Source organism: Lygodium microphyllum, chromosome 28 (genome assembly GCF_053477565.2).
Source record: "Lygodium microphyllum isolate KBCC chromosome 28, Lygodium_microphyllum_v1.1.10, whole genome shotgun sequence".
Classification (NCBI taxonomy): Eukaryota; Viridiplantae; Streptophyta; class Polypodiopsida; order Schizaeales; family Lygodiaceae; genus Lygodium; species Lygodium microphyllum.
In genome coordinates, this window is record NC_141162.1 from 74364788 (window position 1) to 74508966 (window position 144179).

The following is a 144179-nucleotide window of genomic DNA, read 5'->3' on the forward strand; positions in this document are numbered from 1 at the left end:
CACCTTCCATAAATTGCTCAGCCACTTGCCTTGCTGAATATTGTATTTTGGTTGGAATAAAGCGGGCTGATTTAGTCAATCTATCAACAACCACATAGATACTATTCCATCCATGACTAGTAGTAGGTAGTCCCGTTATAAAGTCCATGGAAATGTCCGTCCATTTGTCCATAGGTATAGATAAAGGCTGAAGGAGTCTGGTTGGTAATAAAGTGGAGTCCTTATTTTGTTGGCATTCTAAACACTTGGATACATGCTCCTTGACGTCCTTCCATAAACCCTTCCAATAAAAACTTTTATGGACCTTGTCAAAGGTCTTGAAAAGACCCAAATGTCCAGCCATTAGTGATGAGTGCATCTCATGGAGCACTTTTAGCTTGAATTTACTTCTGGGAACCAAGTACACTTTACCCTTAAACCATAAGAGTCCATTATGCACTTTGAAATTTGGAAATTCTTCATCATGTCCTTGTTGTAATTTCTATAAAATCTGGATAGCATGCTTATCTAGCACATATTCTTCTTGGATGTCATTTATCCAATCCTTATAAATTGTAGACACTGTAGATAAACTACATGCCCACATTCTAGATAATGCATCAGCCACAATGTTATCCTTTCCAGCCATATATGCTATTTAAAAATCATATGACTGCAAGGTAGCCATCCATCTCTTTTGCTTGGGAGAAAGGTTGGGTTGTGAGAGAAAATACCTCAACACCCTATGATCGCTTTTGACTTTAAAATGTATTCCATAGAGATAATGATGCCATTTCTTGATTGCATGTAGAATAGCAAGCATCTCTTGCTCGTATACATGCATCTCCCTCTCTTTATCATCAAATTTTCTGCTCTCAAATGCAATGACGCCATGCTGTTAACCAAAACAGCCCCTGAACCTCTACCGCTAGCATCTACATAGATGGTAAAAGTCTTGGAAAAATCAAGGCAAACTAGTATTGGTGCTGAAACAAGTAAATGCTTCAACTCATTAAAGCTCTTGTCGACGATTTCATCCCAAAAGAAGGCCTCTTTTTTTAGTCGATCATTAAGAGGAGATGCAACATGAGCATAATTCTTCATAAACCTACAGTAAAAGATGATAATCCAAGAAAACCTCTTAAAGAAGTAGCATTAGTTCGGGTAGGCCATTCTTTGACGCATTGCACCTTCTTAGGATCCACTTTGATTCCATCTTCTCCCACTATATGACCCAAGTATTCAACTTCCTTTGTCATAAATGAACATTTAGTTGCCTTGGCAAATAGTTTGTGCTTCATCAATATATCAAAGATTTCTTTTACATGCTGTAAATGGTCCTCTTTGCTCTTGCTATAGATTAAAATGTCATCAAAGAACACCAAAACTGTTTGAAATAGCAAGGGCTGAAGTATCTTATTCATAAGAGATTGGAATGTGGCTGGAGCATTGGATAAACCAAAAGGCATAACCATGAATTGATAGAGGCCTCTTTCCATCCTAAAGGCTATTTTAAACTCATCCCCTTCCTTCATGCGTATTTGATGATACCCTGATCGCAAGTCAATCTTGGAGAACATCTTAGCATCCTTCAATTCATCTAGGAGGTCATCTATTCTAGGTATTGGATACCTATTCTTGATAGTGACCTTGTTAAGATCACGGTAGTTAATACACATGCAAAAAGAGCCATCTTTCTTCTTTACAAGAAGGACTGGAGAGGCAAAAGGCGATTGGCTTGCCTTGATGAGACCCATTTCTAATAGCTCTTTCACTTGGCACTCTACCTCTTCCCTTTCCACCTTGAAGAGGCGATATGGTGGTTTGTTAATAGGCTTGGTGTTGGGCAACAAGTCTATAGGATGATCCACTTCTCTTTTGGGAGGAAGAGAAGTAGGTGGCTGAAAAATATCATCATAATCCTTCAGCAACTTGCAAAGACATGGATCTATGTCATTGGTAGAAGGAGAGGGCTGATCCTAATCAATCTTTGAAAGAAGAATAGTGAACATGCATGCCTTTGCATTTATCTATTTTTTAATCTTCTTAGGAATGATCACCTCTATTTTCTTATTCTCAACACCATCTAGGATTACTTGCTGTCCACACCATTGAAATTCAATTTCAAGCTTGTTAAGATCCATAGTAAGTCTTCCCAACGATTTCAGCCAATTGCAGCCAAGTATAATGTCAATGGGACCCATTTCTAATGCGATCAAACTCACTGATATAGTGCACAATGGAGATAGAGTGATAGGAACATTTGGGAAGCATTGATTACTATTTTCAAAGTCTCCATTGGCCACTTGGATTTTTAGGGAAGAAGGCATATCTTGTGTACTCAATTTCAACCCATTGAGTGATTTGGAATTAATAAAACTATGTGTGCTGCCCGTATCAATGAGTATGTGAGCGGTCCTTCCATTGATTTGGCCTTTGAGGCGTAGGGTATTGTCCCCTCTTGAACCACTCCATGCATCATTTGATATGGAACATAGAGAGGGATGTAAATCAGTCCAAGAATCATCCATGTAATGACCACCCGGATCAAAAGAAAAGCCATCCATTGGGTTATAGAACTCGTCAAGGATACTCTCTTCATTTTCATGCCTCTCTTCTTGAGTGGTAGAGCCTTCAAGCTGTGCTAGACTTCCCTCAATATGTTCAGCATCAGAATCATCTTCAAAAATCATACTAACCTTCAAATTCTTAGCCTTACACTTGGACTTATGGTCCGGTGACGATTTCTCTTGTACCATCAATTTTCATGTATCTACCAACCGTGTAGACCTGTAAGGGAACTCTATACATCTACCAGAACTGAAAATACCCTCTACAATAACTAGAATGATTGAATAATCCACTGTAGACTGCAAGATTAATGGGACCATGTTTGTATATCCTGTCCCAAAACCTCAATGCTGATCCAATGTCAAAATACCATGCTGAAAACTGAATTCTTGTTCCCTTGAGTGGTACCTGCACCTAAACTTTAAATGCATGGGATCTGAGACTTAAGGGGTGTGCAAATTTCCCTCTCAAGTCGGTTTGTGCTCCCCTTCAAGGTCCTTGTCAGTAGGGGAGGGTCACCTCTCTTTTGTCCTACCAACTCACTCGGCATCCACTTTTCCTCGTGGGTATATACATGGCAGTTCAATGCTAAGCTCTAAAAATTAGCATGAAATGCATGGAATGAAAAGAATTTGATTGCCCTTTTGATGATATGCAAGAACTTGAATGGAATAGGCTGAAATTGAAATGGGAATAGGTAAGGGATAACCTCAGCAGTGACTCACTGCTTAACGATTCTTATTCCACTTAACATTGGGTAAAAATTTACTCATGTCAATAAACAAAAAGAGCAAACAATTCAATATGAGGATTAGGTAAATGAAATGAGAATTTGAGGCACTTGGAAATGATTTTTTTAGTGAATGAGATTGATTATGCAATGATCAATCACTAACATAGCTCTATGGATTTTCTCATGAAATGCATTTGATAGAATGGATGGGATTCTTTATCATTTTAATCCCTCTTTCATCAATTGGACTTAGCTCAGTAAGAGGATTTAAAGAGAGATTAAAATAGATTAGAGTACCTCTTAAGCTGGTAGAAGAAGAGTGTTGTTGTTGATGAAGGAATCACCCCAACAAGTAGAGCTTGACTTCAGCAAATAGAGCTTGACTTCAACTTCTATTAATCCAAGAAATCCCCATTTTAGCTTTCCAATGCTAATATCCAGCTTCTTGATCAATAATCTTCATGAAGATTGCTCCCATTAACCATTGGAACCAAAATTTGATGAAGAAGGCTTCAATAGAGATACCACTTGAGTTGAAGATGCTAATTACTCTTCATTGTATAAAGTAGGCTTCAAAGAAACTTCAAAATTTGAAAGAGAATCCAATAATTCCCTTCTTTAATTTGACATTAGCTGCCCCTTCCATGAATCCTTCAAGAATCCACTCCATTCTTCCACAATGGTGGAAAATCCATGCAATGTTGGTACTATCCTTTGTGTAGAGTCTTCAGGAAGTGAGATTGACCAAAAGCCCCATGATCTTGATAAGAAATCTGAGAAAATAAGCTTGTTGTCCAAAAGTGTCCCTGTTAGGGTTTCGTGAGAGAGGGAAAGACTCAAGATGGAAGAAATCTCATCAAATCTTGGAAGAGACCAACTGTCAAAGGAAGTAGGAGCTTGGTATGGCCCAGTTAAAACTTATTAGCTCCAAATTTCACATTGTGAGGCAAGAGTATGATCAGGCGTAGATCACGCAGCCTGCATACTCATATACCATGTTGAAAAAAATGAGCAATACTCTCAAAATTGGTACTCCATAGAAAGCTCAAGTGGCAGGGAAGATGTTTGTGAGGTCAAATGGCAAGATAGAGTTCATGGCTTGAATAAGATCAAAGATTTCCATGGTTTCCATGAGAGAACCTTGTAGGAAAAGTGAAGAACCCCTGTTCTTGAAAAGTAATCATAGTTTAAGCTCCACTAAGTCATGTAACCCTCATTCTCTTCAAACTTATGCCAAATTTGATCCAAATCTTGGTCACGACCTGCCAAAATGGTTGGAGCCCGCCATTGTCCACTGGTTCATGCCAAGAACCTCCATCTTAGTCACGATTTGTAAGAGTTCTCCATGTCAGACCACAATTATGGAAGAACTAACTCTTGTGACTAAATTTTAACTGCGGTTTTCACTCCCTAGTCACTGTAACTAAATCTATTGCATGAAAATGACTTCTGACAAGATCTAAACTAATGCTCTGATACCAATGTAACGAAGCATTCAACTAGGAAAAGAAATCTAACTAAACTGAAATAGACATAAAATAACAAAGAACTATTGCACCAAGACATCTTGCCATATTTTAATGATGAGAGTTCCAAAGAATACATGATAGCCATGGCTGATGCTTCATCTAGCAAGAAGGAAGCTAACTTCAAGAAAGTGAATAGTAAAATTTTTGTGAATGAGCCAAAAGATGTCTTCTCTTAGCCTCTTGTCTTCTTTATCCTAACTCCTCATCTCCAAAGTTAAGGGCACATTTACATAGGCAAGGGCTGAATTTACAAGGGTTGGAAATTACAAGGTATGGAATTAGCACGATTCCAAAGTACAAAAAATATCAAGGTAATTTTCTTTTATGACAGTTTTAAAGGTAGTCACCTCATGAGACTTGAGGATTCATCTTCTAAGGAAGTATCCAAGAACGTCACATAAGATGGACCATTTGAGTTCCTTTTCTTTTGCAGCAGTGGTGCTTGTTGGCATGGTATATCATCATCATCTTTCTTTTGGAACAATGAATCAAGGTAGAAAAAACCATTGGTAAAGGAAATATTTGTTTGTCTGAACTACTTTTGGTACATCTTTTGCATACTTTGCAAACCATTAATCAGCTTGAAAGGGACCATCGTTATTCTATCTAGAACCAAGGGATCTTCAATCTCAATGGTTGTATTATCATTGGTATTCTCTTCTAACAAAATAGATTCTTCCTTTGCACTTTTATTATCGCTCTTCACTTCATTGTCTTCCTCTTTAGACTTTGTTTCTACTCTTGGAGGGGCTTTGTAGTAGGAGAAGAACATGCTTTCTGCTTCACATTCTTCTTCCATTTTTGGCTCAGTTGTGGCCATATAGCAGGGACAGGACTACATCCATGCCTCTATCTCAATGTTGAAATTGATTTTAGAAGTTACTTTGGGCTTATGCAAAAGTTATTTGCCCATTGATAGCGACTTTGATTCCTTGGGGAGTTGGCTTATAGTATCTTCTTTGGAAAGATTTGTTCAATGGCTTCTTTGTCTACTGATGTTCCTTTTGCATCTTCATTGGAAGAAAGTCACTCGAGACTTTAATGGAAAAAGGTCCATGTTCTTTTTGTGAACCATATAGTTTTAGGACCAGTTTGTTGGGTCCCTAGCCAAGGGCTATGATTCCTTTGAACCAACCTATCCTTGCTCTTGCTTCAAAAAACCATGGTCTTCCTAGCAACATGGGATAATATATAGTGAAAGTGATAGCGAGTAAAAGAGGGATTAGATAATTAGATGGAGAATGGATCGCACACTTGTATTGCAATAGCTGAGAGTACAAATATATGTACAAAAAAGCTATGGATATTATAGGCTCTCTTACTGAAGTATCCCTGCATCTTCTAGATTCATCTTATCTAGTTCTCCTAAATATCTAGATATTGTCTTCCTAGCTATTCATATGAGTACATCCCATCATTCTATAGAAAAGGATAACAATATCTTCTAATATTCTTCATTCTTTCTCAAAAGAAAATAGGATTTTCTTTTGCAATACAAGGACTTTCTACTAATCATCTTGGCAACAAGAGAAGTAAGATTACAATGATGAGTATAGCATGAGACCTTGTCCTTGTTGTTGCAAAAGATATACATCAATCTTTGCTTGCAATGATTAAAGTGATGTAAGTTGATAATGAAGATATTTGGGCTTTGGTTGATGGATACCTTGATGAAGAATTGATCACCATAGTTTTCTTTATTATCAACTCTTAGTGTTTTTGGCAAATATAGTGTTGATAGCATTGCCTAGTTAGGGCATGGATATCACCATATGGAGTGGAGTAGATATGTCAACAAGGTGATGTGTAGGGTAGCAAATAGTTAGACTAGATTCTACGTGATAGAAATCATTCGATTAAATTGATAGCCAATGCTAGGGCATACAATGCTATTGGCATGGCAATAAATATGGCTGAGAGATTAGTAGCATATTTATTAGCCTAGGCTAGTGCTAGTGTTGAAGAACCAAGTGTTATGAGTTGTGGATCCAAGGCATAGTAGTCAAATAGGGGGTGCACTAAATAGGGCAATGCTATCATGGTGGTGATAAAGAGCAGTGAGATGACTCTAGTTAAGAGGTGCTACCCATAGGCATGGCTAGAGCCGTTGGACCAGATAGATGTTGTTGTACTAGCATATGACACTTGTACTACTAACAATGAGGGTGGAAGTGATAGGGACGGTGGTGGCACTAGAGCACTAGGGGTAGAGCTAGAGAAATAGTTGAACATGGTGGAGGTGCTACACAACTCAGGGTTGGTGAAAACATTAGGGCTATCGAGGTTGGTGCACTAGAGGCATTGTTGTGTGGCTAGTAGTGCTAAGGGTGTTAGAAGAGATGGAGAAATAAAATGATGCCTTTTGTTGGTGGGTTGGTTTTTCCTTCTTGTCTTGGAATGTCACTGGTTGGTAGCATGCTGAATCTCTTTGGTGCTACACTAGGAGGTGTTGTAGTAGCTACCATGATAGGTAGGTAGGTGGTGTCCTCTAAGCTGGCAACTTAAGTGCACATGTTTGTTGGAGAGTCATGCTGATTTGTGGCTGCTAAAGATTTGCAACTACCACAACAGATAGGGTGCATCACTATGGGAGATAGTCCAATAGGCAATAGGCTTATTTGTGTGCCCTGTCTTAAGTAAGTTGTTGTTGTTTAGGTAGCAATTTTCTCATCATCTTCTTTGAATGCAATAACAATTTCACATGATAAGAGCATGACCAGAAGCATAATAAACTCAATGAGGTAATTGATGAACCAATGATTATTTCTTGATAGCCAAGGATGATTCTATGGATATTACTTGCAATGGAACTCAATATAGAAATACTTCTTGAAGTAGAACTCTATCAAATATAGCTTTTATTCCAAATCTTCTCAATGGAATGCACCTTCTTATTAATTTAGAGGCCTCATTGTTTCCTGATAGAAAATCCTTCTTAAAGTTCTTGATGTGGAGATGTCTTTGTGATAAAATAAATCTCTCATTAGTATGATGCAAACTCAATGAGGGAAAGCTAATATATATGTTTAGTACTTACTCCATAAGAAGAAAATCAAGAGTATAGTAAATTAGGGAATGTAAAAACTAGATAAGATGAGCCCAAGATACATGCAAGAACCTATCAACCTGGGATTTTCTCTAAGCTCGTGAAGGATGGACAATGCTAGGCCATCAAGAGCTTGGTGAGCTCTAATACCATGTAGTAAAAGTGATAGTAAGTGAAAGAGGAAGAGACAATGAGACAATGAGATGGAGAATGAATCACACACTTTTATTGCAATAGTTGAGAGTACACATATATATACAATAAATTTGTGGATATGGTAGGTTCTCTTACTAAAGTATCCTCTACATGTTCTAGATCCATCTTATCTAGTTCTCCTAAATATCTAGATATTATCTTCCTAGATATTCATATAAGTACATCCCATCATTCTAACATAAGAAGTCCCATAAGAGTTTAGATTCACCACCAAATAAGTCAATCAGTAATCTCTTCCAACCATGATAGTCTTAACATGGGGGAAAATGCCTAGCGTCTTGATTCGGCTTTGATCTATGAGTTTGATGAGCCATTGAGTAGATTACAAGCCCTGCAATCCCAAGTCCTTATCGGTCATTATGTTCAATGCATAACCTCCATCTATTAATACATTTACTATAAAGTAAATTTTTATCCACACGCTAGTCTCTAGAGTACTAAGATCCAAGATATCATTGGACACGTCCACTTCTTTGATAGGCTTTGACACTTTGTTAGTCTTACAAAAGTTGGAGTGGCAATCTGTAGACCACGTCTTTATATCAAAATGCTTTTGAATCTTTTGTAGCACAACTAGAAGATACCATCAATATTGGAATATCAAATTAGGATGGAATATATCCAAGTCCTCGACCAAATCATACTCTTTTATGGCATCTATTGGCTTTTCCAATGACTAGGGAATGGGGGGACACCTACTTTAATATTTTCTCTTTCTTCAAGGAGATGTTACATTCTTACTTCTCCTTTCCCTAGAGGTACATCCACCTCTTCTATCCCTTGGACATCTGGTCCTGCTTCCTGGACTATCTCTATATCCTTTTATGGCATGTATTATATTGTTCCATGACTTTGTGGGAAGCTTAAATTTCACAGTTCTTGCAGGGTATTATTTACTTTTGGAGTTATTGGTTGTTTCTTTTTAGCACGCATAATCATGGCAACATCCAATTCTACCAAATTAAATGCAAGTTTTTGAGCCTTTAATTGGTTGTCAATGGTGTTAGCCTTCACAGGGACTAGACTAGGATAGTCTTTGGTAGTTGACTATAGTCCATGGACCTTCAAGGGTTTGGGCAATTTAGGAGATATGAATGACTCTTTTCTCCACACCTATAACCTTTAACCGCCTTTTGAGGGTCTTTCTCTATAGCTTTGAGAGGAAAACCTTTGTAGACTAAAGCTAGATCTAAACCCTCTAGGTTTAGGTTCGATGTCTTGGATTGTCATCTTGGACTTTAGCATATTGAATCTTGCTTTTTTATCTTTATTTCTTCGTTCATGCATCTCCTTCAAAGAACAAATGACTTTTATATGGTTCTTCCTTAAATAGTATAAATAAAAGGCTCTAGGAATTGCATGTTTTCTAGTACATTTAGTGGCTAAATGTTTTTCTTGGTAGCATTTTCCACACCAAGTACTTGACCTTAAGGTGTCTTGGGGCAGCTCCTATTAGATTGGAGATACTAGCCATGTTTACCTTCAAAGTATATAACTACTTTGTTATAATATCAATTGATTCCTTCTTAACATTTGTAACTAAATTGGATAGGAAATTCTTCAAATTTTCTCCTCCTAATACATTTGTAGTGGGATTTTAAGGTGTTTCAATGATCGCAACATATACCAGCTAGCTAGATTGATATAGAAGGATCTCTATTCTAATTCTAACTCAAAGTTCATGTTTAGACTAACTGCTTTTGATTCCAATTGGTAGGGTTTCACTTTTTTTGTTGATTTGCCATTGGAAAAACTATTTGAGACCATTGTTATTGTAGTTGGACCATCATAGGAGATACTATCTACATCTATTGTGGAGTTGGTGCAATGTATTGAGGTACTATAGACATTTGCGGCTATAGGGGTAAGGGATAGTTCTTGGGACTACACTAGGTGGATATATTATTCTTTGGCACTAAAGGAGGTAGGAATCCTCTTCTTGGGATCATAGACAATCTACTTTCCACCTGATCATATAATCTAGCACCTTCCACTACAGCTTGTAAATTAGCCAGTCTTCTCAACTCCACAAACTTATCAACTTTTGGTTGCAACCCTCTAAGACAGACTTCCTTTTGAACTCCATCTAGATTATGGTTGGTCCATCTTTTCAATTTGGATTCCATTCTTGAAACATAGGCTTCAACCCATTCTCTTCTAAGGGACTAGCTCAAATTTATGAATTCCTCTCGCATCCACTTTTTAAAGCCTTTACACCTGAGTTTGGTAAGGAAAGCTAGCTTCAGTTCATCCCATGTACCAAAAGTTCATGCCACTTGCTTTTCATACCACTAAAACACCATGCCCTTGAAAGTGATGGGAAATATCACCAACCAATGCTTTAGGCTCTTGGCATTGTTGGCCACACATGTTATCATAAACTCTACTTCATGAAGATCGGAGGGCATTGTATTCTCCTTTAAAAATGGGTAATGGAACTACATTCATGGTTTATCATCAACATTTCTAATATGTGTCTAACTAGAAAGGGGACCTTGACTCGGTTGTGCCATTAGGACTCTTGTAAAGGGTACCACAAGGATGTCAAAAGATTCTTCTCTTACTTTATCATTCTCCGCTCTAGCCTTCTCTTTTTGCCTTTGCACATACATTTGAAGATGCTCCAATGCTTGTCTCTTTATTAACTCATTCATTAGAGAGCTGATTCCACCCAGCTTCTAGTCCTCCATAAAGAGAAACAAACAATCTTCTATTTACTAGTCACATGAAGACTCTCTAGCTAGCATTTCTTCCACTCTCTGAATTTGGTTAAAGGGAAGGAATTTGATTCTGAAGGACTCAAAGCTCATCCATTTGAGAATAAGCATGGTGTCATCATTCTAATAATACCAACTTTCGAGGGTTTGTATGTGGTGAAAATGACATGATACACCAACTTCTAGTGGGTTGCAAGTTGAACGTATAAAAGATTGTCAGTGTACTAAGTATCCCACATGTCGTTTTATTGTGTATCTATACTAACTTGATGCATTACATCAAGCTACATAGATTTTTGTGTTTTTTCTATACTAGTTTGATGCAATGCATCAAGTTGATGTAAAAATTTCTATGATTTACTCATATATAAGAGTAAAGCAACCACAATCCATTTGCTAGATTATACTGTGGAAGCTAGGCTGAGCCACTACCACATAAAGTTAAGAGTTACTATAGTGTTCAATCCCCTCCTAGTTAAGGCATGTATGTAGCACTACTATAATGTTGTCTCTTATAACCCTTATCTTTTATCATGCAAGAAGATTTTCATGAGCTCTTATCACTTCTCCTTCCTCTCCACTAACTTCAACCAAGCAAGCCTACTCACTCTAACCTTGTCATAATATTCAATAGTGCACCTACCAATATTGCATAATCCTAAGAATTTATGCTCCATGACTCATCCTCGACTCATCATGCTGGTGAGAAATGCCCTAAGAAGGAGTGCAACTACAACACCTTTCACAAGAGCATCAATGTCCTCCTTGGGCTGTTGTGCCCCTCTAAGAAAAACTTCCCACTAGCCAAGCTAAGTTGTGCTTTGAACAATTAGTCTTATCAATGAATAATAATTAGATCCCTTGAGTCATGGAATATTATTACATGGGTGCAAATGATGACATTATCCTCCATATTACCAGTACATTATACAATTCATTGAAACACTACCTCACCAAGCATGTACTAACATGGGTACTATGTCAAAAAGTATTGCAATTTATTCTACCATATTTTAATGCCACTTCAACTCATGCTTTACAACTTAATCTAACCAACTATGATCCATATGATTAATATATTGCAAGAAATGTTTGACCTATGATGGAATGTAAGCTCAAACCATCACATGTTATACAATGAATGAGCTATGTGTGTAGAACAATCGTGCATGTTTGATCAGTAATCAAGTGTTACTCCTCCATATAACTCATGAAAATGTGTAATCCATTATTTCGCCAAGAACACATGTTAGCTTTATATGTAAAGCATTGCTAAGCATACTATATGCATTTGAGATCATGGACATGGCATTTGAGTCTTCATGCCAGAGAATCCTAAATTGTAATATAGGTAGTGAGTGCCCTAAACATTAGGAACAACTATAGTTATTAGAAAAAACACAAAATCATCAAAGTTACCTACATGTATTTGGCAATCCCAAGTACAACGCTCCTAGCCATGGGAAAAAATATAGAATGGTCTACTAGAATGTATCAAGGTCCCTTGTTAGAATTGACAACTTTTCTTAGAAAGTTCGTCCATTTCATCCAATTGCCTTGAATAAATCATGTTTACATTAAATTCATGCAATGTGTTAACTTTCTTAGCATTTTTTTGAATGGAAAAACCTTATGTAGTATATGAAAATTAAGTGAAATATATAATGGTTGCACACTACTTGATATCATGCATGAAGTTTTCCTGAGAGTTTTGGTAATTGCACAACAACTTGCACTAGTGCATCAAGTTGGTGGATATGGATTGAGAACAAAATACTACAACTTCATGTGTTGCACAAGGTTAGGTTGCAATCTTTGTCAATATGGATTGAGAAAGTACTATGCTTAACTACTAAATTTTATCATGTTCTCAGTCGAAATGGATACACTCTAGATCATTGCTAGTCAATAGTCTTAGTAGAAATGACTCAATATCTAATAGAAAAGCTTCAATAAATCAGACAAAAGTAAAAGCACCAAATGTAGGCTCAATACTTGCAAAATCATGATCCACATTTAGACTAAAGCAATAGTGTGGATGATAGTAGTAAGGAGAGGATGTAGCATTAATAATGACTAGATAAGGGTTTTTAAGTACTGTGGATAATAGTAAGAAGGATATAGCATTGGGATTTTTAGTTAGATAAAAATCAAAGTGTGTACTTGTTGTTGTAGTAAGTATTGATTATATTTCTAAGTTTTTGTAGGTAAAAAATCAATATGTTTTCAAATTACTAACCATTTATCAACCATTAAAGGATTACATTATAATGCTTAGTTGGAATATCATACTGTTTTGTAAATTTTGTATCCTTAAAAAATATAAAGTATTTTACTATGGTTTCTTGTATTTTATCTATGAAAATTAGGCCATTATTTAAGAAGGGAAAAATATCTTAAATTTTGAACTTTGTGAAAATGCATCTTATGTTTTCAAAACATTAATTCAAAATGCATGCTTTTGCCAAAATAATCAAATTTTAGGGAAGCTTCTAAAAGATTCCAAATGTTTCTCCTAAGACAAAATATTGCCAAAAAGGTTTGAAACTTTGTTCTTAAACATAGCATCATTGCTAATGTTACAATTCCAAAAGGGCTAGTTCTAGAGGAAATGATAAGGAGGTACATAAAACAATCAAATACCACATTCGAACACATGTATGCTACTTAAAAACCTTTCCATGCTCCTAAAGACTATGAATATCCCCAAATATGGACCACTCTATATAGGTATTTCATCATGGAGCTATATAATAAGAGCTTACATATAAAACCAACCATATAGAGACCCAATAGTTTTAAAGGTGGCAAGGCTTTCAAAGTAAGCGTATGAATTAATTATTGTCTGAACATACAAAGGACTATTCCCCATCAAAGCAGTTGTCATGGATTATACCAAAGCATCTATCATGGACATTCATTTTTGTGTGTGTGTGTGTGTGTGTGTGTGTGTGCGCGCGTTTGCGTGTGCGTGTGCATGCGTGCGTGCGTGTGTGTGTGGGGGGGGAGGGTTGGTCCAATGGCAATGATAATTACTACAATCCATAAAAGAGGAAAAAGTCCTAGATTACATCTACACATAAAAGGGAATAATATTCTTAAAGCATGATTACTTAAATATGGATTAGCTAAAATGGTAACCATTTACTTGCTATCACAACTCTTATAAAGAGCGGTACTCAATGTGTGATCACATTTGATAGGACATGCTATCGAAGCCTTACTAGGTCACTTGATTAGAAGAGGGATACTTAATTGGGTAATGATAGTAGTTGAAGCTAGATAAACAAGTTCATGCCAACAATATTGCTTTTGAAAATAGCATCCTTGGATATATGAGGGCTAGAAGTATGGCAATTGATCATAAAATTCCTAATATTAGTTCAAGTTATCAATGATAGCTCATCATAATCCTCCTAATGTTGCCATTGGTCATCAATGTCAATCATGTGAATTACTAGGTCTCAGAGTCGTATGATAGTCAATATTATGTTGTTCGAGCAAGATGTTTTTCATGCCTCCAAGGTGGACATCTAATTAGACAAAGCTATAGTGGAGAAAATAAGGGTCTTGTTTGCCCACCGGTGAAGTAGTGTAGTCCCTACTAACAAGTAATTTGGGGTCATAATCAAGGTGCATGTGAAGGGAGGTGAGACCTAAAGTGGAAGCATGGAGTAGAAATAAGAGCTATGGTGGAAGAGAGAGAGAGAGAGAGAGAGAGAGAGAGAGAGAGAGAGAGAGAGAGAGAGAGAGAGAGAGAGAGAGAGAGAGAGAGAGAGAGAGAGAGAATGTGGGAACTTGGATAGTCACAATGTGTGACGACGGCCTTCCCTTTATTCAAATGTTACTGAAAGAATAAAGAATGAAGTGACAGTGATGGGCACTCCCCGCTTGTAGTGTACAGGTGTGTGTATATGAAGATACTATTAGTGTAACTAATACATGGGCGGCTAGGCACAGTAGGCACCTTTATCCCCAACAACCTCCCACGTAAAGGTGAATGTGTCCCTAGTGAGGAGAGAACAATGAAAAAAGTGACAAAGTACAAATTTACATAAGTATAACAGGATGAGGAAAGACATCATCTCATCCAATTCCCATCAATTTCATAAAGAAGGCAAACCACTCCACTGAGAGACTTTTAGTGAGCAAATCTGAAGGATTTTGGTCAGTTGAGATATTGACTATAAGAAGCTAAGAAGAAGATATATTTATTTTGAAATCATTAATAATACATTGTCATACTAACATAGATGTAAAAGAGAGAGACGTGTAAATTTTCAAATATTTTGAATATTAATACATTTATTGTCTCTTACCTCCTCAACTTCTGGTTCACAGCTTATATGTCTTCTCTCTCTTCTTTCCTAACTTTCTAGCATTTCTCTCTCCTTGTGTCTCCTTTTTCTCTCTCTTTAGTCCTCTCCTTGACAAGTGGTATCAAAGCATAGGATTTTGATCCATTTGATTTTCTTATTTTAGGCATATTTTCTCCAATTTTACACCATTAAATCTTGGACAATAGGTACACAGGAGTCACATGATAGGTACTTGTAGGTGTTCTACCTAGAGCAGAGACTAAACTTGGGGCTTTGACAAAGAGATCTTGGAGAGATTTGTGGCTAAAATGGCAACTCGTGCATCCATTACAAATATTTTTGGAGATCATTTTGAGAAAGAAGAGGTAATTGGACTTGGAGAAGACTAAAATCTCAGTTACTTTTTGGAGTAAAGATTTCCTATTCTTCTTTTCAGCTTGCTTAAAGCTTCCATGGAGGATTTCTTCCATCTTTCTCTTCTCTAGGTTCCCAAAGCCTCAACCACTATTATATATTGAGTCCTCTTGAAGATTTGAGCTTAACCATAACCATTTAGGAAAGGAGCACGTAGCCATGAAGACCAGACACACACCAAAAATTTACATTAAGTTTTATGGCTCTTGGACAGCTCATGCCTCCTTTCTTAGTTGGGATCATTCTTGGTGATCATTGCCAGTCATTAGAGCTTGTAATCTTCAGATCAATTATTTTAACATTATTCTTCTTCTCCAAACCCTAATAGTATAGCCCATGGACAGCCATGAAAGATTAAGCTCAAGCTTCAATTTCTTGAAGACTCTTCATCATTTCAGCCCTTTGATTCATTTCAATAAATATTGTTGAAGAAATTGCAATGATTGAGCAAGATTGACCAAAGATTCAAACCTCAAGAGCTTCTATGGAGGCAAGCTTCTAAAGTTCCAAGATTGCTTCTAAGCATCAAGTGAACAAGGATTGAAGGTTATTTCAACAAAATTGAGCAACTGGAGGCTTCATCAAGCATTTGGGGATCATTTAAGCATTCATCAAGCTAACAATAGGTATTTCTCTTCAATTCTTAATCTCTCTCATTTATGCAATTGCTAAGCTTCATCCATTTGATTGAGAGATTAAAGAATTGAAAAATTTTCATCAGCCATCATTGGTTAAATCAACCTATTCATGTGGTGCATTGCTTACTTGATTAAAATAGTGAATTAGAAGCTCTTCCTTGAGTTTTCAACACTGCATTCAATCCCACTGATTAAAGCCCAATTGATTGATTAGATTTCTTACTCTGATCCATTGATTTGCTAATGATTGTTTGATTCATGGAAAAATATATCATAATCCATTATAAAGGGTAAGTTAGCAGTGAGTCTTTATGTGGTAAGACCCTCTCACTATTCATTTTTCCAATTTCAATCTTATTGCATTTGATGGAAAGAGCTGAATGGAAATTTCAGTAATGTATATCACGCTAATTGATTAGAGTAGCATATCACTGCCATGTTGATATTCCCACCAAGAAAAAAAGGTGGATGCTAGGGGAGATAGTAGGATAATAGAGAGGTGACCCTCCCCCACTGTTAAAGGTCCTAAAGGGGTGCAACCAACCAACCCGGGGGAAACTTTGCCCACCTCCTAGTGATTTAAGACCATATAGGGAGCTTTTCCTATTGTTTTATCTCTCACATAGGTACCATGAGTGGGGAATTAAAGATTGAAGCACTCTCAAGGACTCAAGTACCTTGAATATCAAAATAGGGTGAAACAAGGCTTTTACAAGACATTGCAGGGTATATACAAGTCATTACAGGTACCATCTTCATCATTGGAGTATAGATACAGGTATTCTAGGTTGTTCATAGATCTAGCTCCATATATGTTATGGAAGCCCTTAGGTACTACCATTTTTCTCTCACATGTGGAAATAGGGTACTTATAGGTTAAAATAGGATGTAAGCCTAGACAGTTTAACCTTAGAGATTGAGTTGTAGAATTTTTTGTCCTAAACTTGTTATGACATGCTATAGCTCATCCTAAAGAGGGCATTGTTAGCTCCATTTTGAATTAAAAATTTGGGAATCAGAGTTTTATAGCTTAAGTTATAGCCAATTTTCTAACATGGGGTATTCCAAGACTACACTACTATGGTAGGTCATAAAGGGAAGAGTAAGGCCCATGATGAATATGCTCAGCAAATCAGAGATACCATGGTAGAAAATATACCTCACCAAAGCTTTGAGGAGCTTAAAATGCAAGGATAAATTAGTGCACTTAATAATACCATGTATGAACATGAGAATAGGCATGCTCAAAGGCATATGGAGCTATTATCCAGAGTTGAACAGATGGTATTGTCTAGTAATCAAACGAAGTCTTCTATTGAGAAGTTGGTGGATTCCACTATCCAAACAAAGGCTTCGATTAATAAATTAATAGAATCCAATGCCCAAATAATAGCTCAATTCTCCCAATGGATGCAAATGAAAATGGGAACTAAGGATTCTAGGGAGAAAGCATAATCAAACAATGATTCATTAGTCCCACTTCAGCCACCTAATCAAAATGGTCAAAGCAGGGAATCATTGAATGAACAAGCATTCCTAATAGTCAATATGAATTAGAAGAGACTTCAAAAAGGCATGATGACTATTTGGGAAATATGAATGGTGCTAATCCCTAAGCTTAGGGGCTGAATCCTCAACTCTCTAGAGGTACTCTACCATTGGGAAGGTTGCACACTAATTATAAGCCACCTTTTAGAAGAGTACCATCTCATTTTGGAGGTTCAATGCCTACTAATCATGAGCAGTCCATTTTAGGATAGTAATCTTTTCATGAAAGGAAATTGAAAGACAAAATCATTTTGGTAAAGTACAATGGACAATCATCTTCACCATCCAAATTAGAGGAATGGATTTCAAAATTAGAATCCTATTTTGATATATTTCCCTAGAATTGATGATATTAAGATCCATTTTGCCGCATTACATTTAGAAGGGTTTGTGTATACTTGGTGATGTATGAAGAAAGAGAACTCACTAGTAGAGAGTTGGGATGCGTTCAAGACACTTATGGCTAAATTCTTTGTCTCTTCTCTTGAAAAAGAGAAATTGACATGAATATAGTATAAATTAGAGCAAAGAGACATAAGTGTACAATATTATATAAACCAATTCTTAGGCCTCACTATGTATGTAGAGAATTTAATTGATGAAGCTAAACTCTACAAGTATATGTATGTTTAAAACCTTCTTTATCAGATGATGTTATGGCGTAAACCCCACCAATCTTGTCCTTCGGATTTGCAAGATGCATTGATAAGAGCAAGACCTATTGCCCAAGAAGTCCAATCGAAGTCTAGACCTTGGTCTTACAAAGGCCAGAATCTGGGGATGTTGAAAGTTCAAATTAAAAGGGCACAAGGACAAAGTCAAGGACAGCGGAAGAAGCCGAGAGAGAGCAAATGCAATCAGTGACTTTGTCTCCACTCAAAGAAATGATCAAATCTTACATTGTTTTCACTGTAATGCACCTAGGCACTTCAAATGGGAATGTCCCAAACTTGGCGGAGATCATCATCAAGGAAAATTCGGTGGCCAAGCCAGCGCTACCCGTGGACGCAGTCGTGCAGGACATTTGAGCTGCCAAGGATAGACAAAATGCCTATGTAGATCTAAATAGACATGAGCGACTCTTTAGTGAGGGAGATATGGTTTTTATTCGAGTACGACCCAAGAAGTGTTCCTTATCATTAGGAGAATTTAAAAAACTGAGTCCAAGGTATTGCGGTCCCTACATGATCCTCAAAAGCCTAGGGCCCAATGCCTACAAACTCCAACTCCGTGAGAACGTAAAGGTTCACAATGTATTTCATGTTAGCCTACTAAAGAAATATGTATCCAATCCTAGCCATGTACTCAATGATCAACAAGTTGTAATGCCAAGCCAAGGAGTCATTGAGCTCTGTAGATAGAATCCTAGACATTTGAGAAAAGAGATTGAGGAGTAGAATCCTCAAGGACTACCTCATCCAATGGAAGGACTTTCCAGAAGAAGATGCCACATGGATTGACAAGAGTACTCTCAATCAACAGTACCCCCAATTCCTTTCATGAGATGAGGACATCTTGATTCCTTAAGGGGGAAGGATGTAATATTTCCCCCCCTCTAAATGACCCCCCTTTTCAATTTAATAATTTTTTTAAAAAATAAATAAATAAATAATAGATGCCCCCTTACTCATGCCACCAATAACTGGCAAATAGAGGGGGGTTGCCGTGTGATGACGAGTGGGACCAAGGGCATGAGGAAGACGAGTTCATCTTCTCATATGGTCGCGGTCATCATGAAGTGCACCGCATGAGACGACATGATGATGAGATGGGATGGCAAAGGAGTTGCATGGTGCCGAAAGCTACTGTGGGAGAACAGGACAACGTGGAGTGGGGAGGCATTAACTAACCCTTCTCTCCCCCCTCCACCATACTCTTCATGGCAGCCATACACCTCGCCACCCTGATGGGGATAAAGGGGGGCTCTTTACCATACTATCCCCCCCCCCCCCCCCCAAATACCACTATAAATTCCCCCTTAGGCATGAGAAGGAGGGAGAGTACTACCACTACCCTCCCTTGCTATAGAGAGAGAGAGAGAGAGAGTGAGTGAGTGAGTGAGTGAGTGAGTGAGTGAGCGAGAGAAAAGGGAGAGAGTGTGTGAGAGTGAGAGAAGAGAGAGAGAGAGGAGAGAGAGAAAGAGAGAGTGTGAGAGAGAGTGAGTGAGAGAAAAGGGAGAGAGTGTGTGAGAGTGAGAGAAGAGAGAGAGAGAGGAGAGAGAGGAGAGAGAGAAAGAGAGAGAGTGAGAGTGAGAGGAGAGAGAGAGAGAGGAGAGAGAGAAATGGAAATTTTCCTTGGAGGCTTTCAAGCTTTCCCTCTTTTCCCCCTTTCTTTGAGAGGGCTCTCACGATCGATTTTCTTCCACAAGGAGTCAACTCCCTTATAGCCCAGGTGTGTAGCCGCGAAGAACAAGCCGAACTATACGATGCCTCCCAAGCGAAGTAAGGTCCAATTGAGTGTGAATCCTACTTCGACCGATAAAGCTGCGGGTCAAGGAACCATGACACTTGGTAACCAGGTGCATCTCGTAAATCCTACTTTGATGGGAACTCTTAAAAATGTAGATTGACTTCATTGGGAAGGGAGAAGTATTCTGGCAAAAATCTATGATAACTAACCACCAATTAGGTTGCGTTATTCAATCATGTTGGAAATTGTGTTTTATTGCTCTCTAGCATTTTTTAGAATGAACAACTTGCACAAAAGATTACACATTGGTGCACACTGAAATCAAGGACTTTATTGATTGTGTTTCGTAGTGCATTAGATTTATGCACTAGCATTGGCATTCTTGAGAGGTAAAAGAAACTGAAAAATGGGTTATCGGAACGATAAAGTATAGTCACCATTAGGCCAAAATCATACTTTTTGCATCACAAAACTTGTGAAATTGGAAAGGTAGGTGTAAAGGCTTGAATCAAGTTCATGATGATCATGGATTGCCACAAAAATGGTTAAGTATGGTTGGGTTGTTGCAATACTAAGCCGAGTATTATGCTCCTATAAACCTTTAAAGAGAAGTAGCTTGCATGTGCATTAGGCCTGATAACTTCATGTCCCCTGCACAAAAGAAAAATGCAAGTCTCTATTTATGTTTTGCATAAGTGCATTGAAATGAATTCTCAAGAGTAGAAGCTCCACATTGCATCATCGTCTTAGGAAAGACTCATATCTAGATTGCGTGGCATCATGGTTAGTTTCAGTTGCACTGCTAGTGATTCTCTTAAAGATAGATATAAGACACGCTTATGAAGTGCTAAACATAATTGCTCAAGGCAGTTCAATAAGATGAATCCTATATGATACGTAAGGCTAGGGCTTAGCTCGACTTCTTTAGGGTTTAAAAGTAAATGAGTCAAACTATTGTTACATTCATAGATTGACCTTGAGATAAGTGAACCAGTCATTGATCTCTATCCTACATGTGGCCGCGATAAAGCCAAAACAACCTCAGAGATATTGCCTTTGGCCATGATACAACTCGATGTTAATACAAGAAAACTCAAGTGTCTTTTTTCCAAGACAAGAACCTTGGAAGGGCCAACAAGCTAGGATAGCTACCATTAGAGAACTATCGGATATAGATCCAATGGCATAATTGCTCGCTCCTATCACATAGGAGTGGGGTCGGAAAGAAGGTATTCTCTATCCCCTCGGAGGATATTGGAAATTGATGCCAAGGCAAGAAGGACAAACGCTAAGTGTCAAAGATAGGGACTCCACCTTAGCAATTGTTCCGAGCACTCGCCTTCACCATTGTTTGTGCTTGTAAATTTAGAAACACTGCTTGTAAAAGGATTATATGACCCCAAACTAATTTAAAAAATGGGAATAATGAATCAATTTGAACTCTTGGAGGGCGCGCCAAACCACCCCCAGCTGGCCGCCAACTCTAGCCAAGGGGGTTCTAATAGCCGTGACAGGAACGTGGACTGAACTCACCACGAGAGGTCTCTCTGCAGGTTGATTTGAACATAGGAGGATACTTAGATGCCAAGGGGCTCTGCTTGTAAATTCCCTACCTTCGGGTTCTACTCAAACGATCTGTGTGACTCGAGATAGATTCTTGAGGCCCCTGTTACTAGTGCAAGGGCACAATCTTGGAGGAAATAATGTGCATCCTCACAGATTGCAGAAATTGTCCCTTTTGAACAAAACTTGTATCTCAGTTAAAACACTAATATTAAGTTTACTTCCAAGGAATATGTCTGAAATTTTTTTCGTGTCAATGCCATAAGATTACGTGAATGAACCATGTTCCATGAAAGGCTTAATTAAGGAAGCTCATTTTAAATATCGCACATAAATGTGATAGGGGATAATTAGATAACTAACGTACACCTATGGAGGGTAGCGGGTGGGCAAAACCTCAATGGGTCTGCCCTACGACAGGGTGGTCCTCCCAAAGAACTAGGAGGCTTCTCACAAGTTATTACCATCGTTCGACCTTTAGGCAGCGCGGGGTTAGAACCCGATTCATGCCATTTTAGGGGGGCAAAATGGAATTATGCCCTACGGGGAGAGAGATTGAGCGACGCATCCCTCTCATTTCTCATTCTCCTTGAACCAAGTGGGATATGGATCTGCTTCAGATTGTGTAACTCTAGGTAAAGTAGAATGTCTAGGACGACCTGACGCTAGAATGCTATCAGGAGACCTTGACCACTAGGGACTCAAGTTTCAAGTCGATCCTAGTGGGTTCGGCTCTGAACGTTTCGTTGCAAGGCAAACTCGGGGAACCCTAAGCGACAAACATTGTGACATTCTATAGGAGTGCCGGGTGGCAACACTTAGATTCATTTCTCAATGGGCTGCTAAAACATGCTTAGACAACCAATAGGCAGGCACGTCACAAGTCCATTGTGTAGAGCTCCATATAAACACAATTCTTTGCATAAAAAAGGAATTCAAAGTCAAGTAATTGAATTATTAGATAAAGGCTTAATTCATCCTAGTTCTTCTCCTTTTGCTGCTCTTATTTTATTGGTTGAAAATAAAAATAAAATGTATAGGATATTATTTATTGTCAAGCTTTAAACAAAGTCACTGTTAAAAAACGGTGTGCACTTCCTAGAGTTGATGATCTAATTGATAAACTTAAAGGAGGTAAAAATTTTAGCAAGATAGATCTTAAATTAGGATATCATCAAATTCACATGGATTGAGTTGGTGTATTTAAGAGTGCATTTAGGATACAATTTGATCACTATGAATTTATTATTATAAATTTTTATCTTATTAATACACTAGCTACATTTGCCCATATAATGAATCAAAAATTTCTACATTATCAAGGTTTTGTAACTGTTTGCTTTGAAGATATACTACTTTTAGTAAATCAAAAGGGGAACATAAGAATTGTGTTTGACTTATTGCATAAAAATCACTTGTATGCTAATTTTGATAAAAGTTTATTCTTTCAACATCAATATTTTGGTTATATAGTTTTTGTTGAAGGTATCATAAAGATCCTAAGAAAAGTTAGTCCATAAAAGATTGGCCTAATCCCAAGAGTGCGCATGAAGTTTGATCTTTTCTAGGATTAGTTGAGTTTTATAGATATTTTTGATTTTTTTTCCTAATTGCTTTCCCTTTGACCATGTTACCATGCAAGAATATTGTTTTTCATTACAATAAAAATCTTTTGATACTTTGAAATACCTTTTGACCCATGCATCAATTCTTTATTCGCTTGATTTTTCCCATCCTTTCTTTCTAGTTATCGCGGATGTTAATGGTTCAATAATAGGTTGTCTTAATGCTAACAATCATCCTATTGTCTATGAAAGTTGTAAATTAAAACATTCTGATTAAAACTACAGTATGTATAATAAAAAATTATTAGTTGTAGTTTATGCTTTAGATATTGTGAAACACCATCTTTTGGGATTTGAGGTTCTTATAAAAACTAATCAACAAGCCATAAATTTTTTGCTAAACCAATCCTTAATAATATCTCCACTTTTGAAATATAAACCTTTGATGCCATGATTCTTATGTATATTTCAAATCTTGATGTCTCTTTTGTTTGGCAAAGATTTCAAAATACTAACACCATTGTCTTTACTAATTATTCTTTTTTATATTATCAAAGAAAGTCATCAATGCATTTTAGAATTGTTACTATGATTGAAATGTATAATAGTATGTAATCTATGATAGTTGCATGCAAATGGTATTTTTATTGGCTCGCCATGAGTTATGCCACATAGAAACATTTGTATACGAATGCATTGTGTGCTGACAAATTAAGCATCACTATGGAAAAATATATGGTTTGCTTATGCCTCTCTCAGTTCCAAATGGCTCATTGGAGCAAAATTCTATGGACTTTACTAGTGGTCTTCCTACTATGTCTTCTCACATGATATGACTTGGGCCATTGTTGATTGATTTAGTAAGCATGCCTATTTTATTCCCTGTAAAAAGATCTTATATGCTCCACAAGATATTGAATTATTTATTAACACCATATTTTCTTATCATAGGTTTCCTAAGTTATCCTATTTGATCATGATGGTTGATTTTGTAATCATTTCTAGGATAGCTCTTTTTAAAATTTTAGGCTCTAAGTTTAGGTTTCCACCCTAAGAGTACTGACTAAACTAAAGCGACCAACAACAATACAATTCTTTACCTTCTTATCCTATACTATTGACTGACCTAGTAATTGGGACCAACATCTCCATGTTCTTCAATTTTCTTACAACAATATCCCACATTCTGCTACTAGAAAATCTCATTTTGAAGTACCTTATAAAAAGAAATTGCCTACTACCATTGCTACTGATGATCTAGCTACTGATTCTTTGGCCACCACTGACCGTAGGAAAATTTTAGAAGGAGTCATTGAATAGATTAAGCAATCCCAATTGAGGTGTATAGCTCAAGAAAATAAAAATTAAAAGGCTATTAAATTTCAAGAGAATGATCTAGTCTACTTAATAATTGAAAAGAGAAGATTACAATCCATGAATCAACATCCAAAAATTAAGTTAGCACCAAGGTATTATGGCCCATTATAAATTTTTCATTAGATAAATGAGAATACATTTAGATTGGGCATTCCTTCTCACTAGAAAATACATAATTATTCTCAGATTAGTTTGTTGAAACCATTCGAGGAAACGCCTCCAATTATTCATGTAGTTGATGATCCACCTTTGTTAAAGGCTGATATTGAAATTTTAGTTCTTGAAGTAACCCTTGACCATGACCACACGACTACTCAAATAGGAAATCAATACTATAGGTATCCAGTCAAGTACACATTAGCACTAACTTTGTAATATGACAATCTAATTAATACCTACCACTCATAATCACATTACATATCCCATGGACATAGAATCACCATAAGAGGTAGTATTTAATATAAAATCCATGAAATTTTATAGTATAGATTCATCATCACATGAGGTAGCATTGGTATATAGTGTAGATTCGCTATTGTAAGAGGCCACACTGGCATGTGGTTGATCATCCTTGCAAATTTTTATTTGAGTTATCATACTAGGGATAATTACTTTTCAATCCCCAAGAAATATTATGGGAAATTTTCATTGCTTTTTATTATTGTAGATTTTATCTATTTTTTTGTTGACTTATCATGCAAACACATGCGTATGGTATTCATCGCATTATTCATGGTAGATAGATGGAAAGATACTGATGTGTTTTCTGTTGTAGTGAGTAGATAATTAGACAAAATTGAGTAAAATTATTATTTTTAAGTGCAATTTAATGTGTAAAATTTATACGCTTTTCATCATGTGGAAATATATTATTAAAATTATTATATTTTGTATACACCTATTAGCACAAGGACTTTGCATGTGCACATGGGCAATATATTTATTTTGATGTATTTATTAGAAAAAGACCTATCCTTACAGCTACTTGTTATTCACGCTTGATAAGACACTCTTGAATTATAATATATTGTTTGATGTTTCCTATTGAAAGTACGCAATGGTTGATTTTGTTGTCTATAAAGGTTGCAAAGAAGCATAACTTTGATCCAAGGTAGTCGAGTTTTTTCAGGATGCTTACATCGATGCTACTCATGCACATATGGTGAGCTAAATTGAAAAATATATGAATATTCCTAGAAGTCTCAAATATAGATATTAATCTAAGGTTCTTGAGCTATTTCCTCTTATAGATGTAAATACGTTATATTTTGCATGTTCCACAATATAGAAAGAAAAAGGTAGATGAAGGCCCTAGGATTGAAGATATTACACATGAAAAAGATACAAGACTTTCTAAAAAAGAGGTAAAGGCTACAAAAGAGCAAACAAAGAAATGGAGATAGCACAAAAGAAAGAAATAAAAAGAAAATGAAGTAAAGTAACTAGGGCCATTTAGAAATTGAGGTCTGTAACCTACTTTAAAGTGTTGATCAACATGGCTTCAGTATACATTACTTTTTTCTTATTGGTGACAAGGGCAATAGAGAGAATTGTGTTGTTTTTAACTCAAACTGTGTTGAGATCCTCAAGGATTAAAAAAATAGAAGTCAATGATTTTATTATTCTTGCAAGCTAAGGTATCATATATACTAATTTTTTTTCTTTAGAATTACTTTTTAATGGTATCAATATATCTATTCATATAGTTACTATCTTGCTTCTATTTACGTGCATTATATATGAGTTTCTTCTAAAAATACAATAAAATTTTGAGGTGCTTGATCCCTCAGTATCCCATTTTATGAGGAGAAATGAGCTTGAAATAGACAGGGGCTTGGGTAGCACTAGCTCAATTCAATTGATTTTGAAACTTTAGAGCTCCTAATGATTCCATACTATGAAAAGTAAGTAATTTGTTATTCTATCTCATTTTTTTCATAATACCTTTTTACTAAATTATGGAGGTATGCCTATTTTCGATTCTCATTTGAGCTTGATTGCAATGACAAGCAATGCTATTTACTTGATTCTTTAAAGGGTGCCATGGAGATGCCACGATGTAAGTAAAATAATTTAAGGCCATATGATCATTTAAGACCTTATTGTTTATAAGTGTCTAATTCATTAATTTATTTTTGAGATATAAGAGTAAAAATAATTATTAAAAAACTAGACAAAATGCCTCATATACCTGTTGATCTACTTGGAAATATGGAGTATAGACAAGTTGTGGTAAGCTCTTGATCAGAAGACATTAAGATAGTTAATTCCCCAAGTCACCATACGTATGTTAAATAATTTCATAGTTTGTTATTGGTTGTAGTGTCCTCATCAAGAAGATAGCACCTCATGTGGTTGAAGGATAATTACTAATGCTACAATGTTAATTTATTTTATTTATCACAATTATGCAAACTTATAAAGGCAACATGAAAAATAGTCAACTTTTAGATAGAGTTTTACTCAAAAGATAGTCCATTGCAAAATAATGGGTAAAATAGCACTCTTGTTATTTGAATGTATACAGTTTTCCAGGGATTGTTAGAATAAGAAGCATCTCTTGTATATATGAGCAAAGCTTTTGAAATACATGATCACCCAATTGCCAAAGAATGCTAAAGCACTACTAGAAAGGATTTCTATCATGGGAAAACTCCTCATCAAAAGAAAAAAGTATATTTCATGTATTACCTTGTAAATACTCATGTATGTAATCATGATGAGAGCAAAGTGACATTTTCTTCAATAGCAATGCTTGTATTCATATTGATAGTAAAGAGATCTTTTCATTTAAATCCTTTCATTGTATATTATTCTATCTCCTCTTTCATATTTGTAAAAAAATTCAATATTAATATATGTAATTCAGTAAGTGGAATCATATACACTTAAGTATGTGTAGTTTAATTTATTGACTTACTATTTTATTATTAATTTGGAACAAAAATGAGCTTGGAAATTTAATATATTCATTTTGTAAGTCAATCCTCACTTGATATAGTGTACATGCTCATCTAACCTTTAGGATTACAATAACACATCATTGAGCCAAACATCAAGGGGTCTAATGTAGAATCTTTACTAAAATCATCAAGGTTTTGGCCAAAAGCAACCAAGCTACCACCAACATAATTGCATCTACTATAATACAAGCTAAAGATGAAATTTTGAGTAGGCATCATATATTTACAAGAAATAGATTCATGATCTATTTTACAAGTTATCTACCTTGGTATCCCACCCTTCATCCAACAAACTGCAAGATATGATCATATCCTAGTGTTTTCGCTAAGAGCATGGCCTTTGATCTTATTATCTCATTATTGAAAAAGAAGTCGATGAATATAATAATAGGTATAAACAAAGTGATCTTTCTTAGCTTGCTTGAGATATTAGGTTTTAATGCTCTTAGTATCTTAAAAATTATTTCACATCTATAGCTTTCACTAGTGGTTGGCCATTCAAAGCTTATCAAGTCAGGCAAAGAAAGGAGTGATATTGCTCCCCATTGGTAATGCTATGTGTGGGAACAACATAAGAATGGTCATAAAGGAATATTTCATTCTCTGCAAGCTCCATTTTTTTTCCTATCTTTGTATATTTCTTTTATAATAGAACCATGGACAACATCAATAATAGACTCGACTAATTTCCATTCTTCAAGGTTAGATGGACAGAGATCTACAAAACAAACAAAATTTTTCATGGTATAATATGATACCAAGTTCGAGAAAAGAAAGACATTAACAATCAAAGACTTAGAATTAGGCCTATGCATTGGAAGGTTTGAGGTTCTAGGTTCCAAATGCAACTCTCTATGCACAAATACATATTATACTAGTGCATCTTTTATATTGTTTTTGTTTGGTCCAAGTTTGAAATCTTTGATTCTTCCTTGACACGTAAAGATAAAAGAACTCTCACATCTTTGTCTTTTCCCATGTCTATGTTGCATGATGATCTAGCTATCTTTGGTAACAATAGTAAAGAGAAGTAAGGAAGGAATCATACAAATTCCTTGATGGGTTTATTTAAGTTCATACGAATTGTACACATAAGATGACATTTTTTGCATGATGGAGAGTATTTGCATACATAATCATGCCTTTCGACTTGACTAATGCCTTGCTACCTTCCAATGACCCATGTGCATAATATTCAAAGACATCTTAAGGAAGTGGCATGAAGTGTTTGTCGATGGCCTTTGTATATTCACTCCACCTAGAAAGAACATCGAGAACAAATCTGGCTAGTTTTTAAAAGATATAGACAATATGGTCTCTCTTTGAATCCCTTGAAGTGTCACTTCTAAGAACATGGACATATCCTAGGGTACATTGTGTTGAGGAATGGGATTGCCACAAATTACTCAAAAGTTAAAGTGATTGTTGAGCTCCCACCTTTGACCACCTATAACAGTGACCAATACTTTCTTGGTCACACATTATGCTACAAGAGTCTCGTGCTCAATTACACATGGATTGCTAGACCTTCTACAAACTACTTGTTGTGATTGAATGGACTAAGAAGTGTCAACATGCTTATGAGAATTTAAAAAAGGCTCTCACAAACTACACCAATCCTACAAGCCCTAGACTAGAAAATTACATTTCATGTACACCAATTTAAAGAAGGCTCTCACAACTACAGCAATCCTACCATCCCTAAACTAGAAATTACTTTTCATGTACATATCAATGCCTTTAAATTTTCCATAGAGATAATACTGTGCTAATTTGAAGAAAATGACTTCCTAGTGAGTTCCACAAGCATGCAATCCATGGATGTTGAGATGAACTAATCGACCGCGGAAAGGGAAGGATTAGTGATGGTATTTGTTATTAAATTTTTTTTACGTTACCTATTGGCAACACCTTTCACTTTCTTTGTTGATAATTAGGCATTGCTATATTTTGTTAATAAACCATGCGCAACTAGATGCATTGCCCGATGGTAACTAATTTTTTCAAAATTTGAATTTTCTATTGTTGTTCAAAAAAACAAACAACACTACACATAGTAGACCACACATCAAGAATACCAAATGTGAAACTTGTAGGAAAAGGAATCTTGGTTCATCTTCTAGAGATCCATCTGTTTTAGATCCCTATAGAGAAGGAAAAATATACAAGGTAGACCTTACTTCCTATTGGGCCGATGATGTTATTGAAATTCTTGAGAAAGGTATCCCATATCACCTAATTAAGAAGGCTAGGCTCATGTGTATTCTCCTTAAGACACCGCCCTAGTTGATTATAGGTCAATTGTATTGACTAGGTCAAGATGGTCTTATGAGAAGATGCATATGTGAACACAAGTTGCATAGTGTGCTTATCAAAGCACATGCATAAATTGCAGAAGGAAATTTCAAGAAAGACACAATAGCAAAGGAGAGTACTTCAGTCTCACTTTGCAATGAATGGCCTACTCTATTTCATGAAGTGACTTACTTTGTCAAGCATTGTGACAAGTATGAGTGTGCAAAAAATCCAATCAAGAATGATAAAATGGAATTGACATCGATCATAACCCATTGGCCCCTTGAGAGAAGTAAAGCATTGATTTCATTGGACATATCAACCTAGTAGCCTAATACTCACAAGCAAAATACTCACTAACAATATAATGAAATGGGTTGAGATGAGGCCACTTAAAAGGATAATGCTAGGATAATGTCTAAGTTATTATGGGAGAAGGTGACCTTACAATTTGGTTGCCCCATCAAGGTAATGTGACCAAGGAACTCAGTTCATTAATGAGATGATTGCTTATCTATTGTCCACATTTGTAATCGTTCATCAAAAGTCATCTCCTTACTATCCTCAAGCAAATGCCCAAGTTGAAGAGACCAATACATTTTGAATCAATGTTCTTACCAAGATAACCTTTACCTCTAAGAGTACTACCAAATGTACTACCAAATGTAGAGAGAGTTGCAAAGGAATCCTATTGGATAGAAATTTCAAAAAACAAACCACATGTAACATTGATTATGATACTCAACACATACATTTGCCTTACCCAACATGAGATCATCATGACTTTTAGCAAGACTAATCTCCTTCTATAAAATAGGATATGCCACTGATTGCTTTAGTAAAACTTAATGACCCCTCTAGTGAGCGGGATAAAATCTTGCTCAAGGACTTGCTAGATCATAGAAAAAAAAATGAGAATTGGTGAGCAAGTACTTAAATTAATCATCTCTCAAAAGAATTAGATAACTAAGCTAAAAATAAATCACAATGAGGCTAACTCTCTTGTGAAACAATCAAGGAAATCTAAGTTTACATGGCACAATGGACAGAATTTGAGCAAGGAGTAAAGAGCACTCAACAAATATGAGAAGGATAGAAAGTGCTTTAATTTCAAATGAACCGATATAAAGATGGTTTTGTCCACTCGTGCACTTCCACTGTGAAGCTTATATGGTGATCCAGATAGATGATATAAGCAAAGAGTTATAACGTGCTTGGGTCGCAACATGTTTTAGTAGTCCGCCGAGAGTTTGATCTAAAAAGACGATGCCTGGCACTGCCACGGAATGACATAGGGTTTGTCAGATAGTGAATCTCGAGTCTACTCCGCAACAAAGCGCATTGGCCAACCTTGTTAGGATCTTAACCTGAATCCTCTTGGGTTTCTAATGGTCAAGTCATTCTATAGCCTTCTAGCATCAATCTTCAAACGACGATCTACTTTGCGTAGAGCATCTAAACTGAGGTGGACTCATATCGCACTTGGCTCAAAGAGAATGGGAAGTGAGAGGGATGCATCGCTCGACCTCTCTACCCGTAGGGTAAAATCCCATTCCAGTCCCCTCAAACTATATGAGCCAGGGTTCTACCCTACATTATCTAAGGTCAAGACATCATCACGATTTGAATGTTGAGAAGCCTCCCAATTCTCTAGGACCACACTGCCGTAGGACAGACTTGTTGGGGGTTTTGCCCACCCGCTTTCCTTGATAGCTTTAGTTTCCTACTTACCTAAGGGCACATTAGTGGTAACACATACAAGCAGCTTCCTTAATTAGCTCGTTAGTCATATGTTCATTTACGTAATTTTATGCACCAACATGAAAATATTTCAAACTAATTCCTTGAAAATAAATTTTATATAAAAATTTCAACTCAGATGCAAATTCCTTCCATAGGACAATTCCCGCAATCTGTAAGGATGCATCTTATTTTCCTCCAAGTTTCCGCCCTTGCACTAGTAAGAGGGCCTCGAGATTCCTTCTCGAGTCACATAGACCATCTAAATAGGACCTAGAGGCAGGGGATTTACAGCCAGAGTCCCCCCGACACCCGAGCATCCTCCTACAAATAGACGTTTCTACCGAGAGACCTGTCACGACCGGTTTAGTCCACATTCCTGACGTGGCTAACAAAAACCCCCTTGGATAGGGTTGGTGGCTAGCTAGGGGTGCTCAACATGCCTTTCCCAGATGTTTCAACCTAAATCCAATTTGAAAGATGTTCTTCTTATCAATTCCTTTGTTAGATGACTCCTTTTCCAAACAGGTGTTCTTAAGTACAAACATAAACAGAAGTACACAATATGTACTAGACAACTCTTTGTTCTCTCTGTCAAAGGAAATTCCGATTTGATGCGATAGCATCTAGTCTCAGCTTTATCCCCATTATCGTCTGAGATTTCCAAAGATAACCTAATTTAATTCCCTCATTATTTTGAATGAAGGAGTATCCTTGCAATGTTGATTGCAATTTGGGACATTGGCTTCCCTACAACGAAATCCTTCCCATCCCTTGAATTAGGGTTTGCTAGGTAACTCATAAAGTTACTTAAGGGTTTTGAATTCCTTTCAGCTTCATGCAAGATAGTGCTTGAAGAAATCCTTTACTCCTAACATTTCAAGGTTTGTAATCCTCTCAACTTCCTAGGAGACTTACATTAGGGTTTTTCCATACCAAACACCCTTCCTGATTTCATAGTAGAAATCATGGCAAACTTGAGGCTTAGTAAGGACAACTTAAATACAATCCACGTGTCTTTATCAGAAGTTACATGGGTCATGTGATATTGGCCAACACAACTAGTACTAGCAGTTTTGCTCACGAGGAAAAGAATCTGATGATTCTCAATCATTGATTAATAGCTATCTACTATTGTATGGTGTGGAACCTAGGTATAAATCTAAACGTTGTAACCCCTATTCCAATTATTCAATTGACTAGTAAGCTTATTTTACCATAGTTTACACATAACTTTAAGGCTAAAATATTCTAAGTTTTGATTAGCTCACCTACTTGTGGGATATGCATTCATCTTCTTTTCTTTTCCATGGATGTAGCTTCACAAGCACATTCTATCTAATGCGTAATATAAGTGCAATTTAAAGGAGTTATCAAAAATCCTTCAAAACTATTGTATACTTTACAATGCAAAAAGTATTTTTTTCATTTTCTAATGCAAGTAAATCATATCTTCATGAATTTATTTGATGCAAACGCACTAACCCCATACATACTCTAACACAAGTTCAATTTATATTTTATGAGATGTAGTGAGGTTTCCTATTAATTCAACCAAGATGCAAATGCATAAAATCTATTTAGCTTATTTGTAGTTCTTGAAACTTTTCATGCTTACTATTTCAAAACATGCTCAATTTCTTTTCCTAATATAAGGGGGTGCACCTGATTTATAAGAGACACATTTCCCATAGTTGCGGTCCTGTTGGTTGTGGTGGGTGTTTTAGCATTTGGAGAGATATTTCACTTGGGGACCATTGTCCAAAAGTGGATTTGAAAGATAAAGGAGGAATGGATTTGAGATGGGAGAGCGTAAGAGAATATGGCTTAGTCAAAGACCAAGATAGGGGGAATTGAGCTCTCTCTCTCTCTCTCTCTCTCTCTCTCTCTCTCTCTCAAACTCCTTCTCACAACCTCTTGGGGGTCCTTTTGTCTCTCTAAAAATAGCTCCCCATGCCTCTTATTTGATGTGAATTAGAGAATAGGGGTTGTGACTGAGAAGAAGAGCTCTATGTGGAGGGGACCTTGGAAAGATCAGTGATCTAATGCTCAAATCATAAATCTGATGGTTCCATTGCCTCTGAAAGGGACCCGGGTAAAACCACAAGACACTTGGACACTTGGTTTGAAATCTTCTAGATCACTCCTTCTTCTCCCTATTTGAAGTGTTGTTTACTATCTATAACTGTGATTGCGGCGCGCGTGATTTCACCAATATCTCTTTTTTTTCTTTTTTTGTATAAAATCTCCAAAACTAGATAAAACGTCACTTGCTTTTTTTTTAAATGTAACATCCGATTCTAGAAATTTTCATACCTTTTTAGGATATTTACAATAATATCTAAAATATGCTAGTTTTGTCCAAAAATCTAATATGATTTTTGGACCATCCTTTGGACCATCCATAGTATACACACTAAATTAATGACTAATATGGCTAATAAATCTCGTTCATGTGATAACTTTTGTGATGGGTGGCTACAATCCTTGTCAATTCAGATAGAATGTCGATTTATGACTCTCGGTTTTTTTAAAATATTTTAAATAAAAATAATTAATTATTAACATTTGTTAGTTTTTACTTTAGTTATTCTTTAGTTAGTAATCTTACTAACTTATTAATTAACTAACTAACTTTTAAACTAACCAACTAACTTTTAATTGCGTGGAAATATTACAAGAGCTTAAAGATAGCTGGAAGAACTCTAATTAGGTGCAATATAGATTGACAATGGCTTTGGAGGGGTCTTCCCTTTATAGCATGGGAAGGTAGTCTAGTCGGCTTGTCCAACCATATTATGAACCTTCCTTAGTCGGCCAAGGAATATTCCCTTTACTGTCGAGCAGTCAAGATCTAACCAATGTCCATGCTCACACATCACTTCTCCTCATAATGGGAGCCTTACAACTTAGAGCACCATGGATCATTGGTGGCACCTTATGAGGGTAGGGCATTGAACATATCTAACACTTCTAACAATTTGAGATCAAGATACCATTCAAAGTGGAAAAAAATCAACACTAAACCACGACAGCTCCTCAAGACCTTGTTTCAAAATCAAGGTTACTACTTTGGAAATAGATGGATTTGACTATCCAGCCTTTATTGGGGTTAAAGGCGCATGTGCCTAGCCGACCATGTATTGGTTACACTAATAGTACTCATATATTGACACACCTATATGCTACATGTAGCAAGTGTCCATCATTGTCACTTCATTCTTTATTGTTTTAGGGACATTTGAATAAACAGAAGGTCAGTCATACATTGTGACTATTGGAGTTCCCACATTGTGTGTGTATCTCTCTGTTGCTCTTGCTCTTTCCATCATAGCTCTTGCTTTTGTTCCATGCTTCCACTTCAAGGTTCAACTCTCTTCAGTTGGTATTAGAGTCATCTTCCCTAAGAGCCCAAGTCAACTCAACATTGCTTTAGCTTGTGGAGAAAAGCTTCAATTCATAGTTTTAATGGCAATTATGGCTTAAGCGGTATGTATTGTTGCTCATTTACTTCCCAACTCATCAAGTCATGTCTCAAAGCTTCATTGGGCTCTCCTTAAGCTCTACTAATCTCAGCCTAGCCAGCACTAAGCCTAGGATAGCATGCACAATTTGCATTGATTGGGATACCCCCTTTCTTACTATCAAGTATGCTTCATCCTACCTCATCTTCAGCTCTCTTGGCATTGCTCTCGGGCTTTGGCAATCACTTGGAATTATACTCAATACCCTTGGCATAAATTTAGGCATCAATTGGAGCTCTTGGGTTCAGCCATTACCTCATAGTTTATGATAGGTTGCAATATTGTAGTTCAAGTCAACACTTCATTCATTGTCCTTAGAGGTCACTTATGCTTCCTGAGAGGTCTATTTGATGCCGAATCATTTGGGGATGTCATGTCAATGTATTGGAACGCTATGGGGACAGCCTCTCTTGAGACAGTCTACTAGTGATAGATGCATGCATGGTTTAAACCCTCTATGGATTATGATATGGTGACAGATGCTGGTGAGCCTCTTACTTATGATGAGGCCATGTGCAGAGGTGATAGACATTCTTGGGAGAGGGCCATGCAGTTAGAGTATGACTCACTACAGAAAAATTATACATAGGATTTGGTTTCTTTGTCTAGTGGGGCAAGCATGCTTTGCCATGCAAGTGGGTGTACGAGTTGAAAAGTATCCCTAGTAGACACCCCAAGTCGAGATATAGGGCCAAATTGGTTGCTAAGGGCTTCAAGCAAAAACATGGTGTGGACTTTGATGAAGTCCTTTCTCTTGTTGTGAAGATGACTATACTACGCTTGATACTGGCTTTGGTTGCTTACTTGACTTGGATCTTTATCATATAGATGTCAAGACATATTTTCTTCATGGAGACTTGCATTATGAGATTTACATGGAGCAGTCTAAGGGCTTTGCAGAACATGGCAAGAAACACCTATTGTGTAGATTGAGAAAGAGCCTTTGTGACCTTAAGCAAGCATCTTGGGAATGATATTACAATTTTGATACCTTTATGCATTCGCAAAGATATTCCCACAGTGATATGGATCTATGTTTATACACAAAGAAGGATCATAATGGCAAACTTATGATTTTGATCCTCTATGTGGATGATATGTTGATTGCTAGGAGTGTTCATGATGAGGTGGATGCCTTGAAAGGTCAGCTCAAGAAGAGCTTTAAGATGAAGAATATGGGATAGGCCTCACATATTCTTAGGATGTGCATTACATGTGTTCGCTCTAAGGGGCTCCTCTATTTATCACATAAGGAGTATATCTAGAAGGTCCTTGAGTAAATTCATATGCAAGATGTTAAGCATATTGGTTATCCTTTATCTTCTCATGTGAAGATTAGTGTCAGACCGATTGTCTACAATTTGATAAGTAGAAGGTCGAGATAGATATCGTAGATCCCTTATGCATCCGTAGTGGGCAGTTTGATGTATGCCATGAATGCTGCTCGTCTTGACATAACATTTACAGTGGGATTTATAGCATGCTATATGGCTACACTTGGCCCACGACATTAGGATGCCGTCAAGGGTATCATAAGGTACCTGAAGGGCATAGTAGCTATGTGCATCTATTATGATGGCCAAGATAAAAGAGTCATGGGATACACTAACTCTGATTGTCTAGGACATGTAGATAGTAGAAAATCCACCTATGGCTATGTCTTTACCTTTACTGGAGGTGGTGTTTCTTGGATGTCTAGGGTGCAAAAATGCATGTCCCTATCTACTACAGAGGCAAAGTATATTACAATCACTGAGGCTTGCAGGGAGGCTCTCTGGTTAGGCCGTCTTGGCATTACTGATGTGGTCCCTACACTACATTCGGATATTCTATGGGTGCTATTCAATTGGCCAAGAATCCAGTATTCCATGTGAAGATAAAGCACATTGAGGTATGTAACCACTTTATTTGAGAGGTCATTGAGGACAAGTCCATTGAGCCTGTCAAGATTTGAACTGACCAAAATCCTTTAGATCTGCTCACTAAGCCTCTCATCGAAGCGTTTTGCCTTCCTTAAGAAGTTTATGGGTGTTGGATGAGATGACTTCTTTCCTCATCTTGTTATAGTTATATACATTTGTACTTTGTGACTTTCTTTTTCCTTTTTACTCATCACTATGGACACATTTTCCTTTAATGGGAGGTTGTTGGGGGTAAAGGCGCATGCACCTAGCCACATGTGTATTAGTTACACTGATAGTACCCACAAATTGTGGTCATCCATCACTGTCACTTCATTCTTTATTATTTCAGTGATATTTGAATAAAGGAAAGTCCGATCACACATTGTGACTATTGGAGTTCCCACAATGTGTGTATCTCTCTTGCTCTTGTTCCTTCCACCATAGCTCTTGCTTCCACTTTGTGCTTCCACTTCAAGGCTCACCTCCCTTCACCTTTCAATAACCATCTACTTCTCCTTGAGCCACAAATACATCCTCACTAGTGTCTCAATCTTCTCCAAGCCATCAAAACAACTAGAACCAACCGCACAATCTCAAGTAAAGACCTTTCAATGCAAGAAACTTGTCAAACCTATGGTTATTCACAGAAAGAAAAAACATGCTATGCCAACAATGAATTGTAACTGTTGGAGTTTCCACATTGTGTGTGTCTCTCTTGCTCTTGCTTCTTCCACCATAGCTCTTGCTTTCGCTCCGTGCTTCCACTTCAAGGCTCACCTCCCTTCACCTTTTAACAACCATCTACTTCTCCTTGAGCTACAAATACATCCTCACTAGTGTCTCAATCTTCTCCAAGCCATCAAAACAACAAGAACCAACTGCACAATCTCAAGTAAAAACTTTTCAATGCAATAGAGAAGAAACTTGTCAAACCTATAGTTATTTATAAAAATAAAAAATTGTTATGCCAACAATGAATTGTGAACATCGTTAGAGTTCCCACATTGTGTGTGTCTCTCTTGCTCTTGCTCCTTCCACCATAGCTCTTGCTTCTGCTCCATGCTACCACTTTAGGGCTCACCTCCCTTCACCTTTTAACAACCATCTACTTCTCCTTGAGCTACAAATACATCCTCACTAGTGTCTCAATCTTCTCCTAGCCATCAAAACAACTAGAACCAACCGCACAGTCTCAAGTAAAGACCTTTCAATGCAATAGAGAAAAAACTTGTCAAACCTATGGTTATTTATAGAAAGAAAAGACCCACTATGTCAACAATGAATTGTGACAGTTGGAGTTCCCACATTGTGTGTGTCACTCTTGCTCTTGCTCCTTCCACCATAGCTCTTGGTTCGGCTCCATGCTTCCACTTCAGGGCTCACCTCCGTGCACCTTTTAACAACCATCTACTTCTCCTTGAGCTAAAAATACATCCTCACTAGTGTCTCAATCTTCTCCAAGCCATCAAAACAACCAAAACCAACCACACAATCTCAAATAAAGACCTTTCAATGCAATAGAGAAAAAACTTGGTAAACCTATGGTTATTTATAGAAAGAAAGAACCTACTATGCCAACAATGAATACCTTGAAGGTTTCCCTTGATACCTTGAGCTCAAAACAAGAGTAGATGCATCAACCACATGTATCAAGAATGAATAAATAGGTATCACAAGAATCCCTAGTTAATGATAAAGCATTGATTGCATAAAACAAGGCACCATCATAGCAACCAATCATTGCATGACCAATTGGCCCCTTGAAGGATAAAGAGAAGATCGATGACGAACCAATAACTTCCATAAGATCTCGTGGCACTTCTTATTTTTTAATGACAATTTCTTTTAGAAGCTAGAGTTTGCTAGAGTTGCAACTGCGAAAGGCTAATTCGCCACTACTACTTTGCTAATGACCACTACCAACAACAACTAAAGAGAATGATAACCATACGCAAAAAGGAAGATCCAATAATCAATATCTTAACAAGTGTACTCTAAAACCATGAGGTATGTACTATGAAACTCAATGCACCTATAGGTGAGACGTTAATATATGCTCTGTGTGTGTGTGTGTGTGTGTGTGTGTGTGCGTGTGTGTGCGTGTGTGTGCATGCATGTGCGTATGCGTGTGCGTGTGGATGTGTGTGTGCGTGCGTGCGTACGTGTGTGTGTGGGGGGGGGGGGGGGGGGGGCTAGGCTCATGGAGGTAGAGGCTATGATGACCAATGGTGGGGCCAAGGTGTTGCGACAATGCAATAGGGAAAGTCTAGAGGTCTAGCAAGATAGATGCTATAGGTACAACTGTAGAGGCTACAAGCATTGTGGCTAGAACAACGATGAACATCCCCCTCATCCACCCCATCCCCACCTCCCCCCAAAAACCCTTGCTCCCGTTTTTTAACAAATGAATTTAAAAATACATCTTTAAAAGAATAGTATAGTTTTATTTTTAAAAAGGAATAAGCCCTTCCAAAAATTGTTCCCTGCCCATCTACCCTTGGCCATGAATCATGATATGAACATAAGTTTTTAATGTATTTTTAATTTAAAATTTTTCTTAAGAAATGAATATACCCCCCCCCCCCCCCCACGCATGCTCATTTTTAGATTTGATATTATCTTATTGGGAATACAAAAAGATGTAGTCAAAGTTGAAAGCTGAGAGGCAATTAGAGCACAAAGGTAGCTAGACAATGCCCGTTTGTCGGTTGGATATGTCTTTTTTCTTTCTTTATCTCCAAGAAAGTGGGTCCTTCCCATAGTAGTTGCATATACAGAGCCATATACCAAATATGATATGATCCTTTTTAAAATATATGTCCTAGGTACCAAATCCATTTTGGGAAGAGCAAGATGACCTAATTTACGTACAACACTCAAACAAGGGGTCCACCATGAGAGTACCATCAAATGGGCTAGCTGCAAGTCAAGGAAGCATTTGTATGAAGAAGGTAACTACTGCAATCACCATGAACACACCAAGGAGCCTAGGTGCTCCTCTCAAAGAAGCCAGAGCAGACTAGAATGGACTATAACTCACAATATGGGCTTCACCAATCCCAATAATTGATGTCATCTCATCACGTCCTCATAGCAAAATACCAAAGATGGCATGGTCCTTTTGAAATATCTATTATAGGCACCAAATCCATTTGGACAAGGGCAATACAACCTTGTTTATCTGCAATGCTCAAGAAAGGGTCCACTATGATTGTGATGGGCCAGATTTTCTTTCTTTATCTCCAAGAATGTGGTTCTTTCCCAAGACTAAGTGATGGCCAACTATAGTCTTTTTGATAATATATTATAGTGTAGTAGTTGTTTGACAGTTAGTAGTAGTATAGTATGTGTAAACTCCTAGAATACAAAATCATACTTCATGTGTGTAGTTGAGACTTCACTAGAAGTAGCTCGAGGGCAAGTGAACCACAACTAGATGAGCAATTCTTTCATATCCACCTTTGTTTTTTGTTAGCTCATTATTATCCACATTTTCCCTCTATTTTCTTGTCTTTTTCTTCTCTTGCATCCTTCTTACATCGGCTCAACTCTCTTCTTGCTTTCATGAATCATCAACATTATCCACAACCAAAGTTATGGAGTTGCCATGTCATTTCATACTTCCAAAATATTCCTAGTGGGGAGAATAATGGACTTTTCACAAAATAACTTTAAAAGAATTCTCTAAATGTATACTAACATCATCAATATTTCAAAATAATGCTCCCCATCTATGCTGACACATCATATATGTTTCATAGCTATTTTCATGCTAGAAACCTTGGCACCTACTTTGAGTTGAGTTTGAGTTACAAGGGGTTTTGACCCATTCTTTGTAGGGTATGACAATCATTTATCTAATTAGAATTCTTTAAAGAAAATGAGTAATGAGGCAAATGGGGCCATCTAGTATTTAACACTAGTAATGAACACAATATTAGTGCAATACTATGAGAATATTGCAATATCTTTGTCAAAAAATAACAAGAATGGACAAAAAGTAAACCTTATGATAGAAAATCAAGGGAGATCTATAAATCTCATTAGAGTAAATTTCTCACACAAGAAAATAAGCCCTTGTTGTAGCACACACTTGTCTCGGAAACATCCTCCTCTGAACATAATATTAGTGCAATACTACGAGAATATTGCAATATTTTTGTCAAAAATTTAACAAGAATTGACAAAAATTAAACCTTGTTATAGAGAATAAAGGGAGATCTAGAAATCTCATGAGAGTAAATTTCTCACACAAGAAAATAAGCCCTTGTTGTATCAGGAAACATCCTCCCTTAGATCTTTCCTTATCAAATCTTTTATCACACAAAATGCATTTAGTTTAGAAGACATCCAATCAAAATTTATATCGATCGTTAAAAACTTTCACCTACTCAAAATAGAACTTCAAAGTTCAATTTCATATGCATCATCATGCTACATGTTATCTTTTTTCTTTCATAAAATAAGCCAATATAAGACCACCACACAAACCTTCAACACTCTTTGACATTCTCTACCTTTGTTTTTAACAAGATGGCTTTAAATTCTTTCTATATTCAAAGGTTGGCCTTTCTCATGTTTAACATCGCATAAAAAAGAATCGATGTACTTTTCAACTCAACTAAATACCTATTGAGCCTAGGGTGCAAAAATACACAGAATTTATCCTTATATCACATTGTTTTTATATAATGTTTATCTAAGCATTTTAAGTTGTCTAACTTTGGAAGCACTTGAAACCCTAATGTTGAAGGTGGGCAATTAGAGCCTGCTCTATTATTATTCAACTTGATTTTGGGTGAACTTACAATGTTTCTCCTAATTGAGAACTTATACCATCATAGGATACTAATAATGTTTTAAAAAGTTAATTGGGGGTATTCAATCCAAGATTTATGGCAAATTGTCATCATGAGTTCTTTAGATTGAGTAACTTCATATTGCATAAATCTAGTCCCTTGGCAAGAGTAGCCCATATGTATAATTGCAAACTTGATTTTGGCTATGCAAACAATAGCATCTATGATGCACAATTGAAGCAATGTACAAGCATAGTCTTGACCCCCATGTGTTACTAAGTGGGTGTGGGTAAGAGCTCGTGCATGCTAACATGGTGCATGAGTGAAAGACGGGGATGTACCTCTATATTCATCCACCATCTTTTCCCACATTAGTGATCACATCATCATGATATATTTATGGACCTTAATGTTGAGACCCCTCCCCCCCCCCCCCCTCTCTCTCTCTCTCTCTCTCTCTCTCTCTCTCTCTCTCTCTCTCTCTCTCTCTCTCTCTCTCTCTCTCTCTCTCTCTCTCTCTCTCTCTCTCTCTCTCTCTCTCTCTCTCTCTCTCTCTCTCTCTCTCTCTCTCTCTCTCTCTCTCTCTCTCTCTCTCTCTCTCTCTCTCAAATTTGAGTCTCTCAAATCTCTTGATTGCAAAAAAAAACTAAGTGGTTGACTATCTATGCATAAATGTCTTGATTCAATTTCTTGAATCTCCTAACTTTGAGCTCAGTTAAGTTTCTCACTTCATTACCACCAAGTCCCTCCATAACCCTCCTCAACCTTTCAACCACTCGGGTATGTAGTCTTTGGACCACCCTAGTGCTTTGTTTTCTCCACAATCAGTCCCCCATCAATGTGGCCCTCGGCTCTATATCTTGGCCCCATAAGGCCACAATACTCCAAATGCATATACATTTTCTGAGGATCTAAATGTACCAATTTGAAAGGCATATAGCAAGAAAGGTTCAATATTAAGCTTCATTATCCTGATGAGTAACACAGCATGTTCATTGGGCAACAAAAATTCCTCCAATTCAACAACATATACTCTAGTTCAATCACTCGCATGTGATCTAGTCCAATGTAGTAGCATCTGTTCACTCATAGGTATCGAGTTCAACAACGTAGCAGCATAAACTCAATACTTGTAGGTTTGAGATTTGACTTACAAATCTCAATGTTTCTAATAAGAAAGATGCTAGACATTTTCTTGTTGCTTCTACTACACCATAACTTTGCACCTTGAGAGTATCTTTTCACCTCTTGAATCATAACTTGCAATTGTACCTCAATCATACATTCCCTCAAAGTTCAACTACCCACTCATAGAGAGAGAGAGAGAGAGGTTTATGTACCTTGATCAAATGAGCTTGACCTAAGCATTGAGCATCTAATATTATTGAAATAATATACTTCTTGAAAAAAAAACATACATGTAAATCAATGGCATTTCCACCTACTTTACACAACATTGGAGCCTCTAGCTTATATCTAACCTCAACCAACACAGCATTTGCACTCTATTTAAAGGGTGGATTGAAGCTTTGGGATTCTACTTGGATCCTACAACATTGAAGCTTGACATTGTGATCCTTTGGGCATTCTAACCTTCAAATCTACATCAAAGCTATCCTTTATGATTATACCTTCAACCATATAAGTGTCTCCTTATAAGCCAATAAGACAATAAAATCTAGCATTAGTGTTCCTAGTGACAAGAAGGAACCCCTATTCATCAAAGCATTGTGATCAAGCCTTTTGCAAGGGATTCAAACCATCAAGTTTGGCATTCATATCTCTAGCAAAACCCTCAATATGAACCACCTCTATGATAGGTTTTGAAGCTTAATGATCTCTCATCAAGGACATTTGAATTAGGATACCTCTGAAGACCTAAGTAGCACAACCTAACATAAACATTGATCCTCTTACTTGTGGTTAATCATGGAAGGCATTTGCATTAAGAAGGGCCAATTATGATATAAGTAGTAAAATGATGCAATTTTTTACAAATATTAAATCTCAAATGTTCTAAGGTTCACTAACATTTACAGCAAGATATATCCAAATAGGAATAAAATTTATTGGTATTCCGTTTTCTAGGTTCAAAGTACTAGAATGAAAATATGACATTTGATCTAGTAATGACACAAACTTCTATTGTGCTTTTAGGCTACAATTGTGACCTACTAATGTAGCTTTCAAAAAACCATTTTAATGGCATGTAAGTACGAGCCTTACCATATTCATTATTGTGACATTAGTAATCCTCATGTATGTTCTGTTGGCATTTAACGTAATTAGCAACTCTATCATGAGTTTAGGAAAAAATATCAAGTGACTTGCATGGCTTGTAGTGAATATATCTACATGTTTTGAGTTTGAACACATATCAATTCCCAATGTGGAAGCAAGTTGTGAGAGTTTTAATAGTTGAGATGACCTAAAACATGCATACACCATTCTTATTATGGTCTCCTCATTGTGTGGGCCATTTTCAAGGAGCTTTTTGGTAGAATTAGAGATTTAGGGATAAATCTTCCTAAAATGTAATTTTCTTGTCCTCAACTTGTGGATTTCTCCATACTTGCAAATTTGATATTATTGGCCTGTAAATTGGATTTATAGATAAAAGATGTAGCCATTTTACTAGTACATTTCCAACTTGCAAAAACAAAGTTGTTGCATCACGATGTAGCTTTTATTGCTACCATAATTAAGCAATAACTCTTGGAGTTTTCTTAAAGAACTTCATGATGTGTTAATTAAATTGCTTAAGTGTGTACCTTTGTTATTATTTACTTCTCTTATAAATATAAAACATTTGTCACATCAAGGAAATATCTACAAAGATCTTATATATCTCATAGTTCAAGCAAAGTTGCAATATAAGGTGACAACTCAAGGAACTTACCCTTCATAATAAGAGATGATATTAATGCATTGCAAAGGCCTCTTGTGACAGGGTTTGACCACATCTAAAGAAAATGAGTAACTACAATAACCACACTAGTTCAATTTCTTTGTGTGTCTCTTTGAATATGGGTAAAGCATGTGGAATGTGGTAGTGTCTTTGAAGTGAAACTTTTGTAATTGATTCAAGTTTGTTTAAGAGGTAATCGATGAGAGTTAGGGATGTGAGTATCATGCCAACCAAAGAAAAAGCTATTAATTGGCTAACTTGATGCTAACTTCAAGAACTTCTGATAGGGAAATAAAAGGGCTACTTATAAATTTGTGATTTGATGTACTTGAGTGAGACTTGCATTGCTTTTTGATCCTCTTAATCCTTTTTCTGATAATCTTATCTAAAGGATTTCTAGGACTTTGGTGTACATCAATTTGCTCAAGCATCCTAGAAATGAAGTTTCAACATGTGCACTTAGGTTTTTGGGACTAATTGTGCTTCGAAAGGTTCATATGTCTTAGTTTTTTCATAGAAAGATGTAATACTAATTTTAGAAAGAGAGAAAAATGTCACATGAAAGAAAAAATGTCACCACATGTTCTTATAGCTTTTGAATTGAGAATTACATATATTATTACATCTAGATTTTAGCTTTAGCTTGGGAATTATGGATACCATTTTAGCTTGACACCAAGGGACGCTCTTAGAATGGAGATGAAACCCTGCAAATCTAGTGTATGGGTATCAAAGAGGCAAATTATAGATAAGAACCATAATGAAATAAAGCTTAGAATAGTTGGAATATCCCAATGATGGGATATTTGTCATGGAGGGGACAAGCTATATAAGCTACACGAAGTTGCTTTCAAGAACTCATTTTTTAAAGTACTGTTTTTAATTGTCTTCATGCCAATCCTCTAATTTATGCAAAGGAACCCTATGTAAAAGGGTTAATTTAAGAAAGTTATTTTTATATATTCTTTAAGTATGGTGGGATTTACTTAAATCACTAAAGAATACCTTGGTGGATACCTTAAAAACTAGGAGAATACTATTCTCAATGGGGTGTTTTTCAAAAGGGTGAAATGGAGATTATCCCACTAAAGTATACTTTACATGTTCTAGATGCATCATATCTAGTCCTCCAAAATATCAATATATTTTCTTCCTAGATGTTATTCAAGTACATGTTCATATGGATACATTATATCATTCTACCATTGTTCCTCTCTAGAAAGGGATAGCAATATCTTCTAACTTTCCTCCCTTCTCCAAAGAAAATAAGATTTTCTTTTTTCACTACAAAGACTTTCTACCAATCATCATAGCTACAAGAGAAGTAAGATTACAATGAAGAGTACAGCATGAGATCTTATCCTTGTAGTTGCAAAACATATACATCAATTTTTTCTTACAATGGTCCAAGGGGTGCAAGTTCATGATGAGGATATTTGGGCTTTGGTTAATGGATATGGATATGTGGATGAAGAGTTGATCACCATGAATTGCATGATGACCAGTGTTGGATAATAACTTATCACAAATAGGCTCATCATGTGGATAGATGATATATAGAAATTGGTGGTAAAGTGAAGCTATTGGGTTTATGTGGCTTTGACAAAATAATTTTTAAGGGTGACAATAAAGAATAAGGTACCACTTTTGCAAACATAGAGACCATCCCAATAGGACTAGACACCATAATAATAGAGAGGTTAGTGAGGTGCTTTTGACAATCATGTGAAAGGAGGTTAAGGAATGGAAGTATAAGATAGTTGGTGATGGAGACCAAAGACAAGTTGTCAATTCAAGGATGCTGAAACATACAATTTGTAGACATTCATTTGGATAAGATAGGAAGTAGACCATTAGTTAGAGAGAGCCTTTGTGATGGTTGGTGAAGTTGTTGCTTTATAAGGTAGTGTCTGGGTTGATGATTGAGCATAGAATGAGAGAAAGATGATTGTTGGAGGAAGAAGAATGTGTTGATGATTGGATAAAGAAGAATAGAAAGAAATGAGGATGTGAAAAGTGATTGTGGGCACAAAGACAATGTGGATGGAATGTGGTGGTAGAATAGGGTCATATGTAGAAATGAGGATGTGAAAAGTGATTGTGGGCACAAGACAATGTGGATGGAATGTGGCGGTAGAATAGGGTCATATGTAGATATTTAGGAGTCAACATTGAATATGTTGATGGTTAGATAAGAAAGAATAGAAAGAAATGAGGAAGTGAAAAGTAGTTGTGGGCACAAAGACAATGTGGATGGAATGTGGTGGTAGGATAGGATCATATATAGAGATTTAGGAGTTGACAATGAGAAGTGGTGATATGGGAATAGGGAACTGATGTATAGAGATTTAGAAATGGACATAGAGAAGAGTAATGGAAATGAAGAACTAAATTATAGATAGCTTCAATGTAAACTTTGGACCAAGTTCACATAGTAAGAGAGCCAAATGTGTATAATAGAGCCAAGAGAGTGTATGGTATGTGATCAAGTCATTAAGAGTGGAAAACAAGGATTAAGAGATAAGATTAAGATAGTAGTGGAGTCGAGACAATGAATGGATACAAAGAGAAAATGTAAGGAGATATAAAGGTACTCTAAGATGTTGGAGGAGCAAAAGATGATAGTTATTAGTGATGAATTGGCCTACAGAGTTGAAAATAAGGATGAAGAGATGAGCTTAAGATAGTAGTGGAATTGGGATAATGAGTGGATACAAAGAGACAAATGTTGTGCTAGTTGATGAATCATTAGGAAATCTTGTCTTTTCATTATACAAGATAAGAAAGTCACCAAAGTGATGACCATTGCAGCATTGAAAGTTTGTTGAGGGAGAAAAGACATGTTTAGAGATGGATGAGGTGATGGCATGAAGATATATTAGAGAAGTGCTATCATGGTTATTTTGGTGGTCAAGGGATTGAGCCACTCAATTTAAATAAGCTCAATATAATTGATGAGGTGAGATGAGAATGCTAATAGGAAGCCATCAAGGAGAATAATGCAAGGAACTCGTGGCTATAATAAAAGGTAAGGCCTTTCAAACGTGCAAAGGACAAGGAAAAATGGTAGATAAGGATAGTTGTTGATAGTTAGAGGGAAGAGATTAGAGTAGGCTTGATAGTATGCTAGTGAATAAGGGACTAAGAACTAATGAAAAAATAGGTTGATGAAAACAAGATAGGATCAATAAAGGCAAGGGATTACTGATTGAGAAAAGAGTACAAAGATGAGGAAAATATAAGAGAACATCAAGGGGTGTCCAATTGAGTGGAGACAAGATGATGGTGTCGTTCCCGATGGCAGGTTGAGCAAAGATCTTTGTCTCAAAGCATGTGTCAAGACAATGGCATTAATGATCCCACCATTTACCATAATCTGAGCAATTGCAACATTACTAATGATAAAAGCAACTTCAATTCAAGGTCTAAAAAAATAGATTGCATAAAGCATCGACTAAAGTTAACCAACCAACACGATCACATGCTTTCTCTATATACAATACCATCGTCACCTTTTTATTTGAATTCTTAGCATAGTCAATGCCAAACAATCAGAATCTTATAGTTATTTTCTCTCTTAATAAATTAGTGGTTTGGATAAATAAGTGATGCAAAAAGATGACGCAATCTCTTTGCTAAGACCTTGTATGCAAAAGGCAAATAATCCCAATGTTTCAATTTTCCAACATAGAGCCAATCCTCCACACCTCCTAATAGAACTTGCCAAGAGGGGTCTTCAAGTTATCAACATATCTAGTGAAAAATTCAATGGTAGTATCAACAACTCTTATCCGTTGAAAGGTGCACTAAAACAATCTCCATCTCACGCTCATTAATAACAAAACCCAACCTAGAGGCCAATCATGCAAGATCTAAGTACGAACTAGATGAAATAAGCATTGGTGAGCTATAATCACTTACTATTTTAACACTTCTATAGGACCAAGAAAACCCCTATAAAATTATGTATACAACTCACTCACCTTTGAAGGTTTTATGACCATTAATCATCATGGAAATCTTTCAAATGTACAATATCTTATAGACTCGAGTATATTTTTGTTACAGCCGAGCATAAAATTAAACACTAATAATTGCTATAAATAAAGAGTCTCCAATGTAGCACAAAATATAGTTTGAACACATCGATTATTGTCAATAGTAACTACCCCTCTAGCCAACTAATCATTCGCAATATGCAATCGAGCAAGCCAAACCCCCATTGACCCCATCTCATGCAATCCAACCAACAACGAATGTAACAACTGCAATTATTGCTTCTGACGACATGCATTATGAAGTCCCCATTGGTAGCTAGTGAAGTGTTTTGCGTTTTAATCATAACATAAGGAAGAACACCCTAGTCACAAGTAATGCTACAAAAATGTATCACAATTTGCTAAGTATACTACCAAAGGGCATCACAACACATTTTGCAATATGATAACCACTTTGCAATATCACATGAAAGACATGGTGACTTGGTAACTTGGTGACTTGGTTGATACTAACATCGGAGAGTATAACTAATTTTATAGCGCATAACAATATCATATGCTCACTTTTCTATTATTTACATGTATTCACAAATTTGAAACAATTTCAATTTTTCTCTTTATTTGCTTTTTTCTTCTTTGGTGGGGAGGGAGACACGTGGCATGTGCAAAGTCCCCCCCCCCCCCCCCCCCCCACAAAAGGGTAAAACATATTGACCCCCATGTCCCAACCCACACAACTAAGACCGCCCACCCACCCACCCATGTGTTCACGACCATCGACCCAGCATGCACCCATGATTGTTTAATGAGAGAGAGAGAGAGAGAGAGAGAGAGAATGTGTATGTATAATAATATTAATCATTCATCATAATAAATAATATTAACTTGTATAATTAAAATTTTACTTTATATATATATATATATATATATATATATATATATATAGAGAGAGAGAGAGAGAGAGAGAAAAAAAAGAGAAAACTATCATATTTCTAACTTAACTCTAAGAGCATGGCATGCTTTCTTCTTAATTGAAGCTCCATTTATACTCCACTAGGTATGTAGTCTCCCTAATACACGTGGCTAGATCATTTTTTATTTTTAATAAAAGTTCCTCATATAATCTTATTTTGATTTTATGAGTCAACCTAATAAGTTAATAAAATAGACATGTACATACATATTTACATGCTTGTACTCTACTTTAATAAAAGGCAATGCAATAATTGGTTGCTTTTTACTGATCCAAGAGAATATTCATGAACCTAAAGAGAAACAATATTCAAAAACTGATTTCCTAAAATCATGGGTCACTTGCCCAATCTGAGTTAGAGCTCCCCATAAGATCACTTTTGAAATGGTATGTGATACCATAATCAAAGGTTCCCTTCAAGTATTTGAGCACTCGCATCCTTGCTTTCCAATGACTTTCTTGTGATTTGTTTGAGAATCTACTCAAAACACCAACATCCAAACTTATAGCTAGCCTAGTGTTACACAATGTACCAACCTCTTGTACTAGCATGCACCAACCAACCTCTTGTACCTCCCAATGTCTACTAGTATTGATGTATCCTCAATGATTTGCATAGAATTTTGTAAAGTACACTTTTTGGTAGGCATGCACTATATGTGTACTAGGAGGGTTTACACTTTGATTCCATCCTTTACTTTTCCATGCTCTCTCTCTCTCTCTCTCTCTCTCTCTCTCTCTCTCTCTCTCTCTCTCTCTCTCTCTCTCTCTCTCTAGATTATATCGAGTCTGTATACCGTTTTCTACCTCTAGTTCACCATAACACTAAATAGTAGCTTTACTGGGACTTGGAAAACTCTCCGAACATTTTGTATGCAACCTTTTGGTCTCATAGGCCAACTTGACCTTTTGTAGACGTTAATATAACTTTCTTTCTCTCTCTATACACACACACACACACACATACGAGACCCTTACCAAACTAAGCTCCCCACTGACAAAAACCAATCTCCCTATCTCAATGCTCTCTTACCATGTGCCACCAAAACTTTGAGGCATGACTCCCTAACCCTCAAGATGCCAAACCAGACCTAAACCCTAACTTCACCTAAAACATTAACCCCCTCTATCCAAAACATAATCCCCATTCAATAATTATAGCAACCTTTCCCCATCAATCCTAACCCCTCCGCCCCTAAATTGCTAGACCCCTTGACATGACCCCCCACATGAACCCTAACCACATACCAAGTACTTAATGCTCCCCACTCCCCTCCCCTCTCCAAAAAAAAAAAAAAAAAAAAGTTAAACCCAACTTAACCCCCCACTGGAAACCAAACCACCTCCCAAAAGCTTAATACTACCTCCCCCCTTCCCCATTGAGACCTTAAGTTAATACTCCCTCCCCCCTTGCCCATTGAAACCTCAAGTCCTAAGACTCCCCCACCAAGAAATCCTAAAACACCATGCTCAAAAAATCTTAAAAGTCATGCATCATTAAGAGCTTCATGCCAACCAACAATTTGGATCTGCTCCATTCGATGGGTATACCATTCGACAAGTAATAATATTCGATGATATATAGTAACCGGTAGATTAGGTGAGTGTAATTAATAATGAGTGTTGATCTATTAAGTGATTGTAATGAGGAATATGTAGGTGTTAATCTTTCAAAATTTGTATGAGAGCAAGATAGAATTTTTGCTAACAATCCTATTGTGAAACTTCACCTAGACATCCACATTGTAAATGTTTCTTTGTCGAAAACACTTTGGAAGTGGGTTGGTCCTACGGTGGCTGCACCTCTATCTCTAGACGCTGAGCACCTGGTTATGTCTTACAAGCAACTTTAGGCAGTGAGTGTGGAGTCTAGACACAGCTTTGGACTTAATTGCACATGACAAAGGCTATGCCATTATTTGTATCTCAAGTAAATATAGCTTCAAATAATTTTGGAATCCTTGTTTTTTGTTTTTCCTCTTCTTTTGAAATCATTAGATAATGGGGGTGCGACTCCATGTTGGGCCATAGTTCTTGTTTTCTACACGTGAAACCTTTCATTATTTTCGTTGTTGACTTCAGCATAGCTAGTGCCTGATTTTGGGCCTTGCTTGAACTTGAAGATACGAAATCTAGAAAGGGCACGCACCAAACATATTAAAGCTCAACATTTTCTTTTCACTTAGAACTTGTTTGCAAGCTTGGCAATGACGTCACACCTCTTCCATGGTAGAATCGAAATTCCATAGCGTGTCCTTCTCAAAGATCTGCAAAATATCATGTAATCTTTTGATGATCCCTGTTTTCACGCAGGTTAGATTCAGCTAACAAGGCAATATTAAAAGGGGACTTTACCACAGAAGCTGGTGACAGGAATGCAATTAATGATCTGAGATCTATGCCTCCCTCCTATCAAAAATTTCAGATTAGTAAATGCCGTCTACACATAATCATCGAACCCAAGGCTAGTGAAGTAAAGCCTCTTAAGAGTTCAACACAGTCGAAGACAAACGGTGCACATCGTCATCAACCTACATTATCTTGGATGCAGCAGCAAGCTCAGTCAAAATGTTGTCGAACTTCAACTTACAAAGTGGTGTGGTAAAGGTTTTCTGTGGCTCACTTCTTCACTTCCGGTGCTGTTAAAACTGTTCTTGTCTGACGAATCACCCTACATTCAGATTAAACTTTCAGAAATCAAGGAAAACGGACTTGTTAAAAGACGCTCTTTTCCATCGACATTGAGATACTTTATATTGCCTGATCAAGATCTACAGAATTTCTAGCCCCTCCATGGACAACTGTGCTTTCTGTAGCATAGGAAATATTAGAAATGATATTACCCTGTATCAATTAAAGTGAGTATTCAAATATATGTACTTTTGTTGGTTATTGCACCACTAATCCAAACAAGATTGATACTCACCTGCTTTTGCTGGTGTTACCTTCTGTCCTAACCTGCATCAGTATGCTGGAAGAATTACTGTTTTCTATAAAGAGCATTGACCACATGCCAGAAATAAAAGTTCTCAATGATTTCATTTGCAGTTTTTGAAAGTTCCTGCAGTGTACCTTACAAACATAAATCCATTTCTTTTTCACTGGTATCTGTTAAAGCTGTTAAAGTTGGATCTACCTTGAGGTGAAGTCTCGTAACATGCTTGAATAAGGAAATCCAAGTTTATTATCACTAGCCTACTGTTAACAAAATCCACCCTTCTTAATGGTAACTCAGATTCTGAACTTGAAGATTAGTCCCTAGCAAATTGCTTTCCTCCTCTCAAACTGTGGAGGAAAAAGCAACGCTCTAGGTGTCTTCTTTGAAAAGAAAAGACAGCAATGCTTGTTGAATATCTATGCCTTATTTACAGCATGCTGTTCCTTGTAATCCCAGTGAGACAGACTTAGAATCATAAAGAAGCTGCCCACAATCCATCCACGAAAGCTGCTCTGCAATCGCCTCCTTACTGCCATATTGGAAATGCTGATATCAAGGCTCTCCTACTCACTAACTTTTCTAGTGACAATATCCTGCCATCAGCCACCTCTCGTTCTTTTTTGTGAAGAAGCTTAAATTAAATGAGAATATTCACATCAGGCCTTCTGGCCAGCCAAAGAAAATCACAGCAATCATAAGTGAAGCCGAAAGACTACCAAAACATGGCACACAAATATCATGTGAGGGGCACAACACGAGTGGAGTAAAAAAATATGCAGCCATGGAGTAGCCACTTCAGTAAGGACCAGGTCAGCCAAAATCATGGAAGAAATCTGCCATAACAGTAATCTTTGAACACGGGCTATGTGACCATGGATACCTGAGGCTGAATTAAAACTAAAGGCATTAGGGGTGCACCAAATGTGCCAGAGAGCAGTCCATCTTAGAAAATGGAAAAGGCAAGGATGATTTGGCTACAAAGTGGTCAAAGAAAGCATCTTGCCCATAACCACCCAAGAACCAATGGCCGTTCATTGCTACGTCACTGATGTCCACACATGGGAAATAAAGCTCCAAATCTATATCACAACTAGGTAGGACATGAAAAGATGAATCGGGGTCTTACCATGTATATCGCAACAATGGCCATGGGAGATCTTGCAGGCATGCAACACATGCCCCATGGGAAGACCTCCAATAAGCTGCCTCCATATGAAAACTTTTTCTTGACAAGGAATCTTGGACTTCCACAGTTGACCCACCACTTTCCTCAACTATCCCAAACATGCCATACTTTGTTGGCTTTCTTAATGGCCTATCTCTTATCCTCCACCATCTTATGGTAAATCTAATTAGCTGATCTCTTTCTCATTATGCTGCTGAGCAGTTCCTGCAAGGTCAACCATATCTAGCTGTAGCCTCTAGGCACCCAGAAGTATTGGCTAATTGGAAAGAAAACAGATGAGGCTGACTAGGAATATCAACATCATGTATGGTCTGCAACCCCAATCTAGCCATCTGATTAAATTTGTCTCGTTGCAACTCTCTCAACCAATCAGGCCTCTTCTGTGTAGTGTCCCACAACATGTGTCTGCAACCCCAATCTAGCCATCTCATTAAATTTATCTCATTGCAACCCTCTCTCAACCAATCAGGCCTCTTGTCTGCCATTGCATCCTTTAATAGGGACCAATAAACTGCCAAGCAATTTTCAATCTCAACCCTGTTAGATATGCTCAATGCCCCACCCTCATAAGGTGCTACCAATGATCCATGGTGCTCAAAGTTGTAAGGCCCCCATTATGAGGAGAAGCCAAATGCAAGCCCGGACATTGATTGAGTCCTAACTTGTATATCAGATGAGGTCTATGTGATCGGATGGCAAAAAGGTGACCATTGTGGGTCTAATCTTTGGGTTGGACTGAGTAGTTAAGCTCGTAGCAACTCAAGGCACATTACCTCGAGTTGCAGGGTAAGGGAGTTAAAAGGGGCCCCTATTTTGGGGTCCGGGTTGGGGGGGTCTTGGGAGGGCCAGTGGACCCCCTAGCGGGGGTCTGGGGGCAACGCCCCTGGCCCGACGGTAAAGGAAATATTCCCTAGAATACTCCCTGGCCGACTAGTGGAGGCTCATATGGTAGGTCAGTATAACCGCCTTCACAGGCTATAAAAGCTAAACCTCTTCACAGCCATCGATCATCTATCTTTCACCCAGTCAGAGTTATTCCAGCTAGCCTTAAGCTCTTCACCTATCTTCTGTCTAGATCGCTATCTAAGCTTCACTGTGGAAGCGCACGGGTAGACAGAGCCATCTTTGTATCAGTTGTTTGGAGCTAAAGAAATTTTCTAATTCTCCTCTTATATGTTGTGTACTCTCTATCTCTATCTCTCTCTCTTTCTCAGATTCTATTCGCTGCGCCGTGTAATTTTTACATGGTATCAGAGCCCTTAGGGATCGAAGAGTATACAAGAGACAAAAGCTTCAACAGCAAAGAGGAACAATGTCGTCTTCCGGAAGCGGTTCTGGCGCATCAAAAAGCGGTGCAGGAGGTGGTGTTGCTGTACCAGCTATTCAACCACTGAGGATTCGTCCACCAACCTTCAGCGAAGGCAAGTTAGATGATACAAACTATACCTTGTGGAAGTCAAAATTACAACTATCCTTGATTCTTATGAGCTTTTGGAGACTGTGCTAGGGACTAATGTAGAACCACAGCCTATCCCCGACCCATCAAATCGTATTGTGATGATTCCTCCGAATGCAGATCTTCTATGAGCTTGGAAACGAAGGAATGCACATGCATTGTGTGCCTTAGCTACAAGCTGTTCTCACAGCGTTCTGACTTTGATTCAGCATACAACCAAAGCATCAGAGACTTGGAATGTACTAAGGAGTCAATATGAAATGCGAAACCAAACAAGGATTCAAAACTTGGAGAATCAACTAGCAGCGGAGAAGTTTGTTGAAGGAGAAACAACTAAAGCATTCATCACTCGGATTAAGAATCTACGCGACCAGATGGTTGGTGCTGGGATACAAAAGACTAGTGAGGAGCTAGCTCGGAGGTGTCTTCGGATTTGTCCACAAAAGTTTGATGGACTAGTAACTGTCCTTAATACTCAAGTGAGACCTCAAGCTTTGAGTTTTGAGGAGTTTTGTGCATTATTACTGAAGGAGGAGTTGAGGCTGAAAGCCTGAGAAGGAAGCAACAATGGAGATGTTGCATTCTCTATCAATGCAAAAGACAAAGGTGGTTCCTCAACCAAAAATAATGGTGACAAAAAGAAGAAGGGCGGTAAGAAGAAGTTTCAAGAAGAATGCTTCTACTGCAAGAAGAAAGAATATGCAATTGCAGATTGTCGTGTCAAGAAGGCAGATGGAAAGAATGATATTCTTAAAAGTAAAGGGAAAGAGACAGCCAATACGGCTGAAGCAGAGTCGGAGTTATTTATGGCAACCATTGAGGAGGTGTGCTCCTCGGCGCAAGAAGAATCTACCACTGACTCATGGATGTTGGATAGTGGGGCCTCCCGTCACATGACCAACAAGAAAGGTCTATACAGTTCTATGCAGCCTCTACAAGAATCCATCACTGTGACAGTTGAAAATGATGCAAAATGCCCTGCTACGAGCACAGGTACTATTTCATTTGTTGCTGCAAATAGTGATGTCAAAAAGCTTTCAAATGTGTTGTATGTTCCCGAAATTAGGAGAAATCTCTTATCAGTTGCTGCCATAACTGATATTGGTTATAAAGTGAGGTTCAAAAAGGCAGGTGCAAAAATTCTTGACAGTGATGGCAAAGTTGTTGGCAAAGGAGAAAGAAGGAACAACCTATATGAGCTCGGTACTCTTACAGCCACCATTGGAGTGGACACAAGTAAGCTTTGGCATGAAAGGTTTGGACACATGTGTTGAAGGAGATGCACAAGCAAGGTATAATTGCTCACCTACTTGCAATGACTAAATTGAAGAAACCATGTGAAGCTTGTATGATGGGCAAGCAACAGAGAAAGGCATTTCCACAAGAAAGCAAGAATAGAGCACATGCTTCTCTAGAGTTGGTGCATGCTAACTTGTGCGGAAAGATGCCTACACGGGCCTTGGGGGGATCTTCTTATTTTATGTTGATTATCGACAACTACAGTAGGAAGATGTGGGTGTACTTCCTTCGTAATAAGGCTCAAGCTTTTGGTAAGTTTAAAGAATGGCTAAAACTTGTTGAGAATGAAACAGGGAAAAGTGTGAAGAAATTTAGAACAGACAGTGGTGGTGAGTTCAACTCAAAGGAATTTGAAGACTTTTGCAAGAGCAAAGGGATCAAGCATCAGTTGACGACGCCTCATACACCTCAGCAGAACAGTGTTATGAAACGCAAGAATCGCACCATTGTGGAGATGGCAAGATACATGCTAAAGGGCAAGGGATTGCCTAACCATTTTTGGGCTGAAGCTGTTAATACTGCAGTCTACATTTTAAATTGGAGCTACACAAAGACTCTCAAGGGAAAAACACCTGATGAGGCTTACACTGGTAAGAAACCATCTGTCTCACACTTTAGAATTTTTGGATATAAATGTTGTACACATATTCCAGATGAGAAGATAATCAAGTTACAACCAAAAAGCAGAAAATGTATCTTCTTGGGTTATAGTGATAAGCAGAAGGCTTACAAATTATATGACCAAGAGGCAAAGAAGATCATCGCAAGCCGTAATGTGGTGTTCAAGGAACAGCTACATACAGTGAAGGAGGAGAAGACAAGTTCTTCCACGTTATCATCAAGCGAAGAAGTAGTCCACTATGAACCTGTCCCGAGAGCTGTCCCTATCCTTAAGGAGGAGGAAACATCATCTTCAGATGATGAGGAAAAAGTTCACCAACCTGACATCACCCCACCGGAAAAGCCATTGCCGCGTTGGGTGAAGCAGCTCTATGATCACAATAATCCTATGCCCACATCTGTTGAGGAGAAGGTAGACGGACCAAGGAGGTCTCAAAGAATAAAGGAGCAAAGGAGGGCTTCTACTCACATAGTTAATATGGCCTTGATGGCTGAGATTATGAGAGAAGTAAAGGAACCAACTGACTTAGAAGAAGCACTTGTAGATCCAGCATGGAAGTCAGCTATGCAAGCTGAGTATGACAGCATAATGAAGAATGACACTTGGGAGCTAGTGGACCGGACAGCAAAGCAAAAGATTATTGGCACCAAGTGGATCTGGAAAGTAAAGTACAAGGCTGATGGTACTTTAGAAAAGTACAAAGCTAGACTGGTTGCACAGGGTTTTTCACAGGTTGAAGGGTTTGATTTTCAAGAGTTATTTGCTCCAACTGCCAAAATGACCACTATTCGCATAGTACTTGCAGTGGCCAGTTTACCAAATGGATGTTAAGTCAGTGTTCTTAAATGGTGACCTCAAGGAGGAGATATACGTGGCTCAGCCACCAAGGTTTGAGGCCCCCCATTTTGAAAACAAAGTGTGTAAGCTAAAGAAGGCATTGTATGGGCTGAAACAAACCCCCAAAGCATAGTACCAGTGGATAGATAAGTTCTTTTTAAGCTTTAACTTCAAAAGATGTGCCTCAAATGCTAACTTGTATGTATACAGGGATGGTGAAAAGTCTGTAGTGATTGTCCTATATGTGGACGACCTTCTTATTACAGGTGACTATGAAGATATGATCAACCAAACTCGAAAGGCTTTGAGTTCTGAGTTTGAAATGACAAACTTGGGCTTGCTACACTATTGTTTGGGAATTAAAGTCTAGCAAGAGCTAGAAAAGATCTTCATCTCTCAGAAGAAGTATGCATGGGAGATCTTGAAGGCATTTGGCATGACCGAGTGCAAGGAGATAGCTACACCTATGGAGGTGAATGCAAAGTTATCCGTTGAGGATACATCAGCACTGGCAGACATTGGAAGGTACAGGAGGATGGCCGGCAGTCTGATCTACTTGCGTAATACCAAACCAAATATCAGTTTTGTTGTTGGTGTTTTGAGCAAGTTCTCAAACAAACCTCATGAGAGTCATTGGAAGGCTGGGATGCGGATGCTCAGATACTTGAAGGAAACTCTTAACTATGGTATCACATACAGTTTCGGAACTTCTCTTATGGGAAATTGTGACTTAGATTGGGCAGGAGACAGTACTTCCAGAAAGTCAATTTCTGGTTATTGTTTCTCTTTGAGTTCAGGAATTTTCTCTTGGATTAGTAAGAAGCAACCAACACTGGCATTGTCTTCTACCAAAGCAGAGTACAAGGTAACTTGATTTGCTGCATGTGAAGCAGTATGGTTGAGAAGAATCCTATGGCATATGGGAGTGCAAGATGAAGAACCAATTGTGTTGAGATGTGACAATCAGAGTTGTATTGCCATTGCCAAAAATCCAATGTTTCATGCACGCACCAAACATATAGAGATCCAGTATCACTATGTGCGCGATTTGATGGAGGATGGGATAGTGAAACTGGTCTACTGTCCAACAGAGGAGAATGGAGCGGATATCTTCACCAAAGCACTTACGAAGGATCTGCTTCAAGTTCATCTTCAGAGACTCAACATTGAGCAAAGGAGATAGTTTACCTATGGGTGAACATTGAGGGGGGTGTTAGATATGCTCAATGTCCCACCCTCATAAGGTACCACCAATGATCCATGGTGCTCAAAGTTGTAAGGCCCCCATTATGAGGAGAAGCCAAATGTGAGCCCGGACATTGGTTGAGTCCTAACTTGTATAACAGATGAGGTCTATGTGACCGGATGGCAAAAAGGTGACCATTGTGGGTCTAATCTTTGGGTTGGACTGAGTACTTAAGTTGGTAGCAACTCGAGGCACATTGCGTTGAGTTGTGGGATAAGGGAGTTAAAAGGGGCCCCTATTTTGGGGTCCGGGCTGGGGGGTCCCAAGGGGGCTAGTGGACCCCTTAGCAGGGGTCCAGGGGCAACGCCCTCGACCTGACAGTAAAGGGAATATTCCCTGGCCGACTAGTGAAGGCTCGTATGGTAGGTCAGTCATGCCGACCTAACCGCCTTCACGGGCTATAAAAGCTAAACCCCTTCACAGCCATCGATCATCTATCTTTCACCCAGTCAGAGTTGTTCCAACTAGCCTTAAGCTCTTCACCTATCTTCTCTCTAGATCACCATCTAAGCTTCACTGTGGAAGCGCACGGGTGGACAGAGTCATCTCTGTATCAGTTGTTTGGAGCTAAAGAAAGTTTCTAATTCTCCTCTTATCTGTTGTGTACTCTATATTTCTATCTCTTTCTCAAATTTTGTTCGATGCGCCGTGTAATTTTTACAAACCCATCCTGGACATTGATGTTTAAGCAAAAATTGAAAATTGGCTATGAATCCCCAATGCACCACATGCACCAATTATTTATCAAAGAAGAGAGGCAACCTACCCAAAAGATCATACCAATCCTTCACTAATCTCGACATAACCTCATAGAAGCCTCGAGGATCCAGAAATATTTCCTCCGCACAATCTCCCAACAAGATGGCTGTCATCCACTGGCAAATCGAAGAAAGCATTGAAATTCAGCTAATAAAAAAGAGAAGGACTCCACACTCATAAAAAGCATAAAAGGAGCAAAGCACTTGCTATGTGTCCACATGAGTTTCCAATGTTGAGGTAAAATTACATTAGCCTGACTTAAACAACCCCAAAACACACTTAATTAATAAAGAAACCATCTTATTTTAAAAAGAAATGCAATCCTAGAGAGTTACTATGTCCTCCATGCAAAACCCTAATTTCGGTGCCCCAAACTTTCTATAAATAGGCATGCAACCCACCACACTTCCTTAATCTTGTTTTTGCAAGTTTTAGGAGCCGAATCTCCACTACCCACATCCCGTTCACAAAAGACGTCACGGTTAGAGCTTCCCACAACTATCAACTACATCTAGCCGCCTGATTTTAGCCTCCATCTCCTTCATTTATTGCTAGTGAGAACACCTGGAGACTCTTCTACTATTGGCCACTCCTCTTCACTAACGATTTACAGTTTTTACATGTCGCCCAATTGCCCACACCCTTTTGGAGTTTGCGTTTACAATTTGAAGCTACCGCCCTAACATTCTCTCTCCTCCCTTGGCTGCATTTTCTATTTGTGTATGTTACCTTGACTTTCTCTCTCCTCTATCTACATTTGCATCCAACAACTGTCGCTCAATTTTTCTCTCCTCAGGTACCTACGTTTTTATTCTTTCTCTCTCTTACACTGCTATCTACATCAGGTCCAATCTTCCCTAGCTGCATTTGCTAGTGTTCAACACACAAACACTACCTTGCTGCGTTTGGGGATCTTTTCAAAGTACGACACACTCTCCAGCTCATAACCTCTACCTCGATCCCAAAGATACAAGAGTTCGAGGTTCAATATTCACCACATAGTGTGTTTGCTACATGAGCATTGCATATTCAATATTCATTCACTTCATTGTTCATTGTGTTCACTCTCTCTAAGTTACCCTAACTCTCACTGTGTTCTTTGTTTATTGGTCTATGCTTTGTCGTATGATTGGTTTTGTGTTTTCTGCATTTAGAGCATTTGTTCACATGGTATTAGAGCTAGGTACTCTCTAAGAAACCTTGGCCATTGATCGGAAAGCTCATTTGCAAAAGTAAGAACAACAAAAGGGTTAGATGACTTCGAATACATTTATAACACCACTCCAATCTCCAAAGCTAAACATGGACTAAAACAATCAAGAGTGGGCCTCCTAGCTTCCTTCTTCCTGATCTGATATGGGCGAAGAACTATCGAACTACTATGGAGTCCACACACTATATCAGATTTATGTCGCTAAGTATAATCTTATCCTTGTGCATAGAGCTCAGCAAGAGGTTAAAGGTAAGCTTGAGTTTTCTCCTTTAGACTTGGTGTACAGAACTAACAATCTTGCGGATCCTTCGAAATCTCCACTATGGACTAGTCATCCACAAGTGGAACCTGGCTTGGATTACATATCACTTCCACAGCAGATCTTTTCTCCAATGCCAACTACAAAGCCTATTATTTCAAATTCTATACCAATTGATTTTGTATTTTTTGTTGGATTGAGGAATGCTCATTAAGAAGGAACTCTTCAAATCAACCTTTGGTTTATTGAGTAATGAGAAAAATAGATATTTCTCTACAAACTCAAAACTAGCTAAGAAGTAGAAAAAAGAACTTGTAAGTATTCCATCCCTTCCCTTTCCTTCAAATAACTTTATCTTTCATAGTCAAATTGGCACAGATGCATATTTATCTAATGCATTTAATGAACAAAAGAAACCAACCATGTTTCCCACAACAACATCCATCACAAATCCATTTGGGCTCCCACCCATCCGTCCCTCATCTTCCGCTACACCTTCCTTTCCGCTTCCATTAAGCACACCACATTATTCACCATGCACCACACTAGGGAAATTCTGCACATTTACACACAGTCTTTAGGACCTCTATATACCTATTTTTGAGTAGTGTACTAATGACGGAGACTCGACTTTCCTCCTACACTTTGAGTTATCCATCTAGGAGTGCATCCTAGATATACTCAAGTATGGATCGTTTGATATCGCAATTTGCCTCTATGGCATTACCTAGTGGACCATCCGATCATTGTATTGTGCCCCAACTGACATTTGGACTGGGCTATCGTATCCTAGAGCCTCCACCTCCATCTCCAATATCGTATCGACCTATGTTCGTTTCGGTACCTCTACAACAATCAGCACTCATTGGACATCAGCAACCTATTTTTGCCTATCCACCTTTACCCCTTCCTTCTTCTAATCCACCACCAACTTATCCTCCACACTATCCCACCTATCCATCTTCACATACACTTCATGGTTCAAGCTCCTCATCTACCAAGCATTCATCTAATGATAAGACTTGTTTCAATAGGTCAAACTATACCACTTGGTCAAATTTTATGAAGCCTATCTTAGACTCTCAAAAAACATATGGGATTTAACGCAAGGGTTGGAAACCCAATCTAATCTTGCAATTGTTCCATACAAGGTCATCTGCTCGTGGAAGGCTCGTAACACCACCTCTATTATTGAGCTTATACAGGGCTTCTTGCCTGAGTTTCACTCTCAGCTTCAGCATTTTGACTTAGCATCTAAGTATTGGGCACACTTACTATACGGCTCAGGATAGGACTTGTCACATCAATTTGAATCATGAGCTCCAAAACTTTAAAATCACAGACAAGGATGACTTGAAAGTCAAGTTGGCTAAGTATCGATATCGTCTCACTAAGTTCTTAACCATGGGACTCCTAAGTCCTCTCATGATCAGATTACCCTGTTTCTTAACAAGTTGTCAAGAAAATATTTCGATTTTGTGCAACAAGTGATTTTACACCCTTAGATATCCACATTTTATGAGTTCAATTATTAACTATTGCATTATGCATAGTTGTTCAATCAATTTTATAACACATCCTCAATAGAGGAAGCTCTAGTTGCATCTTCTCAGAGGGGAAAACAAGGCAAGGGCAAACAAAATTGAAATCAAAATCAAAATCAAAATCAAAACAAGGCTAGTGAATTCCAAGAAACCCCTCAATCTACTCTTAAACCTGGATGACATAATGTACCTAAGAAGAATACGTATTGTTAACATTGTTAAAAGATTGGCCATTATGATAACGACTATCAATCGAAGGTAAGAGGCACATAGCCAAAATCCAAGAATCGAATCCTCCCATCCCAGTTGAGTCATTCCCAACAAGGAAAGTAGAGTGGTGGCAACCACTAGCACACGCTCTAGTGAGGCCAAACCCACACTGCCATCGGTCAATCATCACAGTTGGCGAACTGCTCAACTCCAGAGGATTTGTCTAACTGGTCTATCTCTGGAGGCCCACAGCATCTCATAGACAAGTACTGATAGCTTCCCATAGAGTAGATATTCCACTCCTCTTATGGTATCTCCAGAATATCACACACATTCTTTATATCAATTTTGTTGGCATTTACCGATAAAGGTGAACAAGACAAAGATATAACAAAAGTTCCAACATGTTTAATATTCATACATATTACAATTTACAATTCATTACCTATGAAGACTTAAGGGACAAAGTAGTCCTCTCAAAAAGCTGAAGATTGCAATTGTAAAACACTAAACGCTCCAACTGGATTATTGTGAGTTTGTTTCTCTTTTGGTGTGGAAGAGAAGCCATGTGCTCCAATTCCTCTCGTAAGCCATAAAATCAACATTTAAGTAGCCAATAGATTATAAAATCTAGATTATATAATGTATTAGATTATCAAAATATAAAAGGCACAACTCACATACCAAAGTAAGAGCACAATTGTCATATTTCTTTCACTAAGAGATAGACTCAAGTTGCGTCTCTCGAAGCCTAGCTATAGGTCAGCCAAAATGAAGAGAATGATTATGAAATACCAATAAATCATCATTTATTCTCTTCATCATATCTAGATCATTCCCTATGAGACATCTCATGTACTCCATGAAGCCCTCCAACTCCCTGCTAGTGTATTGCTCCTCATTGTACTAAAGAGAATACAATATATGCATGACAACATGGATTGGTTTATAGAATCAATCCCATCGTGCATTTCACATTGCATGAATCTCATCAACCCTTAAGAGTGATGAATAATAAATCATAGATAAAATAAGTTAGAACTTAGAATAATCATCGATGAGTCGTTAACACTAAACAATTATCCATATTACATATATGAAAGGTAAATAGTAACTAACTTATCTTAGGACAAAAAGTTGTTGCTAAGCAAAGCCTTGCAATTTTATCCATATACTCATATAAAAGACCCAAAGCACTTCCCTCCATATCAATGATACACAAGATCATATAAATCAGAGTGAGATTTTTTACCAATGCCTCTATCTCAACCCCATAACTCTCATTCAAAATATTATGCCTAAAAGCAAGAGCCTTTGAAGACTCTCTCTCAATCTATGTGAGCCACTCTTGGCATGCAATGGTTTGTATCAAATTTAGACGGACTCGTATCAATCTCTCCAATACAATAAACATATAAGCAAATCTAGTGGCACCAAGCTTCAATAGCTCAAGTGTGCTATTGGCTCGCAACATCCTAGTAGCAGATTGCCTCTTCTTCATAAATCTTACCATACTTGTTGCCGTCTTAAAGATATCATCCACCCAAGATATTTACCCAACACCTTTAATAAACAAGACAATGGATTGCACATGAAGTCCATATTATGCTAGAAAACTCTTCAAGCATATATCCCATAAACACAATTGCTTTTATTATCTTTTACTACCTGCACCACATTCTGGAGTCCTATGTCCATGATCACCTATCACATGTACTCCCAAATAAAAGCTCTTGTGATAGTAAGACTTGAGGCAAAGGCATCGATGGTCTTAATGAACATGGTGCCCTTGCATCATAGTTGTCAAGTATGAAAGATACGATATGGTACAGTATGATAAAATACGGTACTAATTGGTACCTTATGATTTTATAAGGTATGGTACGATATTAGTATTAAAAATTTTTAAGATTATTTTTTAAATAACAAAAATCATAAATCATTAAATGATAGATCATAGAATACATATTTAAAGTGAAAATAGCCATTTCATTACAGAATAAGATGAATACATAAGGGTGACCATTGGGTCGCAAGAACTAGCACTCAAACTCATAAGTTGGCAATCTAGGTAGTGAGATAATGTACTAGATAAAATGGAAGTATTTGTCAAGTAACATGTTCAAGAAAAATGTGACTTGATCATCATATGCATCAATTGCCCCACTACCATCCTTTGCTTATGCTCATTACCCACATTTGGAACATCATGTTGTTGTTGTTGGCTTCCTTCTGTGCATCTTCCTATTTGGAAGCTCTTTAAAGACTCTTTCTGCCTTTGCTACCGTCTTTTAAGGGGTATAAAAAGAGCATAAACTGAGGATCTTTTCCCAATTGCACAAGCATTTCAGTTGTATTCTCACATAATCTTTAAACTAGTTATCAAATTCCTCTTCCTCTTCCTCTTGCTAGTCATCAACTTCAAGAGACCTAGAGGGACCAATCTTTTGTCGAATTCCCTCATTCTTAATTTGCTACCCATGCTATAAGCTTGTTCCAAAATTAGGCACTGCAATTTTCCCTTCCTTATATGCATTTTTAGATGAGATGCATCATCATTGTTGAATCCCATCTCATTGTAACTGGATATACTTTGCTATAAATGCTCAACTGAACACAATTTTAACATTGGACCAAAACAAACCTTCAATCAGGTACCTTGTGAAACCAGCCTTTCTTCTCAGATAGGGTGGTAAATAACCTGATTTAACACTAATTACAGCAAGCATAAAATTCACATAAACTGAAATCCACACTTTACCATACAATCTTGGACATTGGATAGCCTAGTGTCCTAAAACTGACATCCCTTTTGATATTTCTTTAACTTGATTGCTAATGGAATGAGTACAAGCTGAGATTTACAATCTCCTTTGCTATTCCAAAAGCCTCGTAGATGTAGTAATAGTCAGCAATCAATTTGGGCCGATTGCCCCTCGATTTTTCACCAAAGACTTACACAAATGGAACCTCCAACTAGCCAAATGCTGCCCCTAATTACAATGGATGGACTAGCATCTGAATTCCTTGACAATTACACAAATTTTAGGTGCTGAATTCAATATACAATGCCTTCATCAATTGGCACCAGTCTCAAGGTGGCTGTCAAACCCTAATCTCTACAAAAATTTAGGGTTTACAACAAAGATCTCTCTGCTGTCCACCAAATTTAACTGAGATCTGCTCAAAATGGCTGAGAAATGCTGAGATCTCCTAAGAATGGGTTGGAGAAGGTAAGAGAAAGCAAAGATGAGAGAGAAATTTGATTTTCTTCATGACAAAACCCTAAATTCTGCTTGCTGCCTGCTCCAACTCACGTTTAATGCAATTCCCTGCTGCCAGGCACCTCCAAAATGCTATCACCTGATCAGCAACGTTGTTGCCAGCACCTAGAGGGTGACTCCCTGCTGTCCCCCGCCTGTTGAGGCCCCCAAATGGCTGTCTTTTGCAGCAAATTGTTGTTCTTGGATCAGAAAATGGACCAGCAAAGCTCTCTCTTCTTCTCCCAAGCTGTAAACTAATTGAATGGTTGAGACCCAATCCCCAAAAACGTTTTCTCAATTTGTATGGGCAATTTTGCCAAGTTGCAACCTTCTAAACCCATTTTTCAACATTATCCAACCATTTAATTAATTTTCAAAATTAAATAATCCTGAAAATTAATTTCAACCTTTTGACCCTAGCCCAAAATTAAATGTGCATCCATAATTAAATTGGCTCGGCCATTCGCAACCTAGAGTGGTCCTCAACCTCTATTGACCCTCAGACTAGCATTAATTAATTAATTAATGCTAGTCCCTAGTGTCATCACCAACACTTGCTGGCCAAATAACTATCCTAGGGTCAAATCAGACACCAACTGACTAACAAAACCAAGTCAGCATAACTTATCACAACTTTTGTCTTTGGTATCCACTACATTTAATACTTGATTACAACAAATACTAAATTTAATACTGATTACAACAAGTATAAAATTCAAATAAACTGAAAATGCTACAAGTATAAAATTCAAATAAACTGAAAATGCAAATGTTACCACTTAATCTTGGACATTGGATAGCTTATGAACCCCAAAAACGACGCCCATTGTGATATTTCTTTAACTTTTAGTATAAATGGATGGAGTACAACTAAGATCCTCTAATCTCCTCCCCTAATCCAGGTGCCTCTTGCTATCAAAATTGTCCAACAAGCCTCCAAACCAATTTGCCCATTGGTTTGCTTCGGAATTGGCCTTTAGCCTGCTCCTTGAAAGACAAATCCAGCCCCAAATCTAATATGAGTTGGCTAGCCTCTTAAATCTCCTTGAAATTCTTTAATTTCAATTGCTAGAATTCAAACCCTAGATCCTCAAGTTTGAGCATGCATCCCAAGGTGGCTGTCAAACCCTAATTTATGTTGCAAATTAGGTTTTACAACAAAGATTTTCAAATATCTCCACCTCTAATGACTCAAATGGCTGGATTTCGCTAAGATAACTTGGGAGATGGTTAGGGGACGAGAGAATATGCTCTAGAGAGAAAAATTTCAAAGTTCCATGGCAAGAAAGGCTGGAAAATTTGTGCTACCTTGCTCAAACAACCATCAAAGCTATCACCTACGACTTAGGACCACCAGAAAGGCTACTGCCCCCTCTTATATGCTATCATCTAAACTCAAAGGGCTCCAAACTACTATTGCCTGCTATAGGATTAGTCTCTAGTGACTGCAACACTCAAAGTGTTCCAAACTACTATTGTCTGCTATAGGATTGGTCTCTAGTAACTGCAAATCACATCAACAACATCTCTAAGTATGTTTGGCACACATGAGAATAAGGCTAGTCAACTAAACATAATGTTTCATGCTAGTTAAGCTTGAATTATAACAAATGTATTATTTTTTATAGTAATGTGAAAGTTCCAAGGATCTATGTGATCTACAAGAAAAAAGGCCTAGAACCTAGTGTGGGTTTTGGTGCAAATGAAGTTTGCATTAAGGTTTTCATGTGCTACATGGTGAAATTTCAAGACTATTTCATCTATAAATGGATGCAAATGGATAGAGGAGGGTAACCTGGCAAATCATTCTCACTGTTACACTTACCTTGAGGTATCTGCGCTAGCAATGGATCGTGCTCATTTAGGTTCAACAAGACATAGAGAGTCTGTAGTATTGCCTGATGCTCAAGGGGGAGATTACAACACCTCTCTTACATTAATGGACAACTCAGTTATATAGTAATTACAGATGTACTTTGTTTGCATCCAAGGTACTATATATTGACTATATTTTTGCCATTGGAATTACTATTTTCCTCTTCCACTGCTCAACTGAAGGGAAGAGAGAGATAGAATGCCCTCTTCCGTGCCATGTACTACTCACTATGAATTGGTATACAAATGTGTATAGTTTGCACCTAGACTCTGAAACTAGTCACTTTAAGTTGGTATACAAATGTGTATGGTTTGTCCCTAGCTCTAAAACTATACATTTGCAAGGCTATTTAAGTGTATGAAGTACATGAAATACGTGGAATGTACAAAGATGATCCTAGCTTCGCGATGGGCAACATTGGCAAAAGTTGTTGTGAACAAGTGCCAATGGGTACTTGGTGACAAATCTTGATCAAGGACATTAAATTTCCCCTTGGAAATGACTTTTGGTAGCATGGGATTTAGAGATTTAAATCATTTAATGTCCTAGACGAAGGTTTGCGGAAAGTTTTAACACTTTCAAGTTCAAAGAGATTAGGATTTACATTGAGAATAGGCACCATTTAATATTATTTTAATGAGGGCAAGGCCAAAAGGGCTATGCAATTTGTTTTTGCATGTGGAGGTCCTAGTGAAAATGGAATTTTTCAAATGTCAAGTTTGAGACCATTTTGGGATGCATGCAACTATATCTTCCATCTTGGGCTGTTCTCCTCCCATTCTTGGCTGTTTGGGACAGATTTGAGGGTGGAAAATGAAGTGGTGAATTAAAAAAGAGTAGCCGAGCCATCAAGAATATGTTATTCTCTACTAAAAGCTACTTAAAACCTAATTTCTTTTTATAGAAAAAGACAAAAAATTGTTTGAATCTCAAACAACATAATTCCATGAGAGAATCGTATTACTATAAGAAACATTTAACTTATCCCAAAGTATGGATGGACCAGAAAATAAGTATCCACTAAGGTGATACAATACGATACCTATATTATGGTATAGTACAAAACCTTTCATATACGGCACTAGTGCAACTACGTTCAAATCTCAAGCCTAATGCACTTTTTGGGCAACTTTGTCACGAAGAAAGCAATGTTCTCAGAGTGTCATCATGAGAAATTCCTCTATTTGTGAGAGGAACAATGTGGAACATTGCATGGGAACTATGCAAGACAATTGTTTAGGCAAATGCTCCACGAAATCGAGTTCAAAAGCTGCTTGTAACTTTTATGGTTTGGTAGGCTGAAGTGTTCTTTCGTGTTTTTGAACACACTACAGTTGGTTGAAGGCCAACATTGAAGGCAACAAAATTATTGTGCACCTTGGATCAGTTGTGCCCCAAGAAATCGTTGAAAGACAACCATTTTAACCAATTTCAAGCACACATCAATAATATAAAGAAATAACGAAAGGGGCGCCAAGCTTTGGAACCAACAAGTGTCATGTGTAATGCAATAGCACTCTAGCTCCAATTGTATTTAGAGTTCTCTTGCTGAATTTACTATTAAGCTGAATTAAGTGTTTGCTGATGTGGTTTGCTGCCTGTTTGGGCTCCAGAAGGCCAGTTTCAGCATAATGCGTGCAGTGACAGTCAAGAAATCTCACATGTTTGTATGCTTACATGCAACCAGTGTTTCGGCTGCAAGCAGTCCCAACTAACTTCTTGTGCTTTAAAAATGAAAGGCAATAGTGAGGGAGGTCATTAACCTTCATTAGCAGGTATGAAGAGAATCTTATACCACATTAGAAATCCATAAAATAGGAGTTACTTATCTCATAATTGTTTTCAAATGGCACCATGTATGCACCCATGTGATGTGCCAAGCGCCGCACACTACGTGCTGAATTGTGGACAGCAAAACATTGCCACAAATGGGAGATGATAGCCAGCATTACTGCTTGGTTTATTTGGACGGCTAGATGCAAATACGCCATAGACCAGCAGACCCCCTAGCCTTGAACACTCAATCTCATCTTTCAACACTGATTATTTATACGCTCCCAGGTAGATAGGAAAGATTTCACAAGACTCAGATTGTGCAAAGAGGGGAGGCTTTTATAGCTATTTAGGACACATTCTCCCTTGACAGTGTCCAGCTTGGGGGAATTTTTATCTTCCTAGTTTTGATTCACAAGATGTTGTATTACTTTTCACCTTAGTTGTTCATCTAAGCTGTAATGCTCTATTTCTTTTCTTTGAGATTTTTATTTGACACATTGATTAAAGGAAAAGTAAGGATTAGGTTTTCTTAACAAAAGTTCTCAGAAACCCATGGTAGTGACGGTATTCCATAGCTCACAAGGGGTTGCAGACTATCAACATGAGTTTTTGGTTAGACTTGTGAAAACAAGGAATAAAACCAGTCTCAGAAATGCTAGCACAGTAGACCAACAGAATCAGAAAGGTATCATTTAACACACTGGCATCATTAGACTTGACATTATGAGAAGGTGGAGGTAAACTTCAGTATCTAACTAATACCTGCAAGAACTATTGCTGTGTTTTAATAATGAACCAAATCCATGGCTTGAAGAAGGGCACGACATTTTCCTACAAACATCACAAACCAATAGATAATTATTCTTATTACTTCAACACATTGTGAACAGACACTAACAAGGGCGATAATGTGTCCTATGGATGATAGTAGTGACTCACCACAACATTTCTGAGCATTCAATACTAGAGAAAATTACTACTAAAGTACTGCATAAAAGTAAATTGTCAGAAAATTTCGTTCTTGGGAAGGTACAAAAAGGAATATCACATCACCAACTTAATTTGAAGCGGGAAGGCTGGATTTCCGAGGATTCTATCCTTACGTCAAACTAAACTTTTTGAAATCCTCCACTACAATTTACAAAAACAAGACATTTAAAAGTATTCCAAGACATGCTTGGCATAAAACTAGCTTATTCTTTTTTCTGCTTCTATATCTTAAATATATGCATGTTCATGGTGAGCAGAGTTGAAAGCTGGATTGAGCAAGAAAAGCAGCCAGCAATGGGACCTTTCCATAGCCAATCTGCTCGTGCACGTTCAGGATGATCTCCACATAACAATTTGCATACACTTCAACATGTGCTTCCATAAATTTCACTAATTCTTAAATAGGCTGCCCATACAAAGCACAATAATTGTTGGCTAAGCTCTTCACGTGTGTGACTAGTTTGGATAAGGTCACTTGATACTTTGTTTGCCATCTTGGTTTTCCATTTCTTGCATAACTTGGACTCTTAAGGTTTTCAATAGATCCAACATCCATGCAAAGCTCATACCTTAAAGATGTTAAGAAACAGGAGTCTTTTTCATAAAGAATCAATTAGGTGTGTAGCACACAATTAAGGAATATGAAAAGTTAATTGGATTTTTCTGTAGACTTGTTTTGGAGGAAACCAATACACGAACCAAGCAACTAAATGATTTCTAGCTTACTCCCCAACCATGGGAAGAACTGACAGCACTTGAGGATTGAAGGCAAAACACGGTCAAAAGACTAGAATTTTGTCTGAAAATATTCTGGAGTTGAACAAACTTGAAAAGAGGCCTGATAGATTTTCGCAGAAAAAGAAAGAGCCAAGACAACACTTGAGCAAATGAGGTGCTATCTCTATGCGGTATGAGCTGAGCAGTTTGGAATAGCAACTAATGCTATTTTCCATTCTCCTAGAAAACAAAGAACTCCAAAGGTACATTTTTGAAGAAATACAATCTACCTTAGAGGTGATTTGCTTTTCCAAATTCCACAAAATTAGATCTCCACCATCTTGCTGATTTTAAGATTTAAAGCTAAACCTAGATGATATCAATTCTCAAATGTCCAAAAGGGTGCAATGATAAGCCTATGAACCTTGCCAGAAAACCCTGCAAAAGCTTTGATCACCAAAATGCATGCAGGTCTCAACTTTTTAAATCCCATTACCATGTGATAGCTCAAGAAGGCACTCTATTGACTAGTCCAAAATCATCATGGTCACTCATGCCTAGGATTGGCCTATGAGAGTGCACACTCAATGGAAGTGGAAGCAATAGCATGCAAGACAAGAACACACATGAACAAAGAGCAAACAAAATCAATGCAATACCTCAACAAGAAGCAATGGAATCCACATGATAAACCAAAGATACAAATCAAACCAACAAGGTGTGAGGCACAAGCTCCACGAGTGGAACTCCTCTTCCCCCCGCGCCCCCCCCCCCCCCCCCCTCTCTCTCTTTTTGTAACAGGTAATTGTATCAATTACGAAAAAATACAAGTACAAGATTGCAAGATTACAAGATGCAGGATGGCTCTAGTCCATCATGCATAAAAGATGCAAAGTCATGGCAAAGGAACAGAGGAGATTGTTGTATGCCAAGGAATATATGTGTGCGCGTGTGCGTGCGGCATGTGCATGTGCATGTGTGTGTGTGTGTGTGTGTGTTTTCATGAATAAGTGTATATGTATATTAATGTTGGAATACTTCCATCTCGCCTTCAGGCCATCCAAACAGAAGGTATACGAGTCTCAGCAGGCCTACTGACCAACCATGAAAATCTTGTCAAGCACAAGTCAAAGCATAAAGGCTACTATAAAATAACACACAAATATCAGGCTGGCTGCAGAACTGGAGTACAGCGAACAATACCCAGCCAAGGAGCAGCCACATCCGGGAGGACCACATCTGCTGAAATCATGGAAGAAATCTGCCATAAGATTAATTCACGAACATAGGCCACATGACCATGAATACCCAAGGGCAAATTGAAAATAAAGGCATTAAAGGTACACCAAATGTGCCAGAGGGCTGTCCATCTAAGAAATTGGAAAAGGTAGGCATAATCCGAGTGCAAAGAAGACAATGAAGGCATCTTGCCAAAGACCCAAGAACGGATAGACATCCACTGCTAACGAGTTGCCAAGGTCCACACGTGGGAAACAAACCTCCAAAATTCTCTCCCTCCCCCCCCCCCTCTCTCTCTCTCTCTCTCTCTCTCTCTCTCTCTCTCTCTCTCGCGTAATAGGTAATTGTATTAATTATGAAAAAAGTACAAGATTACATAATTACAAGATGGAGGATGGCTCTAGGCCATCGTGCATAAAATCTCAAACATCACAATCAAAGTACAGAGGAGGTACAGAGGAGTAGAAGAAACTACAACATGCCAAGAGAGCAAATCATGTCTAGGGAGAATATCTGCTCACTCAATCAAGTTGAGCTGCCAATGAAGAAGTCTTTACAAGCAAAATATATGGCTCTGCACTACCGATGAAGCATCAAAGATGAATGCATTCTTCATGTCCATATATGCCAACAACCCTAAAAGCATAAGAAGTGAAAGAGCACTTTCATATCAGCCTACACAAGATCCCCAAACTTGGGATGTCCAAAGACCTAGTCTTTTGGGAGCATCGATAGCCCAACCACTTGGAACCAAATGGCCAATAGTAGTGACCAAACCTTCCACACCACCGGGCAAGTAAGGAATTGATTGCAAGGAGTTTCTACAGATGTCTGACCAAAAGAAGCAGCAACCATTGGAAATCCTCCACTTGGAGAGCACAAAGGCAAGAGGAAGCACACCAATCAACACTCGCCAAATGAAGACCTTGGATCAAAAAGGCATTTTGTTAAGCCAACCTCTCTCTCTCTCTCTCTCTCTCTCTCTCTCTCTCTCTCTCTCTCTCTCTCTCTCTCTGTGCACACCAAATCATCAAGGAAATAATGGCAGCAATGTGCGCGGAAACTGCACACCAAATCAAGGAGGAAATAAGCACGAAAGTGCAAGAATGGAAGAACGAAATCTACGCCGAGATCACATCACACTTCACCTCCTGGAAGGTGGACATTGAAACATCCCTCCAAGAGAGAAACAGGGTGATCAAAGAACTGAGGCACGAGCTCGATGAATATAGAAACCAGCTGGACCTACTCAAGAAGGAGGAAGGAGAAATCACCGAAACAACGCCCACCAAGGTGCAATCCGAGATCAACGAGCTGAAGACACAAGTAACAAAGGAGCTCAACATGTGGGCGAATATAGTGAAACAAGCACAAGCCGAAGTGGCCGAGAACTCCAAATGGATTGAGGTAGCCAAGAAGTTGCCAACAAAGAAGGAGGAGTTTGTGAATGCAGCACTGGAGAAGGAGAAAAGGAGAAAGCTTAGAGCGCTCCACATCCGGGTGGTCGGATGGAAGGAAGGGGATAGCCCCCTGGCAGATGCCCAACAGATATGTGGAAAGCTGGGAGTAGAGGACCCTCAAATAGTGGAGAATGCATGGCGTGTAGGGAAAGACCTCACCAAGGGAAGGCCTCTTATCCTCAAATTTGCCAACTTAGAATCCAGACGAGCCTTCCTCTCTAAAAGGACAGCTCTAAAAGGGGAAAAAGTCTACCTGGAGGATGACCTCACACCCGCACAGGTGGCACACCGTAAAGAATGCATGCCACAGATCCTGGAGGCTCGCAAAGCGGGAAAATGGGCAGTATACAGAGATGGTCGGGTCATCATCACAGATAAGCGCCAATGACGGGGCGCGGCCTATGAGACCGACCTGAGTTTTGCAGTGTGGAACTGCAACGGAGCTATGAAGATAGATGCAGGATTATTCCAGGAGACCTTCACCGGCAAGGACATCGTCCTCTACACAGAAACCCACCAAAGCCCAGGCACCTACTTACCAGAAGTGAGGGGATATAGATGGGAGACAGCATGCCGCCCTAGAACCCCGAACAAAAGGAGGGACCCAAGGGTCCGGAGGGGTGGCTGTGTTGTACAAGGAGGAGCTACAGCCCATGGTGCAAGTCATGCAGAAAGATGAGGAAGCCCGGTTCATGTGGATTCGGATACACACAGATCGCCCCCGAGACATACACACAGCGGTGTGCTATTTCCCACCAGCACACTCCCCATACGCACCGCAGAAGGGCGAGTCACCATACCTACCACTGTACGAAGATATCATGCACTACTCCAGCTTGGGGGATGTCATGTTGGCCGGAGACTTCAACGCATGCACAGCACAAAGGCAGACCCCTTCTTCGAGAGCAAAGACCACATGTACAAAGAGATTGCACCGGAGGAAATAGGACTCAACCGGGCGTCACAGGACACAGCTCAGTGCACCGAATATGGCGAACACCTACTGGCGTTAGGGGGGGCACACGGACTGGCCATCCTCAACGGCCTTGACAGATGGCCCGGGTCGGATGCCCTCACATGCTTCCCACACAAGCACACGGCCAACTGCATCGGACGGGGGGCACATGGAGCACCCACACAGAAACTGGGAGCAAGCACAGTGGACTATATCCTCGGCCCTCTATCACTTACCCCCGACGTCCAGTCCTTTAAAATATCACCTCGCCCACTCGCAGTGGCTGCCGACCATGCATACCTACAATTTGACATAACCTGCAAGTATGACCTAACCCCCCCAGCAAGCAACCCCCCAAGATTCCCCAGGTACCACTTTACCAGGCTAACTGCGAGCGCATACTCCGACCATCTCTATTGGAGCCTGCAAGAAATGAACCCCCACGCACCCCTGGAGGAGGTCATAGCACAGTTGGCGGGCACACTACACACCTCAGCTGCCGAATACTTCCCCCACACATCCCTCTCCCCCCGCCCCACCCCTCCGAACAAGAATGTCCCACAGAATAGCTGGTACGACGCAAAGTGCAAGGAAACCCGGCTCCGTCTTCAACAGGACGAAGCAGGGGAGTACACACGCATAAACAGGCACGCTTGATCTTCCGTCGCCTAGTGCGACAGAAGAAACGAGCCTACCTCTCCAAAGTGGAACACGAATTCTACCAGCTATTCTTAGGACAGGACAGCAAAGAGGCATGGAAGGCGTTTCAGGAACCCCGAGCCCAGACGCCCATCACCTCCCCGGACACTTGGCACGCATATGCAACCTCACTATACCAAGTACCCAAGCAGCCCCAGCTACCCCAGCCCCCAGGGAGCAGACCCGGATCATCCACATTCTTCAGCACGGGGCGGGTTCGGGACGCCATTGACAGACTCCAAAATGGCCGTGCCCAAGACCACGAAGGTTTGGTATTAGAGCATTTGACCCATGCTAGAGACATACTGGCACCTCTCCTAGCACACATGTTCAACAGAGCCCTATGCGAAGGCTTCCCAGCCAGTTGGTCAGCCAACACCATAATACCTATCCTGAAGGTTGGAGACCCCATGGTTCCCACGAACTACCGAACAGTCATGGTTGGCCATGTACTAGCCAAGCTTCATGGATCCATACTGGACCACGAGCTGAGCAAGTGGGCAGAACAACACCAACACCGAGCAGCAGGACAAGCAGGGTTTAGGAGGCGGTTCTGCACCCTTGACCATATCCTCACACTGAGAGCCATCATAGAGGAGGGCAGAGCACATGGAAGATAGGTGTACTGCTGCTTCGTGGACTTCCGCAAGGCCTTTGACACAGTCCCACGAGCGAGGCTCACGCAGAGACTACAGGAACTGGAGCTACCAACCGAAATATGATGGGGGATACTGGCACTATACGAATCGGTAACGGGCCGAGTTCGGGCATCGGGAGGGCTGCCAAAGGAGATCACCAGCACCATCGGAGTCAAGCAGGGATGCCCACTCTTGCCCACCCTATTTGGCCTCTACATTGATGAGATCTCAGAGTACATAGATAGATTGGGCGAGGAGGGATCGAGCCTGGGAGGGACACTGATACCAATCTTACTATATGCAGACGACATTGTCCTCATCTCCAGAAGGGCTGTAGCGCCAACTGGACGCACTACAGGCCTTCTGCTAAGACAAAGACCTAACTGTGAACCTGGGGAAAACCAAGGTCATGGTGTTCAACACGTCAACCCAATGGCTCCAACGGTCGGTAGCCCCCTTCACATACGGTGGAGAAACCGTGGACATGGTCCAAAGATACGTCTATCTGGGGATTACATTCCCTAGACCAAGATTTACCTTGAGAAAAGCCACGGAAGATAGACTAACCCGAGGCTATGCAGCCCTAGGGTCAATGGAGAACCAATGTGCCTGCATACAGTTCCAGGAACCCCGGACAAAGCTCTGGCTTTTTGACACCTTGGTCACACCAGCCCTCTTGTACGGGGCTCTCATATGGGGTCCAATCTCTACCACATGCGGAGGGCCCCACAGGATCAACCATTGCCTAAGGAGGAGGCCACCTATGAGGGATGGGACCAGATGGAGAGACCCCTAATACTTATGATCTCACGGATGATCCGAAGCAAGCCCTCCGTACCACACGAGATCATCCGCGCAGAGCTGGGGGCACCGCCCCTCGTGGCTGAGGCCCTCTTCCAAACCGTGACCTTCTTGCGCCGAATATGGGACCTGCCCCGGCACCGGTACCCCAGACTCGCCCTGAAGTCATCCAAACAGCTAGCAACACAAGGGGACATTGAGTGCTGGTATGCCCGAACAGAGACCTGGCTACAGCTCCATGGCTTGCACATGGACCACCTCCCCCCACTACAATACAGCCTAGACTGCCCACACCTGGAGCTCAGCCGAGAGGAGGTAAATCGCATCACCAGAATGGATATCATCCAGACAGACACCGCCTGGACATAGGTGACCCCCACATCGGAACTAGGAACCAAGAAGGCTTTCTACCGAGAACACTTCCTGCATATCTCCCCGGACAGCTTCATCACCCGCCCAAGCTACATGGACACACACCTGTCTCACGGGGTCACAAGTGCCATCGGACAGATCCGCACGTCCTCACACCAACTACAGGTCGAAACGGGCAGATACGGGGCCAACCCCCTCCCCCCAGAAGATCGAATCTGTCACTCTGCCATCTCGAGCCAGAGACAGAGGAACACTATATCTGTAGATGCCCAGTGTACTACGAAATCCGGGGACGCTTCCACTGCCTATTCAGTGAAGGATTCGGACCACTCTTGAAGGTGATGGAATTCAAAGACCAGAGATGCCTGGGGCTCTTTGTACTGGAAATACGACGCCACAGAGACCACCTCCTACGAACCACGGAGCAAAGACAAGGAGCCACCAACCAACGCACACTCAATGACTTCTACCAAATACCAACTACCCTCCCCACCACCGAGGCCCCACTAGCCCAACCGGCCTCCCGGCCCCCGGGGGCCACCTTAGAAATAGCCACAGCGAGAGGTAAAGCCCGGCGACCACGCCCCGCCGGCCCCCGTCCCTGCAGAAGACACTGGTCGAAGATACAAGGGATACTACGCCGCCATCGGAGGGCCTTTCCCCGCCGCTTTAGCCTCTCCATGCTGGACCGACCCGTGCAGGACATCTTAGGATGAACACCCCAGGAGCAGTTCCACACCGCACTGGGAGTACCTCTAGATTGTATCTAGTCCAGATATCATTTTTGTACCTACTCAATTTAGTTCAACATAGCATAAATGTTAGCTTCACTGGGACTTTTGAAATCTCCCTGACATTTGTATGCAACATTTTGGTCTCATAGGCCAACTTGGCCTGTTGTAGACATTAATATAACTCTCTCTCTCTCTCTCTCTCTCTCTCTCTCTCTCTCTCTCTCAAGTGGTCCCCCCTACCAGTGACCTACTTATTTTATTTAACCCACTAACCCAAGTTTAAAATTTTCCTTTTTTTACATCTATACTAAATGACCATGCGGAATGTAGGAGTTGAAACCTCTCTCTCTCTCTCTCTCTCTCTCTCTCTCTCTCTCTCTCTCTCTCTCTCTCTCTCTCTCTCTCTCTCTCAAGTGGTCCCCCCTACCAGTGACCTACTTATTTTATTTAACCCACTAACCCAAGTTCAAAATTTTCCTTTTTTTACATCTATACTAAATGACCATGCGGAATGTAGGAGTTGAAACCTCTCTCTCTCTCTCTCTCTCTCTCTCTCTCTCTCTCTCTCTCTCTCTCTCTCTCTCTCTCTCTCTCTCTCTCTCTCTCTCTCTCTCTCTCTCTCTCTCTCTCTCTCTCTCTCTCTCTCTCTCTCTCTCTCTCTCTCTCTCTCTCTCTCTCTCTCTCTCTCTCTCTCTCTCTCTCTCTCTCTCTCTCTCTCTCTCTCTCTCTCTCTCTCTCTCTCTCTCTCTCTCTCTCTCTCTCTCTCTCTCTCTCTCTCTCTCTCTCTCTCTCTCTCTCTCTCTCTCTCTCTCTCTCTCTCTCTCTCTCTCTCTCTCGTAATGGCATATACGTTCATCACATGAAAAGTACAAGAATCATAACAAAGTAGCAAAAGAAACTATAGTATACCAAGCAAAAGAAGGCCAACGTGTTGAACAAGATCCAGATTCCAATGGAAAAGACCCTTCAACCTAACAACATGACTTTGAACCCTCCAAGCCAAATCGAAGATGAAGGCATTCAGAGTGACCCAGTTGTGCCAACAGCCCCGAAATCTAGAAAATGAAACAATATCTTCATATGTGGCTGTCCAAGATTGGGATCTATTGCCTTGCCAAAGACCCAATCAAAGGCATGCACCAAAGGTCCCACCATACCTCTTCAAATGTGGTTGTGCAAGAGTGGGATCCATTGCCTTGCCAAAGACCCCCAATCAAAGAGATGCACCAAAGGTCCCACAACAGCTCTTCAAATGTCAGACAAGAGAAACCATAACTCCCTTGTTAATGGGCATCGAATAAATCTATGGCAGGAAGCTTCCACACCGGTAGTACAAAAGAATCAATTGCCATTAGAGATACAACGCCTTGAAAGGACCAAGGAAAAGGGCAGACGACCAATCAGCATTCTCGAAAGAAAGACTTTGAATTTGATAGGAGTCTTATTGATCCAACATTCCAAATTAGTCATTTTCCACCAAGCCCTACTTTTATGGAGTCCTCAAACAACATTGGGCTTCATCACCAACCAATGATGGTCTCTAATCAAGAGGTAATAAATATAGTTAACCAAAGCACCCTCCAAATGCATCCAACCCCTTTGTAACAAGGAGTGGATTTGTAACTGATTTCTTTTGAACCATTAAGTTGTGCACATTTGAAAATGCGTTGAAATATAGGTCATGGTGATAGGTAAATCCTAGCTTGGACCATGCCTTGCTTTCATGGAGTCCCCAAACAACATTGGGCTTCATCGCCAACCAATGGTCTCTAATCAAGAGGTAATAAATCTAGTTAACCAAAGCACCCTCCAAATGCAGCCAACCCCCTTGTAACAAGGAGTGGATTTTTAACTTATTTCATTCGAACCATTAAGTTGTGCACATTTGAAAATGCATTGAAATATGGGTCATAGTGATAGGTAAAACCTAGCTTGGACAATGGGGGATTGCAACAAAACTAATTAATATTTGTCATTGGGAGTGAATTTTAACTTTTTTCATTAGAACAATAAAAGATAACTTGAAATATGGGTCACGGTGATAGGCAAACCCTAGCTTGGACAATAGGGGGTATTGACAGAAGTGTCTCTACTGTTAAGCACCAAATTGATGACCAAATTGATGAAGATAACTTGTTCCTAGCTCTCTCCTATTGCAACATCATTTAGACCATCTATTGCTGAAGGCAACCTGATTTTGGGCATTTCTAGGACAGTTTCAGCAGGCAACTACTGCTGCCATTGGCATCTCTAAGCCTGAAATTGAAGACATTTCTCTAATCTAGAAGTCCAGCATACCACATTAATAGAACATGTCGTGGGAGAGACACTTGGCTCACAAAGGGGATAGGTCCTAACCCTTAGAAAAGACAAGCTACTTAAGGTAAGTTGGAAGCTGGAATTGAGGAGCAAGTTTTTTTCCAAAGCCAGGTCAAATCTGAAGGATTCAATGTATTATTTTAGGCACCACTAGCCATAGGGTGCACTTGTAAACTTTTCTTGCTTTATTGCTTATGGATGAAGAGAGGCTTGAACTTTTGTAAAACTTGTTTCGCTCTTGTACAAATTGTAGAATCACTTCAGGTCTCATTACAAGACTTGTAACATATATAGAGGTTGTGGCATCTCTATTTACTTTAGCTAAAATTGTGTCCACAATTCCCCAAGTGAAATATAAAAAGAAAGAGGACCGTCCAAAAGTGAAAAAGAATTAGAGGGTGCCCCACTCTATAGTAAACCCTAACCCTAATATATATAATGTTGTGCATGAGAATAAATAAAAAGCTTATTCTTATTTTATGCTTATTTTGAGTCTTTCACTCTTCCAAAAGTTAAAGTGTGAAGTTGAGGGAGGGACTAGCTAGGGTAAAGCTCAATCTTCACTGCTTACTTCCATCTCTTCTTACTCTCTTGCTTCCATAGCTTGAAGGATAAGAGGTTGAGCAAGAGAAAGTGTATAAGGGAGTGAGTAACCAATTAGGAGAAGCTCTTCTCCATCCTCCTCCTCCTCTTCTACTTCTTCTTCTTAACATTGGAGTAACAAAAGTGTAGATTGAAGAAGTTAAGGTGGAAACTTGAGAGGCTTAAATAGAAAAGCAAAGAAGATAAGTAGGTGAGTCTATTACACCCTCCCAATCTCTTTCCTTTCTTACACTTATAAGGAATGAGGGAGGAAGCTTAGATGGTTCAAAGCTAGAGTACAAGCCAACTAGGTGAGAGATAGTGAAGACAAAAGTGAGTCAAGTACTTGAAAGAGTAAGAGTCTCCAACCATGACATGTCCCATTCTTTAGAGTCTAACAATGCAATGTGAGTATGGTCATACTTCATAGTGCTTCTCGCTCCATGCTTTGGTTCAATCCTAATCATTTAACACACTACCATCACTATCTTTGAATACATTTAATATTAGTGCTTCAAGAACGATATTGATATATACTATTTTTTCTTTTAATAAATTCTAGTAATTTTTCCTATACCTTGTGTGACCCCTCAAGATAATACAGTATTACATAGAGTTTTCTAGCTTGCTCCAATGAATACTTCAATTTGGTGACTGTAAATTTGTTCATATTATTCCCATGAGATTGACTAGGCTTCTACTAAAAAAGTGGAGTTGAAGTTGAATACCCCTACATCATACATCTCGTAGGTGCTTGGTCCATTGACAATTTAGGAAACTCTTGGTGTCACGAGGACATAAAATTATAAGATGCCTTAATCTTGCCGATAACATTTGATTGAGTTATTAATCAAACGTATAAGGTTATTTAGTACATGTGATGCTCATGGTAGTTATTTCATAGTAACAAGCCAAAGGACCCCAAGGATGCAATAGGTGTCAAAGGCAAAAGTTGTAATAATTTATGCCTAACAGGTACTAGGAGGTACGTGGTATCAGATTTTGGCCTAGACCAATTTATTGGCCACTAGTGTTAGTAATGACATTAGAGACTAGGTATTAATTAATTAATTAATGTTGGTTTAAGGGCTAATAACTACTCAAGGATACTTGGAAGACAAATTGGCCTAGCCAATTCAATTATTGGCTAGTGAAATTAATTTTTTGAACACTAGAATAGTTATTAAATTAATTTTCAAAATTACTATTTTAATAATTAATTTAATCAGCTGGATAATGCTTAAAAATGGGATTAGAAGGCTGCCACTTGGTAAAACTTGCCCATGCAAGTGAAAAAAATATTTTTAGGGACTAGTGGAAATCTATTCTAGCCATTGTGAGAGAAAAGAAGGCTATTAGGGAGCAAGAAGAGGCTACTAATGTGATTTGCAACCACCAAGGATCAATCTTACAACATGTGACAGTAATTCGAAGCCCTCTAGGAGCAAGTAACAACAGCCCAAGGTCCTTCCAATGTAGATGACAACATACAGGAGGAGACAACAGTCTTTCTAGTGGTCCTAAGCTATAGATGATAACTTCCATGGCTATTTGACGCACGGCAACAATAGTTTTTTCAGCGTTTTTCTCAATGAAACTCTAAAATTTCTCTCTCTACAACATTATTTCTCATCCCCTAGCAATTGCTCAAGTTATCTCAACATTTTCCAGCAATTTGAGCCATCAGAGAAAGAGATTTCACTCAACCTCTGCTGTAAACCCTAATCTACAGCAAAAATTAGGATTTTGACAATCAACTTGTGATACGTCCTCAAAATTAAGGACCTAAGACTTGAATTCCAGCAACTGAAATTGAGGAATTTCAAGGAGATTCAAGAGGCCAGCCAATCAATATTAGATTTGGGACTAAATTTGTCTTTCAAGAAGCAGGGTGAAGACCAATTCCCAAGCACACCAAGGAGCAAATCGGTTTGGAGGCTTGCTGGTCGATTTTGACAGCAAGAGGTACTTCGATTAGCAGAGGAGATTATAGGATCTCAGTAATACTCCATCCATTTGCAATAAAAGTTATAGAAAATACCGCAAGGGACGCTAGTTTTGGGGCCAACAAGCTGTCCAATGTCTAAGATTGTATGGTAAAGTATGAATTTCAGTTTTGTGAATTTGTCAATTGCTGTAATTAGTGCTTAATCAGGTTATTTACCACCCTATCCGAGGAGCAAGGCTAGTTTCACTTGGACGCATTTCTTCTTTTTATGGTGAGACCTTTGAAGATCTGGCTATTTTCTTAGTTGTACGACAAGATCTTGGAATAAACATTAAAGAAATACCACAATGGACACCAATTTTAGGGCCAATTGTTGTCGTTTCTTAGGGATAATTGTTATTGCTTTTTGGGGCAACAAGAGGTCTTAGATTTTGTAAGAGATTACACTTGGTCTATTAAAGATTTTGGGAACTCTTGGATGTATTCCTTAAGTTTGGGCCTCCAGTGACATGCATCCTCTCCATCATCAATCAAATGTCTCTCCTCCTCCCTCCATATTGTTGTCAATACCTCTCTACCAGTCCCCTCCATCTCTAGAGGACCTTGTCTCTTACCCGAAGCCTCCTTCTAGAAAAAGGAATTGATCTCCTAGAGGCACTCGTCTAGGTCCCTAACTACCAAGCCAAGTGAAAATGGTCTATATACCCAAATCTATGTGATGGGCTCTCTGAGACAATCATTGTAGTTTCAATGGTCAAGGATCTTGATAATAGTAGATGGTCCTCTAACACTCTCTCAAGGAGAACCAATTAAACATGTGAATTATCTGAAAAATTCGTGCCAAGAATATCACTAAGCCACCTCTATCACAAGCCCAATCATCCACCTCTATCCTAGGGCAAATCCAAGCTCTTGCTAACCTATTGCTCATGAGTTGGGACACTTAGGTCGTGCCACAATGACAAATAATCCTACCTTGAGTAGTGGGGGACATTAAAAGAGATGGTATGGATAAGTGACAATGGGGTACCTTAGATCTCCGTAAGGAATATTCAATATTAAAACCAATCTTCCTTCTTGGAAAGAGCGGTAATTCCCTAATCACTTAACTACAACAACCAGCAAATGAATATAACTTGAAATGCACAAATTACCTTAATAATCTCAAATATTGGACACCCTTTTGGCCCCAAAATTGATGCCCCTTTTGGTATTTATTTAACTTGATTGCTAATGGAATGAGTACAAGCTGAGATTTACAATCTCCTTTGCTACTCCAAAAAGCCTCTTTGTTGTAGCAACAATCACTAAAAATTAATTCGTGTCGATTGCCCCTTGATTTTTCACCCGGTACTTGCATAAATGGAACCACCAACTGGCCAAATGCTGCCCCAAATCACAACGAATGGGCTAGCATCTAAATTCCCTGGCAATCACACAAATTTCAGATACTGAATTCAATATATGATGCTTCACCAATTGGCATGGGTCCCAAGGTGGTTGTCTTTGCAGCAGAGATCTCTCTAGTATCCATCAAATTTGATTGAGATCTACCTAAAATGGCTAAGAAATGCTGAGATCTCCAAAGCTATAAATTAACTAAATACATTTTTCAGTTTCTATGGATATTTTTGCCAAGTGGCAACCTTCTAAATACATTTTTCAGCATTATCCAACCATTTAATTAATTTTCAAAATTAAACAATCCTGAAAATTAATTTCAGCCCTTCTGACCCTACCCAAAATTAAATGTGCCCATCCATAACTAAATTGGCTAGGCCATTTGCAACCTAGAGTGGTTCACAACCTCTGTCAACCCTTAGATATTAATTAACTAATTAATTAATGCAAATTAATGCTAGTCCCTAGTGTCACCACCAATACTTATTGGCCAAACCACTACCCTAAGGTCCAATCTAATGTAGGAGTTGATGAGGCACAGAGATAGAGGTAGACAGACCTTATACTCGAAGAGAGAGACAGAGAGTGTAAGTAAGCGGAGTAGAGAGTGAACACGTTTTTCGGTACAAGGACGAGTGTACCACTTTAGGTTTTAGATAGATATATGTATGAAAGTACAATGTGCTAAGGGTGTGTTCACACCCGTACATATATAAAAGGCACGATGGCCCTTTATTCCCAACATCTGATACCAACTAACCAACAAAACACAATCAGCATAACTTATCATAACTTTTACCTTTGACACCCAATGCATCCTCAAGGTCCTTTGCCTGTTACTATGGAATATTTGCCATGTGCATCACATGTGTCTAAACAACTTTGCACATTTGATTAAAACTTAATCAAACGTTGTCAGCAACATTAAAGTATATCAAAATTCCACGTCCTCATGACACAATATTCCCTTGGAAATAACTTTTGGTGTCAATGAAGGCTAAGGAATAAATGATTTAATATCCTAGACTACGGTCTGTCGAACACTTTCGTGAAATTGAGGCTAGGCATAGCCAAGGTTTGGGTAGGGACCATGCATTTCTTATTTTATTGAATTGTTTTGGGTAGAAATTAAGTCTAAAGGTTGAGTTTGCATGGGCAGGTTTGACAAGTGAAAGTTGGCTAAGTTTGAGGGCTATGAAAGGCTCTATGAGGTTGTTTGGGGCAAATTTGATGGTAGAGAATTTAGTTGGAGGCTAGGAGAGAAGCTGAGCCATTTGGGCAATAGCAACCAGGTCTGGGACTGTTTTTGGAGCAGAGAATAGCAAGAAAACCATAATTTCAGTAGGACAACCTAATCTAAAACTTTTCGAGCGGGAAGAGCAAGGCAACCTGATCTGCTACATGTTTTCGAGCTGGAAACATAGGGTGACTGTTGTGCAAGCCTTTCTCTTGCGGAAAAGTTGGAGGATTTTCTCTAATCTGCTGCTCACCTCGTCATATAAATTTCTCAACTCTAATCTTTTGTTACAGACCTGATTTCAGCAACAATTAGGGTTTATTAGTTGTCTAGGATGTGTGCCAACAGATCTCATCCATGCATGAAGGATTGTTGCTCCAAGTCTGAAGGCGTACAACAGATTTGAAGATGGTCATTCACAGCAAGGGTAACATGCATGCAACTGTTGAAGACTCAACTTGGCCCTCCAACCATTCAAAAACAAAGGGCAAATCAAGGATTAATCATGCTGGTCACTGATTTGGGCTGCAAATTGATATTCGACCTGTTTTAGGGCTGGAAATCAGAGATATCTCTCTCTTGCTCATTCTCTCTCACATTGGTTAGATGCATGTGCAATGTGAAAGTGGAAGCTGGAGATTTGAGCTCGAATGTGAACCTCATCTCAATCTGAATCCTGCAAGGTTTAGGGTTCACATGGTTGCATTGAGATGTATGCAAGCATGCTTGGTGATTGAGGAAGGTGGTTGATGTAAATTCAATCAACGGACAGAAAAATGGGTGAGACTTCAGAGGTCTACAAGAGGGCTGATTTGCATGCAACCAAAAAATGGATTTGATATGAGCTTCCCTAATTGTGAAATCAAGGGGCAAATTGGATTTTATAATAACTGGTTAGAGAGAACAACAAGATATTTCAAATGTTGTAAGAGAATTGGCTCAGTCAATACAGAAAGTTCAGAACTCCAAAGCTTATCTCTTAAATTCAAGGCAAGGCCTGGCATCTCCCCAACAAGGGTAACATGCATGCAACTGTTGAAGACTGAATCTGGCTCTCCAAGCATACAAAAACAAAGGGCAAATCAAGGATTAATCATGCTGGTCACTATTTTGGGCTGCAATTTTATGTTTGGCCTGTTTTAGGGCTGGAAATCAGAGATATCTCTCTCGTCATCATTCTCTCTCATATTGGTTAGATGCATGTGCAATGTGAAAGTGGAAGCTGGAGATTTGAGCTCGAATGTGAACTGAGCATCTCAATTTGAATCCTGCAAGGTTTAGGGTTCACATGGTTGCGTTGAGATGCATGCAAGCATGCTTGGTGATTGAGGAAGGTGGTGGATGTAAATTCAATCAACAGACAAAAAAATATGTGTGAGACTATAGAGGTCTACAAGAGGGCTGATTTGCATGCAACCAAAAAAAGGATTTGATATGAGCTTCCCTAATTGTGAAATCAAGGGGCAAATTGGATTTTATAATAACTGGTTAGAGAGAACAACAAGATATTTCAAATGTTGTAAGAGAATTGGCTCGGTCAATATAGGATGTTCAGAACTCCAAAGCTTATCTCTTAAATTCAAGGCAAGGCTTGGCATCTCCCCAGGGAATTCGAGTCAAATCACAATTGTACAACAGGATTTTGGAACTAATGTGAAAAGATGTATATCGAGGGCTATCAACGTTTCGAGGCCAATTATCAGGTATCATCTCATCTCAACTTCATGGGGCAATCTAGCCCAAAGTGGTGAAGTGTTGAATCTGGATTTATAATTTACTTTATGAGGTTATTGCTTGTTGATAATCAAAGTATTTCACATTTTCACCTTGTGTGTTGTAATCAGCATATTTCACGGTTCCACCTTGCTGCTTGTGATTAATGTATTTTAGGATTCTACCACCCCTCTAATAAAAGAAAGGCTGGTTCCAAGACTTCCTCATCGAATACATCGACTCTCTCAAGTAGGTCAGCCCGAGACACCTCATTGCAAGCCAAAATTGTAAGCAATATGCTAAAATTGTTCTCAATTGTGGTAAAATTTAGCAAGCATGTCTTCTTTAAGCAATGAAGAATCCGTCGTGCCACAATGTTCTTGAGTTCGAACATTCCAAGCCTCTTGTTCCATGTGTTTGGTCACCTCCACGATGGATACGGGCATGTCTAGGGAAGATTAGAGCAATTTATGCAGCAACACATTGTGCACGAGCAAGTCAGACAGCAATTTTGTGCAGTCACTAGCTTTAGGCAGCAATGTGGGCAAGTGGATCGGGTTGGACAAGTTAGGCAGATGTGCCATGTGGCAAGCAACATTTTCGCAGCATTTTCACATCAAATTTTCTTTCCCTTTTAATTTCACTTGGCCTAATGGCCAATTTTGTCTAGCTGAACTGATCACATTATTTTATTATATTTTCTGCCTATTTAGGCAAGCCTGCCCCCGATGTCATTTTCATCATTGTGTGTGCAGATTGAGAGAGATCTCCATCTGGTTATACTTTTAGTATTCAGTATTCACTCTCTACAATCTTCAGCTTTCTACTATCTCTTTCTCTCTCTCTCTCTTCTCTCTGTGTTCACTTCTTTCTTTCAATCCGGTCATACCCTTCCACATTTGCTGCACTTTGACATGCGTCACATAGTATCAAAGCAACATTGAAGGGCCAATTGATCATGGGCAGATCTGAAGAGCAACTTTCAATGTGACACCAAGGCTACATCTTCAAAGGTCAAGAGCAAGCAAGAGAGCTGTGCATCAACAAAAGGCTGAACCGAGCTGATACGCAAGAAAGGGAGTTAATTTTCTGTTTTTGTGCAGGATTTGCAACTCAAGTAAGGAGGAAAGGCTGCGTTTTCAGCCTTTTGGAGCAGTTTGCATATTTTCATTGCCTTTGAGGGTTAAAGCAAGTGTAGGACAAGTGCAAGAAGCTCTAGCAAGCTTCCTTTCGAAGTTGAGGGGGCTACCCATTTACTTGTGCCAGTTATTCATGCAACCATGTCTTCCAAAGTTGACATGGAGTTTCAAGCTATCATGGACCATAAGATCTCGGTGCTACCGGCTCTTCCACAAGATCAAAAGCTAGATGGAGAGACCTACCACATTTGCCGGGTGATGATGTTGGCCATCTTGGAATCTTATGATTTGGCAAAGCTTGTGACTAGGGCCATTGGCCATCCAAGAGCCAATGATCCTTCCAAACTTCCTCAATCAAAGAAAGTAAAGTTAGTGAACGTACATGCCCACTAGGACAAGCTAAATGCACACATTCACTTGTTCTTGTATACACCAGCCATGATAGATCAGATCAAGCATCTAACCAATCCTCATGAGATATGGCTGGAGTTAGATCAACTCTATAGTAGGATGACTATCATGAAAAGGATATCTTTGGAGGTGCAAATACAAACTTTAAACCCAAGCAAGTCCACTTCCATGCATGAGAACGTGAACAAGCTTAAGAAGGATACCAAGGAGGAGAAGAAAACTACAAAGGACTCTGAACCAATGGTTGCTCCTTCATCAGCAACCTTTCTAGATCTAGAAGTGATTGAGCCTTCTACACATGAGCCGTCTCATGCAGCCTTGATGGCCCCATAGTCTCAAGAGTGGATTGAGGACAATGGTTACATCTAAGGAAATAGTGATTACTTTGTTGTCGCAATTGCTCCCCAGATTCAATGCATTCTATTCCGCCTTGATTGCTTCTGGATGGATAGAAACCCTTAAGTAAGAGGAGTCGCTTCCTACGGTCGTGGACCAAGAGGAGAAATTGAAGCATACTAGTTCTCAAAATTCTAAGGCTCTTACAAGTCAAGCTTTCCAAAAGAAGGGGAGGTAGAAGCAGAAGAAGGATTACAAGAACAAGAAGGACAAGGAGTCTACTTGTCACATCTATGGTAAGACAAGTCATTGAAAGAAAGATTGACTTGATAAGGATAAGATGGAGACCAAGAAGGAAAGGGAGACTACAAAGGACTCAAAACTAGTGGCTACTCCTTCATCAACGGCCTTTCTATATCTAGAGGTGATTGAGCCTTCTACATAGGATCCATCTAATGTAGCCTTAATGGCCCTGTAGTCTCAAGAGTGGATTGAGGACAGTGATGCTTTCCACCACATGACCCCTTCTCTAGATGGTATTGTCCATATGCGTCCATGGCATGGGTACATTTTGATGGGTAATAGTCCTTCAATTCCAATACAAAGCAAAGGTGATGTGCAATTGATTTCAGATAGGGCATATTGGTGCCCACACATCAAAGGCTCTTTATACTCCAAGTTTGGGCTATCATCTCCTTTGGGTGAATAAGATTTGTGGACTTGGCCTCATGGTTGAGTTTAACAAGGATTCCTTTTGGGTTCTTGATGGAAAGACAAGACAAGTGCTTTGCCAACGGCATGAGGAGAATGGTGTCTACAAGATGCAAAGTTGTTCAACCCTTACTTCTCTTCGTCTCTTTCCTCAATCTCAAACCAAGTTGTGCCATGCTCAGTTCAGCCATCTCAACTATGAATACCTTAGGAAGGCAACTCATCACTAGCTGGTGCATGGTTTGCCAAATGTTGGGGTGAGCCATTCACAACGTGCATCTTGCATCAAAGGTAAACAGCATAGAGATGTGATTCCCAACGAGGGTTCTCGACGGGTAAATGAGCCCTTGGAGCTTGTTTCTAAAGCTTTGTGTGGACCTATGCAAACAAAGTGCCTTAACGAAAGTCTTTACTTTATGTTGATTGTGGATAATTACAACAGAATGACATGGGCTTATTTTCGAGCATTGAAATTAGAAGCTTTCTCTCAATTTAAGGTTTGGCTTATAGGTAGAAGCTCAAGACAAGGAAATCTAACAAGGGTGTAAAGTTTGTCTCCAATGAACTAGCTTGGTTCTGTGCGAATTGAAGGATTCATCAAGAACTTGCCAACACCAACACTCCTCAAGAGAATGGCATATTAGAGTGGAAGAACAAGAATGTGATCAAGATGGCTCGGATGATGATGAAGCATCAATAAACACCTCACTGACTATGGGCCAAAGTAAAGACCACCGAACGTCATATCCTAAATCAGTCACCCACATCCACTATTGCTGGTATGACTCCTTTGAGGTGTATTCTAGATTAAAACATGATGTTTCTTATTTCAGGATATTCAAGTATGATGCATATGTTCACATCCCAAAGCACAAAGAGATAAGTTCAAGCCAGCTTTCAAAAGACAAGTATTCATTCGCTACAACTCTTAGTCACATGAGTACATGATTTATAATCTCATCTCGTAGGATCTCTATGACAATTATAGGGCTTCTTCATTTCTTCTTAAGTCATGAGATATGGCAGACTAAGAGGAGGATCTTTCTCTCCCAACAGTGGTATATGCAAGACATCTTGACCCCCTTTGAGATGCAAAAGTATCGGATCATTTCTACTTCCATGGATACGAATTGAAAGACTATGGCTCATACAGATTCACTAGTGGCAAATGCTTCCAACTATAGATAGTTGATTGAGTCATTGATTTGGCTTCTAAATACTACAATTAATTTGTGCTTTCCAGTTGGTTTGCTTGTAAGTTTTATGAGTGAATATAAGCAAGATTGACTCGCTACCTTACAAATACTATGATTCCTTAGGGGACCCCTAATCTTGGCCTATTTTATCCAACACGTGCAAATAGTTCGGCTTTGGTGGCTCAAGGCTAGACAAACTTAGACTGAGCTAGTAATGTTGATAATAGGAGATCAATGATAGGCTATTACTTTCTTCCAAGTACAAATGTGTTTTATTGGAGTAACAAGAAGTAGCCTATAGTTTCCCTTTCATCTACAAAGACCGAGTAGCGAGCGGGTTGTTCTACCCCCTAGCAGACCGTTTGGCTTTAGAGGTTGTTGGAGAAGCTTTGTTGTTCAGAAACAAGGGCTACTACACCTATGTGATAGTGAGAGTTGCCTAACCTTGGCATGGAATCCTAAATTTCATACTAGAATGAAGCACATTGAGATACAGTATCACTACATTTGAGAGGAAACCTTGGACACAACCATTGATGTAGAATATTACAAGACAAAGAATAATATGGCAGATTTGTTTACCAAAGCACTTCCTCAAGCCATTCTTCATCAGTACCCTAGATCCCTTAGCTTATGTCATGTCTAGGATTTGAGAGAGGGTTTTAAGAGATTTAGTTACCTCCAAGATGAGCACAAGCATGTACAAGGCAAATTAAGGCAGGTTATGCAGCATCGCATTGTACAAGAGCAAGTTGTAGAACAACTTTGTGCAATTGCCAAGTTTGGGCAGCCATTTGTGCAAGCAAATCACATCATGCAGATGTACCACATGACAGTCAAGAATTTTGCAACATTTTTTTATTAACATTTATTGCAGTTGGCATAGCAACATGTAATACCCAGTTTTGGGTCCCCCGTTCCCCGTCCCTATTCCCCGTTCCATGCCTATTCCATGTGGCTATATAGACACATGGAATGGCAAATGATGGCATTTCCCATTCCATGTTTTGCTATCGCAGTTGGGCTGTTTTGGAGCAATCAGCATGATTCAGCATGGGTCGGCCTGATCACATTATTTTATGATTTTTGCCTATTTAGGTAGACAAGCCTACTTGCAAGGTTGTTTTCATCATTGTGTATGTAGATCAAGAGAGATCTCCGGTTCATTATACTCACACAACACTTGTATATTTCTGCCTTTTTCTGCCTTCAATATTTAGCATTCATTTATGAAGTCTTTAGCATTCTCCTGTTAGAAGTAGTGCAGCAATGGAAGCATAAAAACATGCTGAAATAAACTACTGAAACACAAGACAAGAGAAAGAATAAACACAAATACATGAGTACTCAAATGTATGCCCGGAAAACGGAATCCATATCGAACACGAGATAGTAGCATACAGCAGTGAGTCACTGGCTGTGTGGGCACCCTGGCACCGGCTCCTCTCTCCTCAGAAGAATCCACAAATGATGGCTGTAGTACAGAAGAGGAGTAGGAGCCCGGCAATATGTAGGCATAAAATGGGGGGAGCATTAAATGCAGTTGGCCAGCATTAAATGCTCCCTGGCCCTAAAAAAGGGCACTAGAAAATGCCAGTAAAAATACTACAAAAATGCTATAGCCTCTGCAACACAGACTCACCTTGAGCTAACTAATCTACTAACACCCTCTCTTAGATCAAGGGTGATCTGATACAATACAATAGTACAATGACGGGGTATCATAAACTATACAACATAGAACCACCAGAAGAACCATGGATATCCAAGCAGTGAGTGGCCAGCCCACCACCAAGATGCCTTGGAGAGTATCAGACGTTGATGTCGATCATAATAGCACCACCTGAAAATAGAGAAGAAGCATAGCAGCTCTCTATGTTATGTCACCTATGTCACTCAAAACATACAAGACCAATCTGCCAAACATGTCTCTGAACATGTGACCATGGAATCCCCGCCTTCGGCCAAAACCGCCAAAGTGTCCCCTCATGTGAGCTCCAGACGAAAGCCTCCCGCTCTCTGTCAAGTAACTAGCCCATCATGAACCTGGATGTCAATCCTAGCTCCAGGATTTGTACCTTCCAGACTTCGGTCGATGCGTCAAGGAAGTCCCTCTCTGGATCATGTGCATCTATATAGACATATAGATGAGGCACAGTTGCCCCATCTCACCACCCTCTCACACTCCCTCTCTAGCACTGGAGAGTCGTGAGGGATGTCCACATCACCACCACTAGAAAGTAGCTGGGGAAGGGACCACTAAGCCCTTCCCACGATCCGAAAAAAAGGATCCCTTCCGTGCCTTGGTCTTTGCCTTGACTGGAGGATCGAGATCAAAATCTAAGGCAGATAATGACTTGTCGAAGGAGTCCGCATCCCGCTTCGTCTGCTGCCCCTTTTTCTTCCTCGAAACCGCTAACTCTTTGCAGTCCTTCCTTAAATGACCTTTCTTGCCACAGTGATAACACAAGGCCTTCAACTTCTTCATCTTCAAACCCCTCTCTGAAGCTGCAAGAGCCTCACTAGAATCTCCATGTTATGTATCATCAGTGGATGAGCACAGAGGAGCCATCTGTAGAGGATTTAGAAGAGGAGTAGAGAAAAGAAGGTATTTGGACAGGGAACACAGCCAAAACCCGAGCACAGACTGCAAAAAACAAGAGTTCACATATAGTATAATCTAAAAATCTGACCAAAAGAAAACAAAAGCTGCTACAAAAGATCAACAAATCAGTCAAAAACTGCCAAAAATAGCAAAAACGGCCTGAAGGTACAGGTGCCCAGCCAGGGAGGAGTCAGGAACACCAAAACGCAGGCTGAATACTGTCACAAACAGGCTGGAAAACTGTCGCAGCAGCTTGAAAACTGAAAACGCAGGCAGCAGAGGGGCTATAGACAGCAGGCGATGGCAAATCTGCAGAAAACGCAGGTAAAACAGGTCGCTTGTATGGAGCAGCAGTCACCTGATCAACAAGGGTGAAAATAGTCCTAAACCTGCAAGAAAACACACCAGGAGCACATATCCTAAAATCTGATACCATGTTAGAAGTAGTGCAGCAATGGAAGCATAAACAACATGCTGAAATAAACTGTTGTAACACAAGACGAGAAAGAATAAACACAAATACAGATGAGAACTCAGATGTATGCCTGGGAAACGGAATCCATATCGAACACGAGACAGCAGCATACAATAGTGAGTCACTGGCTATGTGGGCACCCTGGCACCGGCTCCTCTCTCCTCAGAAGAATCCACAAATGATGGCTATATTACAGAAGAGGAATAGGAGCCCAGCAATATATAGGCATAAAATGGGGGGAGCATTAAATGCAGTCGGCCAGCATTAAATACTCCCTAGCTCTAAAAAAGGGCACCAAAAAATGCCAGTAAAAATACTACAAAATGCTACAGCACAAACTCACCCTGAGCTGACTAATCTGCTAACATCTCCCCCCCTCTCTCTCTCTCTCTCTCTCTCTCTCTCTCTCTCTCTCTCTCTCTCTCTCTCTCTCTCTCTCTCTCTCTCTCTCTGTGTGTTCACTTCTTTCCTTCAGTCCAGTTGTACACTGGAAACATCTACTACACTCTAACACAACGTTACGCTCCAATCTTTAACATTTAATCATTAGAATTTTAACCTTTTTTGGTTGTGTGCACTATGTAGTCAAGTCTTACTTCCAACATTGATTGGTCTTATATATATCTTATACTATTCATGCAATGTGATGTTTAAAGTGTGTTTTTAGAGTATCATTGAATAGTTGTGAAGTTGTTTCATGCAGATTTGTTTTAAAAATCCTAAATATTATCACTTTTTTAATTTTACACCTCGTTTTCAGAACGGGGCCTCCCCATTCCCATTACCATTTCCTGTTCTTCAGTCCACGTGGCTATGGGTTTTGTTTATTATGAAGTTGGAACTTCTATGCATGTTAATACTGAAAATCAGTAAGAACAAGAGGATTTTGATGCTCAATTCATGTAGTCACTAAGGAAGGGCAACGATGGTAAAAAGTGTAAAGCACCTTCAAATGTTTTGGAACAGCATGAATCTCCAAAGATGGACATGATACTACCATTCCACTAAATGCACCCAATGCACCAAATGAGCAAATGCAAATGTTTGCTTTGGGGGCAAGCATAGCAAATGCATAGGAATCTTGGAATTGCAAACACTATGCCATTTGGACAGCAATGTATACATCCACATTTCAAACATTCAAGGTACTTTGAAGGAGGATTTGTGTTTCATGCTATGGCTAAACATGGTGCTACTTGTTCTTCTCCATCATCAAATCCCTCAATTTTGCTCTTCTCTTGTTACTATTTTACAAGACAACATACTGAAAATCAGTAAGAACAAGAAGATTTTGATGCTCAATTCATGTAGTCACTAAGGAAGGGCAACGATGGTAAAAAGTGTAAAGCAGCTTCAAATGTTTTGGAACAGCATGAATCTCCAAAGATGGACATGATACTACCATTCCACTAAATGCACCCAATGCACCAAATGAGCAAATGCAAATGTTTGCTTTGGGGGCAAGCATAGCAAATGCATAGGAATCTTGGAATTGCAAACACTATGCCATTTGGACAGCAATGTATACATCCACATCTCAAACATTCAAGGTACTTTGAAGGAGGATCTGTGTTTCATGCTATGGCTAATCATGGTGCTACTTGTTCTTCTCCATCATCAAATCCCTCAATTTTGCTCTTCTCTTGTTACTATTTTACAAGACAACATACTTATAGATCCATTACAACACCTCTTTTTGGAACTCTTCTTTACACTTCAAGATCAAGAAGAAGCCATGTAAATGTTAAATGTACTGCTGATCAACCATGACGGGCTGATTTTTCTTCTCTTCTTACTCTCAGCTTGTAAAGAAATTGGTTGTTTTATTACATAGGAAGCATTTGCATGTGATGCATGTGTGCATACACATTCTTTTCTTGATCTTGTGAGAATGAGAAATACTTCCTCACTCTAAGGTTGTTTGTGATTAAGCTCATCTCCAAGGGACTTGGGTAATGGGTTGAGCAAAAATACATTTCAAGGGTGTTGTCCATCTTCAACCCTTAATTTATTTACTTTGTGTCAATAGCTGTGATTTTCTGTCATATTCAGCTTCAAGTATTCATACTTTCTCAAGCCATTACGTCTTGATGTACATGGCATTCAATGGATCTCGGATGTACTTTGCTTGCATCTAGAGCATTAAATATTGACAATTTTTCTACCATTGGGATTACAATTCAGCATACAATGGATCTCGGATGTACTTTTCTTGCATCCAAGGCATTGAATATTGAAATTTTTTATATCATTGGGATTACAATTCAGTGTACTAGCAGTATGCATTGGTATATAGATGTATACGGTTTGCTTTACATTTGCATGACATGTACGGAATACATGGAATTTGCATTTAAATGTGATGCATAGTTGCAAGGCATTACATGGATGGTATGCATTGTACATTTGTGAGTAATGGAAACACACTTGCACCAGCTACATGTGATGTGTAGATAATGTACATTTGTATGGGTTACTCAAGATGTATATGATGCATGTCACATGTCCTTGCTGTAAGGCATTGTTGATGCTCAATCTATGCATTACTTTGCCTTGTTGGTCAAAACAATATTGGTTTTCAGAAGAGAAACTCTGAAAACGCAAAAGAAGATGATGAATGATAAATCACTGAATCATGCTAAGTGAATCAAGTTGATATAATGGAACCAAAACTCTAAAGATAATTGCACTATCCTGTCTGAATCAAGTGGCAGCACTTGTAGGGAATCTCCACAGTGAAGGGAGCGAAATGCAATCCTCCGGCAGTAGGATATCAAAGGTAAGTGAAGGAAAGGACAGCCAATTGAAGAGGGATTAAAACGCAGTCCTCAAGGGCTATCAAAGATGAAGGATATGCTGAAATCTCTCCAAGATGATGGTTGCTATCAAGGCAACTGTTGGGCAACCAGCTAGAGAAGAAAATGCTAGTATATTTGATGAAGATCTCTCCATATAAGTGTGGCTGCAGATGCCAGACAGGCAACTACTGGGCAGCCTTTCAAGAGTAAAGAAACTAAAAAAAGGCAAGTATCTAATGTAGAGCTGATAAAGAGGGCGTAACTTGCTGTGAACAGCCTAAATCTGTTGCAAACAAAGCCTCTTGGTGCGAAGGGCTGACACCAAATGCTGTAGGCTGCAAAACACCAATGGAGATGGATGCACAAGCCACAAACCGTAATGTCTGTCTCGCAGGGTGTGAACAGCAATGGAGAGGATGGAGAAAGGAGAGAAGAATATGGAAGAGAGTGACAATGTTAGAAGGAATGAAGGTGTGGTATAAAGAATTAGGGAAGTCATTGCCATATTTATAGGCGCAAACTGTCTAGAGTGGTGCCCCAACTCTCTGGAGTGGTGCCTCAACTCTCTTAAGTGGTGCCTACTAAAGCCACTCAAATGACTCCTCAACTCTCTCGGATGGTACCCAGACACTAACTAAGGATCCAAATAAAGCCTTTTTGGGAGTTGTAAATGGAAACCAAAATAGGAATGAAGGAGAAGAAATGTATTAAATGACTTGGTTCCTCAACAACCCCTCTCAAGCTCAAAAAGGAGTGAGAGAGAGAAGAAGATCAACCTTGAAATCCCAGTATTTCACCTGTAAGGTGACCTATAGTGAAGAACAATAGACATGATGAGCTAATATTACCCGAAACTCAACCTCAAGAGAGAAGTCGCAAGCTCCATTACTCCATGCTGGAAGGTATATGCAAGCCTCGCCACCAAGCCATGGCTGAAACATCCTAAGTTTTGAACTAGGAACAACCTATGCATCTTGGGTGTCAATGGTAAAAAGAGAATGGGTAAATAGATGAGGAAATGGGGGATGAAATATAGATATGTCAACCACCCTAAAAAGGTAAAAGGTTGTCGACAAAGTGTGTGAAGAACTATAGAATGAGAAAGGACTCCCTCTGAAGCCGAAGGATTGGGATCCCCCCTCCGAAGAAAAAAGATGAGCCCCCACTAAATTCCCCTCTAAGAGGGATAGGGAATCAAGAAACTCATGGATCACAGCCTCTGAAACATCGAAAGACAGAGGAAATGCCACTGGCGATGCCGAAGGAGGTATCTAGGGCTGCAGTAGTGAAACAGAAGCCAGAGACCTCCCAAAGATGGCCTCTCAAACCTGGGTAGAAGAGGGAGTGGAGGGATGGATATCACATAGAATCCCCTCGATACGCACATCAGAGTCCATGTCCTTAGAACAATACAATGGGGATGAGTAGAGGGCTCCTATGGAGCCAAGAGTAGACAGTAGTCACTCTCTCTCAATGGAGCAAACTGCAGAGCCGAAGAAGAGAAAGGAGTCCAACAATGCTCCCTACCCCGCCAAATATATGTATCTACCCCCACGCACTCCTTGTGCCAGCTCTCCCTTCTGGGCCACAGAGTTTATTCTACACCGGCTTTCAACTTTTTATGCTCAAGACAATAAGATGCATCCAATGCGCAATGAGCCCTTTCGAGCCACAAGAGGATCCATTGGTACCACAGCCTCCTCACGACCGCCGCAATTCACTATGGAGATTACTTCTACTTCTCCTAGGGTTTTAGGAATACCACCTTGACAACCCACGATTCTGCAGTATGCTCTCTCGAGAGACGATGATTGGTGGATACTGTCCCTTCGCAGTCCGCTCCGTCACGAGATAGTGGCCGTTCGACCCCTTCCATTACTTTGGCTCCGCAATCCGCTCCACTAAGAGACACTGACTATTGCCCACGCTTGGCTCAAACTAAGCCTCCCTTTTCCCCACCCTAGACTGCTCAAGGTCGAGAGGCTACCTCTAGGGAGTTCTTCGATATCTTCAATATCCCATATACCTTCTTCAACACGATCGACGGCACTTCCTTCATCATTAGATGATTCAGAGTCCGTAATCCATGAGTTTTTATATTCCCTCTCTCTCACAAAGGGAGATTTAGAGGGAAATGTACTCTACTTGTCCTTAGAGAGGGCTTCTACTTCTTCAACTTCAGAGGGGCCCCTTGCACCCCCACCCTCAAGGGGGACACCTACTTATCATGAAGTTTGTCACCCTCCATTTACTCTTTTGGGATGGCTGCCTTCGAGCAATCATTTCTCCTATTGATACCCGGGATCTTCAAAGACTACCTAGATCAAGGCTTTGGAGGTTCAGCCACGACTTGGGGACACGATCAAGCATGGAGTTACAAAGCTAGTGGTTTCTCTCTTGAGGTGGAGACAGGTTCTACAATTCATCCCATCTACTATTCCTTACTACAAGTTACCTTTCAGGTGGCAATCTTGGATCTCTAGGATCCTCTCTTTCTTCATCGTATCTCTCTTTGCTCCTCTTTCTTCATCCCTTTTTTAGGCCTGAGAGAGGGTGTTGAGAAACCACTTCTTCAGTTTACATACTTCATTTAGATTTTCGCACTGACAGCCCCAAAAAGGGTTAGTGTCCACATTTTGGCCACCTTTTTTAGTGGGCGCCCACACAGTGGTACACCACCCTAGACTATTTATGCTTATAAATAGGCAGTCACTTCATTTATTCTTCACCACTTCTACCACTCTTTACTCATTCTTCACCACCACCACTTTCCTTCTCTCACTAGCCCCTTTCACTGCTCCCACACCCCTTCAGGAGGACATTGCAATTCATGGCTTGTGATTGCCTTCACCCCATCATTTTTGCTTCGAGCGCCTATTCCAACATCAAGTCTTGCGTTTGAAACATCTTCCACCTAGGGTCACTCATTTATCACAGGAGCTACTAGGATCTGCATTTTTGCAACCTAACTTCTCCATCACCTAGCATCACTGCAATGTCACAGAGGCTGCTAGGACTTGCTTTTTTGCAGCCCAGTTCATCTTCCATCATCTAGCGTCATCATTATCAACATGGCGTCAGCATCTAGGCTACTTTCCTTGCATTTGACAGCTTCATCACTCTGGGATTTATTGAGCAAAAAAAAACAATGAAAATGAGTTCAACTTTTGTAATCCTATTATGAATTTTCTTTAAACGACGAGCCACTGTATGAGGTGGGAATCTCACATATAGTTTTATATCATGAGCATCAATTGGGTCAAGCAATAAGTGCATATGTTTGATTATAATATTGTATGCTTTTCCAATGGTTACACATACTTCTATCACATTGCAGTGCAATCAAGGATGATTGCAAGGATTTAAGTGGGAGATTTGTCACAAGGGTGTACGATTCTTAACTTAATGTTCTTTGGACACTTACAATTAGGACACTTAAGTTATGCACATGTGAGACTAAGTTGAACGTATGTCACAATGACAAATGATCCTAGCTTGAGAAGTGGGAATGTGAATAAGTGACAATGAGGTATCTTAATTAGATCTTGGTCAGGAATATCCAATATCCCCTTGGAAATAACTTTTGGAGTGAATGGGGATTAGAAAACTATATGAGTTAATAGCCTAGACTAAGGCTTGTGGAAAGTTTCAACGCTTCTAGGTTCAAATGCCTTAGGAATTTAAAATTGAATCTAGGCATGGCCAAAGTTTGGGCAAGGGCCATGTATTTTTTATTTAATTGAATTATTATTGGCTTGAAATCAAAATCTAATGGCTTACTTTGCATGGACAGGTTTGACACTTGGAAGTTGGCTAAGATTGGGAGCCATGCAAGGCTATGTGAGGATATTTGGGGCAGATTTGAGGGTGGACAAAATTAACAAAATCCCTAAATTTTGAGCGGCACGAGCTGAGATTTGGAAAGAGAGAGTCAAAATGAATGGAAATTGCAAAAATTTCGAAAAACCCCAAATCTGAAAATTACAGTTTCTACACTTTTTAGGGTTTGCAAAAAATTGCAGGCAAGGCTGAGAATATGGCAAGTAGAGATGAGAAAATAAGAGGCAGAGTTGAAAACAACAGCAGCTCCTCCAAAACAGTACAAGACTATGCGTAGGACTGCACGTAGGGCTGCGCACAGGCTGAAAACAGCAGCAGCTCGTCCTTCTCTTCCTCAAGTAGAGATCTGACTCACAACAACAAGACCTTTGGGGGCGGCACTGGCTGGCAATGGGTGAACTGAATCTATGAGTAGAACTTGCTTTGATACCAAATGTTGAAAAATGACAGCCACCTATAGAGGAGAGAAAAGAGAGACAATGAGAGTATGCTAACACAAAAGAGTAGTGTGTACTTGCTGAACTGAAAGAATGAGAATGAGAAATGCCAATAAAGCTTTAGTGATATTAGATGAGAGTCAATTGAGAATAATATGTTACATATCCCTAATCCATTATTGACTTAAAAGTTAGTCTTTGGACAAGCTATACTATGATTCAGACCTCAAACATTATGACTCATATATATCACACAAAGAAAATTGAAATAAACATGTAAATAGCCCATATACAATATGGAATGAGTTAAATTAGAACATCATAATTCTCATTCCAAAAAAACCAACAGAATGTCAAAATCTAGAATGAATCATAATAAATCACAAATAACACATAAATGAGACTAAAGTCATACAATATTGTAACTCTCAAGACAAGAAGAGATACTAGATTAACAAAGTATAATAACTAAACAAAATCCCAAAAAAGTAAGTTTGTCGTATTCTTGGTGGGTGGGGCTACACCCTAAGATAGTAATGGGGGTTGATTTTCGATCCGTTTTTTCAAAATGTTTCATAGTCGATGATCAAATTGAAAATTTCCAAAAATTATTTGAGCTTGATATAGGGAAGAAAAACTTAGATGCATACTCATATGAGTTTAAAGATCTATTGCATAAAACGAAGGCTTGGACAATCCTCAAGCATTGCTCTACATGCGATACCTTTTTGGAATCGTTGGACTACTAAAATGAGATTCTCCGTAATCCCCTTTTTTCACTCGAGGACATCTACAATTATACAAAAAAAATTGATAACACTTTGGCTACAAGTAGGATTAGTCAATTAATCGGGGAGGGGGGGATTTCCCATTGTGCTGCCTCTCTCTTTAAGTCAAAGAAGTCAGTTTTCCCAACACCAACTCATCAACCATCTTTGGAGTTATATAAGGACGGTAAGTGCAAGGTCACGCATAGCAAGGATCACTAGAAGGGCTATTGCTTCCCTTGCCACATCAAAGGGGTCACTTTCGCGGTGATCACGAGTGCCTCCAAAACAAAAAGAAAAAGTCTACTTCTAAGACTTAAATAAATACTCGAGACTCCATGTATATCTTTCGAAATTTTATTTGAAGATTGTTTTATTAATGTTAGCAATAGCAACAGTCGTTTCATTAATAAATTGTTATTTAGTCCGCATGACCTTTTAAAGGTCATTGGGCATATAAATGGCCAAGAAATTACAATTGCATTCAATAATGGTTCTACTCATGATTTTATTTCGTCTCTTTGGTGCAAAGGCTCTAACTCAATACAACACCCACTGATCAAAGTTATCATATCCAATATGTGGAGGGCCCTACGGTGGATCACTCAAATCAAATGATATCAAACTTGGATCTTTAATCCAACAGTATCATTAAATTTAGATTTCCAACTTATGATATCAAACTTGGATATTTAATCCAACAATACCATCACATTATAGATTTCCAACTTATGAGCCTAGACCATAGTGTTATTCTTGGAATGCCATGATTCTTTGATAAATACATTTTCTTGTATATATTTTTTAGCTTAATGGTTGTTTCCATGTGATCAAGTGTTGTTTACCCTCTGAGATCATAGAAAACAACAGACATATGATTTCAGCAATGGAGTTTACTCAATGTTTTTCCAATCCAAGTGTTACTACTTATATTTCTTTCTTTCTTTTTAAGTTTAATCGTCTAATTCTCAATGTAACTCTTTTTCTTTTAATAATAATCTTAATATGATTTCAAATGGAAATGAGTAATTGGATCTAATATTACATGAGTATGCTGATGTTTTTTCATCCAAGCTACCTAACAAACTTCCACCATCTTGTAGAACCTTAGAATATAGAATTGAAACGTTGCTCGATAGCAATCCCATCAGCAACCTTACATGTCCAATCTAAAAGAGAAGGATGAGATAGCTAGATAACTTTAAGACTATTTAGCTAAGGGTTTTATTGAGCTAAGTAAATCTCCATGGGACACGCTTGTCCTTCTTCTCGCTAAAAAGAAGGATGGCACAATGCACTTCTATGACAATTACAAAAGACTTTATAATATGGCCATCAAGAATAAATATCCGTTACCTGGGACTAAACGTTCCTGTTGGACCATTTATCCCAAGTATTTGGTCAAGTGAAAAAACCACCAAGAGGCAAAGGCTACTTAGTCGGTATGTTCATTGAAGGGTCCTTTTCCTCACTTCATCTTGAGAACATTGCTGAGAATAACAATCATTTATAAGGGGAAAAGTGTTATGTCCCTAGACATTCAGATGGATGTTAGTAGCATTGGTCACGATGGTTACGAAATGACGGTGGTTACGAAGTGACCTCAAGGCCCTATAGTGCACATTCATTGTGTGATCACCACTCTTGGACTCTCGCCTGTTGGTCAACGTATCCATATACCAGGATGGTATGGGCTAGTGGTATGAGACACTAACCCTTGAGATACGATCGTGACCCAAAGTGCTGCTAGCTCCTAGGCTCAAGGGTGAGCCCGTTTAGATCTATGGCTAGGAGGTGAGTCTGATGTTCAGTCCCTTTTAAAGAGAGTTCGGCTTGCATTATGCCTCGTGTGCAAGTTGGATCCCAAGGAGACGTCTCACTATTATTGAAAACACAAATTTTCAGCCTGTTATTTTTTGTAGAAAAAGCATATTTTTTGTGTTTTTTGGCAAATACGAAGACATCTACAATGGCTTTCTTGCAAGTGTAGCTAATTATTCTCTTCATTCCAGCTCTTCTCTAGCCAAATGCGACAAATTTAGCATGTTTGCAAATCTAGAAATGTGAATATCACAATTTTTTGGCTAAGAGGCTTTGATGACTCAAATGAGGACTCTATTCATACTTCCTTTGAGAGGTAGTGTGATCATCACAAAGATCCAACGTCCCAGTCCCATTCTGAACAAACACCCTCTCTTACCAAGTCACATAGATCGAAGCAACCATCTCCTCCCCCCTCTCTTCATGTCTCTCATATAGGGCCCATCCTTCTAGCCCTAGAAAGCTTATGATGGCACCATCAATGCAAGTGCCCATTCTCCCTTCTTTACCTAAAGAAAACCAGCTAGATGGATCCAATTATTCGCTTTGATCTTGTAAGGTGAAGTGTATTCTTGACACCTTTAATCATTGGGAGTTTGTTACCCACCCTATTCCCCGTAGAGTGGAGGATCTCCACATGGGATCAACAATGGATCGTACAATCCTTTGGGATAGGCTCAACTCTAGAGCCCGATCCGTCCTCTTCATGAGCCTACAAGATTTTGTCCTACTACATCTATGCAAGTTTCGGACAATGGCAAAAGTGTGGACAAAGCTTCTTCTTTGTATCATCAAAAGACATTTGCCCACCGTATCACCTTGATGTAAAAACTTCGAATGCTCAATGTTATGACTCTCCTTCCATGAAGAATCACATCAACAAGTTGGAGAATAAGAGGGATGCACATCCCTTGGAAGGATGATATTTTCAAAGGATATCATGATGATTCTATTGACTCAACTATCATCTCCAAAGTACAATGTCTTCTCCACCAGCCTTTTTAAATCGAGGATCCAATAGACCCTTCTATGGGAGAAACTACCCCACTTGTCTTGCAGCATGACAAGCGTCTCAAAGAGGTAGGAGCCATTGGATCTAGCTCCACAAAGGCTTTCACAACAAGTACAAGAGGAGGTAGAAGACAAAGAAGAAATCAAAAGCCAAGTACAAGAAGGAGAAACAAGAGAGTTCTTTAAGCTCTAACACATATTCAAAGAAGCCTACACTATGGGAAGGGAACACATCCCGAGGACAATTGTTGAAAGAACTGCCCTCAACTTCGTCTAAGAGCGAAGGATGAAACTAGATCATCTCAGTCTTCCTCTACCTCTACACCAAGTGTTACTCAAGAGTCTGTGTTTATTCATATCCATACGTTGGAGGATCCATTGAAGCCTCGTCTTCCGAGAAGCCTGGGCTTATAAACAATGGTACTTCAAGTCACATGACTCCACAAGGAGATTTGTTACAAGATCCTTGTCCATCTAAGGGTCTCTTGTCACTATTGGTGACATTTGTTCAGAGCCTATTAGTAGTGTTGGTACTTTATTGCTAGCCTATTCCTTGAGCTTTGTTTCAAAAGTCCTACATGCCCCAAGGACTTGGGCTTTCATCTCCTCTCACTTTATGGCCTTACTAGACTTGGCTCTCCTAGACCTACTGAGTGGCAAGGACCATTGAAGGTAAAATTTATGAAGTCGTCTATAGGAAAAATGGAGAGCACGTGACAGTAACTAAACCACGCCCAAGAATGTTACATAGCCTTTGGAAGCCCTAGAGAAAGAGGAAAATGATGCTATATATCATGCTTGTATAAGAATTGCAATGGATGTGATTCCAAGGGTGCTTGATCAGCTGAAACTATCAATCCACTACTAGGAAAAAGAAGCTAAAAGCAAGAACCCTCGAGAGGCTTTCATCAATCCTATTCTACCAAGTCCTTCTCTTAACTAGATTCCTAACCTTGTCAAAGTTACCTTTTGGAAGGGCTATCTTTCCATGGCACACAGTTGGAGTCCCACCATTACAACTATTGTTTAAGCATACTTGTTTCTCAGAGCAAACTGCTCCCATAATGCACAGCCAAGAATCTCATTGATGTTGAGAAGGCAATCAGCCTCCTTTTAAAGCCAGTGACAATCTGACATTACTTTAACCCAATTACTTAACTGCACCTTCCTCTGTTCCAACAGCTCAAACTGGGAACAAGTTCGTGACTCACGTCGCACTCTCTCAGAATCCTAAAACCTCTTTATGCTTGTAATGAATGTTGAGTTCTTTACAGCTGTCGGGAGCCCATGTAACTGAGTTAGAAGTGAAGAAGAGTTTAAAGGTAAGCCAACGATCATGTGCTCTGCGCATCAAAAGCTCAAGTGTGCTGTTCAGGGAAGTCTTGGTTGAACTCTATGAATAGTTACCCTGAAGATGATTGCCATGAGATTTTGGAATAGTAGGTCCTATTCCATGTCAGCTAGCCAGTGCATTGCGTTCCTATTATCATTGTGGTTTCATCAGATCCTACCAAAAACTGAGCAGGGCAGTATGGGCCCATAAAGCCCAGAATCTAGTGGCTATCAATGCTTGCAGAAGAGGGGCAAACTCCATCCATCCAAGACTGCTCTCGGAACTGAACCTACTGATGGCCATCAAAGCTTGTACAATCTCCACTGTATCTCAATCACGGGCATTTTCACCCAGAATATTAGGAAGGTACCTGCAAGAAATTGACCATGTAATACCTCGCCATTTATGCCCCTGTTACACACAGGGTTTGTTTGATACGTTCCAGGAGCCTAAAGAACTGGTCCTTAAATATTTTCAAACATAGAATCCAAACACGCGCATACTCCCTCTCCCTTACCCGCTTGTTTTGCTGCTGGCTGTTTCTTCCGTTAAACCACCGAAGTTCCGACTATTTTGCTTCAACCGCCTCTAGCATCGAAAACGCAGTACGGGAGGTTAAGAAAGGATTTCCGTTGGTAGTAGGTGAAAATCAAAATTTTGGAAAAAAGAAATCGAGCTGGCCTGTGTTTCAGCCTTCTAAGGGTGGGTTCACACTTGCCCGGTGGATAAAAGGGTGAAAAATCCCCTTTTCCACCCATCTACAAGGATTTCCCAAGAGTTGTCCGCCATCTCATTCACATTAGTGGTGGATAAGGAAAGGAGCCAAAGAGAAGACATGGAATGAAGGAGAAGTATCCGTGCTGGGCAGGCCGGAAGAGAGGAGCAAAAACTTGGCCATGACGTGTCAAAAAAGGCCCCTAATTTTTTTGGCCTTCCACCATGTGTGTGAACATACAGTTTTCCATGCTGAATTTCTGATTTGGCCATCTGTATTTGGGGATGCCTTTTTGTCTGCCGGGTCTGAACCCACCCTAAGTTCTACTTCGTGTTTTTGTGGACCGGTTAGATGAATTGGCAACAAAAGAATGCACCTGTATCTGTACCTCTACAATAATCATAACTAAACTAGACGCCTGGCACCGACATTCTCCCAAAGCGCGTGTTGTGTTGGTGTGAAGTTCAAGTGGTAAGAGAATTCATGAGAGGTTAATATAAGGAACATAATCTGAGCTTTGAAAGCTTCTGCAACCTGGTTTAATGCAATGTTAAATACATGAAAATGCGATACGGGAGGATGTGGCACTCACTAATATATAGGGGTTGCAAGATCAACATCAATAGTATCAAGCTTTCACCATATTTTTAGAGAACCCTTATGATGGTTTTTCAAAATTTCTTAAAGACAAGCATATTTAATGTTGATTTCTATTCGCATGTAGCCTATCATGGCACGCCTGTTATCCACACATATTGAGCCTATCACATTAAATGAGTTGGACAATCCATAAACTATATAGAGAGTTACTTGTGTTTCTTCCTCCTCCTCTTTCTCTCTCACACACCCATGTGCACACAAATTTAGCCTTTAGCCATTGAAAACAACACCATAGATATTTTTGAATTTACCAACAATTCTCTATGGTATTTAATTGCAATATGTTTATCTATTTAGATATTTCTACCATGAGAATGATTGAATACCATCATTACATTTTATACTTGTTTAGAGGTGGGAGCATTAAGTATTTGGTACATAATTAAGGTTCATGCAAAGATTAAGTTAGGGGATCTAGCATTTTAGGGGCTCAGGGTTGGATGGGGGGGTATAACTTCTTTTCCCCATCAATTCTACACACACACACACACACACACACACACACACACACACACACACACACACACACACACACACACACACACACACACACACACACACACACACACACACACATGTATTATTATATGTTGATAACATTACATCTATATAATATATATTATAAATATAAATGCATCATTGTAATATAAATACACATTATAAATACATTGATAATTATAATAATACGTATTATACATGTGTGTGTGTGTGTGTGTGTGTGTGTGTATTTTATAATATGTTATAATAATATGCATATACATTGTGCATATTATAAATATATTAATAAGTATACATATGTGTAATCACGACATCACTATATACACGTAATAATATGTCAATACAATATTATATATCAATATCAATATGTCATTATACAATTATATACACATAATAATACATCATTATAATATTATACTAATACATATTATTATCAATACATATATATGTGTCTATGTGTCTATGTACACATTTTAATAAGTACTATATATGTAATATTATGTTATTAAAATATTATATTTACATATGTATAAATGTATTATGAATTTGTCTATATATATAAATCATTATAATAAGTAAATTTAAAAGTAATAATATATTATTAAAATATTTTGTGTGTGTGTGTGTGTGCGCGCGCGCAACTTATCATTAAACGTGTCATCAATATGTTTATATGCGTATTCTAAACTTTCATCATTATATTAATAGAACCTCGCTACTATGCTTGATTGTAGAGCCCAAAGCCAATAAAAGCACATCTGAATTGCCTCTACCCCCACTTATCGTATACTATTTTTTTTATTTGGAGACTTTCGTTGTGCCTATGAGATTCCCTACAACATAGGCATTGCCCATGGCATATGTGTGGGTGAGTGGGTGTTTTGTAGTGGGTGTGCTGGCTGATGGACGCATGTAGGCAGGGGTGGTAGAAATGCACATGAGGTGGACACGTGACAGTGATGCGTGACCATCATGAAGAGACCTTGCGAGGGAATGTGGAGGTGCCACATGGCCCCCCGCAAAAAGCTTCAGTTAATAGATAAAAGGACTAGGCGCTCTACTACTAGTTTCAAATTGGTGCACCAATGCTCGTCCTCAAGGTCTTCCATGATTATCTCATTCACATAGTGATATGCTATGCCAACGTCACTTCTTCCTTTCATACACCAATGCATATGTGAGAGAGAGAGAGAGAGAGAGAGAGAGAGAGAGAGAGAGAGAGAGAGAGAGAGAGAGAGAGAGAGAGAGAGAGAGAGAGAGAGAGAGAGAGAGAGAGAGAGAGAGAGAGAGAGAGAGAGAGAGATTGATTGGGCCAAGACATGAGAGAGTATGTGTGATGGAGACATGAGAGTTTACAATAAAGAAAGTGAGAGATAGCAACCCTAATCACTTGATAGAAAGAAAAAGAGGAGATTTCAACATTTTTGCCCCTTCAATGTATGTTTTGCTATGTGGTACAACCCTAAAATGTTGCAACTTTTTGTTGCTTTTAACAATTAATTATATTAAATATACTTAGATATTGATTAAAGTGTTGCAAGTTTCTAATACCTTCAACAATTGGTCATATTAGTAGTAGCGTATTAATTATATTAAATATACTTAGGCATTGACTAATAGTTATATTTACGTATCAAATATAATGTATTATGACTAAATTTAATCATTACAATCGAATTTAGTAATGCATTAAACATTAATATACTATGATTGCTATCTTGATTAAGTATTAATAAGCAATTATTATAATCGATATAATGCTAATGATCAAATAATAAAGTTAGTAATAGTTGGTGTTAATGTTAAATCAATAAATATTTATGAACATTAAGTCAAAACTATTTCTTAACTATATTGATAAATAAGAGCAAATAATGTTATTTATAAATAACATTGTGTGTTTAAATATATCTTATAATATATTATTATATATACATGTATAGTACATATATTATATTATATTATATTATTTAATCAAAATATCATTATATGCACTAATAATATATCAGTATAATAACGTATTATGATTGTGTCTATATATAAAAACTATTTAGTAAGTTAATTTAAATGTACTAATATATTATTAAAATATTATACACACACACACACACACACACATGAAAGTGTATATACGGACTATCATTAAATGTATCATCAATATGTTGATATATGTATTCTAAACCTCTAACATCATATTGATAGGACATGGCTATTATGCTTGATTGGAGAGCCCAAAGTTGAGAAAAGCATGTTTGAATTGCCTCTCCCCCTCCTTGTTTTATACTATCCTTTTTGTCTAGAGACTCTCATTGTGCTTACGAGATTCCCTACGACGACATAGTATATGCCCATGTCACACACAATATGGGTGAGTGGGTATTTGCAATGGGTGTGTAGGTTAGTGGATGCATGCAGGCATGGGATTATTAACATGCATGCGAGCGGGGCACGTGATAGTGACATGTGACCATTGCAAAACCCTCCCGCAGTGGAGCATGGAGGCACTACATGGCCCTCTACGAAAAGCTTTCATTAATAGATAAAAGGACCTTGCGCTCCACCACTAGTTTCAAACTAGTGCATCAATGCTCGTCCTCAAAGTCTTCCATAGTTATCTCATTCACATAATGAACTACTATGCCATTATCATTTCTTCCTTTCATACACAAATGCCTGCCCATGTGAGAGAGAGAGAGAGAGAGAGAGAGAGAGAGAATATTTGAAGTGGGCTGAGAGAAGAGAGAGTATGTAGCAAGCCTAATCACCCAACAAAAGGAAAAAAAAGGAGATTTGAAAATTTTTGCCCCTTCAATGTGATGTTGTGCCACATGGTACAACCTTAAAGCATTGTGGGGTTCTATTGCTTTTAACGATTGGCTATATTAGTAGTAATGTATTCATTATATTAAATATACTTAGATATTAATTAAAGCATTGCAATTTTATGTTACTTTTAATAATTGGTTATATTAGTAGTAACATATTAATTATATTAAATATACTTAAGTATTGATTATTACTTATATTTATGTATCAAATATAATGTATTATTAAGATATTTATTTATTGAAATAAAATTATAATAATTAGTATTGTTAAAATAAATGTTAACATTCTAATGTATTAAACATTATCTCTCCCTCTCTCTTATCAATATTCGTTGGCTAATGTAAAAATTAGTTAGTATAATATTAGCTATAACAACTTTTTATTAACTATATTAATATATATTAATTGAATAAATGTTAACATCTTATTAATATATCAATTAATATTATTTTTTATACTTATTTGCTAGCTAAAGTAAAAATTAATCAATATAATGTCACTTATTACAACTTTTTATTAACTGTATTAATGTATATTAACGGAATAAATGTAAACATATTATCATTATATCAATTAATCTTATTTTTATAATTATTTGCTAACTTTGATTGATGAAAATTTAATAACTAAAGTTAATCATTACATTTGAATTTACTAATGCATTAAACATTAATATACTATAATTGCTATCTTAATCAAGTATGAATAAACAATGATTATAATCAATATAATGGTAATGATAAATCAATAAAGTTAATAATGGTTGGAGTTAATGTTGAATCAATAAATATTTATGAACATTACGTCAAATCTATTTTTTAACTATATGAATAAATAAATATAAATAATATTAATAAATGATTATAAAGTTAATATAATATTAGTAAATATTTAGTAACAACAATAATTCAATAACCTTCAGTGTTATCATATTTAAACTTGAAATCAATTGATAATTGTTATTATGCCAATTTAAATCTCAATGTGTGTGTGTGTGTGTGTGTGTGTGTGTGTGTGTGTGTGTGTGTGTGTGTGTGTGTGTGCATTGTCGATATTCCTATCACCTACCTCTTCCGTTGATAGCCACCACCCATGCCATCTATCGTTATTGCCTAGACTTTTGTTTATTGCCACACTTGAGTTTCACTATTGAGAGGATAGGTAGCCTCGCTCACTAGTGCCCACCACTGCTATTGACATGCCTTACTTGCCCATCAAATGCTCAGTGTGTGCACATTGTAGAGAGAGAGAGAGAGAGAGAGAGAGAGAGAGAGAGAGAGAGGATGTTATTCTACTAATGGCCTAAGACTTGCAAGAAGGGAGAGAGAGAAAAGAAGAAGAATGATGAGAGAGAGTGTGCGTGTGTGTTAAGCTGAACATATAGAGATTGGAAGAGTTAAAGAAAGAGAGTGAGAGAGAGAAAGAAAGACGACTTTATGGAGAGAGAGAGTGTGTGTAAGTTGAGTGAGAACCCTCCACAAATAGACCTCTCCTAACCTCTTTTCCTTTTGTCATGTAGGCTTGGTGACTTTCTCCTTGGTTCGAGAGCCACAAAGCCAAAGCTTTAAATAGTATATTGTAAAGAAGTAAAGACTAGGCACTCCACGCCTAGTTTTAAGCTAGTGGGTCTACACAAAGCATGCCACCATGTTGGTGTTTCACACTGATGTTATTGATATGTAGGGTGTCTTAAGACATGCTTCATGCAACAAGAGGGTGTGTTTGCACATGCAACATATAGAGCAAGATTTATGCATGCATTTGCATACACATCAAAATGTGTGCATGCATGGTGGTGGTTTCCTTTATATGTATGTCTAGAATGGATATTAACATCTAAACGGATTAAAGAAAAAAAAAGTCTCAAATAATGTTATCTAGTAAGATTGTAAGAGGAAATATTGTTTCTCCAGATGGTAAAGATTTAGACTAGTATAGAATAAGAAAGTATCTTACAATTGACTTTAGAAAATGTTATCTTTTGTCAAATCTTACATACAATCTACAATTCCTAAAAGAAATCGTAAGTGAGAGATTGGAAATTGCATGAGTGTGGAGAAGCTCTCGATAAATAAGAGATCCATCCATGTCCCCTCAATGTTAAGCTTGTGTTGCCTCAATAGCATTGTGGTTCATGAGGTTGTCAAGCATGTCAAACATATCGTACCAAATAACTACCATTCACCCAAAATCAAGCTACAGTTCTTTTCATTGTCTTTAAATGATGTTCCAAAGAGTTCAAGAAGTATCAAAGATGTAAGCATTGAAGCTCAACTTTATGCATGAAGTCACATTACTCATCCTTCATGCATGAGTTGTGTTTAATGGTCTACCAATCCCATAAATCTCACATCATTGCATGTGCACACACAAAATGTGCACATCCTTGTATGCATGCTTGTTGTGTGTGTGTGTGCACGTGCATTCACATGCATACCCATAAGATATAGGAGTACACTTTACACACACATTTACACATGCGACATGCAGTGCATGTATGCACGTTCCTATACATTTGTGCATGCTTCAAGAATGGATATTGGGGTCTTAATGGCTTGGCCACTCCTTTAGAGAAGAAGAGATTGTGGTATCTAGCTTTAGACTATTCTAGTACCTTAATGGTTTAGCCTCTCCATTAGAGAATTGTTTCTGCTTGAGCAAGTCACTATGAGAAAAGGTTTTTAGCCCCTTTTCACTTACCTTTACAAAGTGCAAAAGCCTTAGCCTAGACTTTTTCATTCACAAAATCACAATATGAAGATGTGTGACTACATCCTATACATACACAAACCCATCCAAGCACAAATTAGGTAATTATTTTAGGTACGATACAAGATGTCTTTATACACATAACTTAGGTAATTATTTTTTGGTAAGATACACCGACATTTATACACATAGATAGACAACCATTTCCAATGAATTACTATGATAGATTTTATAAAAACATAATCCTATACATATTTTGAACATGATATCCAAAACAAAATATAGGGATTAGTGATCATCATTTTGATCACCATATAAGGGAGAAAGAGAACTTCCATGACCATCATAATAATCGTGGTGAGAATAAATAGCCTCTAGACCAATACAATCATCTTGATCATTATCAAATCTTTGTTGCAAAACTGCAATTCAAGGTGGCCCTTCACACACACATGACATTGTGTGTGTTTTTAAATTAATAACTTTTTCTTCTTTAGTTTCCAATTGACTATGCCTTTTGGTACCTAAATTGAAATGTACAAATGATGGTTCATGTGTTTGATTTGTCCTTTAGGTCACTTTTGGCTTCCGCATGATGTGAGTATCACACACACATGCGCGTGCACACACGCACGCACACACGCACCCACCCACCCACGCACGCACGCACACACACACACACACACACACTCTCTCTCTCTCTCTCTCTCTCTCTCTCTCTCTCTCTCTCACTCACTCACTCACTCACTCACTCACTCACTCACACTCACTCACTCACTCACTTAGACACACACACACACACACACTCTCTCTCTCTCTCTCTCTCTCTCTCTCTCTCTCTCTCTCTCTCTCTCTCTCTCTCTCTCTCTCTCTCTCTCTCTCTCTCTCTCTCTCTCTCTCTCTCTCTCTCTCTCTCTCTCTCTCTCTCTCTCTCTCACACTCACACTCACTCACTCACTCACTCACTCACACTCACACTCACTCACTCACTCACTCACTCAGACACACACACACACACACACACACTCTCTCTCTCTCTCTCTCTCTCTCTCTCTCTCTCTCTCTCTCTCTCTCTCTCTCTCTCTCTCTCTCTCTCTCTCTCACACACACACACACACACACACACACACACTCTCTCTCTCTCTCTCTCTCTCTCTCTCTCTCTCTCTCTGCTTGGGATACTAATGGACTTGCTATTGTTCACATTATAGTTATGGCTAGGAGTATCAATGGCATAAAAAAGAAAGCAAACAAAATGATAGTGGCTATTTTGTTTGTCAAGGAGGGGAAGTCCACACATTGCCTTGACTCAACTAGCCTATTGTTTAGCTAACTAAAAGAGAAGCATAGGGAGAGAGTTGGGGGGTTAAAAATGTAGTAATAATAATATTAATGCTGTATAAGAAAATATTTATGTTATTACCTATATGTTAGGTTATAGGTTTATCTACCCACCTATTAATAGTCCTTATATGTAGCACTATAAACATGGAAACTCTTTGTGCAAATTCATTGTCTTAAACTTGTGAAGCTACCATGCTCCACAAACCATTGAGATTACATCTACTTCATAGATTGAAGCATAGTATGTGTCATAAAGAAATATCAATCAAAGCTGTTAGATATACTAAATGTGGATAATGAAAAGTAATTTTCAAAATTCCTTCCAATTGAGAGTGGAGGGATAGTATGATAAAATAATGACCTTTAAAAAATTCAAAAAATTTGGTTAGCTTTACAATTAATGAAGAGACTTGCATTGCCTCTATTTCAATTTTGTATCTTGGACATAAATCGATCCCAATGCTTGTTTTAGCTACCCTAGAGTTTGTCCAATTTGCTTTAAGTTGGATAAGTAACATGAAACATGCCATTTTTGGTCCAACACAATTAATTCAAAGTCCAACCAAGTAATCCATACTGGTTGCAATTTGTAGTGCCATTGATAGGAGCTCTAGTTGAGAATCCATCTTTTGTTTAGGTTATGTTTGGGCCTATTCTAATCATTTGAAAGGTTGGGAAATGGTAGTAGGGGTTTATCATCATGCCAAACTAATTCCTCTTGGATTAAATTGCATATTTAGTTGGATGACCTTTTTTATATGTGGATTCCAACACATTCGTCAATCTTGGATGAGTTGGACATCAGGGTCAGGAAGGGTGAAAGTTATTTTGAGTTGGTTTGTCTGACAAGCCCTGCACAATCGAGGCACATCCATAGTCCTATATATCCTTCCATACTTTGATTTCCTTCTCATTCCCTTCTTGAATAACTCAAATGCTTTCCTAAGGTCCCTTATGTCCAGGGCTTTATGAGAATGCTTAAATCAAATAGAGTCTTGACTACAACATGGGAGGGTAAATCTCTTAATAGAGGGAAAGGGGTATCATTGCCTTATTTAATAGTCAAGCCTTCCAAAAGGCTCTTGGCAAGGGTAGAACAATCTTTCACAGTGATATTGACCCATCCAAATGCCATTCTTATAGCACTAGGTCTTTTCCACCTAGGTAGTTCTTTCACATGGAACTTATTATATATATGATGCAATAATGTTGCCCAATCCTTTGATCCATGGAAGAAACTCCTAACTATCCATTTGGTAGCCATAGTCTCTAGGTTGGGTCAACGTAATCTTCCTCCTTTTCTTTGGGAAGATACAATATTTCCTAGCCACTTTGGCACTAGGTCTTTTCCACCTAGGTAGTTCTTTCGCATGGAAATTATTACATCTATGATGCAACAACATTTCCCAATCCTTTGATTCATAGAAGAAACTTCTAGCTATCTATTTGGTAACTAGTTTGGTAGCCATAATCTATAGGTTAGGTAGGCCTAAACTTCCTCCTTTTCTTTAGGAGGATATAGTCTTTCCAAGCCACTTTGGGGATTCTAAATTTGTCACTTTCTTCTAACAATGGAAAGTTCCTTGCTAAACTCTATAGGACTCTAGGTCTTCACTTTGCTAATTTCTAGCATGAAACGAAATAGTTGGTGGATGGGATTATGATATGTTCCTTGGCTACAATCCTAGCTAGAAAATTGAACTAGATTCCATTTCATTACTCTAGCTTATTTTAAATCTTAACTAAGACCCAATCCCATCTATGTTACATGACTCCATGGCCCATGGGAACCCCTAACAGTATGAAGATCCTACCATCCTCTATTTCTTTGCATCCTTCTTGGAGTAACCAATTGAGGGGTGGGTGGCTCTCTACTTGACGTGTGAAGGCAATTGCAAGTATATGGAGATATGACACTTGGAGGATCACGTGGATCTTGAAGTATTCAATAAGCCTTGGAGCTTTGGACTACAATGAACAAGGTGAGTTATGCATATATTGGGTTTTGATTTGTTACATTGGAAATGTGAATGCATGATCCATTTGATACAAGCATGAGATGGTTAGGTGAGAGATAACCAATCAATGTGGTTGAAGCTCTTGAAATAATAATAGTCTATCATATGCCCTACATATTGCACATGTAGCCCAACATTTTGGTTCCATTATCAAGACCAAAGACAAGTCAACCATCGAGGTCCTCAAATTTTGACCATATAGCAGAGTAGGAGGCCATCATGATGTGCTCAATTCCAAAGAAATATAGCTAGATAGGGAAATTGGATTGGTAAAAAATTGTTTTGATGATGGAATGTTGGTAGAAGTAGAATAGGTGCAAACAAAAGAAAAATATCATATTGAGGAGTAGTACTAGATTTAGGGAAGGGCTCGCTTTTGCTTTTGGGGTGTCAGAAAGACTAGAAGAGAGCTTTTGTTTTTGCTAAAACAATATCATCGCCATCTTCTATTGAGATTTATGCAATCACACCTACTTAGCCTCTTTGTATGGAGCAGTGTGGGCTCATGAATAGGATCCCATAAGCACAATAGGAGAAGTGCTACCATCTAATTTCCTATAAAGCATTGTACTTGCTCTCTTTCCTAATGCAATGTCATAGTACTTTTGTCCTTCAGTAAAGTCTCTGTGTCATTATTAGTCTATACACAAGATTGTGTTTATGAGTCCAAGGTTCCCATATTGGAACCTAATTCACGTGTAACAATTAGTCATGTCAGTGTCTTCATGAATTCACTTTTTCTCTTCCAATCTCCATAGCTTTCGCCTCAAGCCATGTTCTAGATCCATGTTTTTACATCTTCAAGCTGGTGAACATAGATATTGGAAATTGGCATCTTGAAAGGTACGTTGACTTCATAGCCCGATGCTCTTTATCAAATTGTTGTGAATTCTATGTTGTGCTTAGTAATTAAAGCCTGCATCTACAGGCGTGACAGCTAGGAATCACTTGTGATTGGCAATCAACACCTACATCTTCATTGCGTTCCTTGTTAGGATCCATGTTCGATAACAATTATGAGCATCTCCTTATTTGGCATACGCTTACTATTATTGTGAGCGCTCAACGACTACTCACGCTTTCATCACGACTCATTTACATAATGATCACGAGTCCCTTTACATGATTCCTAATTTGCTTTTGTGTATGTAATTATTTGTGTGATGGTGCTCTCCTCATGCATGCCAACTCCCTTGTAATCATATACATAATCTGACATCAAACTAACAACTTGACTTGTCCGCATAGAAGAAGATAGTCATTCCCGCACCAGTTCTGGAATGTGCTTTAATGAGAACTTTCTGTCAACCTCAAAAGTTGTTGTGGTACAACATAGCATCTTGCTAAATCATGTCAAGTCACCCCTTGAGCTCTTCATTCTATTGCTCCAATACTTGGCAATACTTGTGTAATAGTTTGAAAGCCATATTTTGAGAAATGCCACTAAAGGTGACCTCAAAATTCTCCATTGAAACAAGTGGAGTTGAAGAAGCATCACCACCAGTAAGTAGAGGGACATTCTTCATCAATTCCTTGCCCTTAAACTTGTCCCCCAAGAAGAGATCCTTAATGGGCCATGTAGGGGTACGGGGACAAGGATGGATGCAAAGGTTGCTCGAATGGGGTGCCGAATTCTCCAATGAAATAAACCCTTCAAAAGATCCAAAACATAATACCAAAGCCATACGAGCTTTCCCCTCTAGATCCAAGATAGAACCTATCAAAGCCATAGATGCAAAGCTCGCTAACCTAAACTTGGCCATAGTAGGTTTCGAGATATTGCAAGTTGGAGCCAGTTTCTGCTAGTAGGTTGAGGGTTTGAAGGAGTAAGATCTTGAGAAAAATGTTTCTTAACTCGTTGAGTAGCTATGACTACTATTATTGGTGTTTCATTTGCCGCTTCTAGTACCATATAATCCACCATAGTTTTTGCAACACTCTAATTGACGATTGCAAAAGAAGTCAACTCTACAATAGCTAGGGCTCGCAATGCGTCTTCAGAAATGTAAGGTGTTTCTCCAACTCGGTAGAGGCAGTAGCCTTATGACCAGTGACCCATGCAATCTTTGAACATAATCTAGCCAAGAAGATGGTAGTCCAATTCGGAAAAGTACCATCCTTCAAAAAGAATAAGGAGGCTACTTGCTAAGCCACATTGAAAGACTTGGCTTTAATGTAGATGGCCTCCATGAAAAAACACAAGATAGGCTATTTGCACTTTAGGGCTCTTGCATTATGTTGAGATCTTATTCAAGCAGCAAATCTCTTCTTTTGCGTTGGCCTCCATGAGAAATCACAAGGTAGACTATTTGCACTTGTAGGGCTCTTTCTAAGAGATATTGAAAGACTTGGCTTAAATGTAGATGACCTCCATGAGAAATCACAAGACATGCTATTTGCACTTGTAGGGCTTCTACATTATTCTCATCAAATATTTGGCACATCTAAGAGGAAGATAAGAGTGCTATCATCTCAAGAACTCCAACCACCAATGGAAGGAGAAGACACTTAGTCACACTAGAGAAGCACTTAGCTCATATTGTGCTTGACCCAAGTATACCATTGATCCTTTTGTGAGTTGCTAACAAATTGAGTGGGCTTCAACATGTGCATCCATGTTGGTGACCCTGGGCAGCCCCAAAGAGGTCAACCACCTCTCCTTAGATAAAGCCTCCAAGTATAGGGAAAAAACAAGATTGAAGGTGATTTGAACTCAACTACCATGGTTGCGTGAAGAAGTTTGTTGTGCAGAGAAGAGATTAAGAAGAGGGCAAAGAACGACAAAGGCAAGTGAGAAGAGATTAAATGAAGCTCAAAAGGAAATTTAGTAGATTTTGTATGGCCCATAAAAGGATCAAAAGAATAATTTTTTTTCTACCAATGCATGTGCACCACATCAGCCCCCAAGGGAAAATGATAACTCATAATAAATATCCACATTTCAAAAAGCCATATCACTATCACTCCCATCATGTGCTTCAAATGACAAAAAGAAGTAAATGATGGCCACCATGTCATTTACATCCAAGGGAAACTCTGCCAATTGTATCATGATTTGAGTCATGATTCGAGCCAAATGTGTAGGCTAATTTCATTGAACAAAAGAACCAAATCTTGCCCATGTTGTGAATGCTAGACTTTGCAACCTCTTTATAAATAAAAAACAAACACTAGAGCCATGAACCAATGTAGTGGTAAAGCTAGAATCCATTGACTTTGTGAGGTAGCAAATGACCCTACATATCCATCAGGTAGAAAGAATTGGAGCTTGAACTATGGAACACCCAAAACAACCCACTCCATCAAAACTTGAGTTTGCCTAGTAGCTTGCTCATACATGAAAATTAAAATTTCATCCACTTAGTCCAATAATGCGTAGAGTGTACTTATGTAGAGCATAGGTTCCAATAGGCTTAAATAGGCAATTAAATTTAGACCCCATTTATGGAGGGCTCTAACAAAATAACTAGATGGAGGGGAATCCAATCTCAAGAATGAGAGCGACCAAGCCATTGACAAGGATCACACCAATAGACCCATTTTCACACATTGCTATTCATTATGGGCCACCACATGCATGCTTGTTGAATCTTTTGCACAAGCACATTAGTAGAAAAATAGTCAATTGCCAACCCCTAATGAGATTCTTCAATCATAGCTTCTTGTTTCTATTTGGAGATGTTTCTCTAGTAGTCAAAAAGGTAAGCATATTATCATATTAGATTTAGGGTGGCTTAGGCAAAGGAAAATCACCAATCCACACCACTTGGAACTTCCCTGTTGTCCTATCTAGAAAGAAAGTCGACTACTCGAATGTTAGACTCTTAGTCGATGAACCACTTGAACCATTGGAAACTCAGACTCTTACAATAATAAAATCTAATGACCTAGGCATCTAACAACATTCTATTGCTTAACCAGGTACACCAAAGCAAAATGATTGACATGAAAAACAAAAGAATGACCAAGAATATAATGTTGGAACTTCATGATATAATACACTATTCCCAAGCATTCCCATTCAGTCATGAAATACTTTAGATTTTCCAAAGACAATCACATAGGCCTTGGAATCTTCTTGCATCAAACAACCCCTAATTGCACTATCAAAAGCATCGACAAATACATGGAATTCCTTATTTCAACTAGGTAGAATTGAAATAGGGGCTTTGCTAAGCATTTCACAAAGCCATTAAAATGCCTAGTCCAACTCTATAGATCACTTGAAGGCAGGTTTTAAAAATGTGCCAATTTGTTTAAGGGATTACAACATGAGTGAGAATATGAAAATATTAGTCATAGTTTTGCCTCAAGAACCTAAAGAAAATTGCTAGAGAATTGGGAATCTTTGCTTGCACAACAACCACCTTACGCAAGCCCACTGCAAAACCATCTCCAAAAATCACATGTTCTAGAAGCATTCCACCTTTCACATAGCAATTACACTTTTCATTGGGTTGAGCCTTAAACTAACCTCTTATAGCACAAGCTTACACACTCTTGAATATGGTGAAGATGGAGGAGCATTGCACATATCACATTGAAATCATCCATGAAGACTCATGAAATAAGTCAAGTAGGGCCAAAATATCTCCTACATATCCCATTGAAACAAGGCTAGTGCATTTTCTGGACCAAACCACATAATAGTGCACATGAACATTCCCTAAGTGGTAATGAAAGCAGTCATTGTCTAATCCTCCAAAGCCAATCACACCTGATTGTACCTACTACTAAAAGCATCTAGAAAAGAGTACATCTCATGTGTCCAACCACTTCATCTTAGAATATTGTCCAGTTAGGGAAGAGATAATGGATTGATAATAGTGGCTTCATTTAATTTCTAGTAATCCACACATATCTAAGCTTCTTATTCTTCTTGGGAACAATCACTATGGAAGAGATCCACTCAGCCTTGTCCCCAAGAACAATGAATCTAACATGAAGGATTCGATCCACTTCTTCCCTCACTAGCTTTGGCATGTTGGGATTCATTCAATAATGATATATCCAAACTAGAATTGCATTTGGCTTTTGAAGGGAATATGATGTTGATAAACTCTTGCATCTAAGCCTTTCATATCCCTGTAATCCCAAGTGGATACATCATTGAACTCTAAAAGTAAGGAAATTAGCTACTCTTGAAACTCTAGATCCAAATGGGCACTAATCTTAATCGGCTTGGTATTCCTACTGCCATGATAAGTTCTAGCTAATTTCTCTTCTATTTCTCTAGTTAGTTTCTCCATCTAAACCTCAAATTCCTATTCATACCATGAGACTTCGAGTACATTGAATGCCAATAAACATGTTGTATTCACATCATCCTTTGCATTTCCCAAAACCTTAATAATTGATCTAGTGGGTGTGGGAGGAGTTTGGAGTACAAAATCTTGCCAACATATTGTTGACTAATCTTAAGGACATCCATTAAGTAAAAGGATACCAAGTTGATATTGGCTACCAAAAAAATGACCTCCTAATCATCATCTAGTCTTTTGACATAATTATCTCAAAAAGTCTTGTTTTTTTCACCATTTGATCCTACTTTATTCTTCTTTCTCCCATTAGTTTTGTCAGGAAATGAAGACCTTGATTTTCAGCTACTACCATACATCTCAAACCTAGATGGGATTACAGGAGAAATTCATACCTTTGGCACAAGATCGAACAGTCACTGCATTGGCAACAATGGGAGTGTCATGATGTGTGCTACTTGGTTGTGCTATATTAGTTGTTTCTTTTTTTGCTACAATATACAAGTTTAGGGTCTATGTGCACACACGCACGCACACGCACATGCGCACGCACGCACGCACGCACACACACACGGGGAAGGAACAAATGGTGAATAGAGAGGGGTTCTAGACCCTTGCTTTATATGAACCCTTAAGACTCATGCTTCGTGGGTCCTAGGCATGGAGCACCTAGTATAACTACCAATTTATTGGTTTTTGCATTGAGAATTTAGGAAATTATTGAACACAATAAAAAGCTTACTCCTATTCCCCATAATTCATGATAGCTCTCTTGATAGCCATATAATGCATAAAGCCCATGGTGCTAAAAGATGTTCCCATGGCACCCTTCTCTTACTGGAATTCACATACTACATCAAATGAGCTTCTTCTCACAACTAATTGTATGGAGCTCAATACCTATGACTTCGACTTTAGCTTACTAGGTTCACCTTTAAGTGATCTAGATAGCATGCTATGGAATTTGTTTTCATAGGGCATATGCTTATTGTAATATAATAGCACAATATGTTTATAATGATTACAAAGAGCATGAAAAAATTAAATCTCCTCTCATAATGGTCTTCAACTAAGGGCTTTTGTCATCAAATGCAACTGATCTATGATTGGTTTTAGTAATGATATCTATCTTTAGATCCAAACTTGGATTGCTTTTGCATTTTGACCTCAAACAGAGATTATACTAGTTGCCAAAGGAGTTTAAATTGTGACACATGACAACTCTATCTATTTAGTTGTACTAATAAGGATAAATCATGTTTATTATTGCAATAACTAAACAAGTACAATGGCCATGATCATAGGGAGTGCTTGATCTATATGAGTTCTCCTTTTTTATACCTATTAGATGGTTCAAGTAGCTGCATTGAGCGTAGTCATGTTCCTTAGTAAGATTTTGATCATGGTAGTTTATGGATAGCACTACAAGGGATTTATTTTGAAAAGTTTGATAAAACAGACATTAAGTTCTCACAAATGAGATTTAGACCCTTAGATAAGTGTTCTTTGTATCCAAAAATAAGCTTTTGATTAAGGCTATGATATGTATATACACTGCTCACACAAGCACAAAAGGCTCAATGAGATTAGCTTTAGGAAGGTTATATATATGCTTTATATCTAGATATTAGTAATGAGAGTATTACTTAAAACAAAATCGATTCCTTCTATTTAAATGAATTATTGAAATTGAATGCCACCTGATCCATGATATGTCATTGAGTCATGAATGTCTCATTTTGAATGAATGTTGCTTCTCATTAAATGAAGAGTGGAAAACATGAAAGTAACAGGCTATTTTTTCGCATCCCCTCGTTGTGGCTAACAATAAACACACCAACTCTTATTCAATGTAGACCCAAAAATAGATATATATAGGTGGGATGCTTTTATGAGAGTTTAGCTACAACTTTAGGCTGTCTCACAAACCCCATGTCAACACAATTTACACTTCACCATGTAGTTGTGTCATTATAGTAACACCTATTTGACACAAAGCTGCAAATATGCTATTGCTATTAGCTTTACTTGGAGATTGAAGTCTTGAAGTCTTATGATTATTGTAATTTTTAATTAGGCGTGCTTTTGCAATCACAAAGAAATTACTTGCTCGTATTGTTTATCACTTGGCTACAACAAAATCATCAAAATGCAGTGATGCTATGGCTACTTCTCTAGCTTGCACTAACTACTAGAATTTATTGTGAAAGACTTGATATTCTCCATATGCTTCAATATAAGGTCCCTACATCTACCTATAATGTGATAGTATTTTGATTTGATTTGATATACCCAGTTGCTATCTTACCTCTAAGACCAAGCCGCCTTTTGTGACTAGATGACTGGCATATTAAATTTTCCAACTTTCTTGGTTTAAAAGAAAAAAGGTTTATGCACATTATTCAACTACATGTGCAAGCTTGCTTATTTGAGTACAATGCGTACCTTTGAATACTATGTACACTTATGGCCTCAATACCATACTCTTTGACTCCTAAGATAGATGTGTGGCCTATACACTATGCTTCCTTTAATGTCACATGTGATGCTTGAATCTTATGCTTTTTACCAAGTCATGGTATTTAATCACGAGATTGTAGAGGAGATTTTAGCAATAGAACTTGGGGGTTGTCACAATTGGATTGATCGGGGATGGTGATCATTAGGAATTAAGAAAAATCGAGTAGAGTCTTAATTCCACAGGGAAGTGAAGGTAGAAGGGATGGGGGATACAATTCCAAGAGAGCCGATGGAGTATCCTCCTTGTCTTCGTGACAAGAATTTATGTCCTCACGCTCCTCTTGCCCCGCTCCCCCTTGCTCTATACTCTTGGTTTGAGAAGAGCCTCTTATCTTCAATTAGGCTGCCTCCCTAACGGCTCTTCATGCCCCATACTTATAGTTAAATTGAAGAAGAAGGGGTTTATGGGTTATGGTCAAGAAGAGGAGCTCTTTGTGGAGGGTATCTTGGCAATCCAACAATTTAGAAGCTTTCAAGATGCAATCCAATGCTAGCAATCTGATCTTTGAGGTCCAAAGAGGTTGCTAGAGATACCATGACTAATTTGCCTAGCTTTTAGATGATCTTTTTCCAATCTAGACATGTTGTCAAATTGAGAAAAGTGGGAGATTGCTGGAGTCTTCTGGTAAGATTGAGGAGGAGAATTCAGACTTTGTTTCTTGATTTCAGCATCTCCTAATTCAAGAAGAGAGAGAAAAATACGGCACCGTTTTTTCGTTAAAAAAAGGGAGGGGGAGGTGGCGACTTGTTCATCATCTTCTCCTTCCATAAGCTTTCTCTTACTTTCTAAGTTTTAAATGTGTTTATTCAATTCTAACTTACAGTCCATGACTACCGTGTGTATGGTGATTTTTGTAAAGGATGTCTACAAATCTTATCGGCCCCGGGTTACGAATTTCACATTATTTTATTCGAGACTCCCTCTATTTAGTGGTCTAAAACTCCCCAAATCTAATTACCGGAAGACGATTGAAAATAAAAGTCGGAATATCACATACTCTTCCCCTTATAGGAATCGAGATGTCCTCATCTCGAATGAAATTGGGGATATTGGTTATATAGTGATTTTTTGTCATACACAAGCTAATTAGAGGTATGTATGCCTCAAATTCTTACAAGCTATCAAATACTCTGAGGACGAGTAGCTAAGCAAGCAAGTTGGGTTACAAATGAAGCCGTGAACAAGATCAACCAAGCACTCGTCGTAGATCCCGAAGTACCATATTTTGATATTAAAGGCGGCTAGCAAATCATCATCCTATGAGTTGGTACAAAAAGCTACATTCGTAAAATATGACTTTTTTAAATCTCCTACATAAAATATTTTAAATAAATTCTTAACCACAAATTCCAAGGGATAATTTGGGTTTATAGGAGATGCTCCAAGGAGAAGTACAAGGAAGATACTGTGTTCTTAAAAAAACTTAAAAATTTTGATATATATTGAACTAGCGGAACCTTTGATGGATAAACACAGACATTAATTTTTCGTATGAAAAAAAAGGGTCTTGAAGTGTAATTTTCATAATAAAACTAACCAAGATTTTTTAAAAGCAAAGACCCACGAACTTTGTTGAGAAAAGAAAAGACCATCACGGGAATTGTTCTAACAAATAGAATTATTGTTTAGATTCAATTTGGACTAGATCCCAAGGGGAGGGTAATCCGAGAAGATTATTGCAAGATATTGCCACTTACACTAAGTTTTTTCTTTATATTATTATTTTTGGGAAGGAAATAATTTTCTCGAAAATAAATTTGTTAAAAGTTTACGTATAATGCATTCAAAATAAGATGTTTATGATTGTAAGTTAGATACTAATCTTTCCTAAAATCATTAGGCTAAAAGATGGATGATCTGATACAAATCGCTGACCAAGGCAGTATTCCGATGAGCACAGAACACCGACTGAGGTAGTGTTCTTTGATGGCACTAGACCTCCCCAAGGCCAGTGTGGATAAAACCTATTCTAAGGGTTTTTTTTCCCTATATTAGTGAGTATAGACCAATCATATCGTATATTGGTGAAAGGTCTTATCGTAGGGAACTCTAGTTGGTAGGAGGAGGTAAGGATACTAGGGGGCTCTGGTCATAAACTCCTTAGACTCTTACAAACTACCAACTACCCTTCGAATTCTAGATAGTATCTTGGAAGTTCCAATACTAGTTTAGGAATTGAACTTGGAGAGAATAATACCTTCGTGTTGACATCATATCTAGCTAGAACAAAAAACATTGTAAAAAGTTATTTTTCTTAAAGGAACTATTGAGAAGGAATTGCTTTACTCTGTCTTTGTGTCGTGCGTGTAATGAATTTGTATCACGGGATAATCAAAGAAGCTATTTTTATATGTTGAATCTAAGGGCTTGAAATGGGATTTTGCACCATGGGTAGAAGGGATTGAAGTGCCACACTTTCCTTCGTCTCCCATTCTCTTTGAACCAAGTGCAATGCAAGTCCGTTTTAGTCGAGTAATTCTATAAGAAGTGGAAACTCAAACTAGTGATACTAATCAATCATTAGTAGTTGATTTGACTCATAATAGGAACCAAAAACCCAGGTCGATCCTCCTAGGGATGGCCGAACTTCCACTACATGGTAGACTCAAGGTAGCCTAGATAGCAAACTTGGAGGTATTTCATCAAATTCTGGACTGTATTTTCTAGGATATCTCTTGATAGGCTACTAAGAACGTGGTGGGATGAGGAAGTGGCTCGGGCGAGCATGTTACATGGTTGATATACCACATGTATATTTATGGTACCATTTCCTTGGACACATGTCCTTAAAAGGAATGAAAATGCTTTCTTATTTGTAGTATCTTCCCTCTCTTGATCACAAATGTTCTCATAATAAGTCTAGCATTACACACATAGATGAGCCTCTTACTCTTGTTCATTATTACGTATGTGATCCCATGCCCTATCAAGCACTAGGTAGCATAAAGTACTTTGTGACTTTCATTGATGATTATTCACATAAGGTTTGGGCATATCCCATTAAGCAAAAATCGGATCTATTGGCAGATACCTTTCAATATTGGCTTTCTCTTGTTGAGTGTAGTCTAGGTATAGGCCAAAATACCTAAGGTTAGATATTGGGGGTGAATATTTCTCTAAATAATTTAAGTAGTTTTGCAATGAGCGGGGTATTATGCATTAATGGACCTCCCCTAACATCCCACCCTAGAATGGTATTGTAAAGCTCATGAATAGGACGATTCAAGAAAGAGTCCATAGTATGCTTAGCTAGGTAAGCTTACCACAAATTCTTTGGGCTCAATAATTACTACTACCATACACTTGAAACATATCCCCATGTACTACTATTGGTTGTTAGGTTGCAGAGTGCATGAATAGGATGATTCAAGAGAGAGTCGGTAGTATGCTTAGTAGCTAGGTAAGCTTATCACAATATTTTTGGGCTTAGGAACTTGCTGCTTCCGTACACTTAAATAGATCCCCATGTACTGCTATTGGTTGTCAAGTTGCAGAGGAGGTATGGTCTAGAAAACATCATCATATGCTCATATCATGTCTTTGGATATTAGGCTTTTTTCATATTTCTAAGGACAAACACAATAAGTTGGATCCTAAATTAGTGAAATGCATCTTTCTTAGTTATGGGAATGGAGATGAGATGGGCTATTGCCTATGGGATCCGTACGCTAGGAAGGTCATCTATAGCGATGATGTTGTTTTGCATGAGGAGAAGATGCATAATCAACTTGAGCTGATAGTTGAGGTACGTAGAGTGATATTTTAGGAGGAGCCTCTTGTTATTATACTATACAGCCAACTAGACAGCCTAAATTTGATGTTCTAGTGGTCCATAATCATGATGTTGGACAAGATGTACATGCTGTACATCTTATTTTATGATGGTCTACTAGAGATAGATATTAGCATGATCAATTTACATCCTCCACGGACTATGTTATGGTGATAGATGCTGGTGAATCTCTTACCTATGATGAGGCCATGCATAGAGGTGACAGTCACTCTTAGCAATGGGTCATGAAGTTAGAGTATGAATCATTGCAGAAAAATCATTGCAAAGTATGAATCATTGCAGAAAAATCATACGTGGAATTTGGTTCCTTTGCCTAGAAAGCATGCTTTACTATATAAGTGGGTATACAAGTTGAAGAGTACCTTTAGATACCCCAAGTTGACACGTAAGCCAAATATTAGTTGCAAAGGATTTTAAACAAGAGCATGGTGTTGACTTTGATGAGGTCTTATCTCCTATGGTCAAGATGACTACCCTATGCTTAGTACTAGCTTTGATTATGCAGTTAGATCTAGATCTTTATTAAATGGATGTAAATATAGCTTTTTTACATGTGGACCTACATGATGAGATTTATATGCAGTAACCTAAGGGCTTTGAGGAAAAAGGCAAGGAACATGTAGTGTGCAAGTTGAGAAAGAGCCTTTTATGGCCTTAAGCAAGCACTTAGAGAATGGTCTCACAATTTTAATTCTTTCATGCATTCACATGGATATATAAGTAGTGATATAGATCCATGTCTCTACATGAAGAAGACTCATGATGGCAACCTTATTATCTTAGTTCTTTATATATATGATATATTTATTGCTGAGAGAGCTCATGATAAGTTGGATGCCTTGAAAAGTTAGCTTAAGTAGAGCTTTGAGATAAAGGACATGGGATGGGTCTCATATATTCTTGGCATGCGCATCATACACGATTGCTTTAAGAGGTTCCTTTACTTGTCACAAAAGGACTATATACAAGAGGTCCTTGAGCACTTCCATATGCAGGATATTAAGCCTATTGGCTATCCTTTACCTTTTCGTGTGAAGGTCAGTCAAGTAGATTATTCCCAGTTAGATAAGCAAAAGGCCAAGATAGCTAAGATCCCTTATGCATCTGCAGAGGGTATTTTGATGTATACCATGATAGCCACTTGTCCAAACATAGCATATGTAGTGGGAGTTGTGGCATACTATATGGCCACACCTAAGCAGTGACATTAGGATTCCATGAAGGTTATCACATGGTACCTGAAAGGCACTATAGATATATGAGCATTTGCTATGGTGGTCAAATACATTCATAGGTTACACTAACTTCGACTATGCATGATATGCATATAGTAGGAATTTCACCTATGGATATGTTTTCACTTTTGCTAGAGGTATTGTTTCATGGATGTCCACGGTAAAAAAATGCATGGCCTTATCTAACACTGACATAAAGTATGGTGCAGCCACCACTGAGGCTTGCAAGGAGACCCTAAAGGCCATACCTTGGTATTATTGTTAGTCCTACATTGCATTTAGATTCTATGAGTGCTATTTAATTGGCCAAGAATCCAATCTTTTATGCAATGACAAAGCACATTGAGATGCACTATCACTTCATTAGTGAGGCAATAGAGGATGTGTGTTGAGCTTATCAAGATCTTGACTGATGAGAATCCTATAGATCTACTCATTAAAAGTCTCTTAACGAAAGGTTTTGCTTCTTTAGAAAGATGATGGTGTAGGATGAGATGGTGTTTATTCCTCATTCTATTGTACTTTATGTATATTTATGCTTTGTGACTTTTTCTTATCCTCTCCTCACTAGAGAAACATTTGCCTTTAAGTGGGAGGTTATTGGAGGTAAAGGTGCCTATATCTATGCTACCTTCTATTTACTTCACACACTGTGATCACACACCTATATGTTGCAAGTAACACACACTCATTACTGTCACTTTATTATTTATTCTTTTAGTAACTATTGAATAAGAAAATATTGATTACACATTGTGACTGTTGGAGTTCCCACATACGGCGTGTCTATTGTCACTTTATTCTTTATTCTTTTAGTGGCTATTGAATAAGGAAACGCCAACCCCACATTGTGACTATTGGAGTTCTCATATAAGATGTATCTCTCTCTTACTATTGAGGGTTGATATAATTGTATTTTTGACTTTTTTTGTTGGATTTATGGGTGATTTTTGTTGATTTGAATGATGATTGATTGGTTTAGATGTGTTTGAGAGAGTTTTGGATAAGGTTGAATAGGGTTGAGAAGCTCATGATGTTTTTTAGTGGAGATATGATGTACTGAAAGGTTCTATTGAGTGCCTAATAGGTTTTGACTGGTTCTGTTTTATTCTCATTTCTTTCTATATGAGAGATTGGAATGATGATTGATGGATTTTAATAGTTTTTGGAATCTGATTGAATGATTCTTGATGGTTTTGAATGATTTTTGTTGAGCTAAATGCTTTATGACAATCTTTTGTATGGTACTATAGACCTTCTATAGATCCTCTGTATGCCTCTATAAGTATTTTATGGAATGATGTAGTCTTGGGAAGATATGAATACAAGTTTAAAATATCTCAAAGAAGCAAAAGAAGTAGCTACTAAAGAGTCAAGTAAAGACTGAAGTGACAATGACAGTGTTGAGCTACAAAAGAACATTGTAGTGGCTTTGGTGACCCTTCATATCAGACATACCTCTTAGAGGGGTATCCACAACCAAAAAGGTATTATAGAGTGTAATTCTTCATTATTCCATTATATTATTGAGAGAGAGCATATGTGAGAGAGATAGAGTATGAGAGAGAGCCAATTTTCTATGAGAAACTATGAGAGAGACTATGAAGACTATGAAGATGATGAAAGATGAATACTAAGTGATGATTTCTATTCAAAGTTAATTTTTCTTTTGTGTTCTTTTATTCTTGTAATGGTTTCTATGAAGAAATATTAAATTTCTGTTGTAACAAATCTATGAGAGAATTGCTATATGATGCTGCATGAAGATTTGAGAAGATTAGTGTTGCTTTTCTTCTTGCAGTTGATCAAATAATGAAGAACATGCTTGTTGATGATACAAGATAGACTTTTTTACAATAGATTCCCTATTTTTTTTTGGTGTCTCTCTTGGGGCTCCATATTTTTTGGTACGTAGTGAGGGTATTCGCCATCAATAAGCACTAATAGATGGTGAAAATGGAAGAAGTGGCACCATTGAAAATAAAGAGAAGCGATGGAATATTGGAGAATCCCTATTATTGTTGAAGAATTTGAGATCTTCCTTGCCAAAGACACTTTCTATAGGAAGTGCATCCCTTAATGGCAAAAGCATGTCACTATCTTGATGTGGGCTCTATGTGACATACTAATTCCATTGTTTTTGAAGCTATAGAAAGTTGTATCATAATAACTAATTGTTTCCCACAAATTTGAAAAGAGAAGCAAAAATAGAGAGAATGATCAACCATGGGAGATTTGGCCTTCATTGAAGAATTTCCAGACATTATCAAGTGGGTGATTGTGAAGAAGCTTCAGGAGTCATGGTTAGTTGAAGTTCACAAGAACAAGAAGGAAAACAGTTGGAATTTGTTCATGGATGCTCAACAATAAATATGTGGGATGCTTGGTGCCCTGTCAATCTTCTGTTTATCCAATTGGTAACCCACTAGAAGCTAGTAGACAAAGTGTTCTTCACAGTGGTATTATCAAGACAACAGCATTATGGCGATCCTCAAAAGAATGAATTTTGATACCTTTAGAATTGAATATCTTCCCCTCTGTAGTGGAATGAAAGCTCAATTTAGAGACGTTGAAGAAATGTTAGCAAGAGAGTCCTCTAGAAACCAAAGCCCTTTTGATTCTATTTTGTTGAGTACAGATAAACTAGGTGGTGCTAACTCTTTGATGAATGATGCGATCAAAAGGCAAGTATTAGAAGGAGTCCAGAGGTACATGAGAAGAGAGAAGGAAAAAATCAAAGATGAGAATAAGCTAGCTGTTAACCCCAAGCCGAGAAGGCGGAAAGATGAATGAAAAAACAGAAAGAAGATGGAAAAGGAGCAAGGATACGCAAGTGGGCTCCAAAGCTAAGCTGGGGCCAAAAGCGTAGTTTTAAATAAAAGGCGCCTCAAAAACTCCAAAAACTCTTGTAAAAGAGCGCTAGGCTCCCTCCTATGCCACCTGTAAAAGAATAGTCGAATATAGGCCTAGGGCATGAAGCAAAAAGAGAGAACTAGAAAAAGGGACCTTGCCACAATGACCGGTCATGTAAAAAAGGATGGGTGCCCATGGGGTTTTAGAGTTTGTATATATAAAGTTCAAAAAGTGAATGGAAGCTCATTCTTTGGTGTGTGCCCAACAAGAGCTCTTCTCTTCTTCTCTTCTTCTCCTCTCCTTGCTTGTGTGTGCTCTTGAGAGAGGGAGTGATTGTGAGAGTGAGGGTGAGTGGAAGTGAGGGATCAAGGGGGTGAGGCTCTTCACCATCTTCTCTTCTCTTCTCTTCTCTTTCCTTCTTTTGCGCGCACGGCTATGGCGGTTGGAGCTTAGAGAAGGAGGAAGCTTGAGCATGCTTGAGCTAGCATCTAGGATCGTGGAGCTATCGGAGTGTGGAAGAGAGGAGGCAACTCATATCGGGATCCAGGTAAGCTCACTACACTCGTAGGATCGAGGGCGTGTCGGCTATGTGAGAGGTAGCCATTAGAGCTCGCTTGGAACGCTTGAAACAATAAGCGGTCCGTGGGTCTTGGCGTTTGAGCGAAAGCTCCCACATTTTGGTTCCGTTGTGCCGGGACCAATGGATTCAATCTTGAGTGCTTGGGTGCCCCATATCAAGCATCGAAGTAAGGGATTCTCCCACGAAACGGAGCTTGAGGTAGGTAGGAAGGTTGGGTGTTTTGATCTTCGAAACAAGTAAGTATTTTGGGTTGGTTAGTTTATTTGATGATTGGAAAATAGGGAGAAATCATGTCAGTTTGTTGCTTTCGATTCTTGTTGCATTTAGTGTAGGATAGCATTAGGAAATCGAACCGGGAAAGGGTAGGGTTTACTATTGCAAATAGGGCAAAACAAGGCATAAAACATGCAAAAAATGGCAAAAAGCTAGCTTGGGATGCTTAATGTCGGCAAGTGAATGATTGAGAGTGTCAAAGCCCTGCCCAGGAAGGGGTTTAAGGGTCAGGAGGCCAAGGAAGAGCTCATTTGTAACCATTGCACAAAGAGAGAGAGAGAGAGAGAGAGAGAGAGAGAGAGAGAGAGAGAGAGAGAGAGAGAGAGAGAGAGAGAGAGAGAGAGAGAGAGAGAGAGAGAGAGAGAGAGAGAGAGAGAGAGAGAGAGAGAGAGAGAGTGCCCTACAAAGATTCGATTCGATCGCATCGTCGGAGAGCCTACCGCTCACCCCAGGTATGCCAATCACTTCCCTTGGTGCCTTAGCCAGGATCTGGAAGTTTATGCAGGGGATGATTGCCTGACTAGGGAGATTCGATCGAAATCATCATTGCGCGGCATTCGTCGCACCACGTTTGGCCTGTCCGAACGGCCCTTTTTAGACCGAGTCCTAGACTCGGACCTCGGACCCGCCCATTCGGACCTCGAACCTTAAAACCTTATTCAGCCCTCGGACTTGATACCCGACTTGGCCCATCCGAGTTACTCGATTCGGCCCATTTGAGTTACTCGATTCGGCCCGTTTGAGTTACTCGACTCAGCCCTTTGACCAAACTAACACTTGGCCCGAAGTCCACTTGGCCTGAGTATCCACTCGGCCCAGGACACGATACTCGGCCCTCGGCCCAACGTCTGGCTAGGCCCGTCTAGTTACTCCACTCGGACCTCGGCCTACGAAAAAACTTTTTGCACTCGGATAGGCGAGATTCGGCCCTTCTGAGTCACTCGATCGGCCCCTGTAATTCGGACCAGTTGGGCCAAGTGTATGCCCCAACTCAGTCTCAGGGATTTGACTTGACCCAATTGGAGCTCAGCGGCGCAACCTGTCGTAAGCCTTCCTGATGTTTAAAGCTTGATTTTGGCACACCAAGTAGACAAAATCGTAAGGCATGGCTGCTTAATAGTTTGAGTGGGCTGTTGCGATACCTAAAAACCCAGAGACATAGAGGTAACCCACCAAGCTATAAAACCCTGACCGAGCCCAAAAGAAACGGCAAGGCAACGTAGCTGAGAGTCCCTAAATCCCTCCTAGACAGCTAGAGAATTGATCTTCCAAGCCTATCAGGCCGAAGGGTGCATGAGACGCTTAGAGGCTGTTTGTTGCACTCACCTTGAATTTTCGCACTTGAAGGGCACTTAAGAAAAATTGAAAGCCTGATTGAACACACGTGCACCAGAAAGAACACCCGCACGGAGTGGAGATAACTTGAGAACTGCATTTAATAAGTCAAGGAACTCACTCAGATAAACCAATCAAGGAACCCACAAATAGGAGAGAACCCACGGATGGAGACAAACCATCAACACACAAAGTAGGACAAAGCAAGCGGTGCAAGCGAAGGGGATTTGACAAACCCACTCAATCCGATTGATAGCTTGGCAAAGCACGAGAACTTGACCATGGCGGAGGAAAGCTTGGACCTCAGGTCTAACGAGAAACTCGACTTGGGCTTCTTCCCAGAGGCTATTCAGTAATTGGTTAGCAGCTACGATGTGCATGCCTGATATGAGCACTGCGGTCGGACATCAGATGCTATCATCATAGACTTGGAAGAAGAGAGGAAGCTAGCCCATAAGGCATTGCAAGGCATAGCCGCGTACAATAGAGACCAGCACGTCAAGAGCCAAAGGTAAAGCATGGAGTTGCGTGAGGTACAGCGAGTGTTGAACTTAGTCGAATCGATCACGAGAGAGCCCTAGAAAGGAGACTTAACACTGAATGAACTTCTTATGAAGCACTTGTTAGACAACACCACAGTAGAGAAAAGTGTTGTAGCGTTAGCAACCTCACTGTTGGCAAGGTTAGAAGCAACCCAAGGCTCTAAGAGCCAGTCTAAAATCTCGATAGTCGCAAAGCAGCTCGACAAGTACTAGCCCCATGACAACCCATATAGCTTTGTAGAGCAGTTCGAGCAAGTCTGCAAAGCCAACGGACTCAGTGACCTGACTCTGCATTCTCAAGGATTCGGACTCTGCTTAGGTGACAAGGGCAGGACATGGTATACAAGTTTAGACGCTACAGAGTGGGCAAACTTCAACACCCTCAAGGATCTCTTCATTAAGAGATTTGCCGAGCTTGGATACTCCGACAATTTGCTGGTGCGATTGATGAATGTCAAGCAGAAAGAGAAGAAGGACATTCGCGATTACATAACCCACGTAAGGAGCCTCTTTAAGAGAATCCCTATAGGTGAACGACCGACTGAAAGAGCAGTTTCAAATGTGTTCATAAGCGGAATTCGAAACGAGGAACTGTATATAAGGCCTTGGCAGCCAACTCGAGCTTGTAGCGAGACACGCTAGCAAGGGATTTTGAGGAAGCTATCAGAGTTGACGACCAACTGAAAGAGAGGAGCTCCAGGAACTCCAATTTAGAAGAAACCAGCTTGCGAGGTTTGGAAAGAGCACCAACCTCTGGTGAGCGACCCGCACCATCATCCCAAGATAAGGGGAAGGCCACCGAGACGAACCACACCTTGGCTGATGTCAAGATGGAGATAATCAAGCTGCAAGACCTGTGGAGACAACCAACGCAGCCACACATCTAATGTGTGTACTGTGGTGGAAATCATTTGCCAGCCGAGTGTCAAGACCCTTGGTCGAGACCTTGCTCTAACTGTGGCAGGTTCGGTCACGACGCTATGCACTGTAGATTGCCCAAGAGACTTCCGTACTCCCAACCATATGGTCAGCCTTACCTAGCAAATAGACTGCAATCACTTTTCGGAAGGGGAGCCCCATTGGCCCTTCTTGTGCCTAACGACATGAAGCCGACTGTCCCCAAGATGGACATAAATCCCACAGGTATACCTAGGCCGCACTGTCCCTATGTGACCCATCCACCGAGTGACACTCCAGTCCACTACGTGGAAGAGCCAAATGAGGAAGAGACTTACTTATACCCTTATGTCTCTCACGACGAAGAGGGTAACGCCGTCCTCATGGACTATCGACCAGTACCAGTGATGGCATTAAGAAGAGGACGAGGTAGAGGCCTAGGGGGTAGATGCATGATCCAATCATCTGTTGGACCTGTGGACACCTAGGCCATGTCTCATCGTGTTGCCTCGAGAGGGAGCAGCAGAATAGAGACAAGGCTGACCTAAGGTGTGTAGAGTGTGGAATCACCCATCTCTTCGTCGATTGCCCAAAGCGAATACCTTCTACAAATTCAACCGAAGTACCATCTGTCCCATTGGGGTTGTTCGGCATTGAGAACCTTGATGGGGAGGCCATGCCCATCCCGTTGCGAGTCATGACCCGTGCCTAGACAAAGCAGGCCGGCATATCACTACTAGGGCCTAGCAACTTCGATGCAGCCTTGACGGGAAAAAAGAGCCGCAGGCGAAGGAAGAGGAGGCCGGAGGCTAAGGTCGCATTGAAAGCTGAGAGTGCTTCAACTCTACCTGTTGGAAAGAAAGTCGAGGACGTAGAGACGAAAACTTCAGCCCCGAAGATGGTCGAAAAGGGGAGTGCCAAGGTAGGGGAGTACCCGCATCCGAAGAGCCAACTTGAGGCCATAGAGAAGGTGAGGGACTGGGTAAAAGAGGCACAAGTACACTTAAGGGACGCTGAGCCCATCCTAGAGGACGGGAGCGAGGATCTCATCAGCATGACCACAACAGACTCACCCCCACAACCAAAGTCAAGAAGGGCAACTGCACCCCAGACAGCACCCCTTAGGGCAAGCCTTGATGCTGAAGGCCCACAAATTAGTCACAACCATTGGCCAAGACAATTCGGCATAGGAGAGGGACAAGCAACCGACAGCCTCCTCACCACACTAGTGACCACCCAGTGACGTTGAGCCTAGGAGACCTGCTTAAGCAGCACCCCACCCTATGGCAAAACCTCAAGCAGTGGGTCGAGGAGTCACGAGAACATGCGTCGGATCTGCAGGATCAAGGTGCAGAAACACAAATACCGAGTCTAACGCTACACTCTGTGCCAAATCCTTGCACATTAATGCTTTTTGGGAAGGCACCGAGATGCATGCAGTGTTACCAGTCCTACCCTTAGGAGACACAACAAGAAAGGGGATCATAGACACGAGAGCCGGGGTTAGTGTGCTAAGCCATGCAGTATTGCAAACCTGGGGAAACCCACCTGTTGAGACCACTCAGTTTAACGTCACGTTAGCAAACGGCATGAGGGTGAGGCCATTTGGGGTACTTAAAAATTGGCCAGTAATAATTGCAGGTGTCCAATTATCGATTGACTTTATAATCATGAAGGGGGTGGACTAAGATGTCCTGTTAGGCCGGCCCTGAATGCGCAATGCCAGAGTTATTGAAGATTGGGATAATGGCTTGATATTCTTAGGCAACAGGATGGAAACTACTATGAGGGTGGAGATGGGCACTTGGAAAACCTCACCAGTCAACTTGGATGCCATCTCCTCGATGCTCAAGGGCGATAGTCAGGTCAAGAAGTCTTATGGGCCCTTAACCAAGTATATCCCATGTCCAGAAGACGAGCGAGATTGGATGCATGTGCTTGCTACAATCGGCTTGCTGTTCTCGGACCAAGAAGCGCATGAGCAAGCCATTAAAATGATGGGCATGACCGATGGCACGCCCACTATACCAATGTGCATGATGGAAGGAACCCATCTTGGGATATCTAAGCACGTCACCTTCCAAGTGCCAAGCAACAAGAAAGAACTCCAGGAGGCCCTGGAATACTTAACAGACAAGCTGGTTGACAATTCAACAGCAAACCTCACACCTCTCCAGGACCTCTTAGGCGAATTCGAGTGGCAATGGACTAGAGTGCATGACTTGAACCTTATGTACAACTGGGCCTTAGTCCGGGATTAGCGACGAGAGAAGTACCAAGCCCTACGGGATGATGAACTGGCTAGTGCAGAGGACTTTGACGACGAGTATGAAGACTGCCAACCCTTCAGGGATGAAAGTGAGGGTGAGGTAGATTCGGTAGAGTACGACACGGAGGGACATGAAATAGAACAAATATGGGCAGACTCCAAGCTGCAAAAAAGAAGTGCCTACAAGACAAAGCAAGGACTCTTGCACATGAATTGTGACCGTGCATGGTTAGAATACGTAGCAGCTATAGACCTTGAGCAAGCAGGCCTAGCTCAACCAGGGGCGATACAAGTGCTTAGAGCGGAATCACCATCTGAACTGCGACCACCAGGGGAGACCCCCTCTTCTAGCGAAGATGGCGAGTTTGACTCTGAGTCAGAAGTGAGCTCGAATAGTGACCCAGAAATACCTAGGCCGCCCAAGACCTGACGCACAGCCGGGGACTTACCTGTCCACCTGAGGGGCAAACGATTGAAGCAAGAAAGGGCGAACCAACCCAGGGACACTCGAACAGACGAGCAATGAAAACCATGGGACCTTCCAAAATGATTTATGAAATTCAAGAAAGGCGATAGGGTAGTGACCTTGATGGGTGCCAAACGGCAAGGGCAAACAAGCGAACCAATCGAGGGACCAGCCAGGGTCAAAGAGGTAAACTTAGCTCGGGAAGGGGAGACACCTTGACCAATCTTCATTGCCGATGACTTGGCTGAGGACGAGGAGGCGAGTCTGATCGCCCTCTTATGAGAGTATGTGGACGTGTTTGTGTGGTCCTTGGAAGAGCTTAAAGGGGTAGATCTGAGTGTGGTGACTCATAATATACCCATGACACCAGATGTAGTGCTGGTGAAGCAGCGACCGTACCCAATGAATCCTAAGCATGCTCATGCTGTCAATGAAGAAATTGATAAGCTTATGAAAGCAGGATTCATTTACGAAATTGAGCACACGGACTGGGTATCACCCATAGTAATTGTGATGAAGAAAAACGGAAAAATTAGAGTGTGCATCAATTATAAAAAGGTGAACGCTGCTACCAAAAGGGATAATTATCCATTGCCATACACCGAGCACATGCTTGAAAGAGTGGCAGGCAAGGAGGGCTACAGTTTTTTGGACAGCTTCTCAGGATACAACTAGGTGCAAGTGCATCCTTCCGACAGGTATAGGATTGCCTTCGCCACCGAGTGGGGCATCTTTGCGTACATAGTCATGCCTTTCGGGTTGACTAATGCCCTTGCCACCTTCCAACGTCTCATGTGCACCATATTTAAAGACATGCTTCATAAGGAATTAGAAGTCTTTGTCGATGACCTCTGCATTCACTCGACCTGGATGGAACACTTGAACAAACTCCAAGCAGTCTTTTATTGATGTTGCCTGTATCATCTCTCCCTAAACCCCTTGAAATGCCAGTTTTGGGTAAAACATGGATGCATCCCTGGCCATGTGGTGTCGAAGAACAGCATTGCCACTGACTTCTCGAAGGTCGTATTGTCGACCTTCCACCCCCAACAAACTACAAGGGAGTTCAATGCTTCTTAGGCCATACGGGATACTATCGACGGTTTGTGTTGAATTACGCATTGGTAGCAAGACCTTTATACAAACTACTAATTGTCTTCAAATGGTCTGAAGCCTGTCAACGCGCATATGAAGAGTTGAAGAAGGCTATAACCATAACACCAATTCTACGAGCCCTGGATTGGACCATAACCTTCCACATGCATATTGATGCTTCTAAAATCGCTGTGGGGGCAGTGTTGTGTCAACCTTGCGAGCACAACCTAGATTATCTAGTGAGCTTTGCTAGCCGATAGCTGACGGAGACGGAAATGAATTACTCGATGACTGAAAGAGAGGGCTTGGCCATGGTGTTTGTTGTAAAGAAGTTCATGCATATCTATTGGCTACGCCCTTTACCTTCTTTGTAGACCATCAAGCCTTGCTATACCTAGTGAACAAACCTTGCGCTACAGGGACGCATAGCTCGGTGGCTCCTTCTGCTTTTGGAGTTTGACTTCTCTGTGGTTGTACGGAAGGGGAAAAAACACTGCATGGCTGGTCATATGTCACGCATCCCCACAAGGGAATCCGTTGGAGACATCATTGCTAATGAATTGCCAGATGCCCAACTCTTTAACCTCGCCAATGGGAGGGATTTATTCAAGGCCGATTTAACACCATACTGGGTGGATGACATAGTCCAATTGCTTGAGCATGGACAGCCTGAATGACCGATAGAGAAGGCAAGATTGAGGCGACTTATTCTCAAAATCTAGCCCTACCAGTTGATAGCAGGCTAGCTATATTGCTTAGGGCAAGATGGATTGATGCGCAGATGCATGTGCGAACATGAGATGCACGACGTGATCTCGGAGGCACATAGAGGGAGATAGATCCCCTTTAGGCTGACCTACGGAACCGAAGCAATTCTCCCCATAGAATTATTCGTGCCTAGCCTACGAATTGCGCTTCAGGAGCGATGGGAAGGAAAGGAAGCATGGACGCAATGCTTAGTAGAACTCGAACGCCGATCCGTCTTTTAGCCACTCATGCACTCGTATGGGAGAAGGCACGGCGCAAGAGTTGGTTTGACAAGCATGTCAAGCAATGCGACTTCGAACAAGGCGACCTAGTGCTCCTATACTCAGTCAAGGGGCACAAGCAAAAAATGAAGTTTTGGGATCTTGGACTTTTCAAGGTCCGTGCGATCAGCCGAACGGGCAACGTCAAGCTCGAAACTCTAGCCGGCGAAGGAATAGGCTTCTTCAATGACAGCCGTGTCAAGAAATACTCTCCCCTCACGCATCCTTTGCATGAACCACCAATGTTGGAACCACCGGTCAACGTCCAAGTAGCCACCATCACCGAAATCGATGACGCAGATGAGGAAATTGTGGAACCTGCATACCTGCACATCACGGTCACTACCAAGCGGGCATGCATCTTCAATGCCTTAATTGACGAGGGAGAGGACTTCAATGTCCTAACTCACAATCATTGGACCCAACTTGGCAAACCTCCACTACAACCCACTAATGCCATGTTAAATCCATATGGGGGCCGCTCCTATGCACTCCTCGGCAAGTGTAGGGCCGTTGTTTCTATCGAGACTAAAATTGTACCAATGATCTTCTACGTGCTGCCAAACACCAAGGATGCATGCACGGAGATGCTACTAGGGCGAACCTTCAAGAAGTAAACTCATTGCCACATCGATTATAAGTCGCAATGCATTCACCTCACCATAGGCAACATCTGCATTGATACACCTTTCAGCAAGGGTGGTGCGATGGAACAGTCCGCACGACCACCTATAGAACTATTAGCATTCGGATGATCTAAGGAGAAGGGTAGTGCCTAGCCGCCCCCCACCACCACTCAAGAACCACTACTCGTGGTGACAAAAGCTAAGGCTCAACAGCGTAGTTTCCAATGGAGGCCTAAACAGCCACAACTGCCGCCTAAGAATCATCACACATGACCTCATAAGACCCATAGCTCTAAACCTAGGACACCAAGGCGCAGTTACAAAAATCAAGGCATGATTCGATGCAGGTGGGTCTCCAAAGCTCTCTTGCACGGGCAAGGCTACTATGAGGGAAACACCTGGTTGTATGTCCCTAAAACCCACCTGGCCAAGACTGCCACTTATATGCTACTCCTGAGCTTGATCACTCCCAGCCCCATCAAACCTCAAAACCACGAGCCACTGTGCTCCCCAAGACCACATCCATCAAGCCCATCTACACATATGCCCGAAAGACTTGAACAAGCCTACCGGCCCAAAAGACAGACACCATCGCATGACCCATCATCCACTAGAGTCCATCCGACTACAATGATCCACACTGAAGGCAACAGTCCATTAGAAGTAGCTGCTGCTCCCCCAGCCCTAAGCCAGGAAGCCCATCCGCAACCTAAGGCACACCCGCAACCATAACTATCCACTGGCAAAGGCTCTTGTGCCATCAAACCCCAACCACACTGGCAGATCTTAAACCCTCCTATGAGTGGAAGTCATTTTTGACACTGGCATCAGATCTAGTCGATGATACAGGGGATGACGTGGTTGATTGCATTAGACAACTCGATGCCACCTTCAGAGAGTTAGCTCTGAGCTATGACCGCTTGGACTTAGGCTTGTTACTTGAGCCTTTTGCAACCGAAATTCACACGATGCCTTGTTCTTGGGAGATGTTTGAACTTGCGTTCACAAAGGCAGCAAACTCTATTTTGCTGTATTGCTCGATAGCGAGGTCTCTAAAGAGCAAGCCCTCAGCACCTCATAACGTCATACGATCAGTGAACCACTTCGGCCATCACCGACCAAGAAATTGCAGAATTATCCCAACTTGCTGTGTGACTAAATCCCCATTTTTGCGGCACTGGTACACTCTTAGGTTGTAATGGGAAGTAGAGGGATGCTGAGTCATGACCAATGCGGAGCAGCACCGTGCAATCAAAATAGCGGAGTACGACCCCACTTATATCACGCCAACCTCCTACAGAGTGTTAACCACTCTTTGCAACCACCCCTTGGAAGAGCACATCAAGGGACATCCTTATCTCGATCGCCTGCTGAATGAGGAGGAACTACACATTGCTAGCCACGGTGCCTCAGGTGACTTTCTAACATATGTCCTCACTTACATAACACACGTTGGCACTCGCCCCTTTGATCTCGATCGCACAGCTCAGTTAGACTACAACCCCAATTTTTTACACTTGGTTCCTACTCCGATGACTCCTAAGACCCATTGTCGAAGGTCCTCAACCTCCCACACCTTCAATCCTACTAAGGATTCTTCTCAAGCTGGGAGGGGAAGGGGAGTAAGGTGAATCAAGAGATCAATTAAAATCAGTGGGAGTCAAGCAAAACGCATAAGCGCATAGGCAACAAGTGAGGTAGAAAAATGTCAAGAGAACTTTAAAATAAAAGGAAAAAA

The 144179-nt window shown here is 39.4% G+C and overlaps 1 protein-coding gene and 1 long non-coding RNA gene across 3 annotated transcripts; one reads left to right on the forward strand and one right to left on the reverse strand.

The window, feature by feature from the left end:
* Positions 1-51357: 51357 nt before the first annotated feature.
* On the reverse strand, positions 51358-107540 carry LOC148011604 (uncharacterized). 2 transcript variants are annotated; one of them, XM_087670168.1, is made up of 8 exons: positions 107415-107540; positions 70975-71043; positions 52655-52686; positions 52489-52538; positions 52319-52399; positions 52084-52137; positions 51948-51995; positions 51784-51860 (listed from the first exon to the last, which is right to left on the reverse strand). In XM_087670168.1, exons 2-8 carry the CDS (start codon positions 71037-71039, stop codon positions 51816-51818), a joined length of 375 nt encoding a protein of 124 aa, XP_087526294.1. In that variant the 5' UTR covers positions 71040-71043; positions 107415-107540; the 3' UTR covers positions 51784-51815. The 2 variants fall into 2 exon arrangements, with proteins under 2 accessions (XP_087526293.1, XP_087526294.1); XM_087670167.1 differs by lacking the exon at positions 52084-52137 and having other exon boundaries at positions 51358-51860; positions 51948-52027.
* Positions 51850-52653, forward strand: LOC148011605 (uncharacterized). Its single transcript, XR_015689299.1, has 3 exons — positions 51850-51957; positions 52042-52324; positions 52410-52653. It is a non-coding gene; the product is annotated as an uncharacterized LOC148011605 (long non-coding RNA).
* Positions 107541-144179: the final 36639 nt, after the last annotated feature.

Excerpts from the sequence above, each read along its gene's own strand:
- LOC148011604 (XM_087670167.1), bottom strand. The coding sequence starts at position 71,039 with ATGTCGTGCCCTTCTTCAAGCCATGGATTTGGTTCATTATTAAAACAC. Across the intron at positions 52,400-52,488 it reads ATTCTGTAGATCTTGATCAG|GGTGATTCGTCAGACAAGAA; the intron begins GCAATATAAAGT and ends ATCTGAATGTAG. Across the intron at positions 52,028-52,318 it reads AACCTTTACCACACCACTTT|GGATCATCAAAAGATTACAT; the intron begins GTAAGTTGAAGT and ends GCGTGAAAACAG.